The 133,591-nt window shown below is 38.1% G+C and overlaps 1 protein-coding gene across 9 annotated transcripts; it reads right to left on the bottom strand.

The window, feature by feature from the left end:
- Positions 1 to 20,942: 20,942 nt before the first annotated feature.
- On the bottom strand, positions 20,943 to 111,961 carry DDHD1 (DDHD domain containing 1). 9 transcript variants are annotated; one of them, XM_019923848.3, is made up of 15 exons: positions 110,965 to 111,961; positions 72,926 to 73,099; positions 72,267 to 72,287; positions 65,201 to 65,302; positions 63,206 to 63,334; positions 61,977 to 62,124; positions 53,493 to 53,599; positions 47,689 to 47,795; positions 40,492 to 40,754; positions 38,580 to 38,655; positions 35,226 to 35,375; positions 32,592 to 32,844; positions 31,386 to 31,577; positions 28,694 to 28,777; positions 20,943 to 23,784 (listed from the first exon to the last, which is right to left on the bottom strand). In XM_019923848.3, exons 1-15 carry the CDS (start codon positions 111,815 to 111,817, stop codon positions 23,603 to 23,605), a joined length of 2,841 nt encoding a protein of 946 aa, XP_019779407.1. In that variant the 5' UTR covers positions 111,818 to 111,961; the 3' UTR covers positions 20,943 to 23,602. The 9 variants fall into 9 exon arrangements, with proteins under 9 accessions (XP_019779407.1, XP_019779409.1, XP_019779411.1 ...); XM_019923850.3 differs by lacking the exon at positions 28,694 to 28,777; XM_019923852.3 differs by lacking the exon at positions 65,201 to 65,302.
- Positions 111,962 to 133,591: the final 21,630 nt, after the last annotated feature.

Below are 133,591 nucleotides of genomic sequence, written 5' to 3'. Positions count from 1 at the left end.
TGTTAACTACAACTAGAGTGTATTTTCCTGTTGAAAGCATTTTATTTTAATGCAGACAGGGACAAATTAAAATTTGTCCAGTGGGAGAGTGATTAGGAAGGTGATGAGTCTTTATATGAAGAACCGGAGAAATTTAACTTAGAAAAGCCATACGGAGGACATTCTATGATTCTTTTAAATTATGTTACCACTGAGATAATTTTATAAAAATGTAATGGTACAAAGGCAGATGAAAAATGGCCTTAAAAAACAGCACCCACTCTCTGCACCAAATATCGGATCTGGGTAGATATCACAAAAAGTGAGAGAAAATGAGAGATGAAACTTTCCAGATGGGACTAGGATGAGGAACGAGTGTTGTTTGAACAACTAACTTCCATCACTAGTAGAATGAGCCTGGAGGGACCATTTCCTGGTTCCACCCACTTTCCTCTTGGAGGCCCTTACTCATGGGATGCAGATATCTTCCTCCCATAAAATGTTCATAAAATAACTAAATAACTGGAGTCCAGAGGCTCCAGATGATTCACCTTTTCCATCATAGAAGAAATACAAGATCTAAATTTACTGAAATATTCCAAAGGTATACTATTGTATACTCTCATATTCTCACTTTGCTTTCTGGTTTCTAATGTATGAAAGTGAGTGATAAGCCCCAAATCCTGTTATTTCCTTGCAACTTCATAATAAATCTAAGGCCACTTCCATCATCAGTGTGTCCCTGAGGATAATGGTGATTATTTTGAATTAACTATTTCAAGTAAGAAATGATAAATATATCTCGGAAGTGCATTTATTACTTGCATATCTCTTCTAACTTCTATGTGGAGTGTAAGAATTGAAATAATTAAGGTTATTTTGCATTTGCAAGAAATAAAAATCTCTGAAGGTCATTAAACTCTTTTGCTAGGTTGTATGTAAACTGGTTCTACCACTCTCAGGATCCACTGGCATCAGGAATTGAGAAAAGCTGTGGGGAAACGAAGGCCTCCCCCACCTTCAACTCTCCTTGGCAGAGCACGGAGGACCAAGGCTTCTCCAGGGGAAATACAATCTGGCGATTCAATACCAGCAGCATTTAGAGAGTCAAATAAGAGCTTCATTCAGGCTCATGAGGGCTGCTAAAAGCAATATTGCTGTGAGGATCCTTCTGACTACTGAGCATGCATATTAACCAGCCTAACTTTTGTTCCGTGTTTTTACAGTTATGGCAAATGATCTGGGTTAAGCCATCTCTTCTTCTCCCTGTCCTGTCTTGTGACACATATTTCAGCAAAGTCTGATTGAGGCTTAAAGAACAATCTGTACCAACAGAACAGGCTGTAAGCTCCTTAGGGGGTTGAGAAGGTGTGGAGAGAGGGAGGCTTGGCTTACTGAGTTTTCTCTCTCTTGCACTTAAGAACACTTACAAGCAGGTAGTAAAGGACTGCTGGATTGAATTGAACTAAAAGGAGTGGAACTAACCGGTCCATAATATCAAAACCATACACAAACAAGGAATATTTGCTAGGTAGCTGAACAATTAAATTAATAGATAAAGCAACGTTTTGGCAGGGAGAGAAGCTGGGGAAGTATTTTTCCTTGATCTTCACATTATAGCTTGACCCATTGTAGAATAATTTATTAAGAAATAAGAAAAGAAAGGAAGGCCATTTTAAAGAAAGTCAATAAGCATAGCATTTTTTTTTTTTTTACTCCTATTGTCATATTAGATTTGCTACTTAGGAGAAATTGTCAACAATTCCAAAATTAAAAAATTACAAGACAGTTAAATTTATAATTATATTTACCTAAAACAAAGGAAAAGAATTATAATTACATTTACCTAAAACAAAGGAAAAAATTAAGGACTTTATTCCATTTCTCTTCACTAAAATTTAATTCTCTCTCTTTAAAAAATTCTTCATATGGAGGGCAATAGAAATGACATACTAATTTTTATTTATTTAAACAATTTCCAAAATGCTACATTAGGCATGAACTGGCATTATTGCACCTAGTACAGCAAAAGGAAGGAATGCATAAAGATAAAAGTAGATTTTAAAGAATTAAAAAACAGAAAAATAGTAATACTAATAAATAAATCCAAAACCCCAAAAAATTAATAATTAACCCTACTTTCACCAATGGACAGATCATCCAAAATGAAAATAAATAAGGAAACACAAGCTTTAAATGATACATTAAAAAAGATGGACTTAATTAATATTTATAGGACATTCCATCCAAAAACAACAGAATACACATTCTTCTCAAGTGCTCATGGAACATTCTCCAGGATAGATCATATGTTGGGTCACAAATCAAGCCTTGGTAAAATTAAGAAAATTGAAACTATATCAAGTATCTTTTCCGACCACAACGCTATGAGACTAGATAACAATTACAGGAAAAAAATCTGTAAAAAATACAAACACATGAAGGCTAAACAATACACTACTTAATAACAAAGTGATCACTGAAGAAGTCAAAGAGGAAATCAAAAAATACCTAGAAACAAATGACAATGGAGACACAACAACCCAAAACCTACGGGATGCAGCAAAAGCAGTTCTAAGAAGGAAGTTTATAGCAATACAATCCTACCTTAAGAAACAGGAAACATCTCAAATAAACAACCTAACCTTGCACCTAAAGCGATTAGAGAAAGAAGAACAAAAAACCCCCAAAGTTAGCAGAAGGAAAGAAATCATAAAGATCAGATCAGAAATAAATAAAAAAGAAATGAAGGAAATGATAGCAAAGATCAATAAAACTAAAAGCTGGTTCTCTGATAAGATAAAATTAATAAACCATTAGCCAGACTCATCAAGAAAAAAAGGGAGAAGACTCAAATCAATAAAATTAGAAATGAAAAAGGAGAAGTAACAACTGACACTGCAGAAATACAAAGGATCATGAGAGATTACTACAAGCAACTCTATGCCAATAAAATGGACAACCTGGAAGAAATGGACAAATTCTTAGAAATGCACAACCTGCCGAGACTGAACCAGGAAGAAATAGAAAATATGAATAGACCAATCACAAGCACTGAAATTGAAACTGTGATTAAAAATCTTCCAACAAACAAAAGCCCAGGACTAGATGGCTTCACAGGCGAATTCTATCAAACATTTAGAGAACAGCTAACACCTATCCTTCTCAAACTCTTCCAAAATATAGCAGAGGAAGGAACACTCCCAAACTCATTCTATGAGGCCACCATCACCCTGATACCAAAGCCAGACAAAAATGTCACAAAGAAAGAAAACTACAGGTCAATATCACTGATGAACATAGATGCAAAATCCTCAACAAAATACTAGCAAACAGAATCCAACAGCACATTAAAAGGATCATACACCATGATCAAGTGGGGTTTATTCCAGGAATGCAAGGATTCTTCAATATACGCAAATCATTCAATGCGATACACCGTATTAACAAATTGAAGGAGAAAAATCATATGATCATCTCAACAGATGCAGAGAAAGCTTCTGACAAAATTCAACGCCCATTTATGATAAAAACCCTGCAGAACGTAGGCATAGAGGGAATGTTCCTCAACATAATAAAGGTCATATATGACAAACCCACAGCCAACATCGTCCTCAATGGTGAAAAACTGAAAGCATTTCCACTAAGATCAGGAACAAGACAAGGTTGCCCACTCTCACCACTATTATTCAACATAGCTTTGGAAGTTTTAGCCACAGCAATCGGAGAAGAAAAAGAAATAAAAAGAATCCAAATTGGAAAAGAAGAAGTAAAGCTGTCACTGTGTGCAGATGACATGATACTATACATAGAGAACCATAAAGACGCTACCAGAAAACTACTAGAGCTAGTCAATGAATTTGGTAAAGTAGCAGGATACAAAATTAATGCACAGAAATCTCTGGCATTCCTATACACTAATGATGAAAAATCTGAAAGTGAAATCAAGAAAACACTCCCATTTACCATTGCAACAAAAAGAATAAAATATCTAGGAATAAACCTACCTAAGGAGACAAAAGACCTGTATGCAGAAAATTATAAGCCAGTGATGAAAGAAATTAAAGATGATACAAAGAGATGGAGAGATATACCATGCTCTTGGATTGGAAGAATCAACATTGTGAAAATGCCTCTACCACCCAAAGCAATCTACAGATTCAATGCAATCCCTATCAAACTACCACTGGCATTTTTCACAGAACTAGAAAAAAAATTTCACAATTTGTATGGAAACACAAAAGACCCCGAATAGCCAAAGCAATCTTGAGAACGAAAAACGGAGCTGTAGGAATCAGGCTCCCTGACTTCAGACTATACTACAAAGCTACAGTAATCAAGACAGTGTGGTACTGGCACAAAAACAGAAAGATAGATCAATGGAACAGTACAGAAAGCCCAGAGATAAACCCACGCACATGTGGTCACTTTATCTTTGATAAAGGAGGCAAGAATATACAGTGGAGAAAAGACAGCCTCTTCAATAAGTGGTGCTGGGAAAACTGGACAGCTACATGTAAAAGTATGAAATTAGAACACTTCCTAACACCATACCATACACAAAAATAAACTCAAAATGGATTAAAGACCTAAATGCAAGGTCAGACACTATCAAACTCTTAGAGGAAAACATAGACAGAACACTCTATGACATAAATCACAGCAAGATCCCTTTTGACCCATCTCCTAGAGAAATGAAAATAAAAACAAAATAAACAAATGAGACCTAATGAAACTTCAAAGCTTTTGCACAGCAAAGGAAACCATAAACAAGACCAAAAGACAACCCTCAGAATGGGAGAAAATATTTGCAAATGAAGCAACTGACAAAGGATTAATCTCCAAAATTTACAAGCAGCTCATTCATGCAGCTCAATATCAAAAAAACACACAACCCAATCCAAAAATGGGCAGAAGACCTAAATAGACATTTCTCCAAAGAAGATATACAGACTGCCAACAAACACATGAAAGAATGCTCAACATCATTAATCAGTAGAGAAATGCAAATCAAAACTACAATGAGATATCATCTCACACCAGTCAGAATGGCCATCATCAAAAAATCTAGAAACAATAAATGCTAGAGAGGGTGTGGAGAAAAGGGAACACTCTTGCACTGCTGGTGGGAATGTGAATTGGAACAGCCACTATGGAGAACAGTATGGAGGTTCCTTAAAAAACTACAAATAGAACTACCATATGACCCAGCAATCTCACTACTGGGCATATACCCTGAGAAAACCATAATTCAAAAAGAGTCATGTACCAAAATGTTCATTGCGGCTCTATTTACAATAACTCAGAGATGGAAACAACCTAAGTGTCCATCATCAGATGAATGGATAAAGAAGATGTGGCACATATATACAATGGAATATTACTCAGCCATAAAAAGAAACGAAATTGAGTTATTTGTAGTGAGGTGGATGGACCTAGAGTCTGTCATACCGAGTGAAGTAAGACAGAAAGAGAAAAACAAATACTGTATGCTAACACATATATATGGAATCTAAAAAAAAAAAAAAGTTTATGAAGAACCGAGGGGCAGGACAGGAATAAAGACGTAGACATAGAGAATGGACTTGAGGACATGGGGAGGGGGAAGGGTAAGCTGGGACAAAGTGAGAGAGTGGCATGGACATATATACACTACCAAATGTAAAATAGATAGCTCGTGGGAAGCAGCCGCATAGCACAGGGAGATCAGCTCGGTGCTTTGTGACCACCTAAAGGGGTGGGATAGGGAGGGTGGGAGGGAGGGAGATGCAAGAGGGAAGAGATATGGGAACATATGTATATGTATAACTGATTCACTTTGTTATAAAGCAGAAACTAACACACTATTGTAAAGCAATTATACTCCAATAAAGACGTTAAAAAATTAAATAAATAAATAAATACATTTATTTATTTATTTTTGGCTGCATTGCGTCTTTGTTGCTGCACGTGGGCTTTCTCTAGTTGCAGTGAGTGGGGGCTACTCTCCGTTGCAGTGTGCAGGCTTCTCATTGTAGTGGCTTCTCTTGTTGCGGAGCATGGGCTTTAGGCGCACAGGCTTCAGTAGTTGTGGTACGCCAACTCAGTAGTTGTGGCTTGCAGGCTCTAGAGCACAGGCTCAGTAGTTGTGGTGCACGGGCCTATGTGCTCCATGGCATGTAGGATCATCCTGGACCAGGGCTTGAACCCATGTCCCCTGCATTGGCAGGTGGACTCTCAACCACTGTGCCACCAGGGAAGTCCCAATAATTAACCCTATTTTTAAAATGGAGAATGCACACAAACTAAAAATAGGAAATGGAAATAAATTAATAACCACAGACATAATGGAAATGAAATAGCCTTATAGGGCTTCCTTGCTGGCGCAGTGGTTGAGAGTCTGCCTGCCGATCCGTGCCCCGGTCCAGAAAGATCCCACATGCCGCAGAGTGGCTGGGCCTGTGAGCCATGGCCGCTGAGCCTGTGCATCCGGAGCCTGTGTTCCGCAACGGGAGAGGTCACAACAGTGAGAGGCCTGCGTATCGCAAAAAAAAATAAAAATAAAAATGCTTATAATATCTGATTTTGCTCAGCTCTATGCAAATAAATTTTTTAAATGCACAAAATAGATTATTTTCTAGGAAAATATTAATTGCCAATGTTGTCCTTAGAAGAGACAATCAAAACATAGCAATTACTATGAGAGAAATGTGAAAAGTTGTCAAATTTCCTACCAAAAATAAACAAATAAATAACACCCTAGTCAGAAATGATTTTACTAGTAAATTTTACCAACTTTTAACTAAAAGATGATCCCAAATGTTCTAGAGTATGTAGAAAAGACAAAAAACCTCCAGATCCTCCTGACCAAGCCAACCTAAAACTGATAGCAAAACATGACGAACACAAAACAGAAATCACAGACCCAATGCACTTATGAGTGTCAATGCAAAGACTCCAAACAGATTCAACATCACATGAAAAGAATAGCATACCGGGCTTCCTTGGTGGCGCAGTGGCTGAGAGTCCACCTGCCGATGCAGGGGACACGGGTCCATGCCCCAGTTCGGGAAGATCCCACATGCCGCAGAGTGGCTGCGCCCGTGAGCCATGGCCGCTGAGCCTGCGCGTCCGGAGCCTGTGCTCCGCAGTGGGAGAGGCCACAGCAGTGAGAGGCCCGCGTACTGCAAAAAAAAAAGAGAGAGAAATCATATGATCATCTTCATACGTCCTTTTAGAAAGCATTTTAAAAATTTCAACAATTCTTGATTAAAATGCTTAAAACATGATATAATCACGTTATAGCATTCATATATCTATATCCCAACTGGAAAGCCTATGCTCTTATGCTCCATAGGGAAACAGAAGGATGTCTACCCTCACAATTATAACCCAACATCATCCTTCTGGAGATAATAGCGTACCTAATTAGACAACAGAAATAAATAAGAGGTACAAATATTGGACTGTAAAGATAGAATTAAGATTAACCATTATTAATAGATAATATGATTACACACTTGAAAAACTCAAGAAAGAAAATCATATGAAAAAATATGATAAACAACATGAGTATTCACTAAGGTAATTAGGAACAAAGTAAATGTAAAAAATCATTAGCCTTTCTTTTAGGAAAGCTATATGAAATTGCCAATATTTAACTTTTTTAGACTCACAGAAATGGTAGTTCCATATAGCTTAACCTAATGTATACAAATAACAACCACTGAGAAAACATAGCAGGTAAAAGAGGCCATTTACAATAGTCACAAAAAAGACAAAATATTCAATACTTCAGTACAGGATAAAACTAAGAAATGTTCACAATCCATATAAAGAAAACTAAAAAAAAAGCTCTAAGAGACACAAAATAAAACTTGAGTGGAAAAACACATCCTTTTCTGAGATAGGACGTTTCAACGTCAAGAAGATGCCTGCTTCATCCCAATTAATCTAGAAATATAACACAATCTCAATGAAAACACCAAAAGAAATTTTTTTTAAGTAGAAAAACTGATTTTAAAGTTCTTACTGGAAAAAAAAAAAGTAATAGCCAAGAACTTTATGTAAAAACAGGAGAACAGTGAAGGAAGACCAGCCTTACACGATAACATAGCATTATAAAACTGCAGTAGTCTAGTGTGTGTGCTTTGTGAATGAAGTCAACGGAATAGATTCCAGAATACAGAAATACACTTATACATGAAGAATTTTAGCATGATAAAAGTGGTATTTTAATTAAATAGGGAAAGGATTGATTATTAAATTAAAAACTGTTGGACAGTTAGTTAACTGAGGGATGATGTGAAAAGCAATACTTCACCTAAAGACCAAGATAAATTTGAGATAGATCAACAGATTTAAAAGTAAACAAACTAATAGAAAAAAACATGGAAAGATTTTTGTGAGCTTCTAAATTCTTAGGAAGTTCTTTGGAGAAAGAATTTTGGAAGCTCTTTGGAGGAGCAAGTATTTTAAAAATCTCAGGAGAAATGAGAAGTTTTAAGAAGTCTGATTTTCTGACCATCAGTTGAAGAACGGGTTGGTTTAAACTTCTGAAAGTTTCCTCTTAGAGATAGGAGCGGGGAATTCCAAGCACTTCCTTTGTGCCTGTTTAAACTGTTGATAAATAAATGTATGGCCTCTTTCACAATCTCATTGTGCAGGTCTTTAGTGGAGGGAGGTATAACGCAGAAGTCAGGTGAATTACCTTCTGCTTTGAAATTCGAAGGGAATTAGTTTGAGCTCTCGAGTGCCTCCTCAGGGAGATCTGGGTAGTCTGTGCATTTTCCAATCACCTCAGTATTTGAAGAACTAATTTCATTTATCAATTGTTCTGCATTGCTTTGTCCCAATGAGGAGCATCAGCCCTTTCCCCCTCATCTCCCCTTAAATTATCATTCACACAAGGCATTTATGTATGGAGTGAACTTTATAGAAGGTTGCTTGGTTTCCCTTTTCCTTTGAGACCCTTTTCACACCTTCTTACCTTAAACTTACCTGGGCTCTCGGGTTCTCTACTCATCAGCTCAATTCTCTTTATGTGCAGAACTATTTTGATCTTTTCCAGGCCTGCCTTTGCATATCTCCAAACTCATCAGTGTGTTTTGCAAAAACAATGGCTCATCTAAGGGAAGGTGAACCTTGAGCCACAAGGAGAAATACTGGCAAAGACTTTTCTTTTTGGCCTCTATGTGAAGTGGGGAGCAGATATTTTGCCACAGGTAGGAATCACTATTCCACTGTCCTTAGAAGGCAGAAGTGGCTACAGTCAGTTTTGGTCTTACATAATTTGCTTCTTCTCCATCATAAAAAGGACCAGATTTCATAGCCTCTGTGATAGAATTTTCCTCCTTGCCTAACATTATTCACTACATAAAAGAAACATGAAACAATAAACTCATTATGGAGCTCCTAGGTCCTGTGAGAAAGTGTTAGATCTAAATCCTGTTATGCATATTTGAATACTATTCCTAAAATGTTTGGACCACTCAGAGGCTAGTATTCATGGGCAAGTGTTATGATTTTAAAAGTTACTTAGGTTATTAGGTTTGACTTGAAGTCATGTTCCTGCCAACACTTCAGTTAGTTCTTTCAGAATACTGGGACAGATCACTCTACTTTTAAAGATTCTGATCCTCTATTCCTTTAAATGTTTGGGTAAGACATTTCTTTCCTGTTTCCAACTTTCTACAATTTCCCAGTATCTTCCTCTGGGATAATAATAATATTTCTATTGCTCAGTACTCTCAAAGAAGAAGAGACATTTGCATTCCATAGTATTTAGACTGTGGTACGTAAATGTATCCCAGATTATTCTTCATATTATTTTATTTCTGCTATCAGTGGTTGTATTGTTGTTGTTGTTGTTTAAACACATACTTTCCAATAGGTAACTCACACATACAGTTAAAAATTCAAAAGGCATAAAAGACTATATACCTAAAAGTGAGTTTCCCTCCCACTCCTATCCCTCATCTATCTAATCCTCTTTTGCAGAGGAAACCACTGGGACTAGTTTCTTACCTTTCCAAGGTATTTTATACCCCCCAACCCTCTTCACAATAGATTACATTCTATACATTCTACATTCTACACACGCTGTTCTGCATTTTGGTTTTCACTTAACCATATAGCTTGGGGATTGTTTTATATCTGTACATCCAGAACTGCCTTGTCTTTAATTTCTTATTTAAAGTGCACATCGTTCCACTTTATGGAGGTACCATCATTTATTTAACCAATCCCAATCAATGGACATTTACATTAGTTCTAATCTTTTGCTGTCACTAACAGTTCTGCAATGAATTACTTTATATGTAGGTCATTTTGCATACGTGAGAACATTTGAAGGATACATTTGTAGAAACAGAATTGCTGAATTGAAGGGTATGGGCATTTACAATTTTGATAGCTATCACAAAATTGCCTACCAAAGGGCAAACACCTATTCGTGTTTCCGCTGGCAAACAATTGAGAGTATCTGTTTCCTAGACCCTGACCAACAGAGTACATTATCAAGCTTTTTGAACTTTGTCAGCCTTACAGAGGAAAAGTGGTATCTCGTACTTTTAATTTAGATTCTTCTCACTGAGTGATTTAAAATATCAACTTTATCATAGACTAAATTTATCTATTTGATAAATTTGATGCCTTCCTTGGCTTTCTAGTTTATTCCATTGGTCTCTCTTGTCTCTTCATACACTGCAGTGTTTTCATCACAGTAGCTTTACACTATGTTTTACTTGATAGTAGGTCTAATTACCCTTATTACTCTCCTTTCCCCTAAGAAATTTCCTTGCTATTCTTGTTTATTTTTCCAATATAAATTTGAGAAATAATTTGTCTTCAAATAAAATCCTGCTGTATTTTTATTGAGATTGCATCATATCAATAGATTACTTAGGGATATCACCACTCACTTGTTATTTAAGGCTTACCATTTCTTGTCCATATCTTTTGAATAATGTCTTCCTTGTGCTTATAACACTGTCTTAAATAAAATGTTTTCTTATTCATTCTTCACAGCATCTTTGGAAACAGGCAGGGAAGATAGGAGATACAGGATTAGTCCCAGATTATATTTGATAGAAGATCTTAACCCACTTTTATATCTACTATTTGGTAATGCCTCACCAGTAAGTAGATTTTAAGAAAATTCAAAAACAAAACAAACCTTTCCACCCACAATTAAATTTTCCTATTGCAGAAGCGAGCAATATAGAAGCACAATTCTGCAGTGTATTTTTTGTGTGGTGATCTGTGGCCAAGCAGTGTGGAATGCATTCCAATCATGGAGTAACAATCTCAAGAGAATTTTGAAACCAGAGTTGGCTTGAATGCTGTACAATGACACCCAGGATCTTGGCTTACTTCCCAGATTTTCCCTTTTTGGTTTTCTAGCAAGTTTGGTCATGCCTGGGAATTTGCTGAATATGGTACTTGGATCAGTGACTTCCTGAATGTTACGCTGGGATCAATGGCATTTGTCTGCCCAAGGGGTTTTGGACTATAATTTTTAGATAAACCTCTGTTGTAAATAAGTTCTCAGGAAGCCCTGGCACGAGGGTGCAGACAGGAAGGGCAGTTTGTGAATTGTTAATGGAAGGCAAAGATCTTGTGAGAGTATGTTCTACTGTGAATAGTACTGAGTTGCATACCTGGGCACACTGGTGTTCCAGCTGGAGGATCGTCAAGTTTTTAAGTAAATATCTAATGTATTTATAAGCTATCTTTAATGCCACCCTTGACACTCATTAAAGGTCAGCCAAGACTTGATAAACTGTTGCTAATCTGCAGTAACCTGGCCACTGCCTACCATCACCCTAGTTCAATTAACATGGAGAGAGCCGAGAAAGCGCCTACATTAGTTACTGAATTACTTAGGACACAAATATGTGTTGACATATATCTGAGTATATTTTTGGATTACATTTCCAAAACAAGTACTGTGTGCATCATTTATTTTTAGTCAACACTTTTCTCCTCAATGTCATGTGTAATTAAGACCTGACTTAGGTAAAATATTTCAAAAATGTACAGCAGTGTGACACACATACTTAGGTAACATCTGAGGCTTTTTGGCACCGCATAAATGAGAACTTTCTTTAGCTCGTCCCTCTGCAACAAAAAGACTACTGTGTTCTAAACTAGAATGTTATGCAAGAATCTGAATAGTGTACAGTTTACTGAATGCTCAGCCTGTTTAGTGACATACCAAAAAGTAGGACAAAGGCTAAAAGCAAAAATGTGGGGCAAGTTTTAAGCAGTGAAGTTAAAGGCATATGGATGCTGAAATGTTTAATTATCAAGGCAGAGACCAGGTTGTAAAATCTAGCTAATAAAAGTATAAAGATGAGCTGTGAATGGGATAGTTGTTTGATTCAATGATCTCACTTGTTTGTTGAGCATTAAGAGTGTTGCCAAAATTCTGAAATTAGACCACTGTGAACAAAGAATGGTGATGGTGAGATGGTGTTTTATATCACTTGCCTTTTATTTCCACTATCACGGCAACTCCTTAGATTATAAATATTAACCATTTATACATGAGAAATTAACGAAAGGTGAGGCAAAATGGGGAGCAAAAGTAAAGTGTTACAGTAAATTAGGTAAGGGGTGCATAAAGTTAGGACAGCATTTTCAAGTCTAAGAAAATGACATAAACACAAATTTCATGATTCTACTAAACACAAATTTCATGATTCTACTAAACACAAATTTCATGATTCTCCTCATACTAATAGAATTTGTGTCAAAAAAGTCACATGAGAATCTGACGAACCTCTTAGAGAAATGTAAAACGTGATTTAAACTAGAGAGGGGACTTCCCTGGCAGTCCAGAGGTTAAGACTCCGTGGTTCTAATGCAGGGGATGCAGGTTGGATCCCTGGTCGGGGAGCTAAGATCCCACATGCTGCATGGCGTGGCCCAAAGATAAAAAGAAAAAGAAAAAACAAAAAAAAACTAGAGGGAATTCTAGGTCCTTTTGATGACAATTTTTCATTTATGGACTCCTTAGGGAGCTCTATATAGCTCAGAACCTGAGTGTCTTCATATATATATGTCATTGTAGAGAACTGTCTGAAAGATTTCAGAGTCTGAATTCTGCAATAGACTTCACACCATTAAAAATGTGGTTCCAGGATATTATGACAGATTACAATACAGGATATTTTTCAGCCTTCCAAAACCTAGGGAATGCGAGTTAACCATTCCCAGGACTGTTTTATTCCTGGGTGATAATATTTAGGTGCTGTATGTACTTAAAGGAGTACAGGTAAGATTATACTCATTGGGCAACTCACTTGTCAAGACATCGGCCATTTCTGCTCCTAGCCCTGAAGGGGGAAAAGCAGGATGTGATCACCTTGGTTTATTCCTCTCGTGAAATATGCTCATTTCTATCCTACTTGCAAGCACTGTGGTTATTTTTACCAGCATCTGAGACCACAAGCAGGGGAGTAAGCTAGAATTTTGACTGAGTTACAATTCTCGGGCTTTTACCTATAGATAGTGCGGTAGGGTAGAGTCTGGTCCTGAGGCCCATCTGGACTGTTTTCCCACACATTGCACTGGGAGAGGCAGCACAGTACAGGCTTGAGCATCATACACCGCAGCTCCGTCTTCTTGTAGCTGTGTGACCAGGGTCTGGTTACCTCAATCTTTCTATGTCTTGGTTTCCTTGTTGAAAAATAAAGCCTGACAACAGTGTTTACCTCAGGAGGGCACTGTAAACATTAAATGAAGGAATTCATCTAAAGCATCTAGAACAGTGCCAGGTAGAGAGCAAACAGGTAAATGTTAACAATAATTTTAACAAAAGCCACATGATTGAGGGTTTAATAAATTTGGCAAGCTAGTAAGCTCTCCCCCCTCCCCCGATGCATATAGACGTATCCTTAAATCTTCTTACAGTAGAGAGAGGGAAAAATGAGCAGGGAATCCTTGAGACAGGTGATGTCAGCAAATCTTTACAACCATAGATCTAGTTGAGAAAAATTCCCAGGCTTCAATGTGTCAAGTTGGTTACTATGAGGAGCCAGTCAGCCCCGAATAAGATGCCCCAGTTGTTCCCACTTGCTCGGTCACTTTCCACTGTCACCGCCTGCGGGAGCAGTCCTTCCCCTCTGCAGTGCTGCGGTATCCTTTCCCCACACAGGTCCTCTTCAGTACAGCACTATCAGAGGCATCTGATATCAGTCAACCATCAGAGGCAAAAGTTTTGTGTAAGTACTGACACAAAACTTTGTACATTTATGTACAGGTACAAACTGGTGATCCTCACCCTCCACAAAAGTTATGCTCCCAAAGTTGACAGCTATTCATATGAAACCTGGAGAACATTCCCTTCTTTATAAACAAAACACAACAGAACATTATAACGTCTCTCACAGAAGCAAAGTAATTGACCAACTACCATTTCCCATGAACTCCATCTTCTCCTCCTTTGCTTGTTTTCTCTTCCTTTATGTTTCAGTTGCAGAGAGGGTAAATCATAAATTACTGTCTGGTATAGAGAGAAAATAGTCTGCAGCTGGAAGGAATTGGGAAAGCACTGAGAATTTTCTTTTCCTAATCATGAATGCAGTGATTACTGACTTCAAAATAAGTAAAGGCTCCGTAACTGGGAAATAAGCAGAACACATTCTAGGGTGAGGGGACAGCAAGCGCAAAGGCAGAGCTACGTGAGCATGCACTGCTACGTTTCGAGAACAGCATATGGCAAGAAGGAAATACTTCTGGGTCACTGTAGGAAACACCACTGAGTTACTATGGGGCACAAGTTGGGGAGTAATTATGAATACCTAATTAGGCATTTCTGTTCTGCACAGGTAAATACAACAGTCAGTATTTTAAATAGTACACCCAAGATCTATTTTCAAGTTCACCCTGGCATATAATACTTCCTACTTCTTTTCTGCCACATCCTAGGAGCTATTAATTTTGCTTTCTTTGGTTGTGGAAAAAGCAAGATCCCTTCTGTCTGAGCCTCTTGGTTCCATGTAGGGTTTGCCTATTCTCAAGGCTTCTCCCAATTCAGCAATTCCCATGAATTTTGGTCACATAATTTTCATGGTTATTCCTAGCACTTACACAGTACCAGTCTAGATATTAATTCAATAAATTTGAGCCCCTACGATGTAGTGACCTATGGAGAGTCTGATGATGCTCCCTACCTTTTTTTTTTTTTTTTTTTTTGGCGGTACGCAGGCCTCTCACTGCTGTGGCCTCTCCCGTTGCAGAGCACAGGCTCTGGACGCGCAGGCTCAGTGGCCACGGCTCACGGGCCTAGCCGCTCTGCGGCATGTGGGACCTTCCCGGACCGGGGCACGAACCCGTGTCCCCTGCATCGGCCCGCGGACTCTCAACCACTGCGCCACCAGGGAAGCCCGATGCTCCCTACCTTTAAAGAGCCTGTCAGTAAGTGAAAAAGCGACAGGTAATCAAACACCAAATCAAGGCAAAATGAAACCAGTGCATAAAACACATTGTTAATGGGGGGTGCTAAGGACTGAATGTCCCCCCTAAAGTCGTATGTTGAGACCTAGTCCCCAATGTGATAGTGTTTAGATGTGGGGCCTTTGGGAGGTGATTAGATCATGAGGGTAGAGCCCTCATGAATGGGATTAGTGTTCTTATAAAGAGGTTGCCGTAGAAGATGCAGTCACTGAGGAAGTGCTCTCTCACCAGACACTGAACCTGCCATTGCCATGAATCTTGGACTTCCCAGTCTCCAGAGCTGAGAGAAATGTTTGCTGTTTATAAGCCACCCAGTTGATGGTATTTTTGCTCCAGCAGCCCAAATGGACTATGATGAGAGCTCACGAGCTGTTATTAATTTCAACCAGAGGATTGAGGAAAGTCTTCAAAAGACATTGTCCTTAAACACAGAATTTCCATTAGGGATGTGGAGGTTAGTTTTGGTCAAATGATTATTAACTTGAATTCTTCTGGACTCAAGGGACACAAACCCATCTCAAAATAGCTTAAGCAAATATAACAGGAAAGTGGAATTGGGAACGCTGGGGGTGGCATTTGCTTCAGTTCTCCAGGAACTCTTGGCCCTGTTCATCTGTGTGTGCTTCCCTCTCTCCCATAGCAGAGGGACATAACCCATGTTGCAGGAGGAAGGGGTGGAGTTTGACTACAGGTGGCTCCATGCTCACATCACACCATGTGCCACCAGAGTGTATTGAATAGCCATGGAAGGCTATCTGCACATACGGGCCAGCAACTCAGTCCTATGGAAGTCCTCTTCTTGGTCTAGTGTGGGGCATGTGCCCATCTCTGGGATAATCACTGTGGCTTACGAGATGGGAAATATGGTCTGATCTGAGACATGTACCCATCACCTGGCCACCGTACAGACCGTGCTTTGATCATGCTGTTTTAATAATAGGGACTCACGCGAAACAAAATAATTTTAACCAAGGGTGGGAAAGGTTGCAAGAAGACTTTTATGGGATTAGCAACTTAGAACCACACAGAGTGGGCAGGGCAAGGGCAGTGCTTCATAAGGAGATGGGAGGAGAGGACCCTAAAGGAGGAGAAACAGGATGTTGGGTAGACAAACACAACAGGTAACCACTACAATAACTAAAATGCATGCATTCTTAGGCGAGTGGTGTGCAGCCTGTGACAGAAACGCTGCTGAAGATAGGCAGTGAGAACTCAGGCAGGAGATGCAGGTTGGGCTAGGGTGTAGGGCCTCCAATGATAAATGGAACCATCCAAGGGCTTCAGTTCAAGAGATGTTGTGATCAGACCCATGCCGCCCTATTACCTCCCCCTTCTCTGAAAACGAAATGTCTAAGCTGTCAGACTATCATGACCAGGTGCCAAGCTTCCTTCCTTCCCCATGTTTGCCTTTTCTTTCTCCAGTTCATACACTGTCCCGTCTCAATTCTGTATGTAGTCCCTACATCCTGGCCATTTATTTCCCAATCTAAAGTCAATACCACTTGAGGGAATTGCTTTGTCTAGCACTGAAATGCCTGGATTCTTACAAAATACACCTAAAACCCTACTTTTCAGTCAGTCTGGCACCAACCAAAGGGTGAGAGAAATGGGAAGTTAAGTGGAACTGTCGTAGTGATTGGTCCCAATCTGCATGGGTTCTTGGACTTAATTTTCTATCAGTGATCACACATTCAGATTAGCCTGAAAGCCTGAGGACTATGGTCATCTTCTGACCCATTCACAATTGAGAAGCTGTGAATGGGTTTTATTCTTCAAGATCAGAATGTGCCAACCTTTTCCTCTCGCGTTTGAGGGAGCCAGTGTGCCACAGTGGCCACCGACCCTCCTAGTAGGAGGCAGTGTGGTGGCCATTGCTCGTGAAGAGGTAGATTTTAATATTTTCACTCTTCATGAACTTTCTGGATTATCTAATCAAAGATCAGGACTATGTTCCCAAGAATGCTTAGAACAGCCTACTCTTTGAGGCTGTTTACTAGAGGGCACAATTACTTGCACTTGGTGAATGAGATAATGAATGGATCATTCAGCTAGAGAAACAGTGTAATCCAGGAGAGAACTACATTTCTCTCTCACTTCCTTGAAATTATTAAAGGTGCATGAACTAGTTCCAAATGAGAAAAATCAAAACTGGACAATTCTAAAATGAAAGTTATATATTTTTTGCCCTCTGAACTGATTACTACACAGATCAAACGGGAATAATGCTTCAGTAAAACTGAACATTCTGAGAAAACTAACCTGCTTTGCTAACTGGAAATGAAAGGCAACAAACGAAAGAGAAGGAAAAAGGCCACCTTCTGTGAATTGTTACTGCAGTCACTGACAGCACTTAGGGAGGGTAAACGCAAGAAGAGGTCATAGAAGCTGAAAGAAAGGCAACAACGTAAGGGTCGCAAGAGAGTCATAGTGTTAGCTGCCTCTGAGAATTGTACCTAAGAGCAAAAAACAAAAAACTTCCCAGACTCTTACTGGCGGAGTTTGGATTTATTATGACAGCCTTAGACCCACAAAATGGTTGTACTTTTCCATCACAAAGCTCATGGGGAATCAAATATTTTGAGAGATCAAGCAGAGATGGTAGTGAGTGTGGGTGTCGTCAAGGGAAGGTATGAAGGAGCTCATAGATATTCGATGTCTTCCAGGAGAAAGTACTAAAGGTCAAGTACTAACATACTTGTTTTTCATCTTACTCTCCAACAGAAGACCAGATGTAACCTCCCTAAAGAACAGCTTCCCAACACAGCCTGGCAACTGTACAGTGGGAAGGAAGCGAGATGCACTCTGTGACACATAAATGAAAAGCCAGAAGGTAACAGACAATACTAAGTGCACTCCCACCCCTATTCAAACACAAAGGCCGAGGAAAAGTTCATGGTAACTACCTGCCAAGAGACTGTTTTTGGGGAAAACACGCACACACACCAGAAGCTCGTCTCATATTCTCCACATAGTACTTGAATTTTAAGATTTCTATTAGTTAACCTATGTTGGAACAGTTTTAGAAGGGCTCTACTTGTCATGAATTGATAAAAGGTCAACATATAAACAGTATAGAAAGGAAACAAAAGGAATATTAAACATTATTTAACACTGTGCAACTTGTTTCCCTACCAAGTTTGTATTTGTCACTAGAATGGAAAACTAATACAATGTATCCTGGGCATTTTGGCTTTCTCTTATTTTTTTCATTATTTTGCTTATTATCGTTTTCTTTGATTGTGCCACCCAGCCCTCGGCAGTGAAAGCATAGAGTCCTAACCACTGGACTGCCAGGAAATTTCCTCTTTTGCTTTTCTTTTTTTGGGGTATTTTGAATCTAAGACACGAAAGGAAGCCTATGCAGACCCGGTAGGGCACTCTTTCAGGAGAGCCTGGGAACAAAGGAGACCAACTGGGGAACTCAAGCCTAGAGCCATTCTTTGAGAGCTCACAGCTCCTAAAGCATCCGGTTACAGCTAGAGGGCTGGGGGAGGGGATGGGGAAGAGAGACACACACACACACACACACACACACCCCTCCCCCCCCCCCTCCCCGCCCTGCTCCGAGGTAGTTTCTGCCATTTAGGAGCTCCATATGTATTATGGGAAGGAAACAGGCACTGTGGTGTAAGACAAAGCTGGGAATCAGGGGACTAGGTTCTAATTCTGACTCTGTCATTGGCTGGCCATGTGACCTTATAGGGTGGGAGTGGTCACTTGTCAAATGGAACGATACATCTCTGTAAAATACAGGAATTAAATGTGATGGCATTTCTCTAAGTATATTCATATAAAGTTATGGTTAAATACGTTTGGAAAAACCCCCTCCTCCACCCCACAGCACCAGATAGATTCACACTGCATTTAACGCATCAGAGGCTCCTGAAAGTCCTGCTGTAAAGGAATCTTCTAAATTTGGTATTTCTCAAACTTATTTTCTGAACCGACATCTACTAAAGTTCCCAGAACATGCTTTGGAAAATGAGGCTATCTACAGCCCTTCCAGCTTTAGAATTCTACTGTGGTCAACAACATTTTTCCTTAGAGACACCATCAAATTGCCTCCTCTACTGCTGAGTAGTCTCTCAATGTCTTTGGGCTGAACCTAACATGCCACCCCTCACTTCACTTTTCATGACCTTTATGCTATTTAAATGCTTACATGAAACTAAAACAGGGTTGGACTAGATGACCTCTAAAATCTGAACAAACCCTGAAATTTTAGGATCCTTTGAATCATTGCAAACATCCAATGAAGACTAAAACAGGACGCATATGACCCAGGCTGTTATCATGCCAGCAGTAACATTTACTAAATGAGACCTTTGAGATGAAATTTTATATCCTGCCATTCTGTACACTGCTCCAAGCTCAATACTACACATATTTCCTTGGCAACTTCCTTTCCCTCTGACTACTGCAAAAGGAGACAGTGTGGTCTGCAGGCTTCCTAGACTATCCTAGAAGTAACAGAGTTCAGAGTTCAGTTGAGGCGCTTCCTGCCAAATCTGCTGTAGATACAGCAAAAGTTTTTCTATGTAGCTAAGTTATTATAAAATGTCAGGAAACTATATGCATTGCCCATACCTAACCATAAAAGGATTTAATGTGTGTGTTTCAAATTCAGCCAGAGGACCATCTGACTCCTGGCAGAGGCCTGAGGTGCAGGGATGACAGCAGAATCTGGGTAAAAGACAATTGAGAGTAACCACAGAAGTTACCTACCGAACACTCAAGACTGTCTGGTCAAGTTCTAGTTCTTTCTCCAGTCAATGACTGCTACATCCTCTTTTTAGCTCTGCCTTGACTCTTCTTTAATATCGCGTACCTTTTTTAGCCCCATTTCCATGCTAACAAAAGATTATTCAAACAATTGTTAAGACATAACACTCAAATTAGTTTTCTCAATTGTCCAAATGCCTTACTCACTACAGCTGAGAAGACAGAAATATTAACTAACCTAATCAGAAAGCAATTCAGTTTTTTTCCCTCTACTGTAGGCCTTACAGTGAACTTTCTAGGTTTGGTCCGATTCCACCTTAAAGGGCTCAAGTGTCATCACTGGAAGGAGTTGTGGAGTTGGCCGTGACACTCCACTGATGGTTTCCTTTCCTCTGTTTACTCTTTGGGGGAAGGATATGACCTGAATGCTTCAGCCCCCAATGAGGAAACAACAGAGAGAAAATGAGAATGAGATGAATGTTTACATGTCACTGTCTGAGGGCTTCTACAGAACGTTCAATGTGAGAATTTCCAAAGGCTGACAGATGGTATTTAACAGCAGTCAAATATAAGATTCCTAAGGCTTGCTATGAGAAACTGAGTACATTTTATAATATGTTCTAATATACTGTAACACTGGATTATAACACAAGCATAATTACTGTTGAAAATAAAGTTATGAACTAACAAAACATTCTCCTTATTCTAAGTTTAAATAATTCTTGGGGACCTAACTGGATTAAAATTGTGTGAACAATCTGACCAGTACTCAGAAGAATCATCATAGCAGGTGCACAAAATAGAGAATAAAATTTTAATGGTATCAAAAATTTAGTACTTGTTGGAATAAAGTTGCAAAATATTACTCAGTAACTGACTCAGCTTCTAAGTCAAGCTAGAATTACACATACTCTGTATATTACTTGAGTACATACAAGTACATTCCATGATAACATGCAGAGACATGGAAACAAGAGTACTGTGAAATCAAAATCACCATCTCTATTGATGAAAGAATGAATTGAAAACAAAACCCCTATCCAATAATCCAGAATATCTCATTTTGAAAAGGGGGTTTTGAATGTTGTTTTCAAGAACTCAAATAACTTCCATGTGGTTAAATTGGATTTTTTTCCTCAATATGAAAAAAGGGAAGCAGATATATTCCTATAGCTATGGGAATATACTTTTCTTTTTACTCTATATCAAAATGAAAAGGTTTGCTAGGTTTTCACTCCTCTCAGGTAAAAGGGGCTCTTCACATTCTAATGGTTAAGAATGAATCCCTTGGGACTTCCCTAGTGGTCCAGTGGTTGAGACTCCACGCTTCCAATGCAGGGTATCCAGGTCCAATCCACGGTTGGGGAACTAAAATCCCACATACCGCAACTAAGCCTGCAACTAGAGAAGTTGCAAGCCGCACGAAGACCCAGAGCAGCCAAAAAAAAAAAGAGAATGAATCCCTTAAAGCTCTTAGGCATTTGAGTGTCATACCACCCAAATGCTCACATACCTTTAATGATAAAGTCATATGGGATATGAGTTTAATTCTCCTGAGAACTAAATAGACCTACGAAATAAACAGGGTATGAGAATGACCTGAGTTCACAGGAATCTCTCAATTCGAAAGACATTGCTTCAGCTTTGCTAAGATTGCATCAAAAGCCTTTTATAGCAAGAGTTTCTTAGTGAGTCACGTATCTGGGCATGGAGCCTTGGGATCTTTTTAAGCACTAAAAAGAAGTGCTTTATGTTGTGCAAATTCAATGAAAGGCCAAAACAGATAGAGGACTGACAGTGCTGAGTAAAACCCACAAGTAATCCAAAGATTCTATCATCTTAAAAAGAAAGGAGAAGGTGAGATGTACGACCGACCAACTTTGCTCCCAGTTTGACGATTCCTGGGGAGCTTAAGATAAGCAGAGACAGCACCTTAAGTGGAACCCAGTGGGAGCCTCTCAGAAGTATGGGTTGGTTGTGGCAGAGATGGTTACTGATCCCCTCTAAGTAACTCCTCCTTTGAGTGTGAGAACCCAAGAATGTATATGACGAGTAGGGTAAAGTACTGGCTTCACAGTCATTTCTCCAAATTATGAATTGCAACTTCTGTTATTATTACTGTTTGCAAAACAAGAGGTCACATGTGAATTATCAATGAACAGCACATAAAAGAATATGGTCTGTCTTCAGTCTGAGCTCTGATTTGCTCTGTAATCGAGGCACTTTAAATGTTTTGGTGCCTTGGTGTACTAACATGTAACATGAGAATAACGCTCATTTACTTACCTCAAGAAGCTACTACAGAGGTTATTAAATCGCAAAGCACTTTGAGCTCCTCAGATGAAAAGCACTGTGGAAAAAATTACAGCTGAGGAAACTCTTTCAATGCCTCAGAATCCTGAACTGTTGTGTCTATGTCTCAATTACGATTCCTTAAACACTTTAAAAATAAAATTTGTTAGTGGCACTCCATCCCCTTTTTATATGTTAATCGTTTGGCACACAGACGTTTATATACTTAAAATTTAGTTGTCATACTCCCTACTCCAAAGAAGTTTACTAATTTTCCAGTAAAGTTTATTAAATGTACCCATTATGGAGTATTCCATGTCAAGTTTAGAAAACTTTAGCTTTCTCTGAGGTACACGGGACATAATAAAAAGTTCATTTTTTTTCAAAATAATTGAACTAGTGTTATTTGTGTAAAACTACAACTTTTTAATGAAAAAAATGCTGAAAGTATGCCACGGTGTCTATATATTCATCTGAAGAGTAAAAAGATGGAGTTCTGAGAAAAAAGGGTCTTAACACTATAGAAAATAAATGTGGTTCTTAAATTGTTCAAAGGAAACATTTAAAAAAATGTAATGTTTCGTACATTGACATAAAACAATTAGTCAGAGGTAATAAACTATAGTTAAAATGTTGTTTCTATTTTAGCATTAGTTTTTCTAAACAAGTTAAATTCAAAACATTTAAAATCTGTTACACTCATGTTTCAAAGAAATTGTGGAAATGGAAGCTTTCATGGAAATCGAAAACAATGATACCACCTTGTGATCTTTACGTAGAATACCCTGGACCTTAATCATTTTAGATTTATAACATATTTTGGTTAATACATTAGATTCAACCCATTAATATGCCTTTATATTTGGGAGAAATTAGATTGTGATCTATGACCTTGCAGTCCACCCAAGTCCTCCTTACTTCCAGGTCTTGCTTGATTCTCTGCAGGGGGTTCTGTCAGACTCATACTTAAAATGATGAAAACTATAAATAACTTCTTTCAGACGGAACATTTGCTTTGTTTTTTAAAGTAAAATAAAGTGCTTCTAAATTCAAATATTTCTTACCCTAAACAAAAGTGAAACATACTTAAACCTGAAACTTCCGTATGTTGACACATATATTTTAACAGAAAAAAATCAGTTTGGGGCCATTAATGTCCTTCAACAGTTCAGACTGGATCAAAGTTGGGTTTTGCACTATTATCGTGCTCATGTTTGTACATGAAGGTTAAAAGAAAGAGGGCAACATCCAAGGACGACCAATAGGCAGTGTGCGATGTGACAGCTGACCAATAGCGGCTCTCCACAAGGCCTTCTCTGAGTTCAAAATCAATTCTGTGATCCAATTCCACTAAAAAGAAAAGAAGTCAAACAAATGAATAAGTATTACAAGATTGGCTCTATACAGACTTACTAGAGTTGAGAATAAAAATTTACCAAATAGAAGTGACTCTCCTAATTATTATTACTATTTTTTAAAAAGTGACTTTCCACTCTAATCTTACAGGAAAAAATACTCAAGAGCCTCAGCAGCTCAGGATTCTATTTGGTGAACCCTTTCCTTTGTGTGCTCAGGTCAATATGGAATAATAAAGCAAGAAAACAAAAATCTCGCTTGGTATCACATAGTATATTTGGAATAAAGAAATTGGGCTCAAATGCTGGCTTTCCCATTTAATCTTTGTGCCTAATCTGTAAAATAAGGCAAACAGCCTTCTTGCAGAATGATGGGCCAGGCTTACACGTAACAATGCCTACAGGAGTGCAACAGGGCACTCAAAGGGTCCTTCATTGGGGAGGCCCTCTACATCAACTGGCTCAGGGAGACATGTTGGAAGATAACATCTATTACAGTCCTACCATGTTTTCCTCTCCACTTGGCTGAATTCCCCAAAGGCAGCCACGACACACCCTAGTCACTATCCTGTCAGCAGGGCCTAACATGCACCTGGGACATGCACGCTCATTAAATGTTTGTTCAATAAAAGAATCCACTAGGTGGCCAGGAAAGTTAAACTGGGAGGAACAATGGTAATTCTTGAGAGGCAGGATTTCATTTTATAACAGTGCTGTCTTCAAACAATTCAGTGAATTCACTCAAGTCTTTTCTAAACACACAGAAAGTCCCTGCAATACGTGTTAGAGAAAAACCACCTTACCAAATCAAGGCGCTAAGATTGTGATCGGTTCATCTAACAAATCCTTAGAGATAAAACACTTAGAAAACGATAATTTGATCTTCAGGAACTCCTTTAAAACTGTCAATGAGACATACAATATTTTGAAGGGTCTGTCTTAAAAATAAAAAGCACCGAAATCACTACTATTCAGACACTCAAAGTATGCTCTTTGTTCAGAGTACCAGCAGATGTGAAAAGTAAAAACTGGCAAAAACTAAGGGGGTGGGAGAAAAAGTTGGGTTTTGCTTTACCCTGGAAATTCGGTAATTGCATATAGGAAATCACATCATTTTAGAGAATGATTTCACATAAATGTTTATCTAATGCTTATTTTAAACAGGTATTTTGTGACAATACCATTTGGTGATTTAAAAATGCATTTACAGTTGTTATTTTCTATTCAATTGTGCTTTTCTGACAAAGAATGTCAGAAAATATCTACCCAGTTAAGGTTATAAAACCCCATGAAATATATCAACATAGGCTTTTCACAAAGTTTTTTTAAAAACAAAATGCGAAGTATTTTTTTCATTTAAATTATGATAAGCTAATCCATAATAAGAAATAGTTGAAATCCACATGTGGAACTGTGGGATAGTAATGTCTTAATTTTTTACCTTTTGTATTCCATGGGACATTTGTGTTAAATTGGTAGGTACATTCTGGCACAACAGACAGGAAGATGAAAAGAGGAAATGAATTCTCGAGCACCATGAAGAGGAGTCAAGGTGAAGTTAGTTATAAAGAAAAAAAAGGAGAAATAAGAGGAAAAACAGAAGAGATGGGAAACATACACAGTAAAATTGGTGAAGCCCACACCAAGTTATTTCTAAGAATTCACTTTTAAATGCCACTGTAGAATGTCTTCCTAGTCCAAGTCTTAGGTTGAACTGTTGTTTTAAAGTCAAAGAAAGGGAGATTTTCAACTAGTGTTATTTGGCTCCACTTTGATTTTATGTCCCTGAAATTTATTCTTAATATGCTATTACTGTGCAACACTGCCTTTCATATACTATAAACTCAAATGATAAATTTATTGTTCCATTATATTATATGCCCTTGTACTTCTCGTCACCCAGAGGATCTTCAATAAGTGTCACTAACTAGATTGCCCCTCCCTATCCCTTTCTATTTATCTGTAGGTTGTCCCCATCAAAATGGGAATTAGGTAGCCAGCTTGTACCTGATGAACCTATTTTAGTCTCTCATCTTCCTTAAAAGGTTTACCCCAGGCAGTCTGGCTGCCATTGCAGCTGACCTCACATTTGTGTCGGTTTTACAGGTGGATGTATGTATGTAAGAGGGCCTATGTCTCGTCTTCCCCCTTTCTGTAGATCACAGAATTCCCAAGGGAGTGGGGTTACTACATGGCAGCACTATTCCATCAATACATGTACTATGAGATGTGCTCTTGGCCAAAGTTGGCCCAAATCTACGTGGAGTTGCCTTGGACCCACTTTCTCATTGTTACCATATCAAGAAGGGGTGGCAGCATACAGGTTAGTAGTTTTTTCCGAGTTTCTCTCACTGAGTTAGGTCAAAAAGAAAGGAGAACATAAAATCATCACTTTGTCCTTCTTTCTCTCTCTTGAGTGCCTAAGTGCTAAAATTCCTCTATCTGCAAAAAAAAAAAAAAAAAAAAAGAAAAAGATAAAAGAATGAGATTCCTGAACAATTGAAGAGAGGTAAAAATGAAAAAAAGGTTGTTGGCTTTTAACAATCATCAACAATTAGCACTGTGCTTTCAGTAGAGAATTCTTTTGTGCACAAGGCCTGTCAACATGGATATGGTGTTGAAAAGTAAAATATATGAATAGAAAGTCACCATCTTAGTATTATAATGTGTACTAACTAGACAGCCTTCTTCTATTTAATGGGAGTGTCTTAACTTCCCTGGAGAGAAATTTTCAAAAACGTAATGAATCTTGAAAGTTATCTTATTTGTAAATAACAATTATGGTCATAATTGCATGATTTTTTGCTTTAGGTAGATACCAAGAAAACCACTTAAAGTACTAGGTAAAGGAAACTGGGTTTCCAAATGACTGGTGAAAGATTCATTTGCAATAAGAAAGATTGTGCTCAGAGTTCTTGATAAATTATGTCTGCTTATTTTTGTGCTGCCTCAGAGCGACTATATATTTCATGTGGTTAGGTGTTTGACATCCAAGGAATATTTAAATTTTGTGACTTATCATAGCTTCAAATATATTTAAGAATATTCTCTAACCATCCTTTATTTGAAAAAAATAACAAAAACTCCATAATGAGTTTTATAATCAGTTGTCATTTCTAACCCCCAAATTTCCCAACACTAATATACCCTGAAAGACATTCATATACCTAACATTTGACAACAGATGGGCTATTTGGGTAAATACAGGCCCATGGGTTGAATATAAAGAAACTCCTGGAGATGCCCAGATTTATTGGATCCTCTACCATCTGGTTGGAGAAATGTTCCTGATCATATTCAGAACTACTCCCTTCCACTCATCCTTAGTTCTCCTCAAAACTAACTTCTGGTTCTCTACATACTCTGTGCTTCCCACTTCTGTGTTTCTGCTTATGCTGTTTATTCTCTCTGCACTGTCTCTTCATCTCTGCTTGTCCAAATCCTACTTCCACGAAGCTTTTTTTGATTTCTCCAGGTTAAATCATTTTCTCTTTCCTTAGAACTGTCAGAGGCCTTTACCTGTTTCTCTGTTATGTGGCTCATCACGTTCTATCATATATTATAATGATTCCTGTAGTTATCTACCTTCCCTACTAGAATATATGCCCTCTAAAAAATACTTAACTTCCCCACCAGCATTTAAAATCTTTATGGGCAGCACTGAAATCTGTTTCATCTTGGTATCTTTTCTAGTGACTACCTACTTGGCTCATGGTAAAATTGTTGAATGAATAAAAACAGGAAAAGAGAAAACAGAAGCCATATACATAATACCATCTGAATCAGATCAGGGTGGTGCAATTATGATTAGTGGTCTAATTGCTTGGGTAGCTGGGATGGTTTTAAGGTAGTGAATAAAAAGGACTACTTGAATGTAGGACAAATGTGTAAGTGGATTAATTTTCCTTTCTCCAACTAAATATGCAAAAAGCACACATCAATTATTTCTCTATGGAAGTGACCATTACATGAACAGGGACCAGAGAGAGCACTTATATAAGATCATTTCTTGAGGGGATTTCACTGAGTTAGATCAACACAAACTGCTATTATAGAGCCCAAAACCCAAATCAGCTTGTTATGCTGAAACACTGTTTTGGAATCTATATCAAGTAAGATTTTTTTTTTTAAATAGAAAAAAATGCATGAAAATTAGCAATTATAAATACAGAAATTATAAAATTAGATATGGTTAAAAAATCCAAGGAAACACCTGTAACTTTTTTTTTGTTAAAGGTAAAATTCGATATTTAAAGAAAAGGAAAGAGAAAGAAGCTATAAAAAAAGGAATGAGAAGTTAATGATGAAAATAATTTTAAACTGCTAAGATTAATCTTTACTGATACATTTTGAATCTGCTGAAAATTAAGAGACTAAAAATATCTCTTACATCCAATAATAATTTTTTCAAAGCGAACTTACACCTCTAAAGAACATTAAATATTTGTGTTGAAATCAGTATCAGTTATGGCATACCAACAGCCCTAGGGGAAGTGTTATTAATATCTGAAATAATTAGAAATGATAAAATCCTTTACACTATGAAATCCTTTTAAGTATATTATATGAAAAGAATACTGAATCTCTTTGAAGGCTGTAGGGCAATAGAGGAGAAAGAGAATGGCCTCATGCTTTTCTCCCCTCTCTAAAAGGTTCCTTCTTTGTAGAAGCATATAGGAGTATCATATATTTTAGCACATTAAGGGTCTAATCAATACTCGGGGGTTTCTGGACCACTATATTTAAAATTAGAAAATACAGGAAGAGAATACATATAAAATAGTCTATTAATGGTAACATTCAAGCTGATTTCATAGAACTGATCCAGTTTTTCAATGAGCAGGAGAAATCTAAGTAGATCATTTTCATAGTGCTCTGAATGCTATTCCTGACATATACCATACCGAGGGTATTATCTTTATTCTGCATTACATTTTCCGGAAAAAGAAGTTGTGGGAGATTAAAGAACGATTCTTGAAGTCTGAAATCTGTGAAAAAAAAACACAAGATGCTGTAAAGTGTTGGCTGATGGTTACAAATGGCCTTCAGTGATGCAGTGGCCAAAAGTTAGAACAATACTCCCAAATAAGCTGATTAAACCTAGCATACATAAAGAAGTACACACGTTGGTCTTTGTGAAGAGCTCTTTCATGGAAAATGTAAGCATAATTAACTCTGAAATATAATGTCATAATCTGTTAACACCCAAATATCTCCCAAATGTATAGTTCATTTAAGTTCTAACCTAGAGGCAAAACAATGCTAAAAGAAACAGATTCTTTTCATAATATGTTACAAACACAGGGGAGTACAAGAAATGAAACAGTAAAACCACTGGAAATAAGCCTATACTTTTCAAAAGAAATGAAGAGTAGCTATATAAGATGCTTCAAATTGATGTCAATAAGATGGTTTCAACTGACAACACTAAATCTTCAAAGAGAGAAACCTGATTGATCATGAATTCAGTCTGTGTCCATCTTACCCTCAAAAAGCAAGAGAATCAAAGCCGGTAGCTTCAGAATGAAGGTTATCGAGAAGAACTGAGTCAATCAAATGTGAGCAGAAAGGAAGGAAGGAAGGAAGAAAAGAAGCCAGAATCACCTAATCACAGTGACCAAATTCCAGAAAGAAGATTTAAGGAAGAAAGGTTTTATGATTTGCAACATATAGCCAAAAGAGCAATTATGACTTAAGAAATTTGTCTAAATCAGGATTACATAGAAGAGTGTATTACTGAAGCAAGTCCAAGAATTAGTAAGGTGAATCTTGGGGATTTGATTTAAAAGGCATAATTCTCCTGTAGTAGTGGTCCAATTTTAAAAGTTGGGCTTTTTAAATCTGTATCTAAAGATGAATACATGAAACTAAGAAATCATGATTAGCTCACAGTTAGTTGAGTCTATAGTTGGCAAGTAATTTACCATTAGGACCAACAAAGAATTTATATGCTAGAATGACAGAAAACATATTCTGTTAAGATATTAATATATAATAATGCAATACATCTAAGCATCTCTACTCACTTGTACTGGAAGAAAAAATAGGTTTCTTCTTTATTATCACTTTGAAATTTCTACATTAAATAGTAGAAAAACTAAAAGATAGGTTTCTTCTCTCAGACCCTATAGACTTCTCTCTGTATGTCTTCATTACCCCGTCTCTTGGGCTCAAAATACCCTGCTCTCCTTGTTCCCTCCTCGTTCACCCTAATGGTTACTAGCATCATTGCTGTGCATTAACTTTACAAGGAATTGTGACTTTTTACCTGCCATTTTACAAAATTCTTTGAAGTTATTTTTCCTCAGAAGTTTAGTTTGCTTTTGACATCTGCATGTTATAACAGAATTTTGTATTTTCACAATCTCATTTCTGATAGTAAGCAGAAGTGAGAGTTTAAGTCAGCAATAGTACAGGAACTCTTATAAGAAAACTATGAATTTTGTACAAATATCAAAATCTGAAATGAATTTTCTAGGCAGTGTTCAAAAGGCTTGCAACTATAAAATTTTTAGTACTCAGAGTCTGACACAGATAGGATTAAGTTAAAAAAATGGAATTGGCCCAAATAGGAATGTCCAATTCAGAAATGGGTAGGATAATTCATCATGGAGTGGAGGTGGCTCTGGAGAAAGATCCAGCCCCTAGGACTGTCGCACGGCAATGAATGCTGGTTGTTTTAAAATTCAGAGTAGCAGACACAGTAAGAAAACAAGGCTCTAAGTATCTGAAATGAAATGTTTAAAGATTTTTAGAGGAAGAAAATAAAATTTTCTTGCTATAGTTACAGAAAGGAAGTAGCTAGTTTCAGAGTCAACATTTCCTTATGTAAGTCAATGGAAAACCAGGACTTGACTTATTAGTCTTATTTTACTGGACATTTAAAAATAAGGTTCAAGTTTACATCCTTGGAAGTAAATATATACTAAGTGTGTTAGTGTTTCACAACTATTCAAGAGTTTAGACCTTATAAATCCACTGGAAAAAATTAAATAAAGCTCCATTCTAATATAAGTCCAGTATAATTATCCTTTCATTCACTCATTTCTTGAGTATCTATTTTACACAAGGTAGCTGGGATAGGATTGGAAGCGATACAGTGGTTCCAATACAATTAAAGCTCTGAAGGTTTTATAATTCGGTTGGATGAAGGGAACTGAGGGATTAGCACCAGGACAGCTTTGGCATAGCAGTTTTAAAAAGTATCAAGAGAAAATACAGCATAGATTTGAAGCAATTACATGAATTTTTAAGGCTGAGAAGACCATATTAAAAACAAAAAACCACTTTAGAAAAATCAGGGAGTGCTTACCACAAAGAGATTTGTTTTATGCTTGATGTGTAACACCTCTGTGCCACAAGGCCCTGATTATTAATGCTCTTTACTTAATTCACCAACGCAGAGAGTAAAAATGCATTTACCTAGGGATTATTCCTAAAAATGTAAGTAGAAGAAAAAGCATTGCTTCTTTAAAAGCTAAGGCAGGCGTTAGATTAGATTAAGAGTTGACTGCTAGTGTTAATATCTTAACCCTCTGTGCTCCGCACGTTTTAAAAAGGAACGGTGTAAACCTGTAAAGAACAGTATGAACTAACATGCAGAGTCAAGAAAGCCAGAACTGCTATGTGCAAGGGTCTGCGTTGCCACAGTGGACGTGGGAGGTGAGGCAACCGGCTTCTTCTCGTCTTCCATAGAGTCCCTTGATGCCTCAGATGGCTGTGATGCAGATGAACGTCCGAACCTTGAGAACAACATTCCTCCAAGTCCCTTTCCAATGCTCGCAGCCCCTACATTTCACAAAACAGGGCAGTCATTCTGCTGAATTACACCACACACCAGGCTAAAGAGCACCACCCATATTTACAGCCAGTTGGCAGAGGGACTAAGCCCTAGTCACGTTTTTCCAGGGTGGGTACATAAGAAAATTACAATTTACATTGTAGGTTTCTAAATAAAAATGGTGTTGAATAGAATAAGAGTTGTACAAACTCCAGGAATATAGCTTACAAAGGCGTAAAGATTCTATTTTATTCATGATCGTTGTTTTTTAAAGTATTTCGTAAGATTACAAATGTTAATAAAAAGAACCATGACATTCACATGGGCATATATTCACTATTGATATGCTTACTCCTGAGGTTAAGTGGATATGTTATAAAAAGCTATGAATAAACAATCTTTATGACGAAGTCAAATATCAATGAGTCCAGCAGATAAAGCCTTTTTATAGTGCCATCTTGTGGCATTTTATACTAAGGCAACTTGTAACCAAAAGCAATGGACAAACTAAAGTGGCACAGAATTGAACTCTGGCGCTACACCATTGTGGCTGGTACTGGAGATCATTCAAAGAGAAATTAAATACCCTTGTTGCCCTCAGGAAGGACACATATTTCGAGAGACTTTTAGGACAGGGATCAGAGAACTGGTCGGCAGGGGCACCCTTAGTACTCAAGCACTCCCTCATTTCATGGATGAGGAAGCAGAGCATTAAAAACTACGTGACTTCCCAAGATCTCACAGTAAGTGATGGGGCCAAGATTAAAACGAGGGACTTGATTCCCCGATCTTTTTTTGTGCATCCAGCTATCTCATATTCTTTAACTACAGGATCTGATCTAATTAAGAGAACTCTAGGGCTTTTGCCCTCAAATATGAACAGTGAGAAGGTGGTTAACACTAACCATAAGGATTAACTGTTGGATGTTTTGTAATACATAGGGTATTTCCAAGTACTTAAAATTTAATGTCTATATAAAAGTGCTTAAATTCATTGATAAGGAATACTGAAAAGAAATTACCTAATATGCTTGCTTTGCCTATATTTGTTATAGATTCCCCATAGTGTCGGCGGGACAAGACTGGTGAAGTCACAGGGCTTGGTATTGTTGAAATGCCTTCACTGTCTGAAATTGAGGTAGGTTCTTTTGCTGGGTGAAGAAAGCTTGGCTTCATATACTCATAAGGTAGAGGATTGGAAGTATTATACCAGTGGATCTGGACTGGTGAAATGTTGCTGTAGTGTTTCAGTATTAACGGTTCTAATCTATAAGCCTTGATTTAAAAAAAAAATTCAAAGAAACAAAACATTAAGGTACAATGCTTGGATTTTAGTAAACTGTTCATTCTCATTTTATTGCATGCTCAGTAGACCTTAGCAAATGTTTAAAAACCTGATATTCTTAACATGCGTTCTTATTTCTTCACTGTTAATAATATGTAGTTTGTCTAATTATAGATCCTTGATGAGATTATAAAAAAACAATTAGTCTAGGCTAATAGTGCCCACTCATTTGTTTTTCAGAGAAATATTCATTTTTATTGTGTTCTGATATCATCCAGCAATTAGATTTATATTAGTCTCACAAACAAAACTGAAGTAGTAAGCAGTAACCTGGAACACAGCAAATAAGGTCAATGTTTAATATCTAAGCTCCCAGTAAGCCCTACTTTCAAGTAGATTCATATAGTAACAAACACGAGATGATGGTATAAGACCATTTGTCTAATGTGAAGTAGGAATGATACAGCAGAAAAGCCAATGGACTTGGCATCAGAACTCCCTGAGTTCATATTCTGGCCTCTGTCACTAATTAACTATATGACACTCACCAAGTCACAAGGTCTCAGAGCCTCAGTTTCCTGAGCTATAGAAAGGAGATAACACTTCCTACTACCTCACAAGGATGTTGGGAAGAATAGATAACTTTGGAAAAACTGCCTAGCACAATTCTGACATAAGCTATTTAAAATAAATTTTCACAGAAGAACTATAAAATGAATAATAAAAATAATTTGTAATAATAAGTTTGGAACCCTCCTTTATAATACAGTTGACCCTTGAACAACACAGGTTTGAACTGCGTGGGCCCACTTATTCGTGGATTTTTTTCCCCCATAATTACATGTTACAGCACTACATGATCTGCAGTTGGTTGAATCTGTGGATGCGGAACCGTGGATACAGAGGGCTTCCTGTAGAATTACACCCCAATTCTTGACTGAGCACAGGGTGTACCCCAACCCCTGAGTTGTTCAAGGGCCAACTGAATAACAAAGTTTAAGACTGTACAAAGTATAGGGTATATACTGAAAGTTTAGAGTTCACCTATGATCTCAAGTTCACCTTCAAGTTATAGAAGAGTGAGTTAAATGAATGCATATTAACAAAATACTCAAGGTCTAACTGAGTGTTTTGCACACATTTTACTTAATCCTAATAACCCTATGAGGTAAAATATTATCATCTGCATCATATAGATAAGAAATAGTCTCAGAAGTGAGTTGGCCAAGATCGTGCAGTCAGTATTTGAATCTAATACTAGATTCCATTTCAGTGAAATTTCTTAGATATAACCGTTTTGATTCTTTAACATATGAGAAATTTTCTAAAATTCTGGTGTTTGGCCAATGTTATATTTATTTGGTACTAGCTAAAGATCTTTTAAAAGACTTTATAGAATTATATAAAGCTATTTTTCAGAGAATAAATGCTATTTAAAATAGTTTGTCTTAAATCTAGTTATATCTAGCCTTGTCCCCAAGAGGATTTAAGGAAGAATTTTTCTCATCCAAAAATCATACTTGGTGTTAAACTGGTTACCTGGATGCAGACAGATCCTAGGAGTATTTACATTAAAAAATTTATTTACAGTACAAACATACGGAGAATGTAAAAATCCAAAATGTCATAATTCCACCAAGCTAAAATAAATTCTTCCACTTTTCTATGTTTAATACATAATATTTAAATATTTTCATTTCTAAGAGGATCTACCAATCACATTTCAATGTTGCAGCATACTTTAGAGAAAAAAGTATTTAAAGTGAGATTTTTAAAATTTATGGTTGCTACATTATTGGTATTACAACTGGTTAAGGTTTGAAAGTCCAGATGACTCCTGTCTTTTGGATTGTCTAAAGATAATATTTTTACATTATGCTTTCATCCTATATATACAACATAAACAGAACATCTTTAAGGTATTTTATTTCCTGATCCCTAAACTAATCAAAGAACAAATATTTTAAAAATATGAACTCATGCAAATGTAATAGATAAAGGCATATTTTGGAGATACCGCAGGTTTGGTTCCAGATCACTGCAATAAAGTAAATCACACAAAGTTTTTAGTTTCCCAGTACATATGAAAGTTAAGTTTACACTATATCTGTTAAATGTGCCACAGCATTACGTCTAAAATAACAACATACATACCTTAATTAAAAACTAATGCTGTTGGAAAAATGGCACCAATAGACTTACTCAACGCAGGGTAGCCACAAACCTTGTTTGTAAAAAAACGCAGTATCTACAAGAGATGTCTGTAAATGAACGCTTTCTCATAAATTCAGCAGTACCTTGAAAGATTTCTTACAGAGTCTCTTAGGAAAAATTTAATACTGAGAGATAAATGTCCATATTTGCAACTCACCACTGGATCTGTTGGATGAAAAATGTTTAGTAATCGGTTACAAATCTCTCTGGGCAAAATATGGTCTTGACATCCAGTGTTTCCTGGGCGGATGCCACGCAATGCCAAAAAAACTGCCAGCGGGGATCCCATACAGAAGAAATTTTCAACCTACAATGATAAAGTCATCCTAAATTTTAAAAGTAGTGAAGTGTTTTTCAAAGAATTTGGGTACAACATAATATATGGTAAAATACAGATAATAAATTTATCTCCAAATATATATCTTTTTAAATGAGTTTTGTCTAGATGGTATCTGCATTACTTATTAACTATATAACAACCATTAATTATTCTGAACAGTCTATCCAGGAGCAACTTCCTTATCTTTAAATCTAATAGAAAATGAAGAATGAGAATAAGGAGAAGGAAGATTTATTAAGCTACTATTTTGTGTAAAGTAATAGTATATTAGGTATTCTAAAACATATAAAGACCAATAAGGCAGAGCTTCTGCACTCAGAGTTTACAATCCTGCGGGAGAGGCGGAATAAAATAGTGCATAATAGAGGGAAAGCGTGCTACAGGAGAGTAGACAAAGGAATAATTAATCCCAACTTTGAGGGCTTTACAAAGGAGGAAGCATTTGCACTGGCCATAAAAGATGAAAAGGATTTCCAAAGTTCCAAAGTTGGGGTTGGGATATACTGGGGCTGGAAGGATATTCCATACTGATAGAACCACATGAACTAAAGCAGAGGGAGGAAAGAAACTGGCTTAATTTAGAGAATAAAAGTAACCTGATATGGCTGAAAATTGAGTGTGGGGAAAACGTAGCTTGGAATGAGAATGTACAGAACATTGACTGTTTGACTAAAAGAGTTGGGCTTAATTTATTTTACAGGTAGTGAAAGACAATAGGATTTGACCCATGTTTTAGTAGGTTAGTAAATCTGGTAGCAGCTTGTGAATGAACTGGAAAATTAAGAGGCTAGTGACTTGGAGACAAGTTAGAAAACTATTGAAAGAGTTTAGGCAAAAGATAATCTGCACCCAAGAGGACAAGCTGTTCCATTCAGAAATGGAAATTTGAGAGATTAGGATGGAATGGAATCAACATGAATGAATGGAGATGGGGATAAGGAAGGTGCCAGAGGCAATTCACAAGATTTGGGTCTGGCTGACTGGGAAGATATTAATTAATCCATTAATTGTAACAGATACTCTAAGTAAATCATGTTTTTGTTCATAATTAGTTTAAGGTATCTGTAACACACCTAAAAGGTAATTGAGAATTTAAGACAAGAAATAAAGAATTGGATATGCCAACTTTTCTTTCTTTGTTTATGATTGGTTTGCAGTTTGGTAGACAAACACACAAAGGAATTATTCTCTCTCAGATAAGAGTAACGATTGATTTAGTGTTATCTATATCCATCAAATAATTTTAAAGGTGAAGAAGAGCTTTAGACATTTAGTCTAACCGCCTCATCTAGAGATGAATAAACAGATGAATTCAGAGACGTTAACTGATTTTGATTTGGCTAATGTTACACAACTAGTTAGTGGCAAAGCCTCATGATCACAACCAAAGCTTCCCACTCTCTAGACCAATGTTTGTTGACATTTTTTTCCTCTTTTGAAAGTTCAATGGTAATGTGTGACAAATCTAACACTTTTATTTATGAAAGTAAATCCATCTGCCAGTTAACAGGCATAGAAAGACCTCTGTTTCTTTTAGAACTCAGGAGTACTAAATATTAATTTGCTAATTCATCATATATTCCTTTTTAAATTTCAGATTTCTATATTTTTTTCTCTGTAAGTAATTAAATTAAAAATTCATATTATTAGACTACATGACTATGTGTTAGAAGGATACACAATTATAGGGCATCAATTCTCGTAATGTGATAACTGAATTTTGAGATAATAATATACTTAGTGGATTGTACTCAACTCTCTAGTACAAAACCCAGGACATGAAATAGAAGAGTTTACTTTTACTATCAGATCAATGCTACATATTTAACATTGATTATACATAATAATGGTGGTAGAGATGGAACTCAAATTCCAGGTGGGGGGTGACTCCAAAGACCATGCTCTTATGGCTTTTATTTTATTTTTATTATTATATTTTAACATCTTTATTGGAGTATAATTGCTTTACAATGGTGTGTTAGTTTCTGCTTTATAACAAAGTGAATCAGCTATACATATACATATATACGCATATCTCCTCCCTCTTGCGTCTCCCTCCCACCTTATGGCTTTTAAATGTATCTTATAACTTTACCATATGGCTTTTAAATGTATAAGTTAAAAAAAAAAAAACCTTTATAAGTCATAGAGATAGATTCAATAAGAATTTTTGCATCATTCCATCACTTAACCTGTATGTTAAGTTCCCATGATAAAAGATATCAAGAAGAAACAATATAGTACACTAGACGTGGGCATATATTCAACTGGAAATGAGTATTAGGAAACTTATGTCATGTTGCATTTAACACTGCAAACAAATTGTTATTCAGGTATAGGCTGTGTCTTCTCCAATGGTCAGGTCAATGTCAATGTCTCTCTGCAACTTTTTATTTTTCTAAACCATTGCTTTCGACAGCTCTATTCCAATGCTCACATAAGGTCTCTTTTTCTAGCTCTTCCTGCTTTCCTACAGCCTCCATGCCCTTTATCCTGTATAGTCTAGCCAAACTGGTTTGCTCACTTTGCTCCAAACTAACTGTGTGCACCTCATCTTGTGCTTTTATCATACAGTTCTTATTGATTAAAATGTCAGCTTTCCATCCCTGGAATCATCACTGATATAATTCCAGTTATTTTTCTTACCATATACCACTAGTTGGTCACAGAGATTTGTTAAATTCTAAATATTAGATATTTACCAGATCTGTTTTTCTTTTCTCACTATTTAAGATTATTTGGTGTTTCTTGGACGTACTATGAAGGTATATCCCTCCATGCCTTTGTTTATGCTGTTTCTTTCAAGAACAGAGCAGCATTTCTCCTTTCCTCTACTTGGCAATATCCAATTTACTGAGATTAAGTAAAAATGTCATTCATTTGTAAACATTTACAGGCAAAATTAAACCTCCTTCTTATGCATACATCATTCTTTATACTGCCAATAGACCCGGTAACACTGTGTTACATATTTTGACGGCTAGGAAACCATCTTGTCCATTCTTAGTGAAACCCAGAAACCAGCAGTGTCCAACACACTGTAACTGTTAAATAAAAAAAATCATTTGAAAGAATAATTAGGATTTCATTTGAACCCTAACATCATGCTTCAAATGATGTTTGAAAAAAACCCTGAGATCAACAATGAAAATATCACCTGTCTTTCCTTACCTTAAATTTTAAGGCAGGTGTTTGTGTCATAGATGATGCCTTCAATCCGTGTAGCCGTTCTTCTATGTCTCTCAGCCTAGAAAGGAGTATGAGATTATGCACACATTCATATTTATAATTTCATAAGTATTAGATGTTTACCAGTTCACTAAGCATAAAGAAGAAAATAATGACCCATCATCCAATCCCTCAAATTAATCCTTATTGACAGAATTTAATAAATGTACCTGCTGTAGTACAGAAAGTCTAAAAGTTTATGAAGGGACTTCCCTGGGAGTCCAGTGGTTAAGACTCTGCACTTCCAAAGCAGGGGGCGCGGGTGTGATCTCTGGCTGGGAAATTAAGATCCCATAAGCCGTGTGGAGCGGCCAGAAAAAAAAAAAAAAAAAAAAAAAAAGGGCTAAAACAAACAGTTTATGAGATAATTAGTAAAAGTACCCCTATTCGTCCAATACATGCTGTTCATAGCTTTTTTGGGGAAACCTTTAGTAAAATGTGAGGCACATACAAGCATATATACATCTTTAAAAAAAACCACAGCAAGTGTTCATACCACATACACTATTCTATATCTTTCCTTCTTCTACAGTTAATAATGAATCTTAGCAATCTTTTCACTTGTCTCCTGACCTACTTCAGTCTTTACAACAACTGTAATTGTCCATCATACAGATAAACCACAGTTTAACCTTCCTCTGCTGATGAACATTTGGGTTATATCAACTTTTTCCTATTACAATGTTCTGTATCTAAGTCTGTTAAATTTGTTTTACTGGATTTTATGTATAAAATATGGCTCTGAGGCTTGCCAACATGACATTGTCTTTCAAAACTATCAATTATTTCTGACACTAAAAAATTTATGTATTTTTCCTATGGTACTTAATAAAATTCTAAATGAAATCCTTAGACAACTTCTATAAGACAAAAATAAATTCAACGCTTCCTGAGTGAAAATTTAAGTCAGCTAAATTGGTTGTTTTTATATAATTCTAACTATCAAAATGAGTGACTTTTCACTGTTCTATTAGAATCAATCAGATGATCATTAAGAGAACAAAAGAGCATGTAACTAGAGATGAAGATAGGAATGTAGCAAAGAATTAAAAGATAGTATCAGGGGCTTCCCTGGTGGCGCAGTGGTTGAGAATCCTCCTGCCAGTGCTAGGGACATGGGTTCGAGCCCTGGTCCGGGAGGATCCCACATGCCGCGGAGCAACTGGGCCCGTGAGTCACAGCTACTGAGCCTGCGCGTCTGGAGCCTGTGCTCCGCAACAAGAGAGGCCGCGATAGTGAGAGGCCCGCGCACCGCGATGAAGAGTGGCCCCCCCTTGCCGCAACTAGAGAAAGCCCTCGCACAGAAACGAAGACCCAACACGGCAAAAAATAAATTGATTAATTAATAAACTCCTACCCCCAACATCTTCTTTAAAAAAAAAAAAAAAAAGATAGTATCAGGAAGGCTGCAAATGATAATTATAAAATCTGTCAAAAATATATATGTCAACAAAAAAGGGCTTTAAAATTATTTTCAGAATAATAAGAAACGTAAAGGCCCATTTCTAAGATTAGTAAAACTACAAAGGATTACAAGCTAGTAAACATTTTCAGTAAGGATTCTACAAAGTGACTCAGCTTGGAGTAAGTTTTAGATTTCACTCCTAATAAACTGTGAAGAAAAGACAGAAGGAAAAAGAGGAAGATGGAAGAATAATTCATTCCATGCTATAGGAAAACACCTAATTAGTATGCAAATTAAGTCTCTAGCTTGATTAGGCATGTTATTCAATAATCTTTGTACCCGAAACAATGTATTTTTTTCTTTATTATGAAAATCTTAAGTTTTCACCTAAGAAGTCCAGTGATTCCATGAAGACATTTTAAATTCTTTTAAGAGATTAGGGTATTTTACCGTTGTTTAGTTATATAGAGCTCATCAAGAAGATGACGTTCTTCATAGCTCATCCATTGTTCATCAGGCAACTCTTCTTCCTTCTGCAACAACTGTTCATAGAGTCGAACTGGATTCCAGCCAGTCATTATGTCATAAGTGATTACACATCCCAAGGAATGTGACACTATTGAGACTTTACCCCCTTTTTCTTCAAAGTCTGGATTCCGAGAACAGAAAAGGGAATATAATCGATTCAGCTCTTGCTGAAGGCCTTTAACTAGCTGTTTGAAATAAGAAAACATCAAATTAGAGTAATCACTGACTACTATAAACTTTATTTCTAAACTCAAATACACTAAGGAAGAAAAACACATATTACTGGCCAAATGTATCTAGGTTATTAAAATTAACTCAGAACCCTACAGGAAATGAAGTAAAGGTATATGTAATACTTTAATCCATATCAACACTAAAGAATAAAGGCAGATGTTACCCACACAGATCCTTTCATAGTCCTTAAACCAATTACTAAAGCCAGCAGTTCCAGAGATTTAAAAAAAAGTTCCATGCAGATTCTAGTAGATTTCCAAAGAGTCCTGGATATTTCTTCTTCATTGCAATGGACTCATATGCAATTCTAAAGTCTTGTACCTTGTAGTTTTTAAGCCACAGTAAGTTTTAGGAAAAGAATATCTGAGTTTATGGTAACAGGGTTACTAACATATTGTATATGCGACATATATGTACTATTACTTTATGCATTCTTTTAAAGATTTTTTTTTTGATGTAGACCATTTTTAAAGTCTTTACTGAATTTGTTACAATATTGCTTTTTTTTTTTTTTTAATGTTTTGGTGTTTTGGCTGTGAGGCATGTGGGATCTTAGCTCCCCGACCAGGGATGGAACCCGCACCCCACGCATTGGAAGGTGAAGTCTTAACCACTGCACTGCCAGAAAGTCCCACTTTAGGCATTTAGATAAGAGTAATGTAACGAAAGCCCATTGTGTGACAAAAGAAAAAGCTTATGTTGGTCTACTTGATATTCCAAAATTCCCACTAAGTTGGTAATATAGATAACAGAAAAAGTTGTTTTTAAAAAGCAGGACTTTTTTAAGGTTTAGAGGTTAATAATGTGGAGAGTATCATAGCCATTTTTCTTTGTAAAACTGCTTTCTTGAAATTTAGCTTTAACAAATATTACTGAAATATTCTATGAAGTGAGAAGAACAAGGTTCTTTTGTTACTCAAATTCATTCATACGGGGCCCTGACCTGACTTTTAAGGCAGTCCTCTCCTCTTCCTATCACTGCTTACTACTATTTAGTTATAAAATTCCTGCCTGATATTCAATTTCTCACTTCAGTCCTTCTTAATATGTCAGCTGTTATTCAGACAAACAAACATTATATACTGCTTCCATTTTCAATCTTTAGCCTCCAATAGGTTTCACGGAACATTCTTTAGCAGATACAAACTGGAAATTATTTGAGCATTCATGCTTGGTTGGGTTAGCAGTGACATGAATGAAGGTGCAATGTTCTTTCTGATTGCTGACATCACAGAGCTCTATACTGCAATACTGAGGACTGGTTAAAGCTATTGAAACCATGTATTGGGTCTGGAGGGCTTGTTAAATACAGATTGCTGGGCTCCATCCCAGAGTTTCAGACTCAGCAGTTCTGGGGACCACACTAGTGGCAAATGCATATAAAAATCTCCCAAGACGTGGGTTGTAGGTAATTCTAGTCAACAGAATTTAAGAAATAGGCAGTGTGATATCAAATTACATGCTCTTTTCAAAGGGAGCTATAATGTAATGCTTTGGACTTGGCTTTGATAAGAATATGAACCAACCCTTAAAATTTTGTTATTTTCCTAATTTATAATCTACATGAAGGGAGGTGTAGAAAAAGCTAATGTTCCAATAAAATAAATTCCTTTAAAAGCAACATTTGTTAATAGTTTTTACTTTTGAAGGCCTTGATTTTAAGACTCCTACCATCTAAGAATAGAAACACTAGATCCCTTTGTGACCAACTATATTCATTTGGGATATCTGAACCAAGATTAATGATATACCCTGTGATCTTGATTTTATTAATTCTACAATATTATCTAATCAGTTCAGCTAACCTCTTACATACGCAGGCATTGGATGGCTCTTCAAAAGTTTAAAAGTTTCTAATTCTCATAACCACTGCCCCCAAATTAAAATTTATGAAGAAAGTCAAGCGAAGAGGAAAAAACCCCAGCAGCTTCAAGAGAGAATCCAAACACCCAAAATAGGGCTGAAGAATATAATTAGTCATTTGTCCTTCTCCCTGTTACAGGAAATTTTTTTTTTTTTTGTTACAGGAAATTTTAATGAGAAAAAGTAATTTAGAGAGTTTTAGTCATATACATCAATTAAACAATTTTCAAATAACAATGGCAAGATAGGGCCATGACAATTCTCTTTATAGTTCTTCATTTTTAAAAGCCATTGAAAAGAGAGTTCAGATGTACAAAAGATATACAGTTCTCTCTGGATTTTTCATGTTACTTTATTTAGGGTTGAAGAAAGAGCCAAAGGCTCTCTGATGATGTCTTGATAGAATGGAGTTAGTTTCTTTTTTAAAAACTGGTCCTCAGAAAGTATGGCCTGAGAAGTACTGATCGATACACAAAACTTTTTCCCTAAGCACACCTTTTTAGTGCACAATCACTAATTAGGGTCCTCCCGTGTGCATCTCAGAAACTTGAGTGAAAAGGGGCCTTAGAGATGATCTAACTTAAACTGCTGTGAAGATAAAAGTCCCTTCAGTAACACCCCTCTTAAGGGATAAGGAGCTCAGCATCTACCCCAGTGAGTGTCTTCATCCAGAAGTGGTCACTCCTATTTAAAAAAAAATTTCCCCCCAGTTTTACTGAGATATAATTGAGATAGACTGTTTAATTTTAAGGTGTACAATGTAATGATGTGATATAGGTATATATTGTGAAATGATTATCACAGTAAGTTTAGTTAAAACCCATCACCTTACATTATTTACAAATTTTTTCATTGTAACACTTCTGTATTTTTAAGGCAGTTTTGCTTATAACACAGTTCTTCATTAGTAACCAAACATGTTCCTTTCTGTATTTTCAATTCACGGATCCTTATTTTACTTTCTAGAATTAACAGAGTAAGTCTATCCCTTTTTTTTTTTTAATTGTAGCCCTTGAAATATATAAAGACAGATATATACTTAATTACAACTTGAAAATCTAAGCACAAGGAATTTATATATCATAATATCTTTGATCCTCATGATAATCTTTATCAACTAGGTATTTTATATCCATTATATAAGTGAGGAAGCTGAGAAAGTGAGAAATTTGATCTAAGCTAGTTAAGTGGCAGGTTTTGAATCTGCATCTACTTGACTCCAAAGGTTGAGAGGAAGAGAAAAAAGACTCTTATTTATGCCTATCAAATAAACCTAACAAGGTTAATTCACCAGGCATGACAATCCTACAGAAGCCCTGCTGGCTGTTACTTATCACTACTTCCCTTAGGAAACATATATTGTTGAAAAATAATTTAGTCTAAATATTGCCTAACACCAACCTTGTGTTAAATGGACTTTGATTCGCAAAATCAGCTTTCCTTTTTAAAGAATGAGAACAATTTTTGCCCACTTCTCACTAAGTTTTTCTTTTATTTTCTTTTGTTCGTCACAATGCCTTAAGCAATGTTCCCAAACTTCTCTGATGTTATCACCTGGGGAACTGTTAAAAACACAAATTCACAGGTTCTATCTCAGACCCACTGAATCAGGATCTCCAGAGGAGGGACCTGGGAAAGTATTTTTTAGTTTCTTTTTCTTAACTTTTTATTTGGGAGTAATTTCGAATTTATAAAATGTTGCAAAATAAAAATAGTACAAAGATCCTCACATAGGCTTTATCCAAAATTCACCTAATGTTAGCATTTCCTCCTATTTGCCTTATCATTTGTTCTGTTTCTGTAACACACACACAACTTTTTTGTGAACCATTTAAGGATATATTACATATGTCATGGTCCTTTACCCCCAAATACTCCAGTGTATATTTCCTAAGACTAGGAATATTCTCTTCCACAATCATAGTGCTGTTATCAACTTCATAATTCACTTTGATATATTTCATCTAATCTAGTCTACCATTCACATTTTAATTTTGCCAGTTGATCTAATATTATCCTTTGTAGCATTTCCCCCAATCCAGTACAGGATACAGTCTAGGATGAGATATTACAATTAGCTATCACATCTCTTTAATCTTCTCTATCTGGAACATTTTCCACAGCCATTCTTTCTCTTTTATTATACCAACATTTTAAAAGAATACAGTCTCATTCCTACTTTTTAATTACAACTTCCTCATTTTATGTTTGTCTGATGCTTCCTCATAATTGGAATACTGCATAAATAATGCTGTGTCCTTCTCTGGGTGTCCTGCAGGAACACCCCATAAAGTTGTTGCTTGATTTCTCCACTGTATACCTTTATTTTCTAAACTAAAAGCAGTCTGAGAGGATATACTTTAAGACCATGCAAATATTCTGTTCCTCATCAAAAAATCTGCCCTCATTTTAGCATCCACTGATGATTCTTGCCCAGTCCTCTCCCCTACCTGATCCTACCATGACGGCTGCAAAATGAGACTTTCCAACTCCAACATTCCTTCCACATTTATTAGTAGGCCCTTAGCATCCTACTGAAGCAAAGGACCTCCCTTCTTCCCAATTTGTTTATTTAGTTATCATTGATAAGGACTTACACATTTTTCAATGATTTAGAATTCCTTAGTACATTAACCTTATTATAATTCTACAAAAGTACTATTAGTAATTCCTTACAATAAGTAATAATTACTTATTTTGGTGCTCAAATTGTTCCAGATTTGGTCAGTGGGATATGCTTCTTTAATTTGACTATTATGTCCTTGTGTCTTGCTTCATCATTCTTTGGAGCATTTTTCTACCTTGTGTCAAAACAAATTCTTCCAGCTTTGACTTGGACCTATCCTGCCCCAGCCCTGGAATCAGCCATTTTTCCAAGGAACTCTACTTTTTCTTAGTGGAGAATAACAATTGTAGAGGCAAAGATCTGGGTGCTAGGTATGCTCATTGGACTGGGGTGTCTGCTTCTTGGCCCTTTCAGTGGACAAAGGTAGGAAATACATGCATATATATATACTTCTGTGCTTAAGCATATACGCTTAAATATATAGATGTTATCTACATACACTGGCTTATTTTCAAAATCATAAATTCACATTAATACCCTCAATTCCAATGCCCCTCATGGGGTTCTTTTTTTGCCCGCATTTTTAATGAGCACCACAAGTGACTGTTCTAATTAGGGATGTTTGGGATACACTGCTGAAGATTGCTGGTGAATCTCAGACACAATTCTCAGTGCTTTTCCATGAAATTCAACTGGATCAAAAAACCAACTAATTTAAAACACTGGGTGTTCTTCCATTTCATTTATCTTAACGATCAGTTCCCTTTTCCTACTGAATATCTGGTTTATTCAATTCCATTCTGAGGAAAATTATCTTTGACTATAAGAGCAAACTAAAAAGTGATCACTTTCTCAGTCATCATTCACCAATGGCCAGAGGTCTGAGTCTGGCGCTTTTCTCTTTTTAGTTTTTCTGGATATTAACGCCAACTTAAAGTTTTTAAAAAGCACTTATTACTTTTAGGGGACATGACTCAGCACATTTTAGCCTTGAAGATTCAGGATACCGTTTTAGGAGTACTACCAACCACGTGTGCGTGTGCATGTGCGTGTGCGTGTGTGTGTGTGTACGTGTGTATAGTAATATGCTCTCAGCCCTTCTCTTTCCTTTTCCCCCCGCCTCACTGGTTTACTTGCAATACTACAGTTCAGTGTTCTAACCTTTAGAGCATATCTAATGATGCCCATTGTTCACTATAAAGGAGTATGAACGTGGAAATTAAGTGCTCTACTTCACCGACTAGGCCTTCCTTTTTGGTTAGAATTAAGCCCAGAATAGCAATTCTCCTTGTAGCTTCTTTTACTGTTTGTTCTCAATCAGATCAAGGCAGATCTTGCCCAATACTGGTATATGGCAATGAGGGGATATAGAAAGAGGAATGAAGAAAAATCCTAAGGGGATGGTAGTTGGAAGAGAAGGAATTTTCTGTGGCAACTAACCAAACATATTTCTGTCGATATGTAAAAGATATCCTGGATTAAGTTAGGGAATGACTCTGAATGAACAAAATCAGCAACGGATTGGCTTGGAGTAGCACAGAGCAGCAGAGCCGCTCTATTGGTAATTACTCCTTGTACTAGTTTCTTTACCTTCAAATGAAGATACTAATCATATCTACTTCACAGGGTAAGGATTAAACAAGTTAATACATGTTAGGTAATTAATGTGGTTATTCCCATGAAACAAAATTCTTTTTCTGTTACCAATAAAGTGACAAATTGCATTGGTAAAGATTCCCTCATTCCTCTGAATAAACTATCTCCCTTCACCTACCCTCCCCATCTGCCCCCCTTTAGGGTTATCTTTGTGATGCATGAGCAAAATTACCATTTGAAAACTACAAAAATCCACTATAGAAATGACACAATAAAAGCAAGTCTTTTATATACAAAAACACTTGAAGGACATTTCTAAATGTTTAAAACTCTTTTGTGGGACTTCTCTGGTGGTCCAGTGGTCAAGAATCTGCCTTCCAATGCAGGGGACATGGGTTCGACCCCTGGTCTGGGCAACTAAGCCTGCATGCTCTAGAGCCTGCGTGCCACAACTAGAGAGCCCACACGCCACAACGAAGAGCCCATGTGACACAATGAAAGATCCTGCATGCCGCAACTAAGACCTGACACAGCCAAATGAATAAATAAATATTTTTTAAAAAGCTCTTTTGTGAGGATAATACTCATAGATATTACTAATCAGACTTATGAAAACTGTTATTTTTCAAAGAGCTATTTTCTAACCAACCTCTCACTTCCAAGGTTACCCATTTTATTAAGTGTCCCAATGTGTAGTTTAAGACTTCAAATGCACTATGAAATACAGGCTATTTATAGATTAATGGATTCCTATAATTTCTCACTTGCTTGTAAAAAAAGAACATAAAATGTTAAAATTCAGGACACATGTTATCACTCAAAAAAATACCCAATAGCAATAAGATAATCATGATACTTACTTCATCTCTATAAAGTGGGCTAGTATAATACATTATGTCCATTGCACTGCTATTTAACATATCCCTTAAACCTCGCACTTTGTCTGGAGTAATGGAATCAACAGTGTCTACAAGTTAAAAAAAAAATTAAACTTAGAGAAGATTCATTTTAGGGAAAGAATAAACTGTGAAAAAAGTTACATTCCTTGAAATAACTGCTTTAAATTAACATTTATATATTCAAGACTAGCTTTGAATCTAATGAACCTTACCTTCTTGAAATTTTACTATATGTAAATTTAAAAATAATGATGAAGGGTATTTACCTACCGCAAACATCACTGCACTCATTAGTGCTGAAAGGTTAAAAAACATTTCCTCTAAATCAGGAACAAGCTAAGGATATCTACTTTTTTTTTATAATTAAAAAAATTTTTATTGAGGTTCAGTTGATATACAATATTATATAAGTTCCAGGTGTACAAACAGTAATTCACAATTTTTAAAGGTTATATTCCATTTTCAGTTATAAAATATTGGCTATAGTCCTGTGTTGAACAATATATCCTTGTAGCTTATTTATTTTATATGCAGCAGTTTGTAAATCTCAATCCCCCCCTTCCCCTATCTTCTCCCTCCCCCCGGTAACCACTAGTTTGTTCTCTGTGAGTCTGTTTCTTTTCTGTTATATTCGCTAGTTTGCTTTGTTTTTTAGATTCCACATATAAGTGATAACATACAGTGTTTGTCTTTGTATGACTTATTTCACTTAGCATAATACCCTCCAAGTCCATCCATGTCATTGCAAATGGCAAAATTTCATTTTTCTTTTATGGCTGAGTAGTATTCCATTGTGTATGTATATATATGACATCTTTATCCATTCATCTGTTGATGGACACTTAGGTTACTTCCACATCTTCACTATTATAAATACGTAATGCTGCTATCAACATTGGGGTGTGTGTAACTTTTCAAATTACTGTTTTCGTTTTTTTCGGATATATACTCAGGAGTGGAATTGCTGGGTCATATGGTAGCTCTATTTTTAGTTTTTTGAGGAACCTCTGTACTGTTTTCTAGGGCTGCACCAATTTACATTCCCACCATCAGTGTATGAAGGTTCCCTTTTCTCCACATCCTCTCCAACATTTGTTATTTGTGTCCTTTTTGATGATAACCATTCTGACAGGTGTGAGGTAATAGCTCACTGTAGTTTTAATCTGCATTTCTTTAGTGATTAATAATGTTGAGCATCTTATTTGCCTGTTGGCCATTTGTGCATCTTCTTTGGAAAAACGTCTATTCAGGTCTTCTGCCCATTTTAATTGGGTTGTTTATTTTTCTTGATGTTGAGCTATATGAGGTATTGGATATTAACCCCTTATTGGTCATATCATTTGCAAATATTTTCTCCCATTCCAGAGTGTTCCACCTATGTTTTCTTCCAGTTTTGTGGGTTTACACTTAGGTCTTTAATCCATTTTGAGTTTATTTTTGTATCTTGTGTTAGAGAAAATTCTAATTTCACTCTTTTACATGTAACTCTCCGGTTTTCCTGGCACCACTCATTGAAGAAACTGTCTTTTCCCCATTGTATATTCTTGTCTCCTTTGTTGTAGATTAATTGATGATAGTGCATGGGTTTATTTCTGTTCCATTGATCTATGTGTTGGTTTTTGTGCCAGTACCCTACCGTTTTGATGACTGTAGCTTCATAGTATAGTCTGAAGTCAGGGAGTGTGATTCCTCTAGCTCTGTTCTTCTTTCTCAAGATTGTTTTGGCTATGCAGGGTCTTCTGTGTTTCCATACACATTTTAAAATTATTTGTTCTAGTTCTGTGAAAAATGCCCTTGGTATTTTGATAGGGATTGCACCGAATCTGTAGATTGCCTTGGGTAGTATGGTCATTTTAACAATATTAATTCTTCCAATCCATGAACATAGTATATCTTTCCATCTGTTGGTGTCGTCTTCAATTTCTTTCATTGGTGTCTTATAGTTTTCTGAGAACAGGTCTTTTACCTCCTTAGGTAGGTTTATTCCTAGGTATTTTACTCTTTTTGATGTAATGGTAAATGGGATTGTTTCCTTATCTTTTTCGACAGTTTGTTGTTAGCGTATAGAAGTGCAACAGTTTTCTGAATATTATTTTGTACCTTGCAACTTTACTGAATTCATTGATGAGCTCTAGCAGTTTTATGGTGGTGTCCTTAGGATTGTCTAGGTATAGTATCACAACATCTGCAAACAGTGACAGTTTTACTTCTTCCTTTCCAATGTGGATTCCTTTTATTTCTCTTTCTTATCTGATTGCTGTGGCTAGGACTTCCAATACTCTGCTGAATAAAAGTGGTGAAAGTGAGCATTCTTGTCTTGTTCCTGATCTTAGAGGAAATGCTTTAAGTTTTTCACCACTGAGCATGATGTTAGCTGTGGGCTTGTCATATATGGCCATATATGTTGAAGTATGTTCCTTCTATGCCTATTTCCTGGTGAGTTTTTATCATAGGATGTTTACTATTTGAACAAATGTTTTACCTGAAGTCTTAGCCAGTGCAATACGATAAGAAAAAATAGTTTTAAGAAATGGAAAAGATCTGTTTTCATTTGCAGGTCATGTGATTGTCTACACAGAATATACAGAAGAATCTACAGAAAAATTACTAGAACTCTCAGTTTTTTGGTTTTTTTTTTTGCTTTTTTTTTTGGTACGCGGGCCTTTCACTGTTGTGGCCTCTCCCGTTGCAGAGCACAGGCTCTGGACGCGCAGGCTCAGCGGCCATGGCTCACGGGCGCAGCCGCTCCGTGGCATGTGGGATCTTCCTAGACCGGGGCACAAACCCGTGTCCCCTGCCTCAGCAGGCGGACTCTCAACCACTGCGCCACCAGGGAAGCCCTAGGACTCTCAGTTTTAATGCATGTATAGTTTTGCATAACTACCACCATGATCAGGACACAAAACTGTTCCATCACCCTAAAAAAACTCCCACATGCTGCACTTTAGAACTCAACTCCCCACCTCCAAACCCTGGCAACCACTGATCTGTTCTCTATCCCTATAGTTTTGTCTTTTGCAGTACGTCATATAAATGGAAGCATAAATTATATAACCTTTGGGTTTCACTTCTGTGATGTTGTGATATAAGAAATACATATTTCGTCCTTGTCCCTGGTTCTGACACAGGGTTCCAAAAACCCTTTTAAGTTCCTGAGTGATAGGGTGAAAGGAATGTCTTTTATAATTCATAATGAGCCTCTGCCAATCCTAACTAAGTATATGCTAATGAGCTGACTCCTAGAGAATGGGGGCTGGTTGCCAGAGGAACCAATTTTGAACTTTCTGTCCCATTCACCAACCTCTGGGAAGGGGAGAGGGGCTGGAGGTTAAGTTCAATTGCCAATAGCCAATGATTTAATCAATTATGCCTACATGATGGAACCTCCATAAAAACCCTAAACAACAGGGGTTGAAGGGCTTCTAGGTTGTTGAACAAATGGAAGTACTAGAAGCATTGTGCACTTGAAGACGACATGAAGTCTCTGCACCCCTTCCCCATACATTGCCCTATGTAGCTCTTCATCTGGTTGTTCGTCTGTATCCTCTGTAATAGTCTTTAAACGAATAAATGTAATTTAAACCAGTAAATGTAAGTACAGTTGATCCTTGAACAACATGGGTTTGAATTCTGTGGATCCTCTTATATGCAGATTTTTTTCAATAAATACATACTACAGTACTAGACCATCTGTGGTTGGCTGCATCTGCAGATGGGGAACTGTGAATACAGGGTTGGAATATAAGTTTATACTTGGATTTTTGACTGGGGCTGAGGGGGATGTTGGTGCCCTTAATGTCTGTTCAAAGGTCAACTGTAAATGTTTCCCTGAATTTTGTGAGTTGTTCTAGTAAATTACTGAAGCTCAGGAGGGGGTCGTGGGCCCCCCCCCCCAATTTATAGTCAGTCACAACTACAGGGGACAATCTGGAACTTGTGATTGGCATCTGAAGTGGGCAAAAGCCTCGTGAGACTGAGACCTTAATCTGTCTATACTATCTCTGAGCAGTTAGTGTCAGAAATGAATTAAATTGTAGGACACCCCACTGATGTCCACCAAGAACTAAAGAATTGGCTGGTGTGGGGAAATCCCCAACATATTTGGTGTCAGAAGTGTTGAGAAGAGAGAGAAACAGTCGTGTTCTTCCTTTAGCTTCTTTCACTCAGCATAATGCCTTCAAGATTCCATTGCAGTAGTTTAAACCTAACAGAAAATTACAGACGTAGGGGTTTTATTAAATGTTAATTCATCCAAGTTATCTATTGATACATTCCTGAGCAGCCTAAAATATTTATCTGGGTGAATGGAAAAAGCTCAAAAGATAATGTTACTACACCAGAACTTTACATATGAGCTGTTGCTGCTGAGAAGTCTTCTTTGGTCACAATCTTTTTTTGCTGTTGTTGTTAAACGCATTACAACTTTGATGTCACTTTGGTTTATAAGCTATAACTGACATTCCTAACTGATTATGAGGCAGAATCACAGACTAGGAAGAAACTTTGGAAATCATCCAGGGAGGCAGTTCAGATGAACAAGGGCTCTGGTATCGTGCAGACCTAGATTTTTGCCTGCCATTCTTCATTAAATTCACATTTTACTGAGTTTCAGTTTCCCTATTTTTTTGTGTGTGTGTGTGGTACGCGGGCCTCTCACTGTTGTGGCCTCTCCCGTTGTGGAGCACAGGCTCCGGACACGCAGGCTCAGAAGCCATGGCTCACGGGCCCAGCCGCTCCGCGGCATGTGGGATCTTCCCGGACCGGGGCACGAACCCGTGTCCCCTGCATAGGCAGGCGGACTCTCAACCACTGAGCCACCAGGGAAGCCCTTCCTATTTTTAAAAGAGAAAATAAAAGTAGGTATTTCATAGATTTGTGAGAAAATTAAATGAGATACTCCAAGTAAAATGAACCACAGAGTGCCAGGCACATAGTAAAAGCTCAAAAAACAGCAGCTGCTACAATGTTCAGTACAACTCTCTCATCTTTCAGATTATGTAAATAATCAACCTAAACATTCTATTTTAATGGTCTTAATATTCAAAGGACAAAACTTTGTGTAAAGAAAGATGTATATATTATATAATTTCTCTATGTTAGATTATAATTCACCAGCCCAAGGAATACAGGAACAACAATAAAACAAAAGGCCTGAAGGCTTCCCTGGTGGTGCAGTGGTTGAGAGTCCGCCTGCCAATGCAGGGGACACGGGTTCGTGCCCCGGTCCCAGAGGATCCCACATGCCATGGAGCGGCTGGGCCCGTGAGCCATCGCCGCTGAGCCTGTGCATCCGGAGCCTGTGCTCCACAACGGGAGAGGCCACAGCAGTGAGAGGCCCGCATACCGCAAAAAAAAAAAAAAAAAAAACCCTGAGATTTTTATCTTCCAAATATATGGGAAGAAAATTATTAGGAAGAAAATGTAAGCTTATATAAAACTGTGGACAACAAATGTTTTAAAAGCATTGACGGGTCACTTCTCTGTCAAAAACTTTAGAAAACATTTTGTTCCCTTCACTTGTCTCTCTCCTTCCCCCCATCCACAGAGGGCATGCATAAAAACTGTGTTATCTGTGAAATCTATACAGTGGTCCAAAACGACATAAGTTGATGTAATTATTTTTTTTAAATCAATGGATTTTATTTTCTTAAATAATCTAGAACAAAGAGTGAGTATAACTCAAGACATAAATTAAAGACACTTCATTCCCAATGAGCAACACTTTGTTGCCTGACTAAATCATTTAATTTTTAAACAAAATGTACCTCCATCCAGAGTAAGTTTTGACCGCCACTCAACAGGCAGAAATTCAACATGTGTTGCATGGTTGGAAAAATGCCTTTCTTCTATTTTTCTTGCAGCCTCTCTCATCCTAAAAAAACCAAACCAAAACAAAACTTTATCAGAGTAACTTCCCATATGTATTTACATGGTATAAAATGTCTTTAATCATAACACTTCCACTTGCTTATAACTTTGTCCAATTATGTTTCAATTACTGCTACACTGTGCAACAGTTTGTAATACTAGGATACCTTCATTTCAAAACTATTTTCCTAAATTTGCCATCTATGATTTCAAATATTACAAGCTTCAATATTATATTCTAAATAATTACATGTATAAATCTTTAGAAGAGAGAATAGTATAATAAAATACCCCAGCTCCAAATATTAGCACATCGTGACCTGTTATTTCATCTATTCCTCCACTTGCTCTCCCCACAATATAGATTTTTAAATTTTATTTTGAAAGTTAAGGTACAGCAAAATTGACTTTTTTCCTTTTGGTGTCAACTTTATAGATTCGTGGTTAGCACCACTACAGTCAAGATACAGAATAGTTCTATTATCAAAAAAAACTCCCTCAGGCTATCCCTTTATGTTAGCACCCTTCCCCCATAATATTTTAAAGGAAATCCCAGATATCACAGCAGTGCATCTATAAATAGTTCAGTATATATTTCTAAAATGTAAGGAAAACATAACTTATTCAGAACTATTATCATACCAATCCTTCATTTCAACAATTATGTTTAGCGGTCCCATTTTCCCAGTTAGACTATAGATGTTATTTTATAATAACATAAAAAATATTTTTTTACACTTTTGAATTGAGCTCCGAATACAGCCTATGCATTGCAATTGGAAGATATGTCTCTCAAGTGTCTTTTAATCTATAGATCGCTCTCTCTCTTCTTTGGCTTTGTAAATCTGTTTATGTTCTGTAGAGTTTCTGAGAGTCTGATTTTTTAATGACTGCATCCCCAAGTGTTATTTAACATGTTCATTGCTCCCTATTTGGTAGTGAGATATAGTGGCCTGATAAGATTCAAGTTCTATTGTTTTGGCAAGACTACTACTCCATAGGTATATATACCTGGTTTTCTCTCTTTTTGGTGACACTAGCAGTTGTTACGATCACTGCTTATATCCGTTAATTTACTATGATTGCAAAAAAGTGTTTTTTAAATCCCATCACTCCTTATACTTCTGGAAAGAGAAATTTCCTCACATCAAGTACCGGCTGCCTTGTGATACAATCAAATAGATTCTGTGTGAACTGAGAAAAGGCAGGATAAATGGTTAATTCTTCTCTTTTATTAACAATTAAATACTGAGTTGCTATAAGGTTTTATATTTTTTGACATCATTCATTACTAACTCATAGATTTAAATATATTTGAAGTATTCCAACCCACTGTAGTTATTATCCTTACGGATGCTCAAATTGTTTCCGTTTTTGGTCAGTGAGTCTCTTCAAGTTGACATGTGTCTCTTTGACACGACCTCAATAGTTTGGTTTTTTTTTTTCAACAATTCAGTGGCTTTTAGTATATCACTGAATTGTACAGCCATCACCATTATCTAAGTTCAGAACACTTTCATCACTCCCAGAAGAAACACCATACCCAGAGTACTCACTTCTGATAATTCCTACCTCCAGGCCCTGGCACCATAAATCTACTGTGTGTCTCTCTGAATTTGACTATACTGGATTTTTTCAGATAAATGGAACTATAATACATGGCCTTTTGTGTCTGGCTTCTTTCACTTAGCACAATGTTTCAAAGTTTGTCCATGTTGTATCATGAGTCACTACTTCTTTGCTTTTTATGGTTGAATAATATTCTACTGTATGAATACACCGTTTCTGCTTATCCATTCACCAGCTGATGGACATTTGAACTGTTTCCTTTTTTTTTTGGCTATTATAAATAATGCTGCTATGAATATTAACAAGTTTTTGCATAGATGTATGTTTTCAATTCTCTTGGGTATATACCTGGAAGTGGAATTGTTGGCTCTTATGCTAACTTCACATTTAATTTTTCTGAGGAAGTGCCAAACTGTTTTCTAAAGCAGCTGTTCTATTTTACAATCCCATCAGCAACATGAGGGTCCTAATTTTTCCACATCCTTGCTAATACTTGCTATTTCCCATCTTTTTGATGAGTCATCCTAGTCGTCAGCATGAAGTGGTATGTCTCTGGTTTTGAATTGCATTTCCTTAATGACGAATAATACTGAGCATCTTTTTATGTGCTTATGGGCCATCTGTATATTTTATTTGGATAACTGTTTATTCAAATCCTTCACTCATTTAAAAAATTGGGTTATTTATTTTATTATTGAATTTGTAGGTGTTCTTTATATATGTTAGATGCTAGACCCATATCAGATTTATGATTTGCAAATATTTTCTACCATTTTGTGTGTTGTCTTTACTTACTTGATAGTGTTCTTTGAAGAACTAAAGTTTTAAATTTTGACAAAGCCCAATTTATCTTTTTTTTTCCTTAGTGGCTTTTACTTTTAGTGTTATATATCAGAAACCATTGCCTAACCCAAGGCAATGGTTGTAAATCACAAAGATTTACTCCTATATTTTCTAAGAGTTTTATAGTTTTAGCTTTTATATTTAGGTCTTTGATCCACTCTGAATTAATTTTTGTATGTGGTATAAGGTAGGGGTTTCACTTCATTCTTTTGCATGGGGATATCCCGGTGTCCTAGCACCATTTGTTAAAAGGCTATTCTTTCCTGATTGCATTATTTTGGTATTCGTGTTGAAAATCAACTGAACTCTCAATTCTATTCCATTGATCTAGGTCTATCTACAGGCCAGCCAGTACCACAATGTCTTGATTACTATAGCTTTGTAGCAAATTATGAAATTGGGAAGGGTAAGTCATCCATCTTTATTCTTTTTCAAGATTGTTTTGGCTATTCTGGGTCCCCTGCATTTACATGTGAATTTTAGGATCAGCCTGTCAATTTCTGAAAAAATGATAGGTGAAATTTTAATAGGGATTGTGGTGAAATTTGTAGATCCATTTAGGAAGTACTGGCATCTTAACAACATTAAATCTTCTAATCCTCAAATGTGGGTTGCCTTTTCCATTCATTTAAGCCTTCTTTAATTTCTTTCAATGGTGTATTATAGTTTTCAGTGTAGAAATCTTACACTTCTTTTGTTAAACTTATTCCTAGGTATTTTATCCTTTTTGATGCTATAGGGAGTGGAAATGCTTTAATTTTCATTGCTAGTGTAGAAATACAATTGATTTTTTTGGCCACACTGCACGGCTTGTGGGATCTTTTTTTTTTTAATTTTATTTATTTTTGGCTGCATTGGGTCTTTGTTGCTGCACACAGGCTTTCCCTAGTTGCAGCAAGCGGGGGCTACTCTTCGTTGTGGTGCATGGGCTTCTCATTGCAGTGGCTTCTCTTGTTGTGGAGCACAGGCTCTAGGTGCACAGGCTTCAGTAGCTGTGGCTCATGGGTTCTAGAGCACAGGCTCAGTAGTTGTAGCACATGGGCTTAGTTCCTCTGTGGCATGTGGGATCTTCCCAGATCAGGGCTCGAACCTGTGTACCCTGCATTGGCAGGCGGATTCTTAACCACTGTGCCAGCAGGGAAGCCCTCCTCTATTTTTAGAAGTTCTTTATATTTAGAGATATTAACTGTTCATCTGTGATACAAGATGCAAATGGATTTTCTCAGTTTGTCTTATTTCTTTTTTTTTGCCATATGGTTTTTTTGGGATTATATATTTATCAATATTTTCCCTTAAGGTCTCTGGATCAAGTTATAGTTAGGACAGTTTTCTCTATTACTAAGGTAGATAAGAATTCAAACTCCCCTCAATCCTACCTTTTAAATCCATAGTATTTGTATGGTTTCATTTCTTAGGTTCAAATGTGATCCCACTGAAATTTATCTTAGTGTGAAAAATGGGCCCAATTTAAATTTTTCCATATGGCTGCCTAGCTATCCCAACACACTATTTGTTAAAAGTCTATCTTTCTCCATTTCTAGTATATTTTTATTTTTAAAATTATTTGTTTATTTATTTATTTATTTATGGCTATGTTGGGTCTTCATTGCTATACAGGCTTTCTCTAGTTGCAGCGAGCGGGGGTTACTCTTCGTTGTGGTGTGTGGAGCGCACAGGCTTAGTTGCTCTGTGGCATGTGGGATCCCCCTGGACCAGGGATTGAACCCGTGTCCCCTGCATTGGCAGGTGGATTCCTAACCACTGCGCCTCCGGGGAAGTCCTTCTCGTATGTTTTTAAAGCATTATTTACAATATGATTATATTTTATTGATTATCTACCACCGAAGTTGCCATTTAAAAAGTCTATATAGATTCTAGGTTGTGAAAAAGAAAATCTGCTTCCATTAACATCACTGAAAATAAAGATGATAGCCAAAACTTCAGACTCTTTTATTACCACATTCTAAAAAGTTTTTTTTTTTGCCATCTTTCAAGTATTCAGCTTTAACAAATTTGAACATATACAAGAAGGAATATATTTTAAGATTTCTAATATTATTCTATGCACTTATTCATTTTTGATGGCTATATAGCTCATATATATTTCATTATGATATAATAATCAGGAAGTGGTATGTATGTTGCTGTCTGAATGTACAAAATAATAAAGAAGTTCATTTAGGCTAGTGGTTCTCAAACATGCATATACTTATTTTTTCCCCCCTCCAGGGGACAATGACAATGTCTGGAGACTTTTTTTTTTTTTTTTGGAGACATTTTTAGTTGTCACAACTAGGGGTTCTATTTGCATCTAGTGGGTAGAGGTCAGGGATACTGCTAAATATCTTACAATGTATAGGTTAGTCACCCGTAGCAAAGAATTACCTGGTCGAAAATGTTAATAGTGATGAGGCTGAAGAACCCTGATTTTGACTTATAAACTCAAACACTACATTTGTTTAAAATACTGTCCTCTTCTACAGTAAACTGAGACAATTCTCTACTCCATAGGATCACTATCATAGTTCTCAAATGGCCACATATGTAGATACTTTAGGCAAGCAGGTATGTCTACTAAATCACTTGGTTGTAATTAACTGGAGTGACACACACACACACACAAAAGAGGGGCAAGGGGAAGGAAAGGAAAGAAAGATGAAAGAAGATAATCAGGGATGGAGGAAAAAAGGGAGGGACAGAGATAGAGATAGACAAATAGATAGGTAGCGAGAGAGACAGAGAGAGCGGGAGAGAGAGAACGCACACGCTATGTCCCTACTATTGTCTTACTAAAAATAATAAAATCTGTTTCCTAAATATATAGGTCTTGACTACATGAGAAACACTGAGACCAAGGAGGGATGGAGGAAACAAGAAAAAGGAATGATTTAACAATATTATCCTACAGCTCAGACTTAACCCATTACTGTGCAGCTGTAACGCCATGCACAAAACTCATGATTTCAGTTCTAAGCTTATTAAACTTCCATGTTCTCCCACTAGGCAGTGAATGTTTAGTTCATATTTTGAAAAAGGAAGGAAGAGATTAATAGCACCTGAGAATTACCATTTAATTAAGGATCATTAAATAGCTCTGAAAAAAAAAGTCTTTATAATTCTTCTCAATTAGGAAAACAATCAATTGATAAACTAACTGGTTTTAAGAATATATATATAATATATATATATATAATATATATATATGAAAGGAGGGCAATAGAAAATCATGCAAATAATATCCAAGATACATTTTTTTACACAAGAAAGCAATGTCTAGAGTGTATATAGTATGCTGCCTTATGAGTGAAAATAATCTGTATTTTGTCTAAAGAAACTCCAGAAGAATATAAAATAAATAACATTGCTTTGAGACACAAGGATGAGTGACACTGGGGGAAGATGGAGACAGGAAAGGCGTCAGACGTTTTTCACTCTATACATTTTCCTAATTTGATTTGTGAACCATGTGAATGTATTTCCTATTCAAAAAATAAATCTTGTTGACATTCTTGTTTGTTGTGTCCTCCCAGTTTTTTCTGTACCTATGGGTCTACACCAATTTATTAAAAAATTATTTTGCTATCATTTTCAGTGAGGTTTTAGGAGGTAATAAGATAAGCTATGTGTTAAATCTGCCAGGCTGAACTAAAAGTCTCTTTTTACTCTTCTAAAATTGTAGCTTTAAAATTACTAATTTGTAAAGCAATTATAATCCAATAAAGATATTAAAAAATAAAATTACTAATTTATTCTATTAGATATATAAGTTCAGTAAAGATTTCCCTTGTACTAAAATGCCACAAAAAGTAAATCCAATTGTATTTAAAATACATTCATCTCTTTTAGTAAACCAATTCTGATATTCCTAGAAGTTGTCTATAAACTTTCTTCTCAACTCATTTAAATAATAAACATATTTTGCTGGAACAAAATTGATTAAATCCAGTTTGAATTCATTTGCACATTCACTAAAATAAGGTAAGAGGCGAAAATCTCTATTTCCAGGCCTCTGGGACATGATTTCAAGAGATCCTCAGAGAACAGCAGGTTGCCAAAGAAGTGGAGTGTGGTAACCCCTTATTCTATGTTGCTCATTTCAACAGTAGTCTCACAAATCAAATCGTAAGTACAAGCAAGCTTCAGAGTAGCAATGACAAGGATGAAGTTAATTTTACTTTCTTTAAAGTCCTGAACAACTAACTTAGGAATGGTAGAAAGCCGGGGAAGGGTAAGAAATCCTTTGAACTTTCCCATCTATTATTGAGCAGAATTCCTTTCTATTTGAATATTTTCCATCAATTACTAATTTATGTGAGGAGTTTCCCATCAAATTAACCTGTCTCTGCAGAAATGATGGCCATCTTCTCTGTAGTGAACACTTTTTTTTGAGCCACCTTATATTTACTCATCCTACTTCCAGTGGTAGCTCTTGATTTTTATCTGTGGCTCTACCTCTCCCTATGGTTATGATGAAGCCAACTTCCATCTGATTCTAGGGTGATGACAAGTTTTGCAGATCAGACCATGGCCATGCATAGACTCAGGCAGTTGGAGGTGACACCATCAGTCACTGAAATGCATAGACTAGCAGGGACTTCTGGAAAAAAAGACTTTTCTTCTTGAACTCAAACACAAGATGATATAAACCACATCTGGAACCACAGGAGACGTCTGAAAATAGCTCAAAAATGAAGGCAAGTAGAACAGATAGCAACTGGATTCTGATGACTTGTTTGGCAAATCTTAGACTTGTCAGTTTTATGGGCTACTGAATCCTCCTTTTGAGTTAAGTTTTCCCTCACTTGCACCCAAAGAAATGAAGCTGGTACCTTTCCAATTATCAATAGCTCCAGAGAGAACATGTTGTTAAAACTACTTCTCAGGTTCCTTAGATAACCAAGCAGAAAATTAGCATCTTGACACAGAACATAATATAAATGTTGTGGGAAGTAATGTGCAAATCGTCAGAAAATAAAACCAGAATCAGAGGGAAGAGATCTCTGTAATACAAGCTATGGAGATTGACAAGGATCAGGATGGCCTAGAAGTATCTGACAAAGAGTTTTTTTTCCAAATTGAACTGTATTTTTATTTTAATCCATGAGCTGGCATTAAGAGGTATTACAATAAAAAGTGAAACAGAACACTGTATTATTATAGAGATACTGCTGAGGACACAGTTCCTGGTATCACACAGTATTTGCTTTATAAGGACTCAAGAAATACACTTACTTGAAGCTTCAGAACCTGATAAACTGTGTTCTCAACAACTGATTTGTTCTCATCATATTATAAATCTGATAAGATTTTTCTTTATACTGGGTGCTAGCTCAGAGCCAAGTTTGTGGTGGTACCCTTAACTCTAAAATTTCCTTTTTACACAGTCCTCAACATTTTTGAAGCACAAATACAAACATCCCTCCCCCCAACAACATCTTAAAAATTTTTTAGAATAAAGCTGAATATAAATAAACGCGGTAAATAACAGGCCTGGTGTGTTGGCAAAGCACCCACTGTTTCTTCTCCATGTAAAATTTAGAGTTCAATTTCCTCTGGTTGTAATTACTTGGACAAGTTAAGCTGCTGACTGGCAACTTAAACAATTCTTAGCTTTTTCATAATTATACAGTATTCTCAGTTTCTGCAATTCAGAGAGTAACATACAAACTTCAAACCAGACTTTTTTCTTGCTTTCAACCTCAGTTTAATGTAAACTAACAATATATTAAGTTAAAAAGGCTTTCTTAAACCTCTTCTCCATGTTATGGAGGAAAAAGAATCAAATAAATATCATCATCATCATCTAGATATAATCACTCTCAAAATCTGGTCCAGAAACTTACTCTACAACTTAAACAGATAGAATAGTTGGTACTGAAGAAGCATGTGGCATAACAATTAAACTCTATTATAGCCTGGACAAAAGTTTGGACTCTGACTAGATGGAGAATGTATTCATCAAAACTCACATGGCTGTATTTTTGATAATTCTTCCTTGGTCCATTTTCTGCCCAATGCCATGCACAACAAATACAATATGGGCAGTCTGTGATGGCTTGTCTTCTAATGTGGCTTCTTCTACATAACCTCTATGAAGTCTGGTCCCACTACTTGATGCTGTAGGAAAATTATGATTCTAAGTTTATTGTTTATTACAGAAATAGCATTTTCACAATATATTGAAAAAATAAAGAAATAAAAGGAATACTATGAAAAAATTTCACTGGGTTGGGGGGGATAAAATTTGTAAGATAAGTATTGATCAGTTCTAATATAAACTGCTGAACTGGACATGACAGCGAAGCCAGAAACCATAAGGCAAAAGGAAAGAAAAAAGGATGAACTGAACACATAAAAATTAAAAACTTCTCTATAATGAATGTATCATGAAGCAAAGATAAAAGACAAATGACAAACTGCGAAAGTTTTTGCAAAATATGACACACAGTAATAAGTTAATTACGTAAGCATACAAAAAGAACTTATTCATCAAAAAGTGAAATGAATCAACCAAATAGCAAAATGGGCTAAAGATGTTGATAAAGTTAACTCACAAAACAAATACAACTGACTAATGAACATGTAAATATTCAAGCACATCTATTATCAAAGAATTAAAAATAAGACAGTAAAAAAATTATCAGACTTAGAAAAAATTTTTGAAAGATTTTTTCATAATGCATTCACCTCTTCCCCAAGTACCAGTCCCTCTTCTCTTTCTTTTAGTCGAACTTGTTTAAAGAGCTATCTATTCTCACTGCCTCCATTTCTTCAACTTCTACTTAAACTTCAACCCATGCCAATCTGGTTCTGTCCCAGCAATCCATCTAAGTCACCGATGACCTACATCTCACTAGATCCACTGAAAAATGTCCAGTCTTCATCTTTACTGACACTATATTTCAACTGCCATGTTTTATTTCACAGCACTGCCTCAGGTTTGACTGCTTTTGTGCTTTTAGAAGTAAAAAGTGTATTTATTAATCTTGCCAGACCATTCTAAATATATAATTATTCATTAATGAACACATGTTAACTCAGTCACCTTAAAAAGAGTTTAACAGGGTAGTAACTGGCACTAAATTTAATACATACTTAAAAAATACTAAAAATAAAACCTGGATCATCTATTTTGAACATAAGAGAAAAAGTTAGATTCCCAACATTTTGACAAACTCTAGTAATATTTAACAAATACCTTTAGAAAATCCCAGTTTTTGAGTAACTGTTCTTGCAATTTTAGATGTTGTTGCATCACTATAAAGATACACTTCATCCACACTGTGCCAGTCCACGTGGTTTCGACTCAGCTTGAAACTATGAATAGCTGTTGCAAAAGGAAAAACTAATTTGAAGGTCTCCAAGACAAACTTCATTTGTGTGAAAATTATAATACACAGATTTTTTGAATCAATATTTTAACCCAGTTCAATAAAAAACTATTTCATTGAAACATATATTGATGTGAAACAAGTAAGGGATAGGGACTTTATAAGTTATTAAGCATGCTACAGGAAAAGGCAACTTGTTGGAACAACATGGAATAAACTGGCTTAACTACCATAATTTTAACCTCTATAGGAAATATCCTCTGATTATTAAAGAACTGCTTTCCCAGGTGATGTGGCCATTCCTTAGGACTAAGGGATATACACCTTCATGAAAGTTCTCAGTACAGTTGACATAGAAACTTAAGTTTCATTTCTTCTGTTGATTTTATTTTTTGATCTGTGAAAATTTCACTCAGCACAAGATAAAACATGACTCAGATGAAAAAAAAATTATCTTTAAACTGGGAAGAGAATCATCTAATTTATTAGAATATAAGGTATTTTTGGAACGGATACTAAAGCCAGTTATCACTGGATATTGCCCACCATAACAGAGCTCCAAGGTTGAAAGATCTTTTAACAAGAAATAAATTTTTTCCTACTATGATGTTCAAATTAGTATGGTTATTTCATTTCTGTAACCGAGGTATGCTTGGTGAAAATGAGCTCTTTAAAAAAAAAAAAAATGCAAACCTATATCCTTCAGGAATACGCAAACTCTGTGAGGCAGGGACATACCTTGGTCATTTTGTATCACTAGCACCAAACACTGTCATAGCACAGTACTTGCCACATGTCACAAATTTAGTAACGTTTGTGGAAGCAACAGTTAAGAAAATTGTCAAAACTTGTCCACCAATTCACAGTTTGATGTCTTATTGTCTGAAGGACTTCAACTTTTCCTCTTTATCTCTTGTATAGAGGTAAGAAAAATTCACATACCTTCAGAAAACGAGCCACCTTCAAATCACTATGCCTAATTTATTTTCTTAAAATCCTCTTTAGGCAAAAATATCTCCCATTATATATAAAGACATACAGGTACAAAGGGATTAAGTGACTTGCCACAAAGCTAGTTAGTGACAGAGTCCAACTCTCCTGATTTGAAGATGCTAACTATGAAAGGATGGAGTCCTGGTCAAGATCTAAGATCATAAGACATTTTTGTGAAAAGCTATTCCTTACTAGAATACATAGAAAAGCAAATCATTGCCAGGAAAATGTACTTCTGAGTTATGGTACAAATGCCACTTCAAAAACTTACGAAAAATCTATTTATATCTTACTTACCTGCCAGGACACATTACTAATATTGAACACAAGACCAAGATGCAATTAACATAACAAACATGAATAACATCTTCAGTTGCAGATAAAACATAAAACCAGTGTACAAACTCAGGTTTTAAATAAAAGAACTTTTCATAAATTAAAAAAAATCTTTTGCAAGAGTTTAATAATTATTTCTTTTTCTACTTCTATGTCTGATCCAAGTCAGTACTTTAAGCCTTTTAATCCAATGTTTCAAAACTGCATTTTGTTAAAATAGTTTTGAGCAACATATGCTTAAAACATTAAAACTATAAGACCAAGTTAAGCCAACAAAATTTTGTTTCTCTCTAAACCTTTGTGTTGTCTTAAAGCATCTTAATATTGGCGAATATCCCATTATTGAACTATACACATTGTTTGCAAATGTTTACACCACTTATAATTAACACTAAGCAAAATAATACAATGGATACATTTCTAAAATACTAGTAATTTCTATGCTCTAAATACAACCGAATGCTATAATCACAACTGAAAGCTACAAGCCAGGAATATAACTACATGGAGAAGTAAAACTACAATTACTGTACCTTGGGAACGCTTTCGTTTAAGACCTGCCGCATCTGTACTCTCCTTATATCCTCTCCATTTGAACAGAGAAGGGAGGGAGAAGGGAGGGAGGTGGTAGACAACTAAGAAAGCAAAAACACTGAGCTTCAAAGTAAATTTTAAATGAGGTTTGCCTTTTTGTTGTATTAACTTTAAAAAGTGAGTTGTATTTGACAAACATTATTCTAAATGCTTTATTTATATAATTCCTAATTAAAAATCAGTGCAGCAAAATGTTAGTTTAATAATGTTTATCAAATATATGCTCTACTTTTACTGAAAGTAAAAAAGGCAAATGATATCTAAATTTATCAATTAAAGACAACTATGTGATCACCATTTTTAATGTCTTTGTATAGATGGAATAAAAAAATAGAACACAGCATTTTTGTACGCATAAGAGATTTATAAACCACATCTTTACAATACTAAGGTTATTTACTCTCACCAAATTTGTGACTATGACACAGCCAACATCTGATGTGCAAACTGAAAATGCAATAAATAACCATCTAATGAAGCTTTCCTAAGAAGATACCACAGTATACATTCCACTAGATGCTTTCCCTTACTGAAGTGTAAATAGAGCCTTCCCACAGAACAAAATATTCTTTTCACAACTCTGTTCAAGTTGTTAAAATACTTTTAAAAATGAAACTTTTCCCCCAAAAAATTAAGTTGAAAGCTCTACTTTGAACTGACTTATTAGTGACAAAATAATGAAAGATTTGTTAGCAATAGAATGACAAAAAAAAGTCATTAGTAAAAATGTATGCTGTGACATCTTGTAAGTGTAAAACAGACAACAGAGTAAAGCAGACAACAGAGTAAAGCCAGACATAGACTTGGTATTTGGTAAATCAGTAGATAACCTTAAAGTCAACTCTTCCCCTGTCAAATATTGCTAGTTATATATCAATAAATTTCTTTACATTTTAAATAAGCATTTATTTTAAAATCCACTTAGAATTGAATCTTAAAATCATTTTCTTTACCGTTCAGTTAATCACAGAATCTTTATGATTTAGCTTAAATTTATGTTCTAATACATTTGATTTTCATCCTCACTCCCTTCTACATTAATGTGACATTCAAAGGTTAAACACTGCTCAAATACAAAAATACTTAATTCCCGTTGTATAGTACTAGAAGTTAAAAAAGAAGCCTGCTGTTACATACAGATAAGGTATATTTAAAGATATATGTGATAAAGGTAATTGAGAAATGCTTATGAGGCACTTACTAACTTTAACTGTATGTAATTAGATGACTATAAAAAAGTATAGACAAGAATTAAAAACTGGGTTGTAAAATCAGGATTATGAAAACATCTCATTGTCACAGAGGGGTGGAAAATGACAACCAAAGTTATTTTCTTCACTGAACATGTTTCTTCTTTCATGTGCCTTCTGGTCAGTTACTGAGGAGTAGATGTATCACTTGCAAGAAACATTTTCACACAAAAAAAATCCTTAGGAAAAAGCTAACATAACAAAGTAGATCAAACTTGGCATAAACTTGAGACTGTACTGCTCAAACAAAACCTAGATTTTATAGTTCTACTAGTAAAACTAACATGAAACAATTCCACATTTACTAAAAAAGAACTAGTGGGAAACACATGGACCACCTGATCACACTTAAAATTACATAAACACTTTCTAAAAGTTAGTCAAGATACAAAAATGAAAGGCTTTTTTTCCCCTAAAGGAATACTAATTTAAGGATTAACATAAAGGCAAACACCCCAATATACTAAAATCACAAACATATTTTAAAAATTTTCACAAAATTGGATAGACATGCTTCTTTACCTTCTTCTCATATTTAATTCCTATTTTCACTTGAAAATCATTTGCTTTGTTACAACATCCTCTAGCACAGAGAGCTTAACTTTTTTTCAACCCAAAGCAAAGGATAAGTACCACCATAAGTACACTAGAGACAAAAAGGTTTACTATCATTCCAACAAGGATCACTAAAATAAAGTTTTAGTTAAGAATTCTTATATAGTGTTAGCAAAAGTATGCATAAACACAAAATGCAACTAAAATGCTAATTAAATGCTAACATTTAATAAAACTTTTCATTTATGTATTAAAGTCTTACAAAGCAATGAAAAAGATTTTAAGTACTAAAATACAGTGTTTTCAATAAATTTCTGTACTATAATTCATCTCTTAAAGAAATGTTCTTCATTATATAATTCTGAAAGCAGAGTATCAAAAAAAGGGGGTTGCTGGGCTTCCCTGGTGGCGCAGTGGTTGAAAGCCCGCCTGCCGATGCAGGGGACACGTGTTCGTGCCCCGGGCCGGGAGGATCCCACATGCCTCGGAGCGGCTGGGCCCGTGAGCCATGGCCGCTGAGCCTGCGCGTCCGGAGCCTGTGCTCCGCAACGGGAGAGGCCACAACGGTGAGAGGCCTGCGTACCGCAAAAAAAAGAAAAAAAAAAGGGGGGGGGGGTTGCTGATGATATACTACTTCCTAGAATAGAATAACTCTATAACTTTTCCCTCTATAAAAGCTGGCAACCTAGATAATCTCAACCGCAAGGGAAGTAGGTTTGCACATCTCAAACCTACCAACTATAATGAGAAAACTTCTGTCAATCTTCTTGGATCTCAGAGAAATTAAATTAAATACATTTATAAAAATTGATAACTAAAAGCTAGAAGGTGGGAGTCCTCTTAGTCACCAAAGAGAAAGGAAAAGAAAAGCCGATTAGAAAGGGTTAATACTCCTTCCCTCTCCCCACCCTGGCCCTCCCCCTTTTAGACTTTTGAAATGATATATTCACAGTTTGGGATATCCTTATCCAGCAATAGGATAGGCATATACACTACATGCCAAATTGTTAAATGCTGTAAATCCTTAGAGATCCACTAATACTTGTGCTGTCATAGCACACCAAATTAGCCTGAACAGTAAAAAGTCCATTTTTTTTTTCTTTTACTTTCAGCCTACCTGTGATTTTATATTGAATGTGACTCTACTATACAGCATACAGTTGGATCTTGCATTCCTAGCAAATCTGTCGATCTCTGTTTTTTAATTTAAGTGTTAGTTCACTTATATTTACTATAGTTTTGATATGGGTGAATTTAGGTCTACCATTTCCCATATATTTTCTTTGTTCTGTCTGTGTTTCTTGTTTCTCCTTTTGTTGTTTCTTTTGGATTAACTAAATATTTTTTACTATTTCAATTTCTCTACTGGCCTTAAGAAAAAACAAAACACCTTTTTATTGTGGAATAATTTTCAACCTACAGAAAAGTTGCAAAATAGTACAGAGTTACCATAATATCTTTCACCCAGCTTCTCCTAATGTTAGCATAACTATAGTACAATTATCAAAACTAAGAAATTAACATTGGTATAATACTATCAACTAAAATATTGACTTTATTCCGATTTCTCCAGTTTTTCTATTAATGTCCTTTTCTGTCCTAGGATACAATCCAGGGTACCATGTTGTATTTTGTTATGTTTCCTTAGTTTCCCCTAAACTACGACAAATTCCTCAGTCTTTCCTTGTCTTTCATGATCTTGACACTTAAAAAATTTTTTTCAGCTTTACTGAGGTACAATTGACAATATTATAAGACATTGAAAGTGTATACTGTGTTGATTTGACATACATTGTGAAAGGATTCCCCCCATCTAGTTAAATATGACCTTGACACTTCTGAAGAATACTGGTAAGTTACTTTGTAGAATGTCCCTCAATTTGAGTTTGTCTGATGTTTTCTCATAACTGGATTGAAGTTATGCATTTTTTGACTAGAGCAGGTGCAGAACTACCCATTTAGTTCAACCATTTTTTTTTTTTTACTGATTACTGCTTGCATAGATAAATTATAAAATGAGGGAAATACTACTCTAGTACTTTTAAGTATTTACAAATTTACTTATTTGAAGGCCTGGTTTTATTTGTATGATTCATCCCCAGTGAACTTCTAGCTTTCATTTGTTAGGCTGCTAGATAAACATTTCCTAGCCTAGGAGGTGGGGTGGGAAGAGAATCATTTTTAATTTTAACTCTCAGAGAAAATGAAATCTAAATCACATAATTATACTTTGGGGGTTTATCTTTCTTTGAATGATAAAAAAGTTATGCTAAACTTCAATCGATCATTCATTCCTTCATTCATTTATGGCTATGTTGGGTCTTCGTTGCTGCGCGCGGCTTTCGCTAGTCCCGGTGAGCGGGGGCTACTCTTCTTTGCAGCGTGCGGGCTTCTCATTGCGGTGGCTTTTCTTGCTGTGGAGCACGGGCTCTAGGTGTGCAGGCTTCAGTAGTTGTGGCTCACGGGCTCTAGAGTGCAGGCTCAGTAGTTGTGGCACATGGGCTTAGTTGCTCCGCGGCATGTGAGATCATCCCGGACCAGGGCTCGAACCCATGTTCCCTGCATTGGCAGGCGGATTCCCAACCACTGTGTCACCAAGGAAGCCCCAACAGATCTTTTTAATTCAATGCTTACTTTGAGATTAGTACGATAATTAATAAGGAGAGAATAATAAATATATTCAGTGTATTTGTGGCAATAACTACCCTAACCAAGACATAGATAAGGGCAGAAGAAAAAGGAATTAGTATTTTATTTCATTAGTATTTTATTTTATTTCATTAGTATTTTATGTCCTTCAAGGCAATAACTCTGTTAAGTTTCTTAGGAATTCCCCAGAGCACTTAAAAAGAGTTCTTGAATATAGTACTTTAAAATTATTTTAAATTATTAAATACGGGATTGTACTCTATTGTATACTCTACAATACAATAATTGTATTGTACAATTTGTACAATTTTGTACAATTGTATTGTACAATTTTGTACAATTTTACAAAAATATTGTACAATTTATTGTACAATAAATACTCTATTGTACATCCTTTTTCAGAATGTTTAACATGCACTGTCTACTTTGTTACCTTGTACTTACTCTTTGTAACTTCTCATCTGCAGGCTTTGTCATCCCCAAAGGTTTAAAACTCCCTGAGAGCCAAAACCCTGTCTGTTTCTTTCACAAAAGTAACTGGCACAGTACTATCTGCACAAGGAATATTCAAAATCTTCTAACAATATGAAGAGTCAAGGCTTTATCCTATGTACATGAGAAGACTTAGGTGGAAAAGCTATTTTCCCCCCTCAGATTGATAAAATATGACATTTCAAAAGCTTGGAGGTAAGAAGTGAAATAATCAAAAAATTGTAATACTTTTTATCTTTGTATTATAAATTTGAGTTATTTTTCCAACAACAGTAGCTTTTTGGGCAGCAGATGTTCTTTCATTAAGACCAGTGATAATTTTCAAATGTACTACAGAATTTCCCATAATCTTCAAAGTCAAAAGTCACATTTTAACACATGAATGTATGCTTTACATAATACTAAATAATAAATAAAATGGCTGGAAATTCATGACAACAGTATATATACTGAATTGAATTTATAACCTTTGTTGATAACAAAACATGCTGATGTTTTATGTCACAGTATATTTAAAAAGTCAATTTTTCTTCCAATGAACCTCAAAAGATCATCATTTTGGAAGATTACAATACAAAAGTGTTCTAACAGTTTAACAATTTTCTGTTATTACTAATTAGAATTTTACCACTCTTTAAAGCTAGCAAAAAATACTACTATATATAATATCCTAGACTGATACTCGAGAATTGACACAGACTCAAAGATATACTCATACAAACTATGTTCTTTTATCAGACTTATTTAAGTGACTGGATCATAAAATTAGGGCACTTTGAAGAAATCTGAAGTATGCTGCTCCATTTAACATTTCAGATTCCAAGTAGATGGGATCTAGAGATGAAACAGAGCTGATGACTAACCTCCACAGGGAGAATTAGCAAGTAGAAAAGAAATGCTTTGAACACAGTATGAGAAAGGGGACAATATACTTTTATTTTTATTTTTCATACTCATCCTTTTCCTCCTCCAAGCTCCTGGGTTTTTTCCATGCATTAATAGTAAAGAATTTGGGTGGATAAACTGGGTTTGTCAAGGTGAACTGCCATTTTTGAGGCAAGACTTAAGGAGAATTAATAGAAAGGAAAAAATCCAGAACTCAGCCTTTCCCAATAGGAATGAAATTTTGAAAAGAGTTCAGTCTTTCAAATACTATGAAGTAGGCTTTTGTGGTTATTTTGATAGTGGTGATGAGAGGTTCCAAAATATTTCAGTCACTAATAAAAGATCAGAGATATACAAAATTTGCTATCTGTGCTTTAACCAGAGTATTGTCTTTATGGCAATCTGCAGGAATATAGATACAGCTCTGCTTTATAGATACTGAACTGTTCTTTATATATTGATTTGTAAGAACCTTGAGCTTGAATTTCACAGTGAAATAAGAACATAGTTGACTCCAGGGATTAGCAAAATGAAATATTTTAAATTCCTAGAATATGGTATCTGGCACATAATAGACATTTCTTAGATCTAATTACCAATTTATTTAGAAGCCACCATTTTCCTCAATTATGCAGACTTTTAAAGGTACAGAGATATTTTTACTTGGTATAAGCTAATGTATACAGTTTCCCTGCATGTGTGGGGTGGGGTGTGTGTGTGTGTGTGTGTGTGTGTGTGTGTGTGTGTGTGTGTGTGTGTGTGTGTGTGTGTGTGTGTGTGTGTGTGTGTTCAGAGAGAGATAAAAGAGTAAGGAATAGGAGAGAGAAAAGACTTGGAATGTTATTAACAATAAGGGGGAAAAAAGCCAATTTAAAGCTTATTGTTTTGTAATTAATTATGTTATGTAATCAATTGCTCCCAACTACATAATTCATTTTTTCCAAGCTGCATTCTGTGAATTACTTGATCAATATTGAGTTTTTCTGCTTTATAGATGTTTTACAAGGAGAAGGAAAAAAATCACTTAATTCATAGTTTAATTCACTAGATTAAGTAGGGCTTGCCAAGAAACTTCCCAAATAAAGGCAAGCATGGATGAAGAAACACTTTTAGGAAAAAAAAAAAAAATTAGAGAAATCCACAAATTCTAATCTACCTGTACTGTTATACTCACCGGAATAGCTGATCCCACTGCCTGCAGTAAATGGAACAACAGAAGTATTTTTAACTTTACCACACATTTTGAATTTTACTCAAGATCAGACACATAATGAAACATGGCAATCTTGGCTAGTATATAAGTATTTTAAACGATTGAAAGAAAAACTATCCAAATGCCAAATAAGGAAATATAAGGAGTAGACTGTTTCAAACTAAAAGTTGATACGGTTATCAATATGGAGACACCTAAAAGGGACTTATACAAAAGAAATTAAAGTTTTTTAAACTTCAGGAAAAGAACCAACATTAAAATATTAGCAAAACTGCTCTTTTGATATAATGACAAGGGATTTTTTATAAGTTCAATTTTCTTTGATGACTAAAAAGCTACTCAAAAGAACTAATTCAGAGAGCATATTATACCAATTTGTACATTTATAGTAAATCATGTGTCATGTCCATGAAAACACATATTAAGTAAAATAAAAATGGAAATAGTTCAGAAATTTATAGCAGTTTTAAATTCTAAAATAATAATCACATGTTTGAAATAATCAAATTGTATAAATTCTAACACTTCTGAATTACTATTTTAAACTTAGGAACCACTCTAAACTTTATCAAGAACTTACTTGGTTTACAAAACATATTAAATATATTAACTGGTCTTACCATCTTTTCCATCTATGGGTTTTGACACTTCAACATCAAAACTTTCCTGCATCTGCTGACCTCTAAAACAGCTAAGATGTTCTTGCTCAATTAAATTACTTTCTTCTTCTTCTAGCGGCTGCCAAGTACCATCAATAAACCACTGTCCACGCATTACTGGTATTTTATCGGACTCTGAAAAGGGAAATCACAGAATTATACGTTTTAGGATCCAACCTCTCAGGAAGTGAAATAGTAACTACAATTTTATATTTTACTACTGCTGTGGCAAAAACAGACTTTCGTGATCCAATAGAATCATTTAAAGTTTTAAATTTCAGACATCAAGCCACAGTATATAATTTTGCTTACAACATATAATTTTACTTGTATTAAATAGTACACGTAAAAGGTACTTTGGCATTAGAAAGGGAGAGGAGCGTTACCTATGTAACTGAGGCCCCAAGTAACCAAAATTAGTAGGCTAAGGGGTTGACAAACTTCATGCAAGACTCCAGTGATAGTTCCAATGTCTTAGAAAATATTGAGATAAATTTCCACAAGTAGTTTAGAAATAATGTGTATTGTCATAGTGTGGTACATTTTTTAGGGCTGCCTTGGAGGTCAAGGGCTCCCAGAGAGTATACGGGAATAAGTGAAACTTTTAATTACAGTAAATTCCTCAACCATTTCAGAAAAAAACTGAGAAAAAATTTCTTTGAAAAACTGAACATTTCTTTGATTAAACAGTGTCCCATAAACCTAAGACTTTTAGTTGCTATTTATAAACCACAACTGTTAGTTATCTTGAATCCTTTAAAATAACTTTTTTAAAAACCCATAAAGCAAAAATAAAATTGAAACAACAAAACCCTAAAACTAAAAAGCAAAATTAAAAAAAAAATGAACCTTACTATACAGAGTTGGTGGTTTAACCACATATAGTGAAGTTATTTCAAGAGGATTCAAAACACAGTAATTTGTATATACATATTAGGATATACCCCATGTACAAAAAGAACTGCAAACATATCTTAAACCTTTTGCAGTAGCTACGCTGTTATAATTGTAATAATATTGGTATTGTTAATTTGAAACTGTAGATTAAGATGAATATATTAATTTTATTCATCATTAGAATAAATTAATATCATAAGAAACCAAGATTTTTAGCACAGGTAAAAAGAGATACAAATATAAAAATCAAAGAAATAAATCTGTATTTTAAATTTCAATGAGAAATGTCAGCATGAAATAAAGATGTATATTTTCTATTAAAAAAAATTATCCTAAGCTCTGTGTGCCAAAAAGGCCTAGAAATAAAGACCAACCCCGTATAAGTGAGCACTCCTGATATAAAGATCGTGATCTCTAAATATCATTTCCTTAAAGAAACGGCCAATTCCTGGTTTGAAACAAAATTTACTAGATGATCCTGAAACATCTTGTACCAGACTTATACTGTGATGTATTCAAAATCTCCTATTATGTGTTTCTAATTCTTCTTGCGTTATCCTTTATTCTGCTATAGCAATTCTTCTATAGTCAGATGTTTGCTGTGTTATTTGGTGGACAGATACTCAAAAATATAAATTCGTTGAGAATTTTGGGTTTTAACATTATAAAGTACACTCTGTTGTGTTTGATGATTTTTTGCGTGTGTGCTAGATTCTACTTTGTCTATCAAGGTTACAAACCCCCTGAGCTTCCCTGGTGGCGCAGTAGTTGAGAGTCTGCCTGCCAATGCAGGGGACATGGGTTCGTGCCCCGGTCCGGGAAGATCCCACAGGCCGCAGAGCGGCTGCGCCCGTGAGCCATGGCCGCTGAGCCTGCGCATCCGGAGCCTGTGCTCCGCAACGGGAGAGGCCACAACAGTGAGAGGCCCGCATACCGCAAAAACCCCCGCTTTCTTATTGCTTCCATTTGCCTGTGATGTTTTTGTACATCCCTTTATTTTTAACCCTTTTCTCTGTTTCAGATGTGTCTCTTGTATACAGCACAGAATTGGGTTTTGCTTTATGAACCCATTTAAAATCTTTTAATAGGTGAGTTAAGCTCATTTATGCTTACTGATATAACTGATATGTTTGAACTCTCTTTTTCTATAATTACTATTTTTTATTATTCTTTCTCTCTCTAGTTGATGATTTTGCTTACTCTCTCTAGTTGATTTTGCTTTTCAAAAAAATTCTTTTGGTATTTAGGAATATTTGCATTTTTGGTTCTAGGGGCTACCTTCACACATGCATGTGTGAGTATGAATGTATTTTACAGTGTCCTAAGTCTCTTTTTTGTTTATTTAAACTTTTATTACCTGGTCCGTCCATTTTAAGTGGTATCCAAAATTCCCACTTATTACTTATATAATAGAGAATGATCTTATTCTATTTTCCCCTTTCTCTCTCTACCCACTTACATATAACAATTACACCCATGTCCCCACCACTGTTTTAGTCTTGGATCTACAATATATTAAATTCTCACTAAAGATTTCTTAAAATCTTTCATGTTCAAAGCTGCTTATCTATAGCCTTGATACTTAAAGGACAGGTTGGCTACCTTGAACTTTGTTTCCTTGAGTTTTAAAAAATGCTCTACTGTAGCCTTCCTTTGTATAGCATTCTAAAGAAGTCTGATGTAAGCCTAATTTTATTAGTAATGTGATTTTTCCCCCCACCAGGAGGCCCAGAAAAAAATTTGCCTTTAAAATTACTAACAGTTTTACTAGTCTTTAAATTCTAACAGTTTATGACTCAGAGTTCATTGCTCTGAATCAATTTGCCAAGGTGGGTCCTTTTAATTTGTAGATTTCAGTTTTCCTCTTATTTCTGAGAAGTTTCCTTGGATTAGTTCTGTTCCACTGATTTCGTCTTCAGAGACTCCAATTATAAGTATGTTGGGTCTTCCTTTGCCTGTATTGCATTTCACCCACTTCCTCTCTGAACCTTTTTACTTCTTTCTGCATCTCATTTTCATTCTTTTGGTTGTTTTCCTTCCTTTCATCAGTGCCCCTTACATCAACATTCCTTTCATCAGTGCCCCTATTAGTATGTCCCTAAGTTTGTTTGAGAATATTTGGTTGGAGTGTTACAATACAGTTTCTCTCTGTTTTGTGTTTGCTTTTGGGGGAAGAACTATAATCAGTGGAAATGTACTGATCTCACATTTTCTGTATTCCTCTTAGAGTAGCTTTGTATGGCATTTAATTTATTTCTGTTCATGAGCATTTTACGGATGGACTTCTTAGTTCCAGAGTGTCTGCTGCTGCAGATTATTAAGAGCAGCTCCTTTAATGGATGGATGTTATGGTGGTGGCAGTGGTGGTAGTGGTGAGTGAAGACTGGATTGGTGTGCCTTGTTCTTCTTTCATTTCTCCAGGACCCTTCACTTTCTCCTTACTTCTTCTTTCCTCTTATTGCCATGGCTCCAAGGGGCAGTATCTTTTCTTTCTCCTCTCCCACCAGCAATGTTTCTCTGATGTTACTACTTCTGGTCCCTCTCACTTTCACACACCCTCCCTACAGTTAGTGCTATGAATTACCAAGTCCCAAGCCTGTGTTCGTATTTTGCCAGTTGTGTGGAGGACATTTTCTTTCTGAGGGTGCCTTTGTGCTTCATTTTAACCTCTAATCTCCTATCTATTTTCACTGTCTCTTAAGCCTCTGCCTGCCCCAGTCTCCAGATTCAGAGGTTTATAGCAGTAACAAGAACTACTGTAATTTGCTGTTTCTTTACTTACAAGTAATTTAAAATTTGTGGTATTGTCTCTCTCGTAGTAATGCTAAAGGTGTCAGCTATGTATGGTTTATGTGTATGTGGCTTTTGGGGAGAATGTGTGGAGAGATTTAGATTTGGACAGCTGCCATTATCCTCCACATCCAAAAGCTCATCTCATTTAATCTTAAGAGTAACCTTAAAGATAGCTATGACTTCCCCAGTTTTACAAATGAGTAAAATGACTCTTAGTGAACCTAAATAATTTGCCTAGAGGCAAACAAGTATTATGAGAACCAAGATTCTAACCAATGTTGACTCCAAAGTTCACTCAAACTCTTTCTACTACACAATGCAACCTACATTCTCGTCCCTTTTTATCTCTCTCCCCAAGATATACAGGCTAGTTAGTTGTATTCGTAATTTTTAAATAAATAATTCGGGAAATTTTACATTGCCAGGCTATTATGAGACTTACAAACCAGAGGCAAGCATGCCTCCCCATAAAAACCATGGAAGTAAAAAGTAGAGTTAAAAAGAGTAAAACAAGTTTTAGCACACATCTACACTCTCAAATCCTTTCCTCTCTTGAGCCTAATATTGGATTGGCCAAAAAGTTCATTCGGTTTTTTTCATAAGATGGCTCTAGTAGCACTTAGTCTTTCACTTCATTCCAAACAATTTTGTTAGATTGTATGTGACAGCTGTCATATCAGCGTGCATTTAAAAAAACATCAAAACTGGTGAATTTTTGTGTAGCTATTTTAATATTGAAGACCGAAGAAAGCAACATTTTCAGCATATTATGCTTTATTATTTCAAGAAAGGTAAAAACGCAACTGAAATGCAAAAAAAGATTTGTGCAACCTATGGAGAAGGTGCTGTGACTGATCGAATGTGTCAAAAGTGGTTTGAGAAGTTTTGTGCTGGAGATTTCTCTAAGGACGATGCTTCACGGTCAGGTAGCTCAGTTTAAGTTGACAGTGATCAAATCGAGACATTAATTGAGAACAATCAACGTTATAGCACGCGGGAGATAGCCGACATACTCAAAATATCCAAATCAAGCGCTGAAAATCATTTGCACCAGCTTGGTTATGTTCATCACTTTGATGTTTGGGCTCCACGTAAGTTAAGCAAAAAAAAAAAAAACCTTCTTGACTATATTTCTGCATGCAATTCTCTATGTAAACATAATGAAAACGTTCCATTTTATAAACAAATTGTGACAGGCGATGAAAAGTGGATACTATGCAATAATGTGGCATGGAAGAGATCATGGGGCAAGCGAAATGAACCACCACCCACCACACCAAAGGCCAGTCTGCATCCAAAGAAGGTGATGTTGTGTATATGGTGGGATTGCAAGGGAGTCCTCTATTATGAGCTCCTTCTGGAAAACCAAACGATTAATTCCAACAAGTACTGTCCCAATTAGACCAACTGAAAGCAGCACTTGACGAAAAGCATCCAGAATTAGTCAACAGAAAATGCATAATCTTCCATCAAGATAATGCAAGACCGCATGTTTCTTTGATGACCAGGTAAAAACTGTTACAGCTTGGTTGGGAAGTTCCGATTCATCTGCTGTATTCACCAGATATTGCACCTCCGGATTTCCATTTATTTAGGTCTTTACAAAATTCTCTTGGGCTTCCTTAGTGGTGCAGTAGTTAGGAATCCGCCTGCCAATGCGGGAGAAACGGGTTCGAGACCTGGTCTGGGAGGATCCCACATGCTGTGGAGAGCCTCAGCCCGTGTGCCACAACTACTGAGCCCGCGTGCCACAACTGCTGAAGCCTGTGCGCCTGGAGCCCGTGCTCCGCAACGGGAGAGGCCACCACAGTGAGAGCCCCGTGCACCGCAACAAAGAGTGGCCCCCTGCTTGCCGCAACTAGAGGGAGCCCGGGCACAGCAATGAAGACCCAATGCAACCAAAAATAAATAAAAAGAAAAAATTCTCAGGCTTCCCTGGTGGTTGAGAGTCCGCCTGCCGATGCAGGGGACACGGGTTCGTGCCCCGGTCCGGGAAGATCCTACATGCCGCGGAGCGGCTGGGCCCGTGAGCCATGGCCGCTGAGCCTGCACGTCCAGAGCCTGTGCTCCGCAACGGGAGAGGTCACAACAGTGAGAGGCCCGCGTACCGCAAAAAACAAACAAACAAACCAAAAAACAAAAAGAAAAAATTCTCTTAATGGAAAAAATTTCAATTCCCTGGAAGACTATAAAAGTCACCCTGGAATCGTTTTTTTCTCAAAAAGATAAAAATTTTGGGAAGATGGATTTATGTAGTTGCCTGAAAAATGGCAGAAGGCAGTGGAAGAAAAGGGTGAGTATGTTCTTCAATAAATTTCTTGGTGAAAATTAAAAATGTGTCTTTTATTTTAACTTAAAAACCGAAGGCACTTTTTGGCCACCCAAATAAATCTAAGCATGTATCCTCTGGATAGATGTCTTGGGAGCTTTACACCTAAGCTTTGAATTCCAGCAGTATGCGGTCAAGTACTACATCATTTTGGTTCAGGCCTCTGTCTTGAATTCTACATCCAAACATTCAACTGCCAACTGAACATCTCCTAGTAGAAAGATCAATAGTTACCAGAATCACAAATAGCCATGGAACACATTAGTTTCCTGGAAGAAACAAAACAGAACACAAACCTGTTACTCCACCTGTATTCCCTATCATGGCAAGTGGTGTGCTGACAGTATTTAGCTGGTCACCCAAGACAGAAATCTGGAAGTCATCCAAGATGTCTCCTTACATGTGTCTTACAACTATAGCTGGACACACACTGAGGACTATACATTTTATCGCCTAAGTCACCCTCAGATTCATCCCTCACTCATCAAGGTTTGGGGTGGTGGTGGTGCTGGCATCTAGGCCAGGGATGTTGCTAAACATCCTACAGTGCACAAGACAGCTCCCCACACCCCACATCACCCCTCCCAGCAACAATGAATTGTCTGGCCCAAAATGTCAACTGTGCGGAGGCTGAGAAACTCTGGCCTAGCAGTACCTTTTAAAACCTAAAAACACTTCTATCTTTTACAGATCAATTCTAGAAATACACTTTATAAGAACTCTTGCAAAAATGCCTAAAGATACAGTACAAAGATGTTTATCTCATTTTACAATAGAAAACAAATAAAAACAAACAAACGAAATGACCTATATTTCTACCAATAGATGATTGACTATGTAAATGATGCTTGGCACATAGCAGGTGTTAAAAATATTCATTAAATAAATCAAAATATGAATGAATGGATAATAACCCATAGTGAGATAATGCTCAGAAGACATGGAATAATATCTAAAATAGAAATGAAAAAATTAAATCATAATACTACATGTATATATATTTGTGCATGTGCATATGTATGTATAAATAGTATAATCCTGTTTTATAAAAGTATACATATGTACTGAAAATAAGTGGAGAAAAATACACTAAACTATTATTAACAGATATCTTGGGGACGTGGGACTATAAGGATCTTTCTGTTTCCATATTATAAATATCTATAATGTTTGGCATGTCGGCAATATACATGTTTTAGTTTTATATGCAGAGTGGTTAATCTTATGTATCAACTTGACTGAGCCACAGGGTACCAAGATATTTGGTCAAACATTCTGGGTGTTTCTGTGAGGGTGTTTTTGTTTTTCTGTTTTTATTTATTTGTTTATTTTTATTTTATATTGGAGTACATTTGATTAGCAGTGTTGTGTTAGTTTCAGGTGTAGAGCAAAGTGATTCAGTTATACATATACATGTATCTATTCTTTCAAATTCTTTTCCCATTTAGGTTATTACAGAATATTCAGCACAGTTCCCTGTGCTATACAGTAGGTCCTTGTTATTTATTTTAAATATAGCAGTGTGTACATGTCAATGTGTAGGTGTTTTTGGATGAGATTAACATTTAAATCCATAGACTGAGGAAAGGAGACTGCCCTCCATAATGTGGGTGGGCCTCATCCAATCAGTTGAAGGCCTGAAGAGAAGAAAAGGCTAACCCTCCCTCAAATAAGAAGGATTTCTGTCAACAGCCTTCAAACTGGAATATTCAGCTCTTCTTGCTTGGTGATTTGAACAGGAACACTGGCGCTTCCTGTCTCTAACAGTAGCCAGCTGGCCTCTGGATTTGAACTGGGACATCTCTGTAAATTTCGGACTCGCCAACCTCCAAACCTGCACGAGCCAATTCCTTATAATCTCTGTTATTCTCAGGAGAATCCTAATACATTCAGCAAAAATAAAGATCACATATTTTGGAAGAAACTGCTAGATGCCCATCCTGTATCTATCCTCCTCCTATTCCTTATAGAAGAATACCAATTTATTCAGGGCAGTAATATGTTCAGTAAAAAGACTATTTCTGGTCTCCTTGGGCAGCTAGGTTTGGTCATGTGATTGAATCTGGGTAATAGGATATAGCAGAAATTACTGGTGGTACAGCTCTTTGACCTTCTCCTCTTTCTTTTCTGCTACCTATGTCTTGAGCTCCTGAAACTCTCTTAGATCAAGTCACTTACAAAGAATGGAAAGCTGAATAACAGAAGGAGCCTCTGTCCCTGATTACAGTGGAGCTGTCACATAGCCCTGAACTCTAGACATCCATATTTCCTCTAAGTACAGAGAAATAGAGCCTTTTGTGTTTAAAGCCACTGTTATTCTGGCTTTTAAAAATCATATGCAACAGAATCTCATGCTGATAGGGGCTTGCACAGATATATATTTAAAATGTCACCTCACTTTGTAGTTATGGAATGGAAAGATCTGGATACATCTGTTATACAACAGAGTATGTAGACAGGGACCAGAGACAAATTTTTCAAAGGGCTAATGGATTAAATTAATATGCTGGAACTAGATTAACAAAGAATTACGTTTCATTTATAAAACACTCACTGAAAGTCAATTTAAACTTAATAAAGACTAGTACTTATCATTACCACCTGCCTGGAAGAAAATAACCAAGTTATTATCCTAATTATAACTCTTAGGCAAATCATAATAAAAGATGGGCCTTTACTGGAATCAAAAGAAAAATGTGGGTTCTCCTTGACTAGAAAACAATTACAAGGTCCATTTTCCACTATGAACACTTCCTTCATTTAAGCAAAAGCCTGAGTGGATCTCTTATGTGTGGGTAGGGGAATTCTAGGAAAAAGGATTTTATGTATTGGGACTTTCCTGGTGGTCCAGTGGCTAAGACTCCACGCTCCCAATGCTGGGGGCCCAGGTTCGATCCCTGGTTGGGGAACCAGATCCCACATGCTGCAACTAAGGGTTCGCATGCCACACTAAAGATCTCGCATGCCACAACTAAAACAGATCCTGCATGCCGCAACAAAGATCCCGCATGCTGCAACTAAGACTTGGCACAGCCAAAAATAAATAAATACATACATACATTGTAAAAAAAAAAAAAAAAAAAAGAATTTTAGGTATTAAAAAGCTAGACTTATACCAGAAGGCAGAGGGAATAATTATAAGATTTCTAAAGGACTGTTTCCAAGAACTATTTTAACCCATATTGTACTTTGCAATGTATGATATGTATAGAGAGAAAGTCTTGACACTTTCCCTCCAGCTTCACTATGCCCTTACAGCTTTACACACCCGGGTACAAAGCATGCCTATAATTCGCTGCTCTAGAAACTTACACAGCACATCTGACCACAGAGGACTTAAAGATGAAGGAAGTCACAGAGTAACGGAAAATAGGAATGGTGGAGTATTGCTATTCAGAGGAAGAAGAAATAAGAAAGGATGAGATATAAGAAAATTAGAAGACATAAGGGGAAGGAGATATGAGAGACAAGGAGGATAGAAAACAGGTGGAAGATTAAGAAAAATACTTAATACCTAGTATTTACTATCTAGTACTCTGAATATACTTCTCATAGGATTAACGCTATAAATGGTGGCTAGGGTTCTAGAGCAGCCCCACAGAGGCCCACTTAAACCATTATGTGGCTAACATTTTGCTGAATTACTTCTACCAAATTGTCCTTTATAATGGATGAGGAAGGGGTTTCTCTCTCTGGTTCCAGTGTGCTCACCTTATTGAATTCTTGCAGGGAGTGAATTTTATTTTTTTAGTGCCCAGGTGCTAACAGCAGTGGCACCCTCCCATGGGCAGCTTTGCCCAGGACCACAGCCCTGCAGGCAGTTTCACTGTGGAATGTCACCTGCTAGGCACCTCCCCTTGAAATACTTTTTCCACACCCGCTCAGGCAGCCTGTGGTGAGTTCCTTCCCTCAGCACTCCAGAGGGCAGATTTCCAGCAGTCCCAGAGGGATAGCACCTCAGTGACTACTGTCACACTCTCTGGGTCAGAATCTCAACACTGAGAGGAAATAGCCTCTTCCTTGAGTGCTCTATCTCAGTCCTAGGGATGGTGGCTGCTACCTGCATCTGCTATTTCTCTATGTTTCATAGAGTTCTCCTTGTCCTGTGACTTCATTCCTCTGTTATGTTACACTTTCTCTGTTGAAATTACTGTGTGGTTTCTGTCTCCTGACTGGACTCTGATATAACAAGATTTTCACAGAACAGGAAATCCAAACAGTCAATAAAACTATAATATGAAATATGCTCAGATTCACTGGTAATCAGAGAAACAGTTCCATTCCTAGGTATATACTCTACAGAAATTCTGGCACATTTGTACAAGGAGATGTATAGAAAATTTTTTATTACAGCACTGTTTATAATAGCAAAAAACTGCAAACATCCTAAGTGTCCAAAGAGGAAAACAAACTGTGGTAAATTCATGCAGTGGAATATTATTATATACAGAGAAAACAAGTAGCTGGAGTTACATGTGTCAGCATGGATAAATCTCAAAATCCTAAGCTGAACCAGAAAGCAAACTGCAGAGGCACAGAATGGCAACAGAATGGCACTATAAAGTTACTAAAACAGACCAAAAACTGTCGATGTGAATACTAATCTAATAATCTAAAAAACATATGGGAATAAACAGCAAATCTAAGAGAGTGATTACTTTTGGACTGAAGAAAAGGGAACGGGAGAAGTTGCAGAGGAGATTTTGATTATATCTGTAATGCTTAAAAAGCTAAACAAGGGGGAGTACTGACTGGTGGTTATATAATCTAGACTTTTGTATATACTTGAGATAATTCATAATAAAAATCAAGATTAAAAGTAACAAACTGACTTTCTCAAAATGTGGGTGATAAGAAAAACATTATGCATGAAAATAATAATGTTTAATTGGTAAATGGAATGAAAGGTAGTAAATTAGGAACTAGATAACAAAATGCTACCTTCCATTCTAATACCTGACGACTTGCTCATTCACTAGACAGGAACTATAATCTGGAGGAATACTGTAGGACAAAGGTAACTAAACAGTCATTATCCTAATCATCATTTAGCTTAGCTACAAATGTTATAATTGCAAAATTTCATTAGTTCCTAGCAATCATAAAAAATTCTATCTTATGAAAGAAATACCTATACCTCAAAACATACCAGGGATCCCATCTGAAAGTAACAATTACACTAAAAATACTAAATTATATTTAGGCAAAAGCTACTGTTAATATTTATGACTCACCAATTTAAATCAATTTCATAGGGGTAAGAAACTCTGGGTAATATAATTATACCTTAAATAATTTTTGTTTCTTTTGACTCAAGAAACAAGACCATAAGAGTTTTAAAACCTGCATATATTTATTTCTTCACTAGTGTAACTGTAAAGCTGAATAAGTGGTTTACTGTCCTTCTATTAGTCTGCTAGAGCTACCATAACAAAATACCACATTATTATTATTATTTTTTAAAGATAGTACTTATTACTGCCTTTGGGAAATACATTGGCTTTTTTTAAATGTTATTTTATTTATTTGTTTGTTTATTTATTTATTTTTGGCCACACTGGGTCTTTATTGCTGCACGTGGGCTTTCTCTAGTTGCACTGAGTGGGAGCTACTCTTCGTTGTGGTGCACGGGCTTCTCGTTGTGGTGGCTTCTCTTGCTGCAGAGCAGGGCTCTAGGCACGCAGGCTTCAGTAGTTGTGGCATGTGGGCTCAGCATCTGTGGCTCACGGGCCCTAGAGCGCAGGCTCAGTAGTTGTGGCGCATGGGCTTAGTTGCTCCACAGCATGTGGGATCTTCCCGGACCAGTGATAGAACCTGTGCCCCCTGCACTGGCAGGCGGATTCTTAACCACTGCGCCACCAGGGAAGTCCCACAAAATGCCACATTCTTGGTAGTTAAAATAAAAGAAACTTATTTTCTTGCAGTTCTGGAGGGTAGAAGTCCAAGATCAAAATGTCAGCAGGTTTTGTTTCTTCTGAGGCCTCTCTCCTTGGCTTGCAGATGGCCACCTTCTTACTATGGCCTCACATGGTCTTTACTCTGTGCATGTGTATCCCTGTTGTCTTTTTGTGTGTCCAAATTTCCTCCTCTTATGTGGACAGCAGTCAGATTAGATTGGGGCCAACCCTAATGGCATTTAACTTAATCATCTCTTTAAAGGTCCTACCTAGAAATACGATCACATTCTGCGGTGATGGCAGTGAGGACTTTAACATATAAGTTTGTGGGGGGACACAATTCAGCCCATAACAGTCCTCAAAAGTTTTTACTACATGATCCTTCCAGGAATTCACATTACATTTTCATCCTTTTCTCATACTTTCATTCACAGAAGGCAGTTTTTAGATGTTGTTAGCAATCTCTCCATTTCAAAATGGAGAATAGGCTTTAACTCATATACCTTTTTGCCCTTAGCCTTCCAAGGTTAATATTCTGAAGGATCGAAGATCTAAGTAATGCAGAATTTTACATGCTTAAGGTACATATTCTCTCTAGGTACTTGAATGTTTGATATAATTTGCATAGATATGGGAGAGAAACCTGTGCCAAAAATGGAATATATAACATTAAAACAGACTTTTGAATTTTTAATGTTAATTTTAGCTTATTGGAGATAATCAATTCAATACTGACTATGGCCATTCTATCAGATTATTAAAATCAAAAGAATAAGAATTAACATAGTTGGAGCTTTTAGAATCAGCAAAGTGTCATTTAAACCTATCTTTTCCTTATCTTCTCTTTCTATACTCTACATATTTTCCAGTTTTAATGTGTGATTCTCAAACTTGGCCAATTATCAGAATTACCTGTGGAATTAAATTAAAAGATGAAGTTTTCATATTTCCTGCTACACACTTAATAAATCAGTCTCTGGAGATAAGGTCTAGAAATATGTATTTTTTAAAAAGTCCTCGAGGTTATTATTGTAAAGCAAAATGTTCAGACTGATCACTAGTTCCAACCAGTTTAGATTAGTATCTCCAAAAATATTTTAAGCATATTCTCATACATATGTACTTGTTTATAAATCATGCATATGCATTACTGTTCTAAAATGTTTTATACATTACAAAACATACAAAAAGAGAAAACTTAAAAGATGAAACAGAAAGTAAGTATGTATTCAAACATTTTTGTTCTAACACACAATATAGAGTTTGCATACCCCATTTTAAAAACCACCAGTTTAAATTATGAGGATTTTTGCATTTTTAATTGCAGCACTGTTTTCTTCTGAGCTCCAGGCCTATTTATCCAAATGCCTAGTGAATGTTTCTACCTGGGTGTACAATAGGCACCTTAAATGCAATGTCAAAATAAACTGTTATTTAACTTCCCTCTGGCACCCCAAGATGGACCTGGGTGGGAAACCTGTTCTTCCACAACCCACCCAAGTTAAAAACATTAGCGATAACCTGGACCACCCTTCCTTTTACTCATATTGCACTGATAGCGTACATTCTACTTTCTTAATATTTTCCTCTACCCCTTCAATAACCATTCAAAGAGTGATGCCCTAAGACCAGGGGTCCCCAACCCCTGGGCCGAGCACCAGTCTGTTAGGAACCGGGCCGCACAGCAGGAGGTGAGTGGCAGGCAAGTGAGCGCAGCTTCATCTGCCGCTCCCCATCACTCACCTCACCGCCTGAACCATCCCCCCTGCATCGCTCACATTACCATCTGAACCACTGATCTCATTACCGCCTGAACCATTCCCTCCCCACCCTTCCACGAAATCGGTCCCTGGTGCCAAAAAGGTTGGGGATGGTTGCCCTAGACCCTCACGGTTTCTCACTTGCAGTACTGCAGTAACTCCTTAACTAGTCTCCCTGATTATGATATATCACTTTTCTGGCTCTCCACTTATTTTTTTTTTTTTACATTTTTAAATTAATTACCTTTTATTGAAGTATAGTTGACTTAAAATGTGTTAGTTTCAGGTGTACAGCAAAGTGATTTACACATACATATATTCATTTTCAGATTCTTTTACCATATAGGTTATTACATAATATTGAGTATAGTTCCCTGTGCTATACAGAGTAGGTCCTTGTTTATCTCTTTTATATGTAGTAATGTGTCTATGTTACTCCCAAATTCCTAATTTATCCCTTCCCCCCACCTGGCTCTCCACTTATCTTCCACATGGCTGTCAGAATGATAATTTTAAAATGCAAAACTGGTCAAGTAATTACTCCATTTTATACCTTCCAATGTTTCATTTTCATAGGATAAAAGTTTCAGTATGAAATGGCCTGTCCTGATCTAGTCTCTATCTATCTACCCAGTTTCCCTCTTCCACTCTTTCCTACCTTATTTCCAATGCTCCTCCCAAAGAAAGCCTATGTCCTCTGCATGCATTATCTTCCTTCATAACTCCAGGCCTTTAAACATGCTATTTCCTCTGCCAATAACACCCTTCTTTAAGATCCAAATCAAGCATACATTTCTCTGGAAAGCTTTTTATAAACTTGAGGTAGAGGTGATCACTCCCTTCTTTTATCTAGTAGACATTAGATGAGTATTGTGGAATGAAACAAAATGTGACCTGCTGATTTAAAAAAAAAAAAGTACTGAAAGAAAACAATTCATATTATAAAAGAGTAGCACAAAATTTAGGAAGCTGGCAAACAAATGTCAGACTGTCAAAACAGTTTCTCTTCAGGCAGGTTAACTAGCCATAAGTGAAATGTGATCATCAGAATTTAAGCTCTATGTTGGGTCAAAATCAAAAGAAAAACTAAAGCTGAGGAAAACATTTGAGAAGTTCCTAAGACTAAAGTCACAAGAAACTTATATGAGGAACATATTCAGAAAATCATCAAATAGAAGGAATAAGTAGCAGTAAAAACGGGCAAGTTACTCTTACATAGGTTACAAAATACTCCAGGATATTAGGTATTGTTGGCATATAATCTTCACATCTGACTTCACATGGCATAAGCTGTGACATCATGGATGCTGTGATACAGCAGAAAGGAACTGGTTAAGGACTCAGAAGGCCTGGGCTCTAATTCCAGTTCCATCCTTAACTTCTCTGAGCCTCAGTTTATTATCTGTAACATAAGGATATTCTATCTCACTGCAGAGTTATAATAGTGATTAATAAAATAACTTATATGAAAGCATTCTGTAAACCATAAAATCCCATTCCAAATTATGGCATTATTGTCTACACACTATATCTAAAACCACATGCAGCAGTTAAATCTGACTATATCAAGACTAGCTTTCTAGAATCCTCAGCCATTTGATTTACCTAGCCTCCTTTTCCCCCATCATCTCTTCCAAAATGAAAACCTCACACTATGACAACCAGAAAAGCAGGCTCAGAAAACCAAAAACTAGGGACTTCCCTAGTGGCACAGTGGTTAAGAATCCGCCTGCCAATGCAGGGGACACGGGTTCGAGCCCTGGTCTGGGAAGATCTCACATGCTGCAGAGCAACTAAGCCCGTGGGCCACAACTACTGAGCCCGCGTGCCACAACTACTGAAGCCCGTGCACCTAGAGCCATGCTCCACAACAAGAGAAGCTACCGCAGTGAGAAGCCCGCATACTGCAACGAAGAGTAGCCCCTGCTCGCCACAACTAGAGAAAGCCCGCAGCAATGAAGACCCAACACAGCCAAAAAATAAATAAATTTATATATATATACATATATATATATATATATATATATACACACATAAAAAAGAAAACCAAAAACTAAGTATAAGCTAAGACTTGCAGATGGGATCACAGACACACGTGACTGGCAGCTTAATCCAGTGCTCCAATTTACTTCCTGGTGATATCAATAAAAGGTGCGTCCTTTGAATGTGAAAACAGATCCTCAAGAGTCTGTTTTTACATTGAGTTAGAAGAAATAAGATGGTAAAAGAAAGGTGGAGACTAGGAAGCATGAGAAATTAAATGCAGCAACTGGTCTGTTAGGCTACAGGTGGTATGCCAGCAAAAAGAGGCAACAGCAAAGAGTTCTGATGTACAAATCACTTCTATTCTACAGCCCTATATAAAAACAGCTGCAGAAGACGTCTCAATTCTAGTCTGTGTGGCAAACAGCCACTTGATCCATATTAGCTTACTAAAGGTATTATCTTTGTCTATTCCAACATTCCTGGGAAGGAAGGCATGCAGGATATGAGAGTAGTAGGTTGTGCCTAATAAAGGGAGAAATAAAGAAAGATCAAGAAGTGAGAGACTAAATCAGTTTGCTAAACTGGAAGGACAGACTTCTAGCCAAAAGTAGACTACTACTTCCAGCAACACATACTGGATTTACTATCCTACCTTAACTAGAAAATCAGACAGAACACACGGAACAGTGAGCTTTCAGATACTGCACAATAGGCAGGGGAGGACAGTGATCATGAGAGAACTCCTACAACTGCCCAAGCTTTGTGCCTGGAGTTTCCAGCCTACAGCACAGGAAGAGGTAACCCACACAGAGTCCAGTGGTCTTGCTCAGTAGTGAAATGGCTCACAGTTCAGGGAGGTCAAGATAGCTAGAATGTGTGAGGCAAAATATTGGAAAGTGGAGGGCTTTCCAGAAAGAAAGTGCTGGAATTCTCTAGAGGAGTTCCCTTGAGTCTTTGGTCAAATACTCCCCTCTGCACGCATGGGAGGAAACTACCTGAGGTCAGGGAAAAGGACCACTGGAAAGGGTAGGTGGAACAATCTCCAGAGCTCAGATAGAGCTAGGAACAGTTCAAGTTCTAATCAATCAGAGCAAAAAAGACCTATTCCATGGGGAAATGAGTAACGTTCTCAGAAAGGTACTGCTTCAGTAGCAGGAATAAACTATCCCCAAACTAAAGGCTGCTCTCACCACCCTAATAAAGCTCAAAAGAAAGCCTCGATAGGATCAAACTAATCTGAAGTGACAAATGTGTACTAAAACAAAGTCCAACAATGTTAAAGGAATCCTACAAAATCCAGCACACAATATAAAATTTATAACATCTGGCATGAAAGAAAGAAAGAGAGAGAGAGAAAGAAAGAAAGGAAGGAAGGAAGAAAAGAGAAGGGAAGGGAAGAGGAGAGGAGGGGAGGAGAGGAGGGGGAGGGGAGGGGAGGGGAGGAGAAGGAAAGAAAGAACAGGTATTCAAAGCAGCAGGAAAATTCAACCCTTAGGCAGGGAGAAAAGTCAATCAACAGCAACAGATTCAGAAACAGCACAGATGGTAAAGTTATCAGACAAAGATGTTAAAACAGTCACACACTCCCTAGATTCCAGGAGGCAGAGGAAAACAAACCTAATGAGGAATAAAGTGGAAGACAAAAAAATACCTAAAACTGAACTTCTAGACATGGAAAATACATCAGAAATGAAAAATATACCAGACTTCCCATGCAGTGGTTAAAAATCCACCTGCCAATGCAGGGGACACAGGTTTGAGCCGTGATCCAGGAAGATCCCACATGCCGCAGAGCAACTAAGCCTGTGCACCACAACAACTGAGCCTGCGCTCTAGAGCCTGCAAGCCACAACTACTGAGGCTGCGTGCCACAACTACTGAAGCCCATGCGCCTAGAGCCCATGCTCCACAAGAGAAGCCACCACAATGAGAAGCCCATGCACCACAATGAAGAGTAGCCCCTGCTCGCCGCACCTAGAGAAAGCCTATGCACAGCAACAAAGACCCAATGCAGGAAAAAAAAAAAAAAAAAACCACACCAAGACACATCATAATCAAACTGCAGAAAATCGTCAATAAAGTGGGAAAAGGTGGAGTGGGGGAAGCTGCCAGAAAAAGAAAATGACATCTAGAAGAAAGATAAAAGTAGCAGCATACTTCTCAAATACCACACAAGTGAAAGGTAGTGGAGTGACATGTTTAAAGTTCTGAAGGAAAAATGTCAACCTAGGATTCTATATCCAGCAAAATTATCTTTCAAAAATGAGGGAGAAATAAAGACTTTTTAGATAAAAGCTAAAAGAATTTATCACCAGCAGATTCACAGTATGAGAAACCCAAAAAAAAGTTCTTTAAGCAGAAGAACTAGATGAAAATTTGAAGCTACATAAAGGAATGAAAAATAATAGAAATGATAATTTTGGTAAATATAAGACTTTTCCTTTCGTTTAAAGAAATCTCTTTTAAAAATTGCTTAAAGCAAAAATATTTTATAACATATGTAATAGTAAAATGTATAAAACAATAGCAAAAAGGCTATGAGGGAATAAATGGAAGAACAATAATATGGTTTTTCTTGTACTCTACATGAAATGAAATATAACTTTTGAAGTTAGACTGTGACAAATTAAAGATGTTCAGTGTAAATCCTAGAGCAACCACATATACAAAGAAGTACAACTGAATTTCAGCCTTTGTTTGGGATGTAGAAAGCTGAAAGACTGTTGCTCCTACCCTGAAAACAAAAAAAAAACCACATTTAATTTGTAAAATTATGTCTTCTTACACCCTTCAGAGACCTAAGGACACAGGGCAACTAACTAATACAATATGCAAGGGAAAATAGAGAGAAACAAAATGTGAGCACTTACTTACTTACACCAGATGCCATACAAGCCAGTAAAAAAATTTCAGCTAAAATTTTTAACAAATTGCAAAAGTTCAAGTGTGGGTTACATCAGGAAAACAGAACCCCTGGAAGACACAAAAGGAAACTGTATCTGAAGGGACACAAAGGGAAACTGCACCCTTTGCACCCACCCCCTTCTCCAAAAATTTCATGAGGAGCTCATTAAGAAAGACTGGGGGAGGGGTGAGAAACCTGAAAAAGTATCCTTTCATGGTGCAAGCCTAGGGGAGAGGGATACCAGTAGCTGTGGGAAAGATATGAAGCCTTGCCTGGAGCCTTCCTCTCTCACCTATAGAGCAAAAATGTTAAGCTGCTGCTAGAAGGGCAGCAAATTCTGTTGTGTTTAGGGTACAGATGAAGACTTATATCAGTTGGGAAAAGGCAACAGAAACGAACAAACAAAACAAAAACAAAACAAAAAACAAACTACCCCTGGTGTAGGGGCAGGATGCTGTCCTGGGTCTAGACCCTACAGCTGGGGCAGGGGTAAAACCACTGAGAAGACCTCACTCTTAAGACTCAAACATATTGCCCCTAAGAATGAAAATGCATCAGAACAACAGAGAATGGCCCTTTCTCCACTCCCACCATTATCACCAATACAGCAAACATTCAATCTACTCCTGGGGAAGGGTAAGCGCATGGAAAAAAACCCTTTGGTAAACCAGCCACCAATCTAAACACAAGGTAAAGAAGGCAATTTTATGCCTGTAGTGCATTGATTTTAACTATTGTAGTAATAAGATCCAAACCCAGTTCAATCCCCAATTAGATTGATCAACCTCCCCAGCTAAAGGTCTAACAAAACACCAGGTGTGCCTAATTCTAGGCATAAATACTCTACTGTCCAACATGAAATGTCCAGCTTTCAGCAAATAATTGAGACATACAAAGAAGAGGAAGAAAAAAGAAAAAAAGCAGACCATCAACAGACAAAACAATCAACAGAACTAGACCAGAGATGTCCCAGATGTTGGAAATATTAGAGAATTTAAAATAACTATGATTAATATGCTAAAGGCTCTAGTGGAAAAGGTGGGCAACATGCATGATCAAATGGATAATTTCAGCAGAGATGGAAACTACAAAAATAAAAAATGTTAGAAATTAAAAAACACAGTGAGAGATAAAGAATACTTTTGATGGGTTCATCAGTAGACTCAACACAGCACAGGAAAAGAATCAGTTAACTTAAAGTAAATCAAAAGAAGTTACCCAAACTGAAACACACACACACACACACACACACACACACACACACACACACACACACAGAGTGGTGGAAAAATTAAAAAACAGGATAGAGCATCCAGGAGCTGGGGAGCAGTATCATAAGATCTAATATATGTGAAATTAGGACACAAATAGCTCAGAAAACACAAACCAGGATAACTATGAAAAAGGTATCCCCAGAAGTTAATAATGAAGATAAAAAAGAATCATAACTCAATCCAAAAGAAGGCAGCAAAAGAGGAGAAAAAGGAACAAAGATAAATGGGACAAACAGAAAACTAGGAAGATGGTAAATTTACACTCAAATGTGGCATTAATCACATTCAATACAAAAGGCCTAAAACACCAAATAAAAGGCAGGGATTGTCAGAATGGATTTTAAAAAGCAACATCCAATAGGTATATTAAGACACTTGCAAATTTAAAAGTAAAAGAACAGGAATAGATATAACATGCAAATACTAATCAAAAGAAAGTTAGGAGAGACAAAGTAAGTATCAAAGTAGACTACACTACAAAAAATAAACCAGAGATAAAAGGACATGCTTCAAAATGATAAAGGCATTATTCCATCAAAAGGATGTAACAATCCTAAATGTGTATGCGCCTAATAACAGAGCTTCAAAATACATGAAACAAAGTAGTTCCCAAAACTGGGATGTATGTAATGGGATTGTATGTAACTGGGATGTATGTAATGATTGTAAAAATGATCAAAGAACTCAGAAGAAGAATGGATGAACAGAGGAAGAAGTTAAAATTTTTTAACAAAGATTTAGAAAATACAAAGAAGAGCCAAACAGAGATGAAAAATACAATAACTGAAAAGAAAAATACACCAGACGGAATCAGCAGTAGATTAAATGATACAGGGGAAAGGATTAGCGAGCTGGAAGACAGAGTAGTGGAAATCACTGATGCTAAACAGAAAAAATAAGAAGAAATAAACACAGTTTAAGAGACATGTGGGACAACATCAAGTGTACTGACATTTGCATTATAGAAGTCCCAGAAGGAGAAGAGACAGAGAAAGGGGCAGAGAACATATTTGAAGACATAATAGTTGAAAACCTTCCTAACCTGGAAAGCAAACAGATCCAAGACTAGGAGACACAGAAAGTCCCAAACAGGATCAAACCAAAGATGACCACACCAAAATACGTTGTAATTAAAATGCCAAAAATTAAAGATAAAGAGAGAATATTAAAAGCAGCAAGAGAAAAGCAGTAAGTTATGTACAAGGGAACTCTCATAAGGCCATCAACTGATTTCCCAGAAGAAATTCTGCAGGCCATAAGGGAGTACATAGAGTTATGAAAAGCAAAAGCCTACAACAAAGAATACTCTACCCAGGAAGACTTTCATTCAAATTTGGAGATATCAAAAATATAATAGACAAGCAAAAGCTAAAAGAGTTCAACACGACCAAACCAGCTTTGCAAAAAATGTTAAAGGGACTTCTCTAGCTGAAAAAGAAAAGGCCACAAATAGAAACATGAAAATTATGAATGGAAAAAGCTCATCTATGAAGGCAAATATAAAGTTAGTAAACCAATCAAATTCAAAGTTAGCAGGAAGATTACAAGACAAAGGTAGTAAGACACCTATACTCACAATTAGCAGTTAAGGGGTACACAAAACAAATAGATGAAAATATGTCAAAAACAGTAACTGTGAGGGGAGGGGAGTAAAAATGGAGGGTTGTTAAATTGCATTTGAAATCGAGAGATCAGCAACTTAAAATAATCACACACACACACACACATTCTCTCTCTCTATATAGCTATATAGAAACCTCATGGTAATCACAAACCAAAAATCTATAATACATACACATACAAAAAAGGGAAACAAATACAAACATAACGATAAAGATAGTCATTGAATCACAAGAGAACAAAAGAAGGAACAACAACAAAAAAAAAGAACTACAAAAACAGCCCCAAAACAATTAACAAAACAGCAGTAAGTACATACCTTTAATAATTATTTTAAATCTAAATGAACTAAATGTTCCAAACAAAAGACATAAAGTGGCTGAATGGATTCCATATATATGTTACCTATAAGTGACTTGCTTCAGATCTAAAGACACACACAGACTGAAAGTGAGGGGATGAAAAAAGGTATTCTATGCAAATAGAAATCAAAAGAAAGCTGGGACAGCAATACTTACACCAGAAAAAATAGACTTTAAAACAAAGACTTTTACAAGAGACAAAGGACATTACATAATGGTCAAAGGATCAAGTCAACAAGAAGATTTAGCAATTGTAAATATATATGCATCCAATCAAAACAGTATGGTACTGGCACAAAAACAGAAATACAGATCAACGGAACAGGATAGAAAGCCCAGAGATAAACCCATGCACCCACGGTCTCCCAATCTATGACAAAGGCGGCAAGAATATACAATGCAGAAAAGATAGTCTCTTCAATAAGTGGTGCTGGGAAAACTGGACAGCTACATGTAAAAGATTAAATTAGAACATTCTCTAACACCATACACAAAAATAAACTCAAAATGGATTAAAGACCTAAATGTAAGACTGGATTCCTCTTAAGCTCTTAGAGGAAAACATAGGCAGAACACTCTCTGACATAAATGGCAGCAATATCTTCTTTGATCCACCTGCTAGAGTAATGAAAATAAAAACAAAAATAAACAAATGGAACCTAATTAAAGTTTCTGCACAGCAAAGGAAACAATAAACAAAAAGACAACACACAGAATGGGAGAAAATGTTTGCAAATGAAGCGACTGACAAACAATCTCCAAAATATACAAACAGCTCATGCAGCTCTGTATCAAAAAAACAAAAAATCCAATCAAAAAATGGGCAGAAGATCCAAATAGACATTTTTCAAAAGAAGACATACAGATAACCAAGAGGCACATGAACAGATGCTCAACATCACTAATGATTAGAGAAATGCAAACAAAACTACAATGAGGTATCACCTCACACTGGTCAGAATGGCCATCATCAAAACAATCTTCAAACAATAAATGCTGGAGACGGTGTGGATTAGAGGGAACCCTCCTACACTGTTGGTGAGAATATAAATTGGTACAGCCACTATGGAGAACATTATGGAGATTACCTAAAAAAAAAAAAAAAGCTACCATATGATCCAGCAATTTCACTCCTGGGCATATATCTGGAGAGAACCATAATATTTTTTAAACATCTTTATTACAGTATAATTGCTTTACAATGTTGTGTTAGTTTCTGATGTATAACAAAGTGAATCAGCTATATGGATACATATAACCCCATATCCCCTCCCTCTTGCGTCTCCCTATCCCACCCCTCTAGGTGGTCACAAAGCACACAGCTGATCTCCCTGTGCTATGCAGCTGTTTCCCACTAGCTATCTATTTTACATTTGGCAGTGTATGTATGTCAGTGCTACTCTCTCACTTCGTCCCAGCTTACCCTTCCCCCTCCCTGTGTCCTCAAGTCCATTCTCTACACCTGTGTCTTTATTTCTGTCCTGTCCCTAGGTTCGCCAGAACCATTTTTCTTTCTTTTTTTTTAGATTCCATATATATGTGTTCGCATACGGTATTTGTTTTTCTCTTTCTGACTTACTTCACTCAGTGTGACAGACTCTAGGTCTATCCACCTCACTACAAAAAACTCAATTTCGTTTCTTTTTATGGCTGAGTAATATTCCATTGTATAAATGTGCCACATCTTCTTTATCCATTCATCTGTCGATGGACACTTAGGTTGCTTCCATGTCCTGGCTATTGTAAGTGGTGCTGTAATGAACATTGTGATACATGACTCTTTTTGAATTATGGTTTTCTTAGTGTATATGCCTAGTAGTGGGATTGCTGGGTCATTTGTTAGTTCTATTTTTAGTTTTTTAAGGAACCTCCATACTGTTCTCCATAGTGGTTGTATCAATTTACATTCCTACCAACAGTGCAAGAGGGTTCCCTTTTCTCCACACCCTCTTCAGCATTTATTGTTTGTAGATTTTTTGATGATGGCCATTCTGACCAGTGTAAGGTGATACCTCATTGTAGTTTTGATTTGCATTTCTCGAATGATTAGTGATGTTGAACATCTTTTCACATGTTTGCTGGCAATCTGTATATCTTCTTTGGAGAAATGTCTGTTTAGGTCTTCTGCCCATTTTTGGATTGGGTTGTTTTTTTGATATTGAGCTGCATGAGCTGCTTGTATAGTTTGGAGATTAATCCTTTGTCCGATGCTTTGTTTGCAAATATTTTCTCCCATTCTTTTCCTTTGCTGTGCAAAAACTTTTAAATTTCATTAGGTCCCATTCGTTTATTTTTGTTTTTATTTCCATTACTCTAGGAGGTGGGTCAAAAAGGATCTTGCTGTGATTGATGTCATAGAGTGTTCTGCCTATGGAAAACCATAATTTGAAAGGATACACGCACCCCAATGTTTATTGCAGCACTATTTACACTAGCCAGGACATGGAGGTAACCTAAATGTCCATCAATGGAAGAATGGATAAAGAAGATGTGGTACATATATACAACAGAATATTACTCAGCCATAAAAAAGAACAAAATAATGCCATTTGCATTGAAATGGATGGACCTAGAGAGTGTCATACTGAGTGAAGTCACGGAGAAAGACAAATATCATATGGTATCACTTTATATGTGGAATCTAAAAAAATGGTACAAATGAACATATTTACAAAACAGAAACAGACTTAGAAAACAAACTTATGGTTACCAGTGGGGAAAGGTTGAGGGGGAGGGATAAATTAGGAAGTTGGAATTAACATATACACACTACTATACATAAAACAGATAATTAGCAAGGACCTGCTGTATAGCATAGGCAACTCTACTCAATGCTCTGTAATAACCTATATGGGAAAGGAATCTGAAAAATAGATATATGTATAACTAAATCACTTTGCTGTACACCTGAAACCAACACAACATTGTAAATCACCTATACTCCAATACAGGGACTGCCCTGGTGGTCCGTGGTTAAGACTCCACACTTTCACTGCAGAGGGAACGGGTTCGACCCCTGGTCAGGGAACTAAGATCCCACATGCCACACAGTGCAGCCAAACAAACAGACAAAAAAAAAAAAAAAAGAAAGAAAGAAAACCAAGAAACTATACTCTAATATAAAATAAAAATTTAAAAAATAATCACCAAAAAAAAGCCTTGAAAATTAGATCAGGTGAATTGAGACTTATAAAGGTCTCCATAAAACAGAAACAAACAAAAAATTGCACTTCCAAACGCCTTCCATTAGGTCACCATCACTCTGATACCAAAACCAGACAAAGATATCACACAAAAAAAGAAAATAACAGGCCAGCATCACTGATGAACATAGAAAAATTCTTAACAAAATATTAACAAACTGAATTGAACAATACATGACTAAGTGGAATTTCCCCAGGAATGCAAGGATGGTTCAACACTGGCAAATCAATCAATATGATACACCACATTAACAAACTAAAGAATAAAAACCATATGATCATCTCAATAGATGCAGAAAACGTTTCTGACAAAATTCAACACTTATTTACGATAAAAATGCTCCAGAAAGTGGGTACAGAGGTAACATACCTAAACATAGTAAAGGCCATATATGACAAGCCCCTAGCTAATGTCATACTCAATGGTGAAAAACTGAAAGCATTTCCTCTAAGATCAGGAAGAAGACAAGATGTCCACTCTCATCACTTTTATTCAACATAGTATTGGAAATCCTAGCCACAGCAATTAGACAAGAAAAAGAAATAAAAGGAATCCACATTGGAAAGGAAGAAGTAAAACTGTCACTGTTTGCATATGACATACTACACACAGAAAATCCTAGAGATGCCATCAGAAAACTACTAGAGCTCATCAATGAATTTGGTAAAGTTGCAAGATACAAAATTAATACACAGAAATCTGCTGCATTTCTATATACTAACAATGAAAGATCAGAAGAGAAGTTAAAGAGACAATTCCATTTACCATTGTATCAACAAGAAAAAAATACCTAGGAATAAACCTATCTAAGGAGGTAAAAGACCTGTACTCCAAAAACCATAAGACGGTGATGAAAGAAAAAGATGATGACACAAACAGATGGAAAGATATACCATGTTCTTAGATTGGAAGAGTCAATATTGTCAAAATGACTATACTATCCAAGGCAATCTACAGATTCAATGCAATCACCTATCCAAATACCAAAGGCATTTTTCACAGAACTAGAACAAATAATTTAAAAATGTGTATGCAGGCTTCCCTGGTGGCGCAGTGGTTGAGAGTCCACCTGCCGATGCAGGGGACACAGGTTCGTGCCCTGGTCCGGGAAGATCCCACATGCCGTGGAGTGGCTGGGCCCATGAGCCATGGCCATTGAGCCTGCACATCTGGAGCCTATGCTCCGCAACGGGAGAGGCCACAACAGTGAGAGGCCCGCGTACTGCAAAAAAAAAAAAAAAAAATTTGTATGGAAACACAACAGACCCCAAATAGCTGAAAGAAGAACAGAGCTGGAGGAATCATGCTCCCTGACTTCAGGCTATAGTACAAAGCTATGGTCATCAAAACAGTATGTTACTGGCACAAAAACCAACACATATATCAATGGAACAGAAAAGAATGCCCAGATGTAAGCCCATGCACACATGGTCAATTAATCTACAACAAAGGAGGCAAGACTATCCAATGGGGAAAAGAGAGTCTCTCCAATAAGTGGTGCTGGGAAAAATGGAAAGCTACGTGTAAAAGAATGAAATCAGGATGTTTTCTCACATCATGTACAAATAAACTCAAAATGGATTAAAGACCTAAGTGTAAGACCTGAAACCATAAAACTCCTAGAAGAGAACATAGGGAGAACACTCTGACATAAACTGTAGCAATATTTTTTTAGATCTGTCTCCTAAGACAAAAATAAACAAATGAGAGCTAATCAAATTTAAACGCTTTTGCACAGGAAAGAAAGCCATCAACAAATGAAAAATGGCCTACTGAACAGGAGAAAATACTTGAAAACGATATGCTCAATAAAGGGTTAATATCCAAAATATATAAACAGCTCATACAACTCAATGTCAAAAAAAAAAAGACCCAATTAAAAAATGGGCATAAGATCTCAACAGGCATTTTTCTGCACAAGACACAGAGATGGCCAACAGGCACATGAAAAGATGCTCAACACTGCTAATCAACAGGGAAATGCACATCAAAACCAATGAGATAGCACCTCATGCCTGTCAGAGTGGCAATCATCAAAAAGATCATAAATAGGGGCTTCCCTGGTGGCGCAGTGGTTGAGAGTCCGCCTGCCGATGCAGGGGACACGGGTTCATGCCCCGGTCCGGGAAGATCCCACATGCCGCAGAGCAGCTGGGGCCATGAGCCATGGCCGCTGAGCCTGCGCGTCTGGAGCCTGTGCTCCGCAACGGGAGAGGCCACAACAGTGAGAGGCCCGCGTACCGCAAAAAACAAAACAAAACAAAAAGATCATAAATAACAAACTTTACTGCAAATGTGAGAAAAGGAAGCCATTTTGTGGGAATGTAAATTGTTGCAGCCATTGTGGAAAACAGTATGGAGGTTCCTAAAAAACTAAAAATAGAACTACCATATGATCCAGCAACTCCCCTCCTGGGTATATAGCCAAAGGAAATAAAAACACTAATTTGAAAAGTACATGCACCCCAATGTTCACAGCAGCATTATTTACAGTAGCCAAGACATACACAGAAGCAACCTAAATGTCCATCAACAGATGAATGGATAAAGAAGATGTAGTAATAACATGCACACACATATACATGATGGAATACTACTCAGCCATAAAAAACAATGAAGTGTTGCCATTTGCAACAACATCGATGGCCCTTGAGAGTATTATGTTTATTGAAGTAAGTCAGACAGAGAAAGGTAAATACTGTTATCACTTACATGTGGAATCTAAAAATCAAACATATATAACGAAACAGAAACAGATTCCCAGATATAGAGAGCAAACTAGTGGTTACCAGTGGGGAGAGGGCAGTGGGAAGGGGCAAGATAGGGGTAGGGGATTAAGATGTACAAACTACTACTTATAAAATAAATAAGGTACAGGGATATATTGTACAGTGCAAGGAATATAGCCATTATTTTATAGTACCTTTAAATGGAGTATAATCTAGAGAAATGTTGAATCACTATGTTGTACACCTGAAACTAACATAATATTGTAAATCAACTACACCTCAATAAAAATAAATTTTTTTAAACCCACAGAAGACATGAAACAAAAACCAATATAACTAAAATGAATAAATAAATCGACAATTACAGGTGGGGACTTCATCCTCTGTCTCAATAATTTATAGAATGAGTAGATAGAAAAATCAGTGAGGACACAGAAGTTTTAAATTGGAAGGACAGCAAAAATAAGTAGGTAAAAGAAAAACAGATGAAATAAAAATAAAATGTGGGTTGAAGGCTACTTCCTCTAGAACCCTTTCAAATGCAACTTTGGATTGGCTGAACTGGTAATTTTCTGAGTGTATGTGAAGACAACTCTAATTTCCAAGGATGAGATCTGAGAATCTACATTTTTAACAATTCTCCCAGTGACTGTTAGGCTCCATGAAATCTGCAAACTACTAGTCTAAGACAGGATGCCATTCCATCGGCAAGGGAATCCAGCAGAGGTGATTCAGAGGCTGAAGAGTATTCCTCTGTCCTTAGATCACCTGGAAAGGTATTCATATTGTTCAACCTCAGAGTCTACAGAAGGAATTAAGGTTTCTGCAGTGTGATACTTCATTGTGATTCCCTGAACTCTCAGGGGTGATAAAGCTGGTTTAAGATGAGCACATAGATGTATACATAGAGGGGGGTGGGGGGCTGGGAGGAGTGGGAGGGGGAGGAATATGTGTGTATGTACGTGTCATGTGCGTATACGGTCATCGAATTTAGGCTAAAGTAATTTTGGTAGAACCATAGCCTCCTACTCTTGTTTTTCAAAAATACAACAGGTCAACCACACACTTTTTAATTTCCAGAAGCTAGACTTGGCTTCTAGTTCAAGAGCCAGTATACCAGCCTGACTTAAATACAACAGTTAACACATATTAGAACCAGGTTCTGTGCTAGGCGCTCTACATGTGTATTTCAACAGAATCTTCAAATATCCCTGTGAAGCAGGAATTATTATCCCCATTTACAAAGAAGCTGGGCCACACAGCAATTATAACTTGTCCAAAGTCATACAGTTATGGTAAATCAAAGATTCATACTAAGGGAATTTGACAACCAAGATCTTTTCTCTGAGCCCACTTGGCTTTTACTGTTAATACTGGATAAGGAATGGCCACTTCAGACCCCTGGAGTAAGGGCAGATTCATATTTGAAGCTAGACCTTGTACTAGGTGCCAGAATCTAGCTGCCATCCCTACCACTGCTGGTTCAACTGCAGGTCAATTAAGAGAAATTCCTCAAAGTTTTCAAGCTGAGGTCTGCACTGTAAGGAATTATGGGCCACTTCTTTTATGCCAATGTGGCAGAAAATCCAGAACACTACTAGCTCTGCCTTGACTGAAAACTGAGCCGTCTTTAAGAAAGCTGTAAAGTTCTCTAGTGTATCAAAAATCCTGATAGCTGGTAGATGCTTTAAATGAGCTTTTGGGGTGGACTCAGCACTCCCTACATCTGGTGATAAGATCTGCATACTAAAAAATAGTAGATGCTTAAGAATTTAGAATGCTTTTATGGGAAAGAATTCTTCCTTTTCCACAGTCAGTAGCTTTCTAAGAGAATGACTGGTGCACTTCTCTGGGGTCCAAGCCAGGAAGACTTAAGATAGTACAGCTCTTTCAGGGGTCTGAAAGATTAGGCAAAAATCAGTCACAGTTTCTCACAAAAGAAGGCAACAGTTATAGAAGTTCTAGGGCTGTACCTCAGAGTTGATTATCAAGATAGGAGGCCAAGAAATTGCTACGTCAGGAAAGAGACTACAAACTGGAACAGGAGAGTTGAAAGCCAAGAATGTCAAGTGAGTTGTAAATTTGAAAGGATAGAAGAGGCAGGAAAATGAAATAAAAACAGCTGTTATATATGACTTACTATTTGTCACGGATGTTTCAAGATCTTCAAATATTTTAACTTATTACAACAATTCTGAAAGGTAGGTACTCTTTTTTTTTTTTTTTGCAGTACGCGGGCCTCTCACTGTTGTGGCCTCTCCCGTTGCGGAGCACAGGCTCCGGACGCGCAGGCTCAGCGGCCATGGCTCACGGGCCCAGCCGCTCTGCGGCATGTGGGATCTTCCCGGACCGGGGCACAAACCCATGTCCCCTGCATCGGCAGGCGGACTCTCAACCACTGCGCCACCACGGAAGCCCAAAAAAGGTAGGTACTCTTATCTACATTTTACAGAAGAAGAAACATGGAGCATTTAAGTTGCCCAAAGTGACACAGACAGTACATAGAAAAGCTGCGATTTGGACCTAGTTTGCCTCCGTGGTTATTTACATTCATAATCACTATACAACACTGCCTCTCTAGAAAAACTGGTATGAACTGAAACAGAGGTGGCAGAGATGAAACTGATGAGCTGAGGTAGGATAAGAGTTGATCTGAAAACAAATGCTGTGAATCAGGTCCACCCTTTATGTTGTGATCTACCATACACTTTGATGGGTTCTAGGTCTGTCCATAAAAGACAGAATCCTGGCAGGCTAGCATAATTCTAAAAAATTCAACACAGTATTCTAGGATTAGGGACATTCACTATGTATGAGAAACAGTTACACCCTTCTCCCCCACCAAAAATGTGTAACAGATAATGTAGTTTACACAAAATAATATGAGGCTAAATAGTAAGCAGGTTAAAGAATAAACTGCAACTATATTCAAAGATATTCTAAAATATAAAGGTCCCAATTTTTTTCTAGTGAAAGGCAAAGAGCAGAACCATGGGTAGGGTGCTAGTCTTAAACAAGAAGAGCAAGCACAGTGGCTACACGATGAAAATGTCGAGCAAAGGCAAGAATCTATTCACAAACATTACAGACACGTACACCTGTCTCATTTAGTGCCAGACATATATACGGGTTCATTTCAGTAGTGGAGAGCCAGCATGGAAGAGGGAATGCCATTGAAAGTGCTTGAGCAGTGTACTGTGCTTTCCTCAGGCTGAGTGGTCCTCGACAGTCTCTTTGAAGTAGACTCTCCTTGCAATATCTTTGGATTCACAGCAAAGATTTCATTTTCCAAACCATAAACAAACGTGGGGGGTACTTAACATTAACATTTATATCAGCTGTTAAAATACAAGTTTTCCTGAAGATCTACGTGGGTGAATCAGGCAGAAACGGGATACCCTGGGCCTACTTATAAGCGATTCTATAGAATGAGAAGCAAATAATGTATTCAGTCGATAAAATATTAACTGAAAGTTGATTATCTGTAGTAAGTAGTAAAATACAAGGTGGGATTGCATTTAACTACGTATATCAAGGCTCAGAAGTAATTCCAACTCTGCTCCTTGTGCTTCACCTACAGTTATTTTTGCAGCTCCTTCCACAGCATGTGATTTAGAGTCTTATGTTTTAGCATAGTTCATCCAGTTCTTTGTCCTATATCATGTGTCCCAAGAACTACCTGCATCGATGTTCAGAATGATGGTTCACTGAGAAGTAGCCAAAGGGAGAATAGTAATATTAGAGAGTTTTCCATTCATATGGTTAAAATTCTACAATAGCAAATAAAAGCTTAACTCTCAACTATTTGGAAAAGCCATCCATTCAGATGGAATTTATATTTCTCAAAGATTCCAGATATCTGAGGTCCTTGGGTACAGAAATATTAATAACATTGTAATTTCCAAAGACTGGCCTTGCCCCCAACAGTCAGTGAAGAGAGTTTATTTGAACACACAAGTGTAATGATTATAAAGATTATGTAGATATAGTTAAATGTAACAAGATATTAGAACAAATATTAATGATTGTATAGTTTATTCTTATTGTATGGTAATCTGGCAAAATTAGAATAACATAGAATTACTTTTATATGATCATATCAATATTTCTACCATTTTCCCTTAGTTCTCTAGCACAGGCGATTTCTATTTTTCACCACTTTGAATTCCACGTGTCCCCTAACCCAGGGATATCAAAAAAGTATCTGTATTACGCTTTTCATCCCATTAATCCACTCTTGTGTCAGTGGTTCAACATCTCTCTTTTTTTTTTTTTTTTTGGCGGTACGCAAGTCTCTTACTATTGTGGCCTCTCCCGTTGCGAAGCACTTCGGACGCGCAGGCTCAGCGGCCATGGCTCACGGGCCCAGCCACTCTGCGGCATGTGGGATCTTCCCGGACCGGGGCACGAACCCGTGTCCCCTGCATCGGCAGGCGGGCTCTCAACCACTGCACCACCAGGGAAGCCCTCAACATCTTTTATAGGCACAATTTCCCTTCACCAAGGCAAGCTCAAAACAGTAGAATTGTAGGTTAAATATAGTGGCTATAAAAATGTTTTTCCTTGTTTTACTTTTTAACTGAGCTTCTAGGAATGTACTGTGGCAAAAAAAAAGAAGAGACTATATCTATAACCTTCATCAGTGTTGAAGTTCTTCTTGATAAAGTGCACAGTTTAAATTTCATCAGACTCATGAAAAGATAAAGGTCTTGAATCAGACTGCCCAACAATCAGGGATTCTAGGACTGCCTACCTCCCCATCTCTTCTGCCAGGAATCTTCATCTTAGGCTTCCTGTGAACACATGCCATACTTCCCTCTCTCCTTTTTACCCCCCTACTCTCCTCACCCAGTGAGGATAATTCTCAGAGGATTCCATGACCAGCACAGCATAGCCAGCTTTTCCTTGCTCTCTACAGAAAAGAATCAGCCGTAGGGTTTCAGACAGCAAAGATCTTAGCAAAGCAGAAATTACAGGGTGTAATGTGAAGATAAAAGACCCAGGAAATAAAATTTGGAAGAGGGAAGAGTAGAAAAAGTCTTTTTTTACGGCAAAATAGTAAAGGAGGAAACAAGAGCGTGATGACAGATGGAGGAAAGAAAAGCATACTAATTAGTCTGAACATTTATATAAAGTAACTTGCACAACATGCATTATCACATTTGAGCCATACACAAACAAGGTGGATCAATAACTGATATTAAATCAGTTTTTAAACTAATGGTACAATGCAAAGGGAAAGAAAAGTCCTGAATGCTTTGGTCAGGTAGTGCCAAGTCCTACCCTCCATACAAGTCACCCATTAGTCATTCATATCTTTGTGCTATTTCAGTAGGTCTCTGAAACAAAGTCTAAAGCAGGCTTGATCTGGAACGGAGCTCTCAGAAGATTTCCGCCAGGGTTCTAAAACCTGAACAGTCAGAATTCCAGTGCAGCCCAAGGCTGCTTTCCAGGCTGAGCTAGTGGGAGATAATGCAGTTAAAAAGAGTAAAAGATAAAAGTCTCCCAAATTTTTTAGAGTCAGGCATCTCTAGTCCCTATAGCTCTGCTTTACTGAAGGCAGAAACTGATCAAGAAAGAGTACCTTCTACCAGCTTGGACTCTATTACTTTCCCCTGATGCCTTGTGCTTCATAAAGGATTATTACTTATTAAGGTTATTAACCCTTGAATGAAAAAGACCTAAGAGATGGTTACAGCTATGCCAAGTTAATAAAAATCATATAATTTGGGTACTTGCAGAAAAAGCCCTAATTTTTCTGCCTTTTTATTGGGATAATACTTTCCAATATTTTATTGGGATAATAATATTTTCTCTTCAACATATCATGAAGACTGATTAATTTCTGAAGTGTTTGAAACTGCAAATGGCTTAGAATTATAATAATGTACATAGGCCTGATAGTACACAAAATGGGGGAAGGGCAGGGGTGAGGGAAGCTGTGGCTTATAGTTAATGACTGCTTCTGGAAACTACACATTCATATAACTATTTGGTCAATTAAATAACTAATTCAGGACTTCTCTGGTGGCGCAGTGGTTAAGAATCTGCCTGCCAATGCAGGGGACACGGCTTCGATCCCTGGTCTGGGAAGATCCCACATGCCGCAAAGCATGCCGCAAAGCAAAGCAACTAAGCCCGTGTGCCACAACTACTGATGCCACGTGCCATGGCTACTGAGGCCCGTGTGACTACAGCCCGTGCTCTGCAACAAGAGAAGCCACTGCAATGAGAAGCCTGCGCACCGCAACGAAGGGCAGTCCCCACTCACCGCAACTAGGGAAAGCTTGCATGCAGCAATGAAGACCCATCACAGCCAAAATAAAAATAAAATAAAGTTAAAAAAATAACTAATTTAGTCAATGAATGGATATTACATATTGCCTAGTGCACACTGCACACATCACTGCTATCAGAATTGCTTTAAAACTATTCTTTTTTTGTTTTGTTTGTTTTTGTTTTTAATTTTTGGCTTCATTGGGTCTTCGTGCTCCATGGCATGTGGGATCTTCCCGGACCAGGGTTTGAACCCGTGTCCCCTGCATTGGCAGGCGGATTCTTAACCACTGCGCCACCAGGGAAGTCCTAAAACTATTCTTAACTCATCAAATATCTCTATAATGTTCCAAATGCCTTCCCATAGCCTACTACTAAATGCTTCGGCCATTTCTTGTTATTATTCTTGACAAACATTTCACCTGTGATGAGGTAAAGGCCAGTGACACCAAACCCTGGGTACTCAACAGTTTGAATACCCAGTCTTATTAACCTTCATGTGAGTTTCTACAAGTAAGGTATGAAGTTTTCTGAGATCCACACAGATATAGTTAACACCTAGTACTTTGTGTCTACTATTGTTCTAAGCATGTTATAATTCTCAAAACAAGCCTATAAGGTGGCTACAAGCAGCTTCGTTAAAACACAGGGAGCAGGGAGTTCACTTAGCCATTATCAGCAATGATCAGTTTTTATCTAAAATGTCCACATGCATTGAGAAAACTATCTGAACAGTCAATAAACAAAAATAAGTTTCCTATAATTAAAGTTTTCACATGTAATAATATTGGCTTCCTAGCTATGGTAGACAAAACTTTTGTTCCCCTTCCAATTCATGTACCCCAAATTGGTTCAAATTTTATCTGTCAGTAAGAATTCAAAAGGAAAAGTAAATATAAATTAAATTAACACCTTTCTTTTAGACTAGGCATAGATAGCTAACGTATTGGCTTCAATACCCAGATAAAGTGTACTTAGGTCACAAAAGTCACTAGAATCCTACCACCATTATATGTAGGAACATATTGGACTCTTTTTTAACCTTTCATTACCACTATTTGGAAATTTTCCAGAAAGGTTTAAAAAGAAAAGTAAAAAGGAGGAAGGTGAAAAGCTGCAAAGTTCATAAGAGTCCTTCCATTTGAAGAAAGGCTGAAGAGTCCATACTGGGACTGAACCCTCCTGAGACGGTGTGAAAACTTACATAATACACAAAGACCTGAAGAGCCAACTAGAACAAAGTTACATGGGATTTTTTGAGAAGTAGTAAATTATGGACAAAAAGCACTATTTTCCTTTCAACTCATATGGAGGCCTGGGACACCCACAGGATTGTATCTTGCAGAAAACTATCTAGAAAATGCTAAAATGGAGTCAAAAATAGGTGTTGCTGTTATGCCAGTAAACAAAAATTAATTTATAAGCTATAGTTGGTCTATTGGTGATCTGATTTAGGAAAGAAGATTTGAGAAGACTAAGCTTTTCCTTTCCGGTTAATTTTTGTAGGTCCTAACTGTTCCTCGATTTATGACACTAGCATTCTAATGATATTCTCCAACTGTCCAATTCAACCTTTGTGTTGTCACTAATCATCTAAGTAATAGAGAACCTTCAAGTGTTTGGTTCCCTGATACAGGGTAAAGTCCAAACTCCTTAGCACTGCATGCTACCCTCTTCCTTTTCTAGCTACTCTCCCAAATGCACCATTCACAGGCAGATGCTTCCTTCACAATCACCTCATGTCCCTAATCAAACATGTCTGTCTCTGTGGTGGTCAAATCTCAAACCTAAGCTGTGTGGTTTGACCCCTGCAGGTATAGCCCTAATTTCCTCAAAGTGCTATGAGGTTTAATGCTTCTGTATCCTTGCATATGTTACTCCATCTGGCTGGTATGCCTTTCTCTCCATCTCCCTGGTTCTTCTGTCTGATTAAATTCATCCCTGAAGACTCAGTCTCACATAATCTGAGAAGTTTTTCTGACATCCTCATCCCTAGGTGGGTCAGATGCTCTTTGGACACTGGGCTGTATTCCCCCACTAGACTATGAACTGTTTTACCACTTTCTAGGTGAGTGACCTTGGACAAGTTCATTAATTTCACTGAGTCCGCTTCTTCATATAAAGAACATTAGCATTCATTTGCTGATATCACTATGAAATAATGAATGTGAAAAAATCACTTTGTAGACAGTCAAGCACGGTGTAAGCATTAACAATCTTATCATAAACCAAAAGAACACACAGTATTCTAGGTGAATATACTTCAGTTGATCTAAAGGTAAGATTCACCTCTTGGTTTCCAGGCCTCTCCAAGGATGCCCTGCATTTTATCCAACTTTATGACTCCAATTAAGTCCTTGTGCTTCTATCTTCAAAGGAAAAAAAAAATCTATCATGATGTCTAGGTCATCTGAAGAAAAGACTTAGTGGGAAGCTCCTCAAGGGTAAGGATTGTCCTTTTTTTTTTCACCTTTCCTATTGCCTTCACAAGAGTACTGTGTGATGTACAAATACTGGTAAAAAGGAAAAAGATGAATGAGTGAGTGAATACAAGCATATCCTGTCCTTAGTGAGCTTATAATCAAAAGGAGTGAATGATGTGACAAGTCCCATATGAATCTGGCCTTGTGAAAGTGGTAACAAATGCCTTCAATGTCATCTTAAAGTGTAGTAAGAAACTGAATTTCCTGCTATGCTTATTTTGTTTGGTGATTTGATACATCTTGTAATTGCTATCTTACTGACTCATGCTTAACGTGAATGTTTTAACATTATAGAATCGCTTATGCAATTCAATACCTATTTTAAAAAATATTTTCTGCACTAGGCCCTATGAGAATATGAAGACAAAGGTGATGGACTTTGCCCAGAAGATGCTAAACATACAGAAAGGAAGCTAAGTCATCAATACATATAATTAATACAAGGCAGAATGTTGTAAGATGTACGGAAGACATCTGAGCTAGGCCACTGGGACCATAAAAATTATAGCTATGTATCACAAATTACTGGGGGCCAATAGCTTCTGCTATTATAGAATATTATATACATGTATATATATAAAGCATTTGCTACATGCAATGGTGGATATTTCTGACGGCCTTCCTCCTTAACCTAATTACAAACCTAACTGTGTTGTTGTGTAATGAATAAGGACTTACTGTTAACACCTACATCACACGTGCGTACCAAGCACAGTTCCAAGGCCCTTAGGTATATTGCCTCATTTAATCTCCACAACAACCCTACGAAGTAGATACAGTAATCCCTATTTTACAGAGGAGAAAACCAAGGCATAAACCTTGTACCTTTTCAAGGTTAAGAGGCAAAAATGAAAAGATGTAAACAAGGACCTGAGAGAGAAAAACGAGTATTCCACATAGAGAGAGTGAGCGGACTCCACCTGCCACAAATGCTTCGACCAGTGCTTTCCACCTCTCCCAAACGCACCACTGGGAACAACCTATCTCCCTTCCCTTCCCGCCAGGGATTAATTTTCTTTTCCCAAGTCCATAACTGATTCAGATTCTTTTCCCAAGTCCATAACTGATTCAGATTCTCTCAAACGTTCCCAACCCAGAGGGCAGACTGGTATTTAAATCGTAGGCAGTTCAGGGTAAATGAGACCGAATCAGATCCCGGGGTGGACGAAGCTCAGGTAGGATCACGAAATTAAAGCTTTGGCGCTGGCCATCCGTTCCTGGATCACCTCCAGGGGATGGCAGCAGCACCCGGCTGACCCAGGGGGCGCTACCCCGGCAGTATCCCCCAGGCGGCTGGGGTTTTGCCATCTGCTCGCTTTACCCTTCACCTGCCGGTGCTGCCTGCACGGTCTCCACCCTACTCGAACCAAACGCCAGGCCTCACGCGCCTCGCTCTCCCCGCGGTCAAGTTCCAAAGCCACCCGGGTGCGTGTCGGCCCCCGTAGAGGCAGCCCGTCCCGCTCCCTCCCCCGGCCGGCTACTCACGGTTCCAATACACCGGGTAGCATTCTCCTTGGGTCACATCCACCTCGTAGAGGCCGCCCCGCACACACACCCGCTCGATGTTCACCAGCTCCTCCATCTCGCGCCCGTGCCCGGCAATGCGCGGACAGAAGCCGCAGACGCGGTCCTCGGCGTCGTCCTCCGCGGAGCTGGACGCCGGCCCCGCGGGGGAGGCCGGGCCGCCCACATGGTCGCCGTCCGGGTCCTGCGCCCGGGCCCGGGCCCCGGTGGCCTGCGGCAGGGTTCGGAAGGCGAGCTCGATGCGGAACGAGTCGTAGCCGATGAAGGGCTTCCAGGTCTTCTTGTCCTCCTTGTAGAACCAGCGCACCTCCTCCGGGCCCAGCTCCGTCACGACCTCGTAGCGGTGCCGGGCGGCCGCGCCGCCAAGCCGGGTACGCTTCCTCTCCCCGGGCCCCCCTCCGGCCGTCCCGCCGCCCCCCGAGTTCGTCGGGACCAGCGGCGACTGCTGCGGCGGGTGCAACGACGAGGAGCTGCCGCCGCCACCACTCTCGCCCTCGCTGTAGTAGCGCAGCGAGGAGCCCGACTCGGCCGAGCTGAAGTCATAGTTCTCGTCACTGAGGCAGGGGTCCAGCGTCAGGTGGTGGTTGTGGTCCTCCGCTCCCGACGCCAAATGCAGTCCGGGCTCCCCGCGCAGCAGGGCCAGGGGCACCTCGTCGTCGCCCGGGTCCCCGGCGGGCAGGTGGTCGAAGCAGCAGACGCTGCCGCCGAACGCCGGCTGCGCATCCGCGCCCAGCTCCCAAGCAGTGGCACCGCCGCCGCCGCCCCGGCCGTTATGCTCGGGGTTTCGGGGAGGCCCGTGGCCCGGGTAATTCATGCTGTGGAGATGCAGCCGGCTGCCCGGCCCGGCGCCGAGCCGTGGCCCACAGCGCTTCCGCCACACATTCAACGCCGCCGCCCTCTCCACCAGGAGTTTTTAATCTTTCAAATCCTGACCGGGGCTGCGGCGGCAGCGGCGGCGGCTCCGCCCCCACCGAGGCCCCCGGCCGCCGCAGTCGTGTTCCGCCGCCCGCCCCATTGTCACGCAGCTCGACGTAGGTGGCGCTTGGCCCGGAGCCCCGCCCCGCCGGCAGCGTGTGCAGTCCCGGAAGTCCCTACTCAGCCCAAGCAGTGCGGGATCCGCGCCTCTTGCCCTTCCCGCCGCGGGAGAGGGGTCAGCTCATGATTCCTTAATTCCCTTCACCTCCTCTCCCTTCTCCCTGCCGTGCTGCTGCTTCGGACCCCGCCCTTCTGAGGGTCAGAGTCCAGGTGTGGAGAAGCTTTAGCCGACTCATCCTTGCAATGCGGGTCTCGAGCCCAAAGGCTTAAGCTACCCGTCGAGAGGGCCCTGGGAAATTGGATTCTCCTGACACTGGATTTGTGACCTTAGGCCTGCCTGCAGCCCCAGCTGGACCTTATCAATCACCTGGTTCTGGTCCCTCCAGAATTGTCGGCCTACGCGAGGGCACTCCACCACTTGCCAACTGATTGCTTACGTTGTGCCACCACTCCCACTCAAACCCAAGTCTAAATCTCCCTTCATATGCCATCTCATATTACTGCTAGTCTTGCAATACTTATTTCCTGTTTTCTCAACCTCATTGTAATGCCCCTGTTGGAGACCAAGTCTATATGTCTCAATCTCTCCCACACAGTGGATGCACCGTCAATGTTGATTATAATGGTGTCAAGCACAGCCAGTTGTGATAGATTACTGGATTGAAAACCAGAAAACCAGGTTCTAGACTTAGTTTTGATAACTAACCACAGGCTGGTCACTTAATCTCCATCTGTTTGGTTTCCTCATCTGTAAAATTAAATGATTATTGGACTAGATGCTCTCTTAAAGTCTCATAGCAATGGAATTCTGTAACCTTTTTGTAAAAAATTAATATTTATTTATTTATTTGGCTGCGCCAGGTCTTAGTTGCAGCACATGGGACCTTTTTAGTTGCGGCATGCAGGATCTAGTTCCCCAACCAAGGATAGAACCCTGGCCCCCTGCAGAACTGGAACCTGTTCTCCATGCATCTCTGATTCTGTAGCTTATTTCCTGGGATCAGGTTGAATGCTGAGGCTCCCCTATGCGGTTCTTTTATATTACAAAAAAAGTTTTATAAGCCAATCACCCTATGTTAAAAATCCAGAGAAAAACAATCTCCAATGTCAGTATTCTCAATTCAAGATCAGACAATATTCAGTTTCTTTTTCCTCCATTTGTGATGGAATCAGATTGATAGAGCATTTTTTTCTTGCTGCTGGGATCTAACCTGTCAGAGATCGCCATTATTTAAAACAGGACAGTCTGGGACTTCCCTGGTGGTGCAGTGGTTAAGAATCTGCCTGTCAATGCAGGGGACACGGGTTTGATCCCTGGTGTGGGAAGATCCCACATGCCGCAGAGTAACTAAGCCCACATGCCACAACTACTGAAGCCCTCTCACTCTAGGACCCCCGAGCCACAACTACTGAGCCTGTGTGCTGCAACTACTGAAGTCCATGTGCCTAGAGCCGGTGCTCCGCAACAAAGAGAAGCCACAGCAGTGAGAAGCCTGCGCACAGCAACGAAGAGTTGTCCCCGTTTGGCGCAACTAGAGTAAGCCCACGTGCAGCAACGAAGACCCAACGCAGCCAAAAATAAAAAACAAAACAACAAAAAAAGGACAATCTCTAGCTTGTATGTGTTTGAAAAAAGGCATTGCTTCCCATGGGCAGATACAAAACACTGTTGGCAGTCATGGCTTGGTAAGTAGAGCGTAGGCTGGATTTCTGCTCCAATTTGTGCCCTTGGCTGGATAATCTTACACAGTGAACAACCAGCCCAACTGGACACTGCAGCCCTGACTCAAAGCACATAAGATCAGAGCCCTTGTTTCTGTTTATATTGCTTTCTGAGTACCTGCATGTCAATTTCTTCTCCAGTCTTTCTGTGGACAACTTTCAGAATCTGAAATTAGCTCTGAGCTTTGATCTATTTGCTACCCATAACAGCATTCATTCTACAGTGTTTTGATGGTCACCTATGTGCCAGGTATCTCTGTGCTAGGTTCCAATACAAAAGAGAATGGGAGAGACTCAGTTCCTTCTTCAAGGACATTATTGCCTAGTGGGGGATACATACAAGTAAACAGATACATTATAGTACAGTGTGCAAAGTATTATAAAGGTTATTTAATATACGGGATATCACAACTTTTAAAATATCTCTATCCCTTTAGGTTTCTTGATGGACTACATGTACAGCTACCTGGTCAGAGTATTTTCCTCTGTAAAAAAAAAAAAAAAAGAAAAAAATTATTCCCTTCCCTGTACTGAATGAATGTTCCTGTTGTTTAAATGTTGTGCTTATTAGGTTATGCTGAGAAGATTATCCTCTTGGGGACCATTGCCTAAGGCCACAATTTTTTAGGTAGCATGATCTTTCTTGAAGAAAATGTTGATCCTCAGAGATGATGAACAAAATCACTATCCATTTGGCAGGAGCAGGGAACCTCAGGTTCTCTCCTGACCTCACTATCTTGATTTAGACCTCGGTGAGGGCAGATATCAGTCAGTATTTGTGGGAGTTAGTTGAGATTGCCTCTGTCTCTTGGAAATGAGCTGGGACCAGAAGGACAGAGCCATGTAGCCAACCTCAGGCTGACAGTGAATAAAAGATATTTGAAAGTATAATACCTAATTTCACATAACCGTATGTGTTTATTTCATTGTTATTCCTTAGCCATATCAAGGCAAAAGCCACAAAGCTGCTCTATTCAACATCTTCTGCTTTAAGAAGTCATCTTTTATCTGATTCTTCCTGCTACCACTATCCTACCTTTGCATTCTAGAGCATCTTTTCAGATCACATGATCCTGACAAGAGGGGGAAGGGTTCCTCTATTCCAGTCCCAACCTGTTGGAACAGGTGTCAGGTGGGTCCTCACCACTCTACATTATTCGTGTATGCGATTCACACAGCAGTATCTGAACTTCCATGGTTGTATGCAAAGCATTCTATTTTTTTTTAAATAATTACCCAAGACCAAGCCTTCTTCACATAAGCCAAATAAGTATGATCGATTCAGACTTTTGGCATTTGTGGACCCATGCTGCTGCAATAACCAGGTGGATGTGGAGCCAAGCCTGGAAAGTTCTCATTGGTTGGGAGAGAAAAAGAGGCAAAGCCAGCTGGTTTGTAGTATAAGAGACTGAAGCATCTCATCGGCACATCTTGCCGTGCTCCATTTACTATTTGGCACATGGCAGGGGCTATCTAGCAATAGCAGCCATCTTCCCCTTGCCGCCTCTCAAAAGTTACATGGTGCAATTTTGTGCTACCCTTCCCTTTTCTTCTCTCTCTCTTTTTTTTTTTTTTTTTTGCGGTACGTGGGCCTCTCACTGTTGTGGCCTCTCCCGTTGCGGAGCACAGGCTCCGGACGCGCAGTCTCAGCGGCCGTGGCTCACGGGCCCAGCCGCTCCGCGGCATGTGGGATCCTCCCGGACCCGGCACAAACCCGTGTCCCCTGCATCGGCAGGCGGACTCTCAACCACTGCGCCACCAGGGAAGCCCCCTTTTCTTCTCTCTTAAAGGTTGTCCCTGTTGTCCATTTTAATCCATTTTCACCTGTGTAAAAATATTAGGGTTAGCCTTATGCCATGTAATTTATTATGAGCCAATAACCCACACCTGCACCTGAAATGGCTTTGTCCAAAGTATATGGCAGAATATTTAGAGTGAAGAAAGTCATATAACAATACCCTCCGTCTGCTGTATATCCTATTTGATAAGCCATCTGCTACATTTAAATTTTTTATTTTAGAATTACTATTTATTTAGTTTCTTAAAATGTGAGTGTCTTAGTCTCAGGCTGCTATAACAAAATATAACAAACTGGGTGGCTTATAAACAACATTTCTTTCTTATAGTTCAGGAGGCTAGTAAGTTCAAGGTCATGGTGCTGGCAGATACCGTGTCTGGTGAGAGCTTCCTGGTTCATAGATGTTGTCTTTTCATTGGGTCTTCACTTATTGGAAGGGGCTGAGGAGCTCTGTGAGGCTTCTTTATAAGGGCCTTCATGACATAATCACCCTCCAAAGATCTTCACAGATGAAGATCTACCCACCTAATGCCATCACCTTGGGGATTAGGATTTCAACATATGAATTTTGGAGAGACACAAACATTCAGACCATAGCAGAGAGTGTCTTTGGTCACAGACTAAATGGAATGATAACCTAGCCTGAAGCAGGAAACATTCATTGAACCTGTATAAGATGTCTACAGAGTTTCAGGCATTATCCTAGGTCCTGCAGTGAAGCATTCAACTATCTAGAGGTATCTTTAAATAAACCCAGAATGCCAACTTTTTAGTTCCTGTGAGGAAAATATTGATAACTGTAACGCCAGAATGACCACAGGAGTCATTCTTTCCCTAAAGGCAAATCAAAAGGGGAAGCCAAGTTACAATCAAAAGGTAGCTAGGCAAGCAGAAATAACGTAGGAATACATAATGAATAAAGTCGTTCATCCTTTTGTTTATTCTTTCAACAAATATTTATTGTCTAGTGCTATTTTGCTGATGGTTTGTTGTTTTTATGTTTAACTGAAGTCACACTTAAGAGGTAGAATTATTAAGTGCATCTACTTAAAGATTTGCAAGAAGTCTGCCCACAAAACTTTACTTATCAAAACATCATAAAATTTTTTTTTATATTCCTTCTGGAAATAAAGGTCAATGGTATTGAAGGTTTATATTCAAATGAAAGAAAATGTAAATCAATACAATATTGATGCTCAATGGAGGCAGCCGCAAAATCCTCAGCTTGTTTGTATCAGAAAGAGCAGATTTAGCTATTTCCCTGAACTTTCATTATAGAAAAGTGAATTGGACCATAACCATAGGCTGCTGTGAGGTCTGCATTATGCATGCATTATAGATGCATTTGATGACGTTTGTGCTTCAGGGTTCTTTCCTATCTCACCCTGGGGCTAAACTGAAAATTTAGTATATAAACTGGAAATACAGCAGTTATATAGTATATAACTCATATGGGCCTTCAACACAAAGTAATTGATAAGCATAATATTAGGCTGAGAAAGACTTAAAAGCAGCATCATGTATGTGTATAGTTTATTCTGGTTTTCATATAACAAGAGAAAAAGGAGAGAAGAAAGAAGTCATGTTTCAGTAGGGATTTCCATTAGAGCAACTCTGGGTAATTTGCACTCAAGGACTGAGTGGCAGAATCGATTCACTGTTTTTGCAACTGCTGCTTAAGAGTGTTTATCCTTACACCATAAAGTCAGCATTTCAAATATAAGGTTTCAGTTTGAATAATATATAATTCTAGACTCACAAGCCCACAGATAAAACCTCTTTCACAACTTTCCGACCGGCTTTTTGACCCACACTAAACAGCTGTTAGGGTAAGGTCATTGATGAATTAAAATGGGATGGTAGGAAAGCAAAGTTCTTCAGGAATACAATCTTCTTCAAGATTTAACAACTTGCATTTTGAATACAAGAAACGAGTAACAACGGACTTGCCTTTACACTCATTATTTCTTCACTCCTTATGTTTGATTAGTTTGATTCAAACTAATACTTAGTCATCAGTGAGAGCATACAAATAGTCCCTCATCTAAGTATTCATATTACCATGCTTCTCAAGTTAGAAAGGATAAACCTTGATCACTCATATAACTGTACTTCCAGGTTAGAAACTATAATCCACAGGTGCTCTTGAGATAATTTTAATAAAGGCATAGAGGGACAGTGTATCAGTTCCCTAGGGCTGCCATAACGAGTTTCCACAAACCGAGTGGCTTAACACAATAAAAACTGATTCTCTCATAGTTTTGAATGCTAGAAGTCCAAAGTCAGGGTAGGTTCCTTCTGGAGACTCTGAGGGAGAAACTGTTCCATGCCTCTCTCCTAGCTTCTGATGGTTGCTGGCAATCCTTGTTTTATAGCTGCATCACTCCAATCTCTCCCTCTGTCATCACAAAGACACACTTCTTCCTTGTGTATTTGTGTCGCTGTGTGTCCTCTCCTTATAAGGACACTAGCCCTTGGAGTTAGGTCCCACTCTAATCCAGTATGACCTCATCTTAAGTAATTACATCTGCAAAGACTCTATCTCCAAAAAGGGTCACATTTTAATGTTCCAGGTGGACAAGAATTTTAGAATATGCACACACAAGTGTTTAAACAACTTTGTTGAACATATATATAAACAATGATTGGATTAATTTTTACTTGGAGAACTCTTGTATATGTAAATTAAAATGGTAGGTGTAGGGCTTCCCTGGTAGTGCAGTGGTTGAGAGTCGGCCTGTCGATGCAGGGGACACGGGTTCATGCCCTGGTCCGGGAAGATCCCACATGCCGCGGAGCGGCAGGGCCCGTGAGCCATGGCTGCTGAGCCTGCGCGTCCGGAGCCTGTGCTCCGCAACGGGAAAGGCCACAACAGTGAGAGACCCACGTACCGCAAAAAAAAAAAAAAAAAAAAAAGTAAGTGTAAAATCATAAATACAGACGCAGGAGTTTCAACATTCCAAATACTGAAAAGCATATGGTACAAAGAAGATTTCGCAAAATGTTTACTACAGTAAGGGCAGTTATTCATTACAAAACAAAAATGATATTTGCAGAGGTTGCTCCAGAAAAAGTGGCTTTTGACTCATTCGGCCATTTCCATTCTCCGCCCATCCAATTATCTGTTCATCTTCTCACCTACTCAAAAAGAATTTAAGGTGATCTCTAGAAGTGCATTCAAAGCAATGAATATAAGTGAAAAAAATTGGATAAAGGGGAAAAGTGAGTTTAGAAAAATAAGAAGTCAGCAAATAAAACATACAGGATAAATTCTCATGTATTTGTGAAGTAGAGATGGACCACAGTTTGGCTCTGAGCTTTCCAGTATATTAGTTATATGATCCATGGTCTTGATAAAATGAAACAGTTATTGATATCTTTCTTTACATACAAACAAGGAAATAAACATTATTTAGCAAAGGGAATTACTTATTTTCATCTTTAGAATTTTAGATGATAAATATATTATTGTAGTACTTTACTATGGATATTCTTTTCCGAAATTTCTCAGAGAAGTCATGGGTTTTCTACAGAACGTTTTGCGGGTTGGGCAATGGGAGAGAGTATCTTTCCTAAACACTTACAGAGACATAGTACTAGAAAATACAATTCAAACTGTATTATCTCTGTTTTGAAAACAACACAATAAGAACAAACAAAACAAAAAAGTAACCCAGAGTAGGAAGTATCTTGGCATTGGAATAAAAATAGCAGAATGGTTAAATAATCTATTGTACATCTGTGAAGCTATGGAACATTAGGCAAAGAGCAATTAAAAAGAATGTATTGGCACAGAAAGGTCTCCAAGTTGTATTACTAAGTGAAAACAACAAGTTACAGAAGAATTATCTGTGGTTTGATTGCATTTTTACATTAAAAACACAAACCCACACTCTATATGTGTATATAGACACATGTTTGTATATATTCACCTACATCTGTGTCAATAATTGGTAAAAGTTTGAAAGGATAAGCTGCAAATTACCCACATAGTTACTTCCGGAAAGAAAATAAAGTTGACCTTAAGTTCTATATTCATTGAACTTTATATAAGCATACATTTGTATGTTACTTGTATAATTGAAAAAGTACTGTACTGATATTATCATCTTTCTCATATGGTCCCACCAGGGGCTTATCCTGTGTAAGTTTTTGCTCAGTTTTTATGGGAAGGACATTGCAAAGCTCAACCTGCTTCAGAATATTGATATTTCTTCAACAGCCTGCCATGGTGAGTCCTTCCTTCCTACCTGGTCTGATATACACCCATAATTTGAGGCACTTTCTTGAGTTATATAATAAAGGTAGGTGTATTGTTCTTGTATATGTACCCTTAAAGTGTGCATAACTGGTATGGCCAGGCTTTTCACTAAGTATAAATGAGGTCATATTAAGTTTTTAATGCACAAATTATTACTTAAGCTCCTACTGACTGGATTGCTAGTCAAACATTTCCCAAATATTTTCTGGTTGTCCCCAAAAGGATGGCTTACATCTTCTCACAATCTGTTCTGTCCACTACAATAATCATCCTCGCCCACCACATTCCATTTCTACTGCTCTGGTAGCACTGTGTCTACCCACGTGTTCTTACTGGCCTCCAAGTATCTTGAAGGAACCTCACTGTCACCTTACTAATGGCGCCATCCTCTCCTGATATTGGCAGTAGCTTTGCCAAGTTGCTGTCTTCAGACTCTCCCCGAGCCTCCACCATCCAGGTGCCAGAGTAGTGCCAGGCTGAGCTGGGAGGAGAAGAGATCAGCCCTCTTCTGGGCTCTGAGAAACACCTTTCACCTGAAACTTAGAGACTCTGCCTAGAGTCACAAAGCTTCCACTTCAACCTCTCCCTTCAATTTCCAGTCCCTAGGGCCAACTCTCAGTTCCCTTCTTCTTCCTGTCTTTCCCCTTCCCAACATAAAAGATGAAGATAAAGCCTGGGGTCAACTAGCACAGAACAGTATGTGCTCAGATTGGAACATGTAACATCTGTGGTCAAGTTAATACACGAAAAAGGTCAAGCACCTTAATAGCTTCTCCCAAGAACAAAGGAATAGTCTCCGCCAAAGGCAAAGAAAGAAGTCTCTGCTTCTGGGTACAAAAGAAACTACAACTCTTATATGACGACGTTCTCACTTATACTCACTGTATAGGAAAACCCTCAACTTTTCCCCTTCCTCCTGTTAGGGGAAAACCCAGTTCTTCCCTACTGCCTTTTTCTCCTGTGTGTCTCCTTTACCTCAAACAGAATGCTTCACTTCTGACACTTCTGGTCACCAAATGTGTGGAGGTTTTTCCCACACCAAGAAATTCTCCATGACACCAGCTGGGTGTCCTACAATTTAACTCAATTCTGACACTATCTACCTGGAGATAGTGTCAGATCCTGCAGGGCTCAGTCCCACAAGCTGCCCCTCCCACCGCACTTCAGATGTCAACTGAAAGTAGTAGGTTCCCAGGTTACCCACCACTTCTGTCTAACTTGGCTGCAAATGCAGATTTCCACAATCTCTCCTAGTTTTAATTTGCTAGAGTGGCTCACAGAACTCAGGGAAACACTTACTTACTTTTACCAGTTTATTAAAGGATATGATAAAGGCTACAGATAACAGCCAGATGAAGAGATACATAGGGCAAGGGATGAGGGAAAGGGCCTAGAGCTTCCATGCCCTCTCTGAGCCCACACTCTCCTGGCACCTTCATGTGTTCACCAACTGGGAAGCTCTCCGAACCGCATACTTTTGAGATTTTATGGAGACGTCATCATGCAGACATGATCAATCAGTAATTCCATTTTCATTCCTTCTCCCTTCTCAAGAGAATGGGGGTGTGGAGGGGGCAGGGCTGAAAATTCTAAGCTTCCAATCAAGGCTTGGTCTTTAGGGTAACCAGCCCAACCCTCATCCAGAAGCCATCCAGGAGCTGAATCAGAGTCACTTCATTAGAACAAAAGACACTCCTATCACCTAGGGTTACAGGAGCTCTGTGCCAGGAGCTGGCAGCAGGGACCAATACGTATTTTCTATTGTCTCCCACTCACCCAGGTTTGAAAAATCTTAAGGCCCAGGCCCAGCTAGGGCATCCTGGGTACAATGGAAGTTCTGTCATCCGGAAGGAAAAAGATAGCTTTTTTCCATTAACCCAATAAAGTCACAATAGTTTATCAGATTGGTAAAGGCACAAAGGGTTAAAACTCTTAAGACCAATCAATGTCAGTGTATGAAAGAGTTGAAGCCAGAAAACACTGGATAGTTCCATATGAATCTGGTAGAAAACAGGAAAGACAGAGGGTAAGAGGAAAAACTTCCAGAAAGAGATTCTAGACATGAGTTGTGTGGAAGAAAAACTCTGCCCCTATCAATTAAGTGATAAATGTTTTGACTTTCTAAATTCACCCATAAGTTAGTATCATCAACAAACTGAAAAAGTTGTCATAAAGATGACTGACATAAGATTATAAATCTTAATAGATAAAGAGATCCTATTCATAGATTGGAAAAACTAACAAACCCCTGTCAAAAAACTGGGCAGAAGTTATGAAAAGAAAATTAGCTGAAGAGGGAAAGACAACTTAAAAATGGTTAAAAGAATTGGATAAAAGGTTTATTTGGCACATTAACAAAACCAAATATAAAGTGAAACAATACTTGCATTCTATTTTGTGCCAAGCAAAGTTTGTTTTTGCTAGATCACAGAGGCCCTTGAGCCAGTACCATGCTCGTGAGGCTAGAATTTATTCTGTAATACTAGGAACACACAGACTGTTTTTTTAGTAGAAGAGTAACATCATCTCAGCCCCTTCCCTCTTTTTGAAAGGAAGATTAATTAGTCAATGGGGTATAAGATGGATTAAAGAAAATGAGATTGCCTATCATAATTGTAAAGATGAGGGAACAGTTCTAGAAATGATCTGCACAGGCATGTTGTTGGAAATCTAGCTTTGGCAAAACCCATGAGAAAGGACTGAATTATGCACTGACTTCTTCCATCCATTATACTGTCTCTCAGTAGAACTTGCTGCTTGATAAGTGATGCTAATGTATCATGAGGCTCTGTATAAGTGGATATCACACAAGAACAGCCCAGAACTCATTTTTTTCAAATTGAACAGAGGTGTCCTTTTAAAGAAATTTTGTCCTTCCACAAAAATTAGGAGGCATCAGCATCAAGAATTAGGGGATTTCCATTTTCAGAAAGTCCTTTTCTTTTTTTTCCTTCTCAGTGTCCATGACCCACGAGGAACAGTTTTCTAGGCCTCCTTTTTTTTTTTTTTTTTTTTGCGGTATGTGGGCCTCTTACTGTTGTGGCCTCTCCCGTTGCGGAGCACAGGCTCCGGACGCGCAGGCTCAACGGCCATGGCTTACGGGCCCAGCTGCTCTGCATGTGGGATCTTCCCGGACCGGGGCACGAACCCGTGTCCCCTGCATCGGCAGGGGAGACCCCCAACCACTGCGCCACCAGGGAAGCCCTCTAGGCCTCCTTAAAATGGCTATGCCATCCATTTTTAATCGTCCTACTTCATTGCAAAGATAGCCTACCTTAATTAGGCTTCCTTAAGTTTGGCTTCACTTCAAGAACAAAGAGTTTTCAGATACATATTTTAACAAATACTGCAACCTTCTTAGAAGATGCCCTTCCCCAAATGAACATAAATATTGCTTCCTTGTTTCAAAGAAATAACAGAACAGCAATTCTGTTTGATTGGCAATAACATTAAGCAAAGCCCCATTTTCCTGTCTAGATTTCTTCTGTTTACTTCCTATGTTTTAACTATGTTCCCCACAGCTCACCAAGGACACGATGATGCAATGATGGCTTACCCTTTGCCCAATGGAGCCTTGCTGTCATCTGGTCCATCAACTGTACTCAAGTGACTAGAGAACCAGTTAACTGTTTTTTTTTTTTTTAAAAATATTTATTTATTTAATTTATTTATGGCTGCATTGGGTCTTCGTTGCTGCGCGCGGGCTTTCTCTAGTTGCGGCGAGCGGGGGCTACTCTTGGTTGCGGTGTGTGGTCTTCTCACTGCGGTGGCTTCTCTTGTTGCGGAGCATGGGTTCTAGGTGCGCGGGCTTCAGTAGTTGTGGCACGCGGGCTTAGTTGCTCCGCGGCATGTGGGATCTTCCTGGACCAGGGCTTGAACCCGTGTCCCCTGCGTTGGCAGGCGGATTCTTAACCACTACGCCACCAGGGAAGCCCCAGTTAACTGTTTTTGTTTTGTTTTGTTTTGTTTTAATAACTGTTGCATGGAAGTATTTTTCAGAACTTTTCCAGGAAGAGCTCTGGGTTTGGAAAAATAATATTTGGGCTCTAGTAACTTTCTCTTTCTTTCTGTAGGTGGGTGCAGTTGGCCTTGTGGATCCTGGAAGTCCTTAGCAGGGTCCTTCATAGAAATGGAAAGAAAAAATTTGGTACTATTAACAGAGATCAGGGAAAGCATCTGTGTTTCAAGATATAGAGTGAATAGTAGCATATGGGAATGAAGGAGTGGAACAAGCATGGGACAGGAAATTAGGAAACCAGGATTCTAGACTTAGGTCTGCCACCAGCTAGACATGTGACCTCTGGCAACCCTTTTAGTCTCACAGGGTCTGACTTTTCTCATATGCAATAGGAGGAAATAGAGCTAAGGTTGTTTCTAGCTATGATCCTCTATGATTATTTTTCTTACCCCCAAATTTGGTGTCTATGACTACATAAGATTTTTGGCTCTTTTGCCAAATGGGGGCATAGGCATGCCATTATTAACACCTACCAAGATGTAAGCAATTACACTGATATGTTATGTTCACCCAGAGGGAACTAAAGCTATTGAAATAGTGGGAATGTCCCACGGGTTGGGGGAACATTGGATGTGGCTTAGTAACTGCTTACATGATCTTATGTATTCTCTCTCTTCTCTATGCTTCTCTCATTTTTTCATTCTTTTCTTACCTTATTCTTGTGTTTTACAGTGTTTTATATTCCTCTCCCAACTCTGACCCTTTTCTTTCCTTTACAGTATTCAGGTTTCAGTGCTCTTGCAAAGGAATTTTCAGAATTCAGGGTCTGAAAAAAATGTCATATTGTAACTCTTGCTAAATGAAATATAATCCTGGCCAACTTCATGCATCAGTTCACACTGGGCAAAGCCTCTGGAGTGTGAGTGTGGGTGGCGCTGCCCCTACACTGGGGTCCTGGGAGAGGATCCTTATACTTGTCATCCAAGGGCCATGTGACTCCCACGGCATGAGGTAGAGTCTCTCGATTTGCTTCTGTCCATGTTAATCTTGTGCCCTATCTCCTTGTTTTTTTGTTTGTTTGTTTGTTTGCGGTACACGGGCCTCTCACTGTTGTGGCCACTCCCGTCGCGGAGCACAGGCTCCGGACGCGCAGGCTCAGCGGCCATGGCTCACGGGCACAGCCGCTCCGCAGCACGTGGAATCTTCCCGGACCGGGGCACGAACCCGTGTCCCCTGCATCGGCAGGCGGACTCTCAACCACTGCGCCACCAGGGAAGCCCCTCCTTGTTTTTTAAAAACACTTTTCTCTCTGTTTAAATTGCAACTTCTATGAACCAACGTAGAGTGTACCCATTTCGGGCTACATATGCAGTTATGCAAGGGACGTTCCCTCTTTTTTCTCTATTCTGCCAGGTGGTCAAAATTCATCTCAGGGTCTGAGTTCTGGGGTGCTCACCTCTGCCAGGCGCCAGACTGGAGGTGGGGAGCCGGGACATGTGTTTTATGTTGTCATCATTTAGCCATCCTGGCATCTGCCAAGATCGTCAGCTTTCCTCTCTGATCTTTGATGGTTGGCCAGGGGATCACTCTTGTGTCTCCCTTGTCCCGATCTCAAGGCATCTTCAGGCCTGCTGGTCCTCTCTCAGTTGTATGTTGGGCATTGTTCAACTTGAAGGCCACAGTGGTACATGGAAAACTCTGCGAAGCTGTCTCAGGCACTCTGGGCAAGGGGAGACCTTGTGCAGCCATTTCTACTCTCTCACGCTAGGCCAAGTGGGCAAAGGTGAAGGACCTAGCAGGCTTCCTAGGTCCCTCTGGAGACAGCAAATGTAGAAGGACCTACTGCGGGGCCCAGGGAAGGGCCTAGGAATGCCAGGCACTACTGAGTGGAGGGGTGGGGGAGGGGTAGAGGGGTGAGAGTAAGGGGGAGAACTCTAGATTAATATCGCAAAATATTATCTCACTACATCAATATTAATGAGTCTATATTTAATCCTTGATTTGGGGCACAACAATAGTAAACCTATAAACTATTTTGACTTTTTCATTCTAAAGATGTAGCTAAGGTAGGATATTGTATTCAAAAGTCCAATGCTGTCCATAGTAACAGTGATTTAACAAAGGGTTGATGCTGCCTGGTGCTTCTGTTTTCCTTTTCTTCTCTCTTTTTCTGTCTTTCAGTGCTTCCTCTTCTGAGTTGCTTCTGCTATCTGATTTCTTCTGTTCCAGGGGAAAAATGAGATATTTCATTCATGCTGAAAGTCTCTGTCCATAGGAGTATTTAAAATTTTTAAAAGGGTAGTAGAGATAGGTCAATGTTTAACACAAAGGAATGTATCACCATAAGTGGAATTTAAGATAATCATAGGGGAGAGATTTTTACCTCTTTTTCACTACAGGAGTGACCATTCTATGGTTCAGGGGAAAGGAATGGGTACTCTCTCCTCCCTCTCTGAAAGGCGGGGCAAATCAGGTAAGGGAGGAAAACTCAGATAAAAGAGCAGCCCTGGAGGCAGAATGAGCTGATGTGAGGGAGTATCTGCAAGGCTGTATGGGGCAGAATTGCAAGGCTGCTGTCAGAAGGAGCCAATCAGAGACAGGCAGGCATGGAACCTGGCTGGTACACTGGAACATCAGGATGGGTTGAGAAGTACCGGTGGGGGCTGAGGGCTTCCCAGGTGAGGTCTAAAACTCAGAATGAGAAAAGACGTTTGCTTTATGTGGTGCTTGGCGTTTGTTGTGGGCTTAAAGATACAGAGCCAGACTGGTTAGTGATCATGACGAAAAGATGAGGGAAGTAGACTCTCTTTAGTGTTCTTGGAAAGTTCCTACCATGCAAATGTTCTGTTTCCTGTGTTTTGTAATACAGTCAGAACTTATTTTCAAGAGCTGGTATTTGGCATATTCCATAAGTACCAAGCAAAGTTCTTAATATAATGGCTTTCAGATGTATCTTATTACCTATATTCTCTGCAAAAGTTGTAAAAAAATGTCTGTCATAGTCTTTTGGGATGCCATTACAAAATAACCATAGACTGGGTAGCTTTTAAATGATGAAAATTTATTTCTAACAGTTCTGGAGTCCAAGAAGTCCAAGATCAAGGCCCTGGAGGATTCAGTGTCTGGTGAGGGTCTGCTTCCAGGTTCGTAAACATCCGTCTTCTTGCTGTGTCCTCACATGGTAGAAGGGGTGAGAGAACTCTCTTGGGCCTCTTTTATAAAGGCACTAATCCCATTCGTGAGGACTCCATCTTCATGATCTAATCACCTACAAAAGGCCTCATCTCCTAATATGTCACATTGTGGGTTGGGATCTCAACATATGAATTTTACGGGGACACAAACAATCAGTCCATAACAGAGTCTTACTTCTAAGATCTTCCAGTGTAGCTGGATCCTTTCATTTCAACTTTGGCCCAGCAAAGTGGGCCAGGGTCAGTACACAAGGAATCACCTAGAATATTGTCGGGCTCCCACAGTCTGGCCTGACCTGCCCACACCTGGTTCAGTGTCTCCTTACAAAACTTAGCTTGTCCCAATGCATCTGTATCTGTTTAGTCAACCCTCAGCTGATTGGCTGCTTATGATTCTGGACTCTGGCACCAATCTCCTGCTTTCCTGACTGCAGCTCTTCACTCTTGGCCAGATCTGGATGCATGTGCCAAGGTCTAGGGCCACCCTTTGGTATATTGTTGTCCAGACATGAGGACCTTGATTAAATTTATTAGTATGACGGAGGGCGGGATTGGGAGTAGAACCCAAATAAATACATTTAAGCTATAATTGAATTTCCCCTACTTGTCTTCAGTTATTGAAAAAGATACTATACTTGGGATGCTAATTGTAATCCTACAAAACTTCTTTTCAATAATTTATTTGTAGTCCTATCATCACTGATAGTTAGTTAACTAAAATAAAACAAATAATAATTTTTTTTGCTTCCATTTTTCTGGGTGACAAGCCAGCAGAATACACCTTTAGAATCAGGTTCTTCTTTTTTTAAAAAAAATTTTTATTTATTTATTTTTAGCTACATGGGGTCTTTGTTGCTGTGCAAGGGCTTTCTCTAGTCGCGGCGTCTTCCCCGACCAGGGCTCAAAACCATGTCCCCTGCGTTGGCAGGCAGATTCTTAACAACTGCGCCACTAGGGAAGTCCCTAGAGCCAAGTGCTTCTTAAGAATCATTAGCAAAAGGGATTATTGACTGAAGGCTGACGAACCTTGCTTGGGAGACTCTGCTGAGGTGAGGTGAGAATTAAGATGAATCAACTTCAGACCAAGGAGGAAATGGATACACTGAGTTAAATACACACACTATTCCTAGCTGTAGATTTTGCAAAATGACAGGAGCTAACAAGCAAGCCAAATACTTAAGAAACCCTGATGGGGCTTCCCTGGTGCCACAGTGGTTAAGAATCCCCCTGCCAATGCAAGGGACACAGGTTCGAACCCTGGTCCGGGAAGATCCCACATGCCGCAGAGCAACTAAGCCTGTGCACCACAACTGCTGAGCTTGTGCTCTAGAGCCCGCGAGCCACAACTACTGAGCCCACGTGCCACAACTACTGAAGCCTGTGTGCTTAGAGTCCGTGCTCCACAGCAAGAGAAGCCACCACAATGAGAAGTCCACGCACCACAACGAAGAGTAGTCCCCCACTCGCCCAATTAGAGAAAGCCCACGTGCAGCCACAAAGACCCAACATAGCCCAAAATAAATAAATTAAATTAAAAAAATAAAAAAAGAAGAATCCCTGATGGCAGGACTTCCTTGGCGGTCCAGTGGTTAGGACTCCATGCTTCCATTTCAGGGGACGTGGGTTCGATCCCTGGTCAGGGAACTAAGATCCCACATGCCATGCGACACGGCCAAAAAAACAAAACAAAACAAACAAACAAGAGTCTCTGATGGTGTGGTCCTTTCTGAGAAACATTTCAGGACAGAGGTTAATTAGAAAGTTTCACAAACACAGTCAGTTCTTGCCGAGAGCAGTCTTACATTACCCAGAGGCTTACTCAGACAGCAAGAGGTCCATTAGCACAGCGGACAGAGTCTGAGCTTGGGAGCCAGACAGGCCTGAGTTGAAGTTTTGAGCCCTCCAGTTTACCAGCTGTGTGCTCTTGTGTGAGATGAGCAAATCTTCTTCAGCTTTGGTTTTCTTCAGCCAGAAAACAGGGATAGTAATACTCATCTGAGTGATTAATGATAATGCATATAAATCTGTTGGTCGATAAAAGACAGCTTTTATCTCAGTGAAGGAAGGTCAAATTGTAGTAGCCCATAAAGCTTGTTATCTGGTTATGACAGATGAAATGCATACATTCCTGGATTCGAAGGCACAGCTCAGAGTGGTTTGTGATTGCCAGCATGTTCCACAGAAGCCTGTTTTTAGACTTCCCTTATTTTTGCCAAGTAACGATAAATGCTGATAGAAACTGTCACTTGTCACATTCCCAGAAGCCACGCATCTCCCTTATCTCTCTGTTCCTCTCCAAGGAGGCTGTCAGGGAAGGCAGATCAAGAGTTCAAACAAGGGAGACACTGAACGAACGTGCCTGCTGCTTTGGCATCACTCCTTTGCTTACTTGTGGAGACGGGCCAGGCGTTCAGAGCTAGCTGGAGGAGCCCAGATAGTTTCACAGTAGTGGATACTTCCACACATTCGTTTTAAGGAAAGGCTGATATGTTTGTATGATAAATATTACCCCTTAAGTGTGGTTATGGCCAGAGTTAATCACAGTTTTGTTTTGTTTTTAAAATTTACTTATTTATTTATTTCTGTGTTGGGTCTTCGTTGCTGTGCGTGGGCTTTCTCTAGTTGCGGTGAGCGGGGTCTACTCTTCGTTGTGGTGTGCAGGCTTCGCATAGCGGTGGCTTCTCTTGTTGCAAAGCACAGGCTCTAGGCATGCGTGCTTCAGTAGTTGCGGCATGCAGGCTCAGTAGTTGTGGCTCACGTGCTGTAGAGTGCAGGCTCAGTAGCTGCGGCACAGGGGCCTAGTTGCTCTGCGGCATGTGGGATCTTCCCGGACTAGGGTTGGAACCAGGGTTCCCTGCATTGACAGGCAGATTCTTAACTACTGCACCACCAGGGAAGTCCATTAATCACAATTCTAATCTGCAGTGCTGCAGTGTAAGCAAATAGGGGGTCCTGGGAAAGTGTCCTGGACTTTTCAAATTTATCTTAAGGGAATGTGTAGAACTCCTGGGTGTTATTGCTGACACGAATTCTCACTTCCGTACTACATGGGTTCTCATCTCCTTATTTAATTACCAACTTATTTCAATATAAGGGTTTACCTCCTACTAGTGACCATCAAGGTGACAGCGATTTCATAAAGTCAGGCGTGGAGACAGAAATGAGGTTTGTGTTCACTCGATGTCGTCCGCTGTCTTTCAGTCAGTCATGTATGAATAGTTTGTTCATTCAGTGCCTCCACTGCTTCAAGTCGAGTGGCAGAAAATATCAGAATCACTGTCACCACAGATATCATCACCACTGAGTAGTATTTATCATAAATTCACCACTGCACGATACCAAGGCAAGACAGATAGGCAAAATAATTGCCCATGAGTCAAGCCTGCTTAACAGACAGATAATTTCACAAATTATCTCCAGACCCTAGTGTAAATACCCAAATGGATCTTTGTTAATTTGCAACAAAGATAAATTATGTAGATAAAGGGGCAGGAGAGTTGGTAATATTCTAAGTTATTTAATTAAAAAATATAGTTCTCTATCCTTTTACCTTAAAGGTCTTCAAAAATGGAAAGTGGGAGATAGGGTACTATAGTTTAGTGATTTCTAGATTTTTTTTTTCATGAATCAGTTAAATTTAAAAACAAGAATTGGAGGGACTAATATAAGGATATGAACTCTTTTGCAGATTTGTCAAGTGAGGAAATTAAAAATGAGATTGACTATAAACTATTGTTATCATTTCATGAAGAAAGACATCTGAATACCAAAATAAAAGGGTGGATATCATTTCAGAATAAGGAATGGTCTTTCAAAGTGAATAACAGTGAACAACAATGATTAAACACTTATTACGTGCAAGGTACTGTTCTAAGCCATTTGAATGTACTATTTTATTCATACAACCTTGTGAAATGGATACTATTATTATTCCTATTTTACAGATGAGAACATTGAGGTACAAAGAGGTAATGTGTCTAAAGTAACATAGTAAGGGGAGACTTTGGATTCATTTCTGCAGAGTCCATGGTTTTAAAAACTATGTGATAAGTCTTGGTAAGCCCTCACAAAGATTTAATTTTACTAAAAAAAAAAAAAAGGTTACATAACTTATTTTTCTAATTTTGATATTAACAGATGAAAACCTGGTCACAGATCTGCTCTCGCCTGAAAATCAGGTTATCTCTCAAGGAAGGGGCAAGAGGTGGGTGGTGAGAGTAGGGGGCCAGTGTAGGCTTTGGCCTGAGCTCCATGAGGGGCCTCAACTCTAGACTTTTGATGCTATCTTCAAATATTGCTCTACCTGTAGACACAAAGAGACACCAACTTGTTTAAAAGACAAAAGCAGTCATTCACCAAACTTCTTTTTACATACCACCTGTAGTGCACTTGGAGTTGACTTTTTTCCAAGTCAAGTGTGCAAATTATTTTGTGAAAAACACCATTCTGACATTGAAACTCTATTGTGAGGGAGACAGTACTTATTTCCCACTCCTCCTATTTCCACACAGGGATGGATGATCCATTGCCTTGCCAGGAGGAATAGGCATGTCAGGACTCCTTTTATCTTTTGCTCCCCACCACCAACTCCTCCCCCAGGGAGATGGGATAACTTGCCCCACTGGGGGCTTAGCTTGGCTCTGTGCCTTTTGGGTTTATCTTTCAGAGCCATTCTGTCTCTCGGATGCCCACCTCTTCTGCTCTTCTCTGTGGTTCACTCACTGAGGCATCTCTGCATCTGAGGTCTGCTGTTTCAGAGTTGGGGTAAATTCACTCTGGGGAGGGTCTTATAAACCCCTTTGGCTTCATATCTAAACTCACTTTATCCAGTCAGCTTTATCTGTTATAAAGTTAACAGATATTTATGTTTCTGTCTCGGGTTTTATTTCTTATTTGGTTGCAGATTTTGGAAAGGAAGAAAGGAGCTCTTATTTATTTAGTTCCGAAACTCCAACACTGCGTGATATCATACAGTTGTAAGAGGGAACTTAGAAGGAACCTTAAGAGGTCATGTGGAACCACATCTAAGCTAAAGACTTCTACAAAATAATCATCCTTAGCATTTTTCTTAGCACTTACTATGTGACTGGCACCAGATCACAAGCCTCTGCACTAATGACCTCATTTCATTCCTATGCAATTGTATGCGATGGGTACTATTGACACTGTCACTTTACTAATTAGAAACTTGAAGCTTGGAGAGGTTAAATAATATGCCAAAAATTACAGAATGATTTGGTCACAGAGCCCTATTGAAGGGTGAGCCAGATAGATTCCTTCCCAGCTCTGCAGAGAGAAGACAGATATGGAACAATTAACCAAATAAATAATTGATAACAGCTGTGAGGAGTGTCATGCCCAGTGCTGAGAACACATAACCTCTAGTCTGAGGGTCAAGGAAAACATTCTTGCCTGACAAAGTGAGTTCAATTGTGAGCCTTGACGCTGTGTAGGAGTTAGTGAGGCAAAGGGGTGAGTGGTTGGGTGGGCTGGGAGTCAGGAGGAGGGGAGGGCACTATTCCAGGAAGAGGGTACAAGAGCTGGGAGGGTCTGAAGTGAGAAGAGGTGTGGTAGTCAAGAGCTGAAAGGCTGCTACAGGGAAGGTGAGGGAGGAGGGAGCACCAGATGAGGTTGGAAAGCCAGGCTGGGGTCCTGGTAGGAGATCTGCAAGCCACACTAAGGATTTGGGATCTTAGGATCAACATGATGCCCTTGAGAGGTGTACTTAAAGGGTGTGACAATGGCGACCATTTCTCTCTGTACCAACCCCTATTTCTAAGCTTTGAATTCTGACTCCATCAAAGAGAAAATTCCTATTAGGTGCTAATCTCTCTTCAACACCTTTTTTTTTTTTTTTTTTTTTTGCCATGCCACGCAGCATACAGGACCTTAGTTCCCTACCAGATTGAACCCGTGTCCTCTGCAGTGGAAGCTCGGGGTCTTAACCACTGGACCACCAGGGAAGTCCCCCCTCTGTGGCTTTTGATGAACAGCTCATCTCCCTCTTAATAAGGGGCAGCGTGTGAGAAGTCTGTTCAATAGTTCTTAGCCTTGGTCTTCTGATCACCTGAAAACCTTTTAAACATTCTGATGCAAGGCGGCACTCAAGCCCAATTAAACCAGAACCTGATTTAATTGGGAACCAAGGCATCTGTATTTTTCAGACACAGCAGCCTCTGCAACTGAATTTAGCAAACATCTATTAAACCCTACTGATCCTAAATACAGGCGCTCTGTGAGATGCCAGGTGTACAAAGCTGCGTAAGCATGAACAACAGTTAGCAGCTGTGAACTATTCCAAAGCTGTCACTGCTGCAGTTGCTACAAAAGCAAGCAAGCTTGAGCAGCCCCAGAGATCAGACAGCAATGAAAAGAATCCTTGAAGTCAATGAAAATAATCAATCATGTGGTTGCGTATCCACAGTATCTCACCTGTTTTTTTCAAAGCATCACCACTTGGAAGGAAACCCCAGAAATGAGGAACTCAGACTGAGGAAAGGTGGCCGATCACTCTCCCGTGCCCTGTGTGAAGATTCAGAGCAGTCAAGGCAACCTGCTGCTTCAATTGCTTCCCCTACTTTTGCCTTGGAGAATTGGCCGGAGGAAGGAGGCAACGCATC

Source organism: Tursiops truncatus, chromosome 2 (assembly GCF_011762595.2).
Source record: "Tursiops truncatus isolate mTurTru1 chromosome 2, mTurTru1.mat.Y, whole genome shotgun sequence".
Classification (NCBI taxonomy): domain Eukaryota; kingdom Metazoa; phylum Chordata; class Mammalia; order Artiodactyla; family Delphinidae; genus Tursiops; species Tursiops truncatus.
Note: the sequence above shows the minus strand (reverse complement) of the source record. Positions and strands in the feature narration are given on the sequence as shown.

Excerpts from the sequence above, each read along its gene's own strand:
- DDHD1 (XM_019923848.3), bottom strand. The coding sequence starts at position 111,817 with ATGAATTACCCGGGCCACGGGCCTCCCCGAAACCCCGAGCATAACGGC. Across the intron at positions 62,125-63,205 it reads AAAACTGGGATTTTCTAAAG|CATCAAGTAGTGGGACCAGA; the intron begins GTATTTGTTAAA and ends ATTTTCCTACAG. Across the intron at positions 32,845-35,225 it reads TTCATCCAACAGATCCAGTG|GCTTATAGATTAGAACCGTT; the intron begins GTGAGTTGCAAA and ends TTTTAAATCAAG.